The sequence below is a fragment of the Gossypium raimondii genome, chromosome 4 (genome assembly GCF_025698545.1).
Source record: "Gossypium raimondii isolate GPD5lz chromosome 4, ASM2569854v1, whole genome shotgun sequence".
NCBI classification, from domain to species: domain Eukaryota; kingdom Viridiplantae; phylum Streptophyta; class Magnoliopsida; order Malvales; family Malvaceae; genus Gossypium; species Gossypium raimondii.
The window spans coordinates 40,915,509-41,059,687 of record NC_068568.1 but is presented as its reverse complement, the minus strand read 5'-3'; the positions used below and the strand labels follow the sequence as shown (position 1 = coordinate 41,059,687).

The 144,179-nt window shown below is 32.7% G+C and overlaps 7 protein-coding genes, 1 long non-coding RNA gene and 1 other non-coding gene across 17 annotated transcripts; 5 read left to right on the top strand and 4 right to left on the bottom strand.

Annotated features, from left to right (window-relative positions):
• Positions 1-5,514: 5,514 nt before the first annotated feature.
• On the top strand, positions 5,515-5,796 carry LOC105778939 (classical arabinogalactan protein 11). The gene has a single exon (XM_012602700.1). It carries the CDS (start codon positions 5,515-5,517, stop codon positions 5,794-5,796), a length of 282 nt encoding a protein of 93 aa, XP_012458154.1.
• Positions 5,797-22,753: 16,957 nt separating this feature from the next.
• Positions 22,754-22,860, top strand: LOC128040761 (small nucleolar RNA R71). The gene has a single exon (XR_008195567.1). It is a non-coding gene; the product is annotated as a small nucleolar RNA R71 (small nucleolar RNA).
• Positions 22,861-32,978: 10,118 nt separating this feature from the next.
• On the top strand, positions 32,979-33,750 carry LOC105779240 (uncharacterized). The gene has a single exon (XM_012603009.2). It carries the CDS (start codon positions 33,176-33,178, stop codon positions 33,482-33,484), a length of 309 nt encoding a protein of 102 aa, XP_012458463.1. The 5' UTR covers positions 32,979-33,175; the 3' UTR covers positions 33,485-33,750.
• A 9,432-nt stretch (positions 33,751-43,182) lies between these two features.
• LOC105778752 (uncharacterized) lies at positions 43,183-43,933 on the bottom strand. Its single transcript, XM_012602512.2, has 2 exons — positions 43,701-43,933; positions 43,183-43,619 (listed from the first exon to the last, which is right to left on the bottom strand). The coding sequence occupies exons 1-2, from the start codon at positions 43,807-43,809 to the stop codon at positions 43,390-43,392; spliced, it is 339 nt and encodes a 112-aa protein (XP_012457966.1). The 5' UTR covers positions 43,810-43,933; the 3' UTR covers positions 43,183-43,389.
• A 5,940-nt stretch (positions 43,934-49,873) lies between these two features.
• On the top strand, positions 49,874-50,779 carry LOC105778819 (uncharacterized). Its single transcript, XR_001128893.2, has 2 exons — positions 49,874-50,033; positions 50,457-50,779. It is a non-coding gene; the product is annotated as an uncharacterized LOC105778819 (long non-coding RNA).
• A 15,121-nt stretch (positions 50,780-65,900) lies between these two features.
• LOC105779629 (uncharacterized) lies at positions 65,901-72,578 on the bottom strand. 3 transcript variants are annotated; one of them, XM_012603468.2, is made up of 5 exons: positions 72,434-72,578; positions 71,740-71,977; positions 68,541-71,632; positions 68,336-68,433; positions 65,901-68,200 (listed from the first exon to the last, which is right to left on the bottom strand). In XM_012603468.2, the coding sequence occupies exons 2-5, from the start codon at positions 71,761-71,763 to the stop codon at positions 67,065-67,067; spliced, it is 4,350 nt and encodes a 1,449-aa protein (XP_012458922.2). In that variant the 5' UTR covers positions 71,764-71,977; positions 72,434-72,578; the 3' UTR covers positions 65,901-67,064. The 3 variants fall into 3 exon arrangements, with proteins under 3 accessions (XP_012458922.2, XP_012458919.2, XP_012458920.2); XM_012603465.2 differs by having other exon boundaries at positions 65,901-68,433; XM_012603466.2 differs by having other exon boundaries at positions 65,901-68,433; positions 71,740-71,883; positions 72,434-72,554.
• Positions 72,579-85,185: 12,607 nt separating this feature from the next.
• On the top strand, positions 85,186-106,595 carry LOC105779833 (ribulose-1,5 bisphosphate carboxylase/oxygenase large subunit N-methyltransferase, chloroplastic). Of its 7 annotated transcripts, XM_012603779.2 has the most exons (16): positions 85,186-85,445; positions 87,211-87,320; positions 89,382-89,445; positions 89,543-89,653; positions 89,852-89,911; positions 90,229-90,336; positions 91,033-91,099; positions 91,429-91,469; positions 91,581-91,661; positions 91,855-91,890; positions 103,384-103,467; positions 104,207-104,337; positions 104,747-104,835; positions 104,960-105,108; positions 106,039-106,223; positions 106,311-106,595. In XM_012603779.2, exons 1-15 carry the CDS (start codon positions 85,236-85,238, stop codon positions 106,216-106,218), a joined length of 1,521 nt encoding a protein of 506 aa, XP_012459233.1. In that variant the 5' UTR covers positions 85,186-85,235; the 3' UTR covers positions 106,219-106,223; positions 106,311-106,595. The 7 variants fall into 7 exon arrangements, with proteins under 7 accessions (XP_012459233.1, XP_012459232.1, XP_012459235.1 ...); XM_012603778.2 differs by having other exon boundaries at positions 106,039-106,595; XM_012603781.2 differs by lacking the exon at positions 90,229-90,336 and having other exon boundaries at positions 106,039-106,595.
• A 15,521-nt stretch (positions 106,596-122,116) lies between these two features.
• On the bottom strand, positions 122,117-125,559 carry LOC128040499 (uncharacterized). Its single transcript, XM_052629267.1, has 5 exons — positions 125,429-125,559; positions 123,051-123,148; positions 122,723-122,967; positions 122,272-122,641; positions 122,117-122,198 (listed from the first exon to the last, which is right to left on the bottom strand). Exons 1-4 carry the CDS (start codon positions 125,557-125,559, stop codon positions 122,393-122,395), a joined length of 723 nt encoding a protein of 240 aa, XP_052485227.1. The 3' UTR covers positions 122,117-122,198; positions 122,272-122,392.
• Positions 125,560-137,749: 12,190 nt separating this feature from the next.
• On the bottom strand, positions 137,750-140,312 carry LOC105780777 (ABC transporter G family member 6). The gene has a single exon (XM_012605273.2). It carries the CDS (start codon positions 140,306-140,308, stop codon positions 137,921-137,923), a length of 2,388 nt encoding a protein of 795 aa, XP_012460727.2. The 5' UTR covers positions 140,309-140,312; the 3' UTR covers positions 137,750-137,920.
• Between the last annotated feature and the right edge of the window lie 3,867 nt (positions 140,313-144,179).

Sequence of the window (144,179 nt, the reverse complement as noted above, 5' to 3'; positions counted from 1 at the left end):
AAGATTGAATAGAAAATTTCCCTTTTCTTTTCCCTTGCACTATCCCCAGTTATTTGACCTATTAGCTTTTCTTTTCTTTTTTAATATATTCTTTATTGATGATGTTGGATTTGGTGTCCTAAGTGTAATATTTTCGTCAATGTACATTTGTAATTTTTCGAACAAATTGGTTAATAAATTTATTAATGAATTAGATTAATATTTTGTATATTGTCCTCACATGGATTTTGCACGTAAAGTAAAGATAGAGATATAGATGTGACTATCTGGACTGATAGTACATCGGACTGGACCCAAAAAGAATAGATCATGAATACGTTTATGGATTTATTCACTTGTGACGTTCATAGTCTGGCATACCTAAATCTCGATTGGATGGCGGACTATGTATGCATGACTCATACATTTTGATGCAAGTAAAATCCCCAGTTCAAATAGATAAGGAATCGAAAGCTGATGCGTTGGGTATACGACTTCTACAGTACATAGTGTCATTCAGAACAGTGGAATTCATAGCCCGAGACAAGGGTAAATGATATCCTCTCTTTAGCATTACATTGTTGATGAAAAATAAACGTGGCCATGGGTCGTTCGTCTTTGTGATAAATGACTTGATTACTATTTGATAGTAATTGACTTTTCATGAAGGAAGATGTAATGATTACCATGAGATAAAGTAGAATCATATTGAGAGAATGAATATTATCCCAAAGAGATTAAGGATATCCTATGAGAGTAACACACTTATTACAAGGTCATTGGATGAGTACTGAGTAGTTGCTTTCGTAATGGTATGTCGTTAGGGAGAGCTCTGTCACGATACTATAGTGGAATGATTTCGTAACTAAATCAGTTTATAATTAATAGGCAAAAGGTCAAAACTTAATTATAAATCATTTCAGCCCTAATTACATATGTCCAATCGGTCCCTCCGCTAACTTGTTGGAACAAAAAATGAATTGCTTGTTTGAATCAAAATGAATGAAATGAATAGAAATAGAGAAATGAGAAACATTCAGAAATGATTATGGCTTTCTCCAAAATGGAGAAATGAAATCATTTGAAAATGAATGTGGTTTTCTCAAAATGGAAATGAAAATGAGAAATGATTCATTTGCAAATGTACATGGATTACTAAAAAATATCGAAAGAATGAGTTTATATTTTGAGTTGTTTTAAAGCTCGAAAATGAAAATAAATCATTCGGTCATAGTGAATATGTTGAGTGGCAAAATATTAAATATATTTTCTCAAAATTTTACTAGGGTAAAATCATCATAATTTTTTGGGGTAAAATTGGGATGGGAATTATTTAATTGAAAAATTAATATTTATTTTGAAAAATAGAAAAATATGTACTAGGTTGAAAAATATGACATCTCTCAACGGCATTACATGATAAATGAAAAAGTAACGTGATCACGGGTCATTTGTCCTAAGATGTAAGATTTAATTTGTATTTCCTAGTAATTGATTTTTTCATGAAGGAAGAAGTAATGATTATCATTGAGATAAAATAAGATCATATTGGGAGAATGAATTTTATCACAAAGAGATTTACGATTTCCTATGAGGGTAACACACATATGGCATGGTCATTAGACAAACAATTGATATAGTTGTTTTCATAATGGTATATAATAGGGAGAGCTTAGTCATGAAACTTTCGTGGGATGAGTCAATGATTCAGTAATGTTGTAAGTAATAGACCAAGACTCGAAACTTAATTACAATTTTTTGAACTCTAATTATATATGTCTAAGTGGTCCCTCTGCTAGCTAAATATAACCATGATGGTTTGCATTAACCAATGACATGAAATTGTGAAACAACGAACTAGATAAATAGATCACATGTATCATCATTCGCAATGAACGTGTTTTCTTGCTATGAACAAGATATGGCTTGGTAATTAATTATTTTTTTGAATTATTAATTTTTTTATAATTAAATAATTGAAGTTCGAAGTGAAAATTAAATTAATTCATCATAGTTTCATGAGAACAAGTTGATAAATTAATTTACTCATAGATTCTAATATGATAAAATTGTCATGACTTTAAAAAAATTAGAACTAGGTTGAGAAAATAATTTAATTAATTAAAAAAATAAATAATAATTTTGGGCATAGAAAATATATTTATTGAGTTGGATAAACTATATGAATTGATTTAAAAACTAGATAATACATATAATTGACCCAATAAATTATGAGGCCCAACAAGGCCCTGTTTAATAGAGTGGGGCGCAAACCTTAGTCCAAGAGAAGGTGTGCTACTGCCCCTTACATATACTCTCCTAGTGGGAGTCGATTTTCTTAGTAAATTATTATTATTTTGGTTACACTTTGTTTGACTAAGATTCTTGTTGTTTTCTCTATAAGTAGACTAAAGGTCAGGTCAAAGATACTCCTTCCATAATATATTCTATCCAAATATAGTCAAGTTAAATTTTTATAATTTTTTAAGGGAGGCTAAATGAAATTTTAACTTTTTAGAGTCTATATCTTTATAATTTAAAGTATTAAATCAAAATTTTATAATTTTAGGAGGGCCAAAATACAATTTTACATTTACTAATTTAAAATTTTAAAATTTTTGAAGGGCCTAAATAATAATTTTTTTAGGGGGGCCGAGGCCCCTGCTAGCCCCCTAGCTTCGCCTCTGGGTAGAAAGCCGGGAACAACTAAGTCCTCTTAATTCAAAACGTAGATATAATTCATGTAAGAGATTTATTGCTATAAATGTTACAATGGCTCGATTTTAAAGAATTTTTTTAAAAAATTTGTTGTGTTTCTAAACATTGCTTTCAAATTGATTTGTCCAATAAATTGATTATTTTGTAATTTTTATATTCCAATGACAAAAAAAAAAACTTAAGCATAATAATATGATCTATAGTGCAGTTTATCATTTGATTTCTTTTAAGATCTTCGCTTTTTGGTAGTGCAAGTGTCTTGCTGTAAGTTTTATCAATATTTCTCAATTTTTTATGATTGTCTATAACTTTTTATAAATTTATAACTACATATATATATTTGTTTATTTTAAAATTGTATATTTAAGCAATGACATGTTTCAATTTTAAGTATCACATCATTATCTTTTAATGATGTTAAACTAAAGGACTATATAATTTGATAGAATCTAAATTTAAAAATTAAATTGGAAAAAAAAACTAGAAATTTTAGAATATTACCGTAAATGTCTATGATCAACTCAACTTGAAATTGCAAATGGAATGTATTTGCGAAAAGTGTGAAGTACATGAATCCAACTTAAATTGGTATAATGAGGAATTAGTATTCTTTTACATATACCTTTTAGTACTAAGAAATGGTTCAACCTTTTCCTATGAGTCATCTCGAAAAGGAGAAATTGTTTCATAGAGAAATGAATAGTCAATATAGATTGAATTTGCAAGCAAGTTTTTTCTTTTTCTTTTGGGTAAACTATTTAATTATTCACGTGGTTTTTATTTTCGTAAATTCAATATATATATTTTTGTTAATTTAATCACGTCATTGAAGCAATTGATCAAATTAGTTACTGAATTGTTAAATTCATCTCTTCCACCATTAAATCCAGTTTTTATTTTTTGGAAAAAAACTTTCCCTTATTTTCTTTTCTTCATCTTCTCCCTTCTAACACAAAAATCCTTACCACCACCTCCCTTAAAGATTTCGTCCCAGCTTCCGTAAAACCATCATTGCAAAACTCAAAAGTAGAAAGATATCTCAAAATTAGGCCATATCGATAGTGGGATTAGGAGATCGAAGAACAAAAATTTTGAAGCTTTGGGAATGACCTCACAATTTTTGAGATTTTTTTTTGAGAGATCTAATTCTATAAGATTTGAAGAAGAGGCTTTAGGCTTTACTTTGGTGGCTTTGATCGACAGTCTTGACACTAGAGAAGATGTTTGATGATCACAAAAATGGTTGTGAGAAACGCCTGTCGTGGGTAAGGAGAAGAAAGCATAAGGAAAACAAGGAAAATAAGGAGAAAGAAGAAGCGTCCTTTTGCGTCATTCATTGAAAGGACAGTGCTGGCCAATGGTGGTTCGACAGAACATGTGGCAACACCTTTAAGGAGGCTGCCACTAGGGTTTCTTGGTTAGCAGGGAGAAGATGGGAAAAAAATAAGAAAGAAAGAAAGAAAGAAAGAAAAAGATAAAGATAAAGATAAAGGAAATTAAAAACAAAAAAAAAAAAAAGGAAATGAGAACATTTCATTCAATTTAACGGAGGAATGATCAATTTAGCAGCCGTGATCAAAATTAATCAAAAAAATGAGGTGACCAAAATAAAAACGACTTAATTTTAGAATGATTAATGGGATAACTTACTCTCTTTTTTTAATGTAATAGTAAGCAATTAAATGGTTTGTTCTTGTACTAAATACTTACAAGAAAAAAGAAATGATATGCAACAAATGGAGCAATGTCTATATTAATATTTAAATATTTGATTGAGTTGGTGTCACCTTCAACCTTGTCCTAAGAAAATTATAAAATATATTTTCATGTATAAATAAATTATATTATCACAAGGGTATTTTATCTTTTATACTTTTAATAAAACCAATAAAATTGCATACGGTCAAATTTAAACACATATCACCAATATTTATAAAATATTTTCTTTAACACTTCAACTAAAATTTATTTTGATATTTATATATATTTCAATGTTATTATACAAATTTTTCACTCATATTGATTGCATGTATTGATAATATCATTGATTGAGTTGGTATTACACATCAACTCGATACCATTCCGAGAAGAATGACGATAACATTATAAACAATTAAAGTGTTTAATATTCTATATTTAATATATTTATCTGTTTAAATTTCATTTTACTTATAATTTAAATTAATTTTATTTAAATTTCATACATATTACATGTTTTATTATTAATTTCAAACATTATATTTTTTATTTATTGAATATTATTTTAAACACACAATTACGAACCTTAAATGTAATTTTAGCTACAAAATATATATATTTTTTAAAATGAAGATAAACTTTCTTGAGTTTGGATGTCATAATTTGGACATCTCATAAATCTCGAGGTCTGCGGCTCAAAAGGTTTGGTTGGGAGTTTAAAAATTGTTGATTACTATATTTGGTTTATGCTACATTTTAGAAGGGGAAAAAAGAAGAAGACATTTTAATCTTGTAAAAAATGGAAGTCCCAAAATAAGAAAGCAAAACAATGAGTTGTTTGTGAGGTTTTGAAAGGTTGAATTTCTTCCAACAACAAAAAAAAGAAAAGCATGAAACTCGGTCAAACAAATTGTTAAACTGCCTTGTTTCTCTTGTTACCATTTATTTAAACCCCATTTCTCGATATCGTCAGATCATTCATCAGCATTGCAGTTTTCTTTTCTCTAATTTATCTTAGAGAAACTACTGCATTTCTTTTGAATCACTTGATTCCCTCTTCTTTTTTATATTAATAAACCAAAGTAAAACAAGCCTAAACCTACCGAAACCCAAAGAAAGATGGCCCGCCAAGTTATCGTTGTTGCTCTTATTTTCATGGCTGTTGTTGGCGCATTTGTTGCCGACGCAGCACCATCACCAGCCCCTTCACAAGCCCCTTCTTCCTCACCTTCTGGAGCTCCTGCTAGTGGCCCCATCAGCGCTAGCCCTAGCGAGGGCCCCTCTGCTGAAGGATCCGAGGCTGAAGGACCCGATACTGAAGGACCCGATGCTGAAGGACCCGATGCCGATGGACCCGATGTTGAAGGACCCGAAGGTGATGACGTTGACTATACTGACTAAATAATTTTTGCAGTTACGATAACCCACTGTTTTAAGTTTTCAAGTATTTATTTATACCATGTTTTGACATGGAGCTTGAAACCATGTAACTAAACTACTCTATATCCTTACTACTTTTGGACCAGGAGCAAGCAATTTAATTTTATCTATATATGCTCTTTGCATTTCCTTGTTGATTCCTAGGTTCAAGCTAGATAAATTTTAGAATGTCAAAGAAATAACACTTATATAATAATTATCCGCATCTTAATTTTATTTTACTTATTTGACTACGAAGGCATTCATGACGAAAATTTTCATCTTGAATTCTTGTATAATCATATGACAAAAACTATTTAGGATGAGAGCAATTACATCTCCTTATTAAGTTGTGTTGGTACAATATAAAACAAAGGAGGAGGATTCGGTGGTGCTATGGAGGTTGGTTCACCTATAAAGGTCGATAGTTGGAACAAGAACAAGAGAATAGGTTGGTTGAGAGGGCAAATGTTCAGAGTAACCTTAAGATGGTCAAAGGTATGAGGTAGTCAAGCCGAAATAGACTCCTTATTATCTTGGAAGTGTGTTCACATTATGATAGTGTTCTCCTTTAAGCCTGAGTGGTATTCTTCGTTTGAAGTGGGATAGGTGACTATAGAGTCAACCATGCCTCTTATGTTGATGCATGTTATAACACCCTTTGCCCGGCCCGGTTGCCAGAATTGAGCTACAGGAGGTTACCATGCGAAACTCACATAACATACACATACTTCAAACATACATGGTGAACCATGCTGCAAGCTAATAGGTGGCGGGTTGATCTTGCGAGACGTTAATCTAAACATTAAAATTCATATGGCTAAACTGCGGATTATTCCGTGGATATAATTATTGTGGATATTTAGGCAGACATCTAATTTGGAAAATTTCCTGTAGATACCTAAAATGGCAGACTATCCCGTAGATACCCCACAATGTGACAGGTCTCGCAAAACTTAAAATGTAAAACAAAAAGGAACTGAATTTCATTTTTCATATCATACATCACGAAAATCCAAAGTAATCACCTTCAAAATTTAACATGTTTTTTTTTTCAAATAAACAAACGACTATATACAAGTCATTTAAATCGACTCAATTAAGAACATGAGTTTACGACAACTCCAACGGATAGTGTGAGCTTTTTGTCGATCTGATTGCCACGCTCTGAATGTTCAAAATCTACAAGATAAAAGAAATCTAGGCGTAAGTATTAAGAATACTTAGTAAGCTCATACAAATTTGCTAGTTAACTTAGACAATAATTATATGTTAATTTAATACACAAACATAGTTTACCTATCAACCAGCACAATTCACCAACAAGGTAAGTGCGTATACTTCTTCACATATAGTATATCGAGTACACAATATGATACAATAACACTCGTCTTATCAAATTCATTATTATACCTTTCACTGGTGCAAATTCCAATTATAATAGTCATTTCTTTCATTTCCCTTCATTATTAACTTGACAATTTCACATTTCACATATTTTATATTACCCGATAAACATTGTAAAAAATCAAAACACAGGTACGCTTCACATCAAAGGCTCATCCGAGCTAATCACGTGTAGAAGTGTTAGGTTACTCGTTCAGGCTAAACCATTATCAACAAAATGAAAGCTTGGTTAGGGATGTATATACATGTAAGGTTACTAGTCCAGGCTAAACCTTTAAAACGACATCAGTTTACCAGCCCAGGCTAAATCTATGCCACATGTATCTTCGAGTACGTAACAAATGCTGGATCTCGAAATTATTAGGAAATAACATGTGGCCTTATGTATGAGTCTTTTACTAAGTTCATCGGGAAGCTTTCATTTTGTAAACTTATTCTCATTCCTTGGTATCATCATTCAATATCTCTTCTCTCAATACTTAACAATCCAAATATGACTTAGCAAATTTTTAATTATATAATTAAAGAACAAAAGAAAATTGAATAATTTTCATATTGTATGAACTTACCTAGCAGAATGTCAAATTTTAATTATATAATTGTATGACTTAGCAAATTTTTAATTATATAATTAACGCTAGTGGTCAATAATAGACATGATGTAATTATTTTATAAGTTTTAAACCAAGTGTAAAGTAGTAAAATAGTAAATAAGTGCATAAAAGGAAAAATTAGCTATCATCGTTCCCAATTTCACTTTTCTTTTGTCGAAACCTCGATTGTTACGCTAAATAATTTTCAGTCAAGCTTTCTTTGATCCATGGTATGATTTTGAATTCCATTTTTAGTTATTTTTATATTTTTGAGTTCGTTTTAGCTTAATCTACTTAGCTCGAGGGTTAATTTGTAAAATTGTTTGAGGTTGGGGACTTGTCATGAATTAATTTGATGTGCTTGTGATGTTAAGTAATGGATAATTAAAGTTAGTTGTTAAATGAACATGTTTCGTTTTGAGATTTTTAGTGAATTTAAGGTTTAGGGATTTATTTGTTAGAATGGTAAATTCCATGAATATTTTGTGAAATGATGAAAAATATGGGTTGATATAGATATATGGAAAAATCGACTAATGTGGATTTCAGTTAAAAATGGTTGAATTTTAAGTTTTGGGATTAGTAGGGGTGTTCATTCGGTTAACCGACCCGAAATAACATTAACCGAATTAACCGACCTTTCAAAATCTTTAACCGTTAATCGAAAAAAAAATTTCAAAAAAATTAACCGAACCGAAATTTTTTCGGTTAATTCAGTCGGTTAACCGAATTAACCGAAAATTATATGTTTTTTTTATTTTTGGTTAAAAATTAACCGAATTAACCGAATTACCCGAATTACCCGAATTACCCGAATTAACCAAATTGAATCACTACATAATTAAATTATTTTTAGACTTTTAGACTTTAGTTTTAGTCTTAGTTTTAAAATTTTATTTTTATTTATTAAATTATTTGTAATTTAATTTTATGATTGGGTTGGGTTGGGTTGGGTAATTGGGTTGGGTTGAATACTTGGGTTTAGATTGAGTTTAGGTGAATAGTGGGCCTATTTATATATTATAATTTTATTCATTAATTTTTTCGGTTAAATCAAAAAATTGATTAACAAACGGTTTGAACCGAATTAACCGTTAACCGAAAAAACAAAAAATAATTAACCGACCCCAATCGAAAAAATTCGATTAACCGACCGATTAACCAAATTCGGTCGGTTAACCGAATTTTTTCGATTTTACCCGAATTTTGCACACCTCTAGGGATTAGGGACTATACTGTTTAAAAGTTAAAGCATTAGGGGTAATTTTACAATTTCACATTGATATGGATTATAGGTTTGAATTGGATATTTGAAGTTATTTGGAATACTTAACTACATAACAATATTATTTAGATCAAGATAAGCAACAACTGGACTTATATCAGGGAAAAACTAAAGCTTTGGACTAGCATTCGACTCTGTTTTTGCAACCATAATTATCGAGGTAAGCTCGTATTATACATATTGTTATATTAAATTCATTTGCATTTGTTCTACCTTACTAGTTAAGGTGTTTGTGATTGTATATTGTTGATTGATGACATTGAGTTATACTGGAGACATTGTATATGGTTTTAAACCTAGCAGGCTTCCTGTTGGTGTATGTAACCAGGCCTTGAGCCTAGTAGGCTTCGTGCTAGTGTAGTGAATCAGGTAATTGTTGTTATTTAATTAAGTTCAAGGGGAAGTAAGATTTTATGAAAAGGCATGTGTGCAACTGATTTGTTATTCATGATCTTATGAAATATAAATGATGATAATTTATCATGTGATGAAAAAGATGAATTATGGAAATTCATTCTCTAGTATATGTTGTGTCACATAGTTATTAGGTTTACCTGTTGTTTACTAACTAGGTGGATTATGGTGAATAGGAAAGTATAATGTTTAAATGTTTAAATGAGCTTGGTTGAATGGTTTATCAGTTGATGTTCAGTAAGTTGAAATTAATCTTATGCGAGCTTACTAAGCATTTAATGCTGACGTAGTTGTGTTTCTTCTGTTTTGTTGACTATCAGAAGCTTGATCGGTTGGAACCTTGTCAGAGCCCTATCACACTATCTAACAATCATTTTGGCAGATTTTGAATTATTTTTGCTATGGTTATAAATGACATGTATATGGTTTTTATGTACTAAAAGTTATTGTGTATGCTATTTGGTTACAGTGGTATGGTTATGTCTTTCGTTACACATGGCCTGAAATATAGGCTGCCACATGGCCGTGTGTCACACACGAGCTGTCACACAAATGTGTCACACACGTGCTGTCACACGGTTGTGTGTCACACACGGGCTATCACATGGTTGTGTGTCACACACGGGCTGTCACACGGCCGCATGTCCCACATGGTCTGTTCGATCTATCGTGTGTATTTATTGTTTCTAGGTGCAGGTTTCACACGGTCTAAGACGCGATCTATGACATGGTCATGTCTCCCAAAGTAGGTTCGAGCACAGTCTGGAACACGGCCTACGACATAGTTGTGTGACCCAACATCGAATATACACACAGTTTGGCACACGGCCGTGTGGCTCTATTTTGAGTACCCACATGGGATGGGACGTGGCCATGTGTCCAAAATTCGAATGTCCAAACGGTTTGGGCTATGTTACACGGCCTTGCCACATGGTCGTGTGACCCCTGTTTCTTAATTTTTCTTATTTTTCCATAATTATTTAAGTTCTTTCAAAGTGATCCACATTGCTTTTAAATTATTTTTAGGGCCCTAAAAGCTCAACTTAAGGCCCAAATGTGTATGTCTGTTATGATTGTATTGAGATATTGGAAATTATGCTTAAATTGAAATATTTATTCTGTTTGAAGTTTAAAGTTATGTTTTATTCAGTAACGTTTCGTAACCCTAATTCAACAACGGAGACGGGTTAAGGGTGTTGCATTTAGTGGTTTCAAAGCTACAATTTAGTCGTTTCTCAGGCTGAACGTAGCATGTATAAAGTATAGAATTCATGACATTTTTATAACTATGATAGTATGATATCTCCTTACTTAAATTGAATGATGTTTCATTTAGATAAAAGATATTTTATCCAACTGAGTTGATTCCAATGAAGTTGAAAGTAATGTTCAAGTCTCCGTTCAATGAGCAGTTAGTAGTGGACGTGTTTTTGAGGGTCGAGGAAGTGAAGCGAAAGAAGCCTTCTTCCATATGATGTCCGAGTGGTTTACTGAGTTTGTTAGAACTAATCCAATGGCTCAATGACCTCCACCCTTTCTTGTACCCCAACCAGTTCCTCCTATTCCTCATGGTTCAAAATAGGTACATGTGAACAGGCCTCCGGTTGATAAACTTCGTAAATATGGGGCAAAAGAGCTTCTTAGTACAGTTGAAGATGACCTAGTTGAGTTTTGGTTAGAAAATACTATTAGAGTATTTGATTATTTTTCTTGCTCTCCCGTTGATTGTTTAAAATGTGTGACATCTCTGTTAGAAGACTCAGTGTATCAATGTTGGAACACTCTAATAGCTGTGGTACCAAAAAATCGCATGAGTTGGGAATTTTTTCCAATTAGATTTTCAAAAGAAATACGTCAGTCAGAGGTATCTTGATAAAAAGCAGAAAAAATTTCTAGAATTGAAGTAAGGTCGTAAATCTGTAGCTGAATATGAAAGAGAATTCGTGCAACTCAGCAAATATGGTCAGGAATGTATTCCAACTGAACCTGTTATGTGTACCCGGTTTGAAGATGGTTTGAATGAAGATATCAAATTACTTGTTGAGATACTTAGTTAAAAGAATTTTTAGTTTTAGTAGATCGTGCTCAAAAAGCTAAAGAACTTAGTAAAAAAAAGAAAAGTAGATTTTGAAACTCGTGAAACGAGTAAATGACTGATGGGAAAATCATTTCCTTCTCTAGCAAATAAATCGAAAGAAACTTACAGTCGTATGTCAACTCCATCAGGATTTTTTGGGAGAGATAAGGGAAAGCAAGTTAGTTCGAGACCCCAATCTACTTCAGTAGCTAGCGTTGGTAGTGTTCGAAATACCAACAAACTTGAATGTGGACATTCTGAGGAGTGTCGACTGAAAGACGGATCGTGTTTTAAATGTGGATAATTCGATCATTATCTTAGAGACTTCCCTGACTGATCCGACAAAGATAAAGTTCAAAACACACGATCGTGTAACATACCTTCAAAAGGGAGACCATCTAAAAATAGTGGTAATGCTGGGAATAGTTGAAGTGGAACGAAAAAGTCTATAGTTTGACCTAAAGCTCAGGCACCAGCTAAGGCATATATAGTTTGAGCTCGTGAAGAGGCTTTAGCACCTGATGTGGTTACCGATGCATTTTCTATCTTTGATGTTAATGTTTATGCTTTGTTTGGACCGGGGTCTACACACTCATATATATACACAACATTAGTGTCGGATGAGAAAATACATGTTGAGTCAACTGATTTTGTGGTCAAAGTAACTACTCTGTTAGGTCAATATGTGTTAGTTGATAAAGTTTGTAAGAATTGTCCCCTAAAAGTTCGAGATTGCAAGTTTCTGGCTGATTTGATGTTACTACCATTCGATGAGATTGATTGATTCTCAACATATATTGGTTGGCTATGTAGGATGTTGTTGTGAATTGTAGACGAAAATAAATTTTGTTGAAATGTCAGAACAATGAAATAATCAAAGTTGAATCAAATAGATATAACAATACAATTAATATTATTTCAACTTTATTAGCTCAAAAATGTGAGCGAAAAGTTTGTGAGGTGTATCTAGCTTATATAGTTGATACCAGGGCTTTAGAATTGAAGTTAGAATCAGTTCCACTGATTGTGAGTTTGTAGATGTGTTTCCAGAAAAGTTACCTGGGTTACCATTGGTCAAAGAGGTTGAATTTGCTATTGAATTAGTACTGAGAACTCTACCGATATCAATTGCTTCATATAGAATGACACGTGCAAAATTGAAAGAGTTGAAAGCACAAGTACAGGAGTTGACAAACAAAGGATTTGTTCGGCCTAGTTTTTCTCATTGGGGCGTACCTGTACTGTTTGTCAAGAAAAATGATGAGTCAACGCTATTGCGTATCATTTATTGACAGCTTAATAAGGTCATGATCAAAAACAAATATCCATTGCCTCATATTGATAATTTGTTTGATCAACTGAAAGGTGTAACAGTGTTTTCAAATATTGATCTTCATTCTAAATATTATCAGCTATGGGTTAAAAATTCAAATGTGTCTTAGATTGCTTTTAGGATCAGGTACGAGCATTATGAATTTTTAGTTATGCCTTTTGGATTAATGAATGCACCTGATGTGTTTATGGATTTGATGAACAGAATATTTCAGTAGTATTTAGATAGATTTTTGGTTGTTTTCATTGGTGATATATTGATTTATTCCCAAGATGAAACTGAACATGACCAACATTTGAGAATAATATTGCAAACTTTGCGCAAGAAATACTTATTTGCAAAATTCAGCAAATGTGAGTTTTGACTTCAATAAGTCAGATTTTTGGGACACGTGATATCGACTAAAGGCATCATAGTGGATCCGAGCAATATATATGTTATTTTGGATTGGAAGCCTTCGAAAAACATCACCGAAATAAAAAAAAATTGGGTTTGGCTGGGTATTACCGGAGATTTTTTAAAGGCTTTTTGATGATTGCTACACCGTTGACGAAATTACTCTAGAAAGATGTACAGTTTGACTAGTTAGAAAAGTGTCAACAAAGTTTTGATCAGTTAAAAGCAGCGTTAATTGAGGCCCTGTGTTGATTCAGCCAAAGTTCGACAAAGAGTTTGTGATATATAGTAATGCTTCACATAATGGTTTAGTTTGCGTTTTGATATAGGACGGTAAAGTTATAGCCTATGCTTCCCGTAAGTTGAAACCACATGAGAGAAATTACCCGATGCATGATTCAGAGCGTACAGCTATTGTGTTCACTTTAAAGATTTGGAAACATTATTTATACAAGGAAAAATGCCATATTTTCAAGGATCAAAAAAGCCTGAAGTACTTGATGTCAAAAAAAGAATTAAATTTACGACAGCATAGATAGTTGGAACTGCTAAAAGATTATGATCTGATCATTGATTACCACCCAGGTAAAGCTAATATTGTTGTTGATGCTTTAAGCCGAAAATCTTTATTTGTTTTGTAAGCTTTGAATACCCAATTGACATTTGATTGATGATGGTTCTATTTTAGCTAATTTGAAAGCTAAACCAATATTTTTGCAATAGATTTGTGAAGCTCAGAAAAATGATTCCGACTTGATTGTTAAACGGAAATAGATTAAAAAGGCATAATTCAAAATTTCACCTCAGCTTCGATGGTAGCTTGTAATTTCAAAACAAAATTTATGTTCCGAGAAATTTTGATATTAAACAGAAGATTCTTCATAAAGTTCATAGCAGTAGTTACTCGATTCTTTGATTTCTCGAGCTTATAGAAGCTTCTTTCCTTAAGTTAAATGTTGGTAAATTCTTAAATCATTATTTAAGTTTACCAGATAGAACGGAGTTTTTGTAAGAGTTATCCAGTAGGGCTTTCATTTGAAAATTGGATAGGAAGAAAACTTCCATCCGAAAATGGGTTGCATGTTTATCAATTCATGTTATTTCATTAAGTTTTGGTTGTTCTTATATGTAAGGAAGTTATTTGATTATTTTACCCAAAGATACGAAAGAAGGTCACAGTGCTACAGGAAAAGAACCCATTGAGTAGGAAACTCTGAGTGAAAGTTTCTGGTGAGTTCCTTTGTACCTTCAGTCTGTTATCTATATTATTATGTTTAACCTACCTACTATATTTCGAGGTAAGGAGCTTTAACCTTTGGTCTAGTTGCTCATGTCAAAATGGACGTGGTAAAGGGTCAATTTATATACGATAACAATAAAAAAATTAGAGACAAAAGTCTTGCATATGCATGGGTATAAATACTCCTTCCTTGGTGCAAAAGCTCCGTATCTAGAATGGTGTAAAGAGGTATTGGAGGGTTGTTATGTATGATGATGAAAAGAAGATACAATATATTATGTTTTGCCTCTGGTTGGCACTCTGATGTAAACCGTGATTGGTGAATACTTGGCCTTGCGAGGGAACACTCATGTGTTCAAATTAAAAAGAAGAATGATAGAGGTACGGAGGTTTGACTAGTTTAATGGATCTAAGGAGCGATATGAAGATACAAGAATAATGGTTCTTCGGAACTAGGATCAGAAGCTAGCATAAGAAAGAGAGGATATGGATAAAAGGTGTATATTGTGTTAAAACAAAGTGTGGATATTCTATAAAGTGTAAAACCTAAGTTTAAACAGTCATAAAGGGGTAATCTGCAAATGTGGTATACGACTAGAGTAGTTATGCCTTGTGCTAATTACATGCGGCTCCACAATAGCAAATAGTGTCCACCATTAGGCTGTGTCCGTTTGTGGAAATATCCGTCAACTGATACTTTGAAAAAAGGAAATTTTTATCCGCCAAAAGTGGAGTGCCATTTTTTTGTTCTAAATATTAGTCTAATAGTGTCTGTTGAACCCTATTATGGGTTATATTTCTTTAGAACTCACTAAGTTCTTATAAACATACTTAGTTTCTTTTTTTTTAAGCTTTTAGGTTTGACATATTTGTAGTCGGGATTCAGCCAAATTTGCGGCCTATTTGTGAGCCATTCTTTTTGTCTTGGGTGTAACATGAATCGTTAGGGAAATAAGATGTCTGTTAGATTCCGCCAAATTGAACTTAAAACAAACTTGTATTTGAAAATGTCGTTTTCTATTTCTAGATTATTGTTAGTAACTTTATGGATTTCATGCCCAACTATTTCAAGTGATATTAGTCATCTAGAAACGATTTTTTTAATTTCAGGTCGAGTGTTAGCTCGTTTATAATTTCAATCTAACCTATGTAAGTTTACAAGGCCTCTAGCAAATGATGTTTTCTAATCCCTAATTATAAGTGGCATAATACTATTTTAAGTCATCTTTAACTTATTATATGTTTGTCAATATATTGGGACATCGCTCCAATAAGTGGTGCACCCGTCGAGCTAAGATGTTTAGGTTTCAAATGGTTTCGTCAGTTCAGTGGTTTGTTCCTATGGTGCACCATACCCGGATTCAATAGTCGAGTTGGACGTGGGGTGTAACAGGTCAACTATGGATTATTCCGCAAATACAATTCTTCCAAAAACTTTGGTGAACATCTAATTTGGAAAATTTTCTACAGATACCCCACAATGTGACAAGTCTAACGAAACTTGAAACACGGAACAAAACATAACTAAATTTCATTTTTCATATCATACATCATGAAAATCCAAAGTAATCACCTTCAAAATTTAAAATTTTTATTTACAAAAAACCAAACGACTACATACATGTCATTTAAACAGAATCAATTAAAAACTGAAGCCTACCACAACTTCGGCGGATAGTGTGAACTTATTATTGATTCGATTGTCATGTTCAGAACATTCAAAATCTACAAGGTAAAAGAAATCTAGGCGTAAGTATTAAGAATACTTAGTAAGCTCTTACAAATTTGATAGTTAACTTACCTCACACAATAATTATATCCCAATTTAATACGTAAACACAATTTACCTATCAGCTAACACAATTCACCAACAAGGCAAGTGCGTACACTTCATCACATACAGTATATCGAGTACGCAATATGATACTATAACACTCATTTTCTCAAATTCATTTTTATACCTTTCACTAGTATGGACTCCAATTATAATATTCAATTGTTACATTTCCCTTTATTCTTTAACTTTACAATTTCGCATTTCACATATTTTATATTACCCGATGAACATCGTAAAAGAAATCAAAACACGGGTATGCTTCACATCAAAGGCTCATTTGAGCTAATCACGTACAGAGGTGTCAGGTTACCCGTCTGGGTTAAACCTTTATCGACACAGTGAAAGTCTGGCCAAGGCTATATATACATATAAGGTTACCAGTCCATGCTAAACCTTGAAAATGACATCAGATTACCATCTCAAGCTAAATCTATGCCCCATGTATCTTCAAGTCTGTAAAAAATGTTAGATCTTGAAATTATCAGGAAATTACCAATGGCAATTAAAATAACTATAAATACTAAAAAGGCAAGCGCACCTATCGAACAATAGTATAGCTAAGGTGAGTAGAGAATATCGTATGCACGAGAACTAAATGTACTAGTAATTATCATCTTCTTATTATTTAGCCGACAAATTGGAGTGATTGTTTTCAATCTAAATTTACTAAACTAATTTACTAAGAACACAACAAAGAATGAAATGGGAAAATAATTTAAGATAACCAATAAGAGAGAAAATACCCAGGAAAGAATCCACCTAGACTTCACCTATTACTAAGAATCTGAATTAAACGATTCATTCACTTGTGGCTTGATCCGTAGAAATCCCTAAATTATGTTAATATCTTTTTCGAGAGTAAGAACAACTGACTCTAAGTTGATTAATTGAAACCTCTTTCTAATTAAAACCCCTATCGTTACATTAACTCGATCTGTGGATTCCCTTATTAGATTTTACTCTAATCTAGTAGATTTATGTCCAACTATTTCTAGGATTGCATGCAACTCCACTCAATTATGCTAGATCTACTCTTAAATAGGGACTTTTGCTTCACTGAAATCAGCACATTAAACATGGATTAATATCCTCGAAGTATTAAAACAAGAAATAAGCATACATAATTGAGAACAAGAATCAACTATTTATCGCGTAAAATAAAAAATAAATAATAGGATTTATCATAGGTTTCATTTCCCCTAGGTATTTAGGGGATTAGTTTATAATCCTTAATGAATACATCTCAAAGTCAAAAAAAAATCACAAGACATAAAGAAATTCAATAAAACTTCGAAAGAAATTAAAAGAAGATCTTCAATCTCAAGGGAGATCCGCTTCCGAGTTGATCCCGATGGTGTTTTTCAAGTGTTTTCTTCGATCTTCTTTGATGGCCCCCTTATGTCTTCTTCTAATGGGTATTTATAGACTTTAGAATGCTCAAAAAGCTTAAAAATTGAGTTTTTCTACGTATTTGGGAAGTAAGGTGTGAAATCGACACAGTCTGGCACATGGGCGTGTGTCCAACCCATGTGGCTCACACGGGCTTGTGTCCAGCCCGTGTGGAAATGCTCAAGCCATATAGAACCTGAAAACAGCTCTATTTGTCTTTTTTGGCTCGTTTTTTGTTCCTTTCGCTCCCAAATGCTCTCTTAAATATAGAAACATGAATTTAAAGGATTAGGAGCATCAAATTCACTAATTTGCATAATTAATCATCCAAAAATGAATTAAGAATGAGATTAAAATATGTTCCTTTTATAACTTATCAAATATCCCCACACTTAAGCGTTTGCTTGTCCTCAAGCAAAATCCTCAACTCTCATTAAAATTAATCTTTCTCAACTTATAATTCTCATCAATAATGTTTTTAAATAATTTACAAATAATCATACATTGACAATTCAACTAAAAGGGCACTAAAGATCCAGACAATCCAAGTCGAAAATTTTTAAAGCACGAAAACATAGGCATCTCCTCTTATCTAAGTAATTACCTTTAATTCAAAGTCGACAAGAATTGACATCCTCACTAAAAATTCACTCAAATCACCTAAAGTGTTTAAGGTTCAAGAAAAAGCACTCAATAGTCGAACAAGAAATGTCATTACCATAGGCTTGCATGAAAATCAAATCTCCACCACTATAAAATGATATGCTACACAAATCAAAAGGTCTTTAAAAGATTGTAATGGGGCTTAGGTTAAGGTTGTGGAGAAAGGCCAGAAAAGTTGGTTATAATCAAGATCGAATTGATAAATTACCAAACTAGAAAAAATAAACAAGTGATGAATTAAAAATATTATATCAATCCAGAACTATACAAGAATAAAAACGAGCTTCTTCTCAAAATATAAATTTAACTATTCAAGCTCAATCAACATAGAACTAAATAATAATAATAAAAAAATTCAACAAAAAGGGAGTCAGAAATAATTCATCAAATCAAACAGAAGAGCATAGTTAAGTAACTAACCAAATCAAATCTCGACAAAAAGGAGTTAATAAATCGAGAAATCGAGAAAAAGTCTCAACGAACAAAAAATGAGTTATGGGTTAACAATAATGGGTAAATCAAGAAACACTTTGTTAGGCTCAACAGGTTTCACTAAGGGACAATTGGAAGGTAGGCTTTTTATGGGATAAGTGGGTTAAAACCTAAGTGCCTTTATCATCTCAGTATATCAAATCAAAGGTCTGGTCTTGACGTGTATAATCGAAACAAGTTCTAGAATAACAAATCAAATTGACACACCCATAACCAATAATAAAATGGGCAAGAAAAATGTATGCCCTAAAGGCTCAAAATCTCACAAAAAAATCTTAGTTTTTGATGCCAAACTTGCAAATTTAAAACTTCAAGATAATACATCAATTCAGGGAAACAACCTAAAATTTTTAATTCTGAAAATAAACTTATCATGCTTGATTCTCTCAAGTCTTAAAGTTTCAATCAACCAATGCACAAATATCTGCAAATTAATCCAAAACACACCAACAAAAAATCACAAATTGACAAAAATTCATTCTAATGGAAATATGAGAAAATTACTTAAGCACAAGAATAATTTAGGGATTTTCTAATAGTCATATAAACTACTTAAGATTTACATTGCCCTTAATAGACAAACAGATATAATCACAATCTATGCAAAATATCATAAGAGAAGGAAAAAACTAAAACTGCCCTGAATATTGGATGAAATCGCCAGGATGGTGAAAAGCGAACTTGTAGGCAACTGAAAGTGAAGTGCATGATTATGTGCAAACAAAGAAGAAAATAAACACAAATAATGAAGAAGATTAAGAGTTTACAACTCAAATAGAAACAACCATAAAAATAAAAATAAAAACATAGTTCAAAAAATAATAAATGAAATAAGTCTAAGAAAATAAAAATAAAGCAACTAAAAACAAAAATAAAGATAAAAATAAAATAAAAACGAAATAAACTTAATGATACCAATAAAATTAAAGGTAATTGCAAGAAGAATAATAGAAAAAATACTAAAATAATAGAAATAATGAAATATTAAAATAAATTTAAAATATAAGTATAAGAATAATAAAAAAATTAATAAAAAGGAAAAAAATAAAATAGATTAGTAAAATAAAACTAAATAATATAATAGATAATAATAAATAAATAAAATAAAATAAAGAAAAGTGTAAAAGGGGAAGACTGACGAAAGACAATGACCAGAGTTACGACAGGGGGTTGCGCCTGGGAGGTGATGTCATGCGTGGGTGGGGGCAGGGTAGGTCGACGATGGGGGAAAAGGGGGTCGCTTGTTTGGGGAAGAAGAAAAAGAAAAATTGATAAAGAAATTTTAGGGTTTGGGCCACAAGGCCATGTGACACGGCCGTGTGGAGTATTTTCAGCCCGTGTGCAATTAAAAATTAAGCCCAGTCTTCACACAGCCTCGGACACGTCTAACTCTCTGACTTGATTTAAAATTGAAAGAAATTAGCTTCAGGGTTCAACGGCCTAGGACACGCCTGCATGGCCAGGCCATGTATTCTACACGGTCGTGTGCCCAGGCCGTGTGGACCATTTTAGGCCATGTAACATTCAAATTTTTGAACAATTAAGCCCCACGACTCACACAGCCCGAGACAAGCCTATGTGTCCAGGCCATGTGGGTCACACAATCATGTCGCCAAGCCGTGTAACGCACTATCGATTACCCCATTTCATACACAGCCTGCAACAAGCCCATGTGTCCAGGCCATATAAGTCAAAAACACAATTTTTTTTTAGATTTTCAATTAGAATGAAATGTAATTAAAAGAATTAGCAAAAGTTAAACATTCGAGTTGCCTCCCAAGAAGTGCTTATTTAAAGTCTAAGTTCGACTTACCATAAGCATGTGCAGTCACGGTGGTTCACAGAGCCGAAGCTCCTCTTTTTCATTATCAATTTTATTATCAAAATCAGGTTTAAGTCGAGTACTATTTACCTTAAATGTGTCGAATTTAAAATGAGTTGCCTCGACTGTACCATATGGGAAGATGTTCAGTACCGTAACAGGGTTTAATCTGTTTCTATCAAGCTCCGAAGTGGTAATTCATGGACCTGTTGTATCTAGCAGTACCTTATCACCAACCTTAAATTGGTTCATTCCGTTCACATACTCATCATGGCATCACTTTGGCTTTTCATCGTGTTTTCTCGGTTTCTCCTTGACATGTGTCTGCCATTCATCTAGTTCATCGATTTGTAACATTCATTCTTTGTAGGTTGTTTTATTTTTGTCCTCTTGACGGAAACATGGCTCCATCAGCTTTTTCGAGGGATTTCCTGCAAAGAAGATTGAGCCACATTGTTACTCACATTAACAGAACACTTCAAATTATCTCGATTACTAAAGACTCACATAGAATCACGAGCTTGGAGATTACTCGTTTTGTCACCTACATGAAGCACAAGTTCACCTGTACCAACATCAATAATAGTCCTAGTAGTTGCTAAAAAGGGTCGTCCTAAAATTAAAGGTACTTCACTACCCTCACCCATGTCTAATACAACAAAGTCAACGAGAAATATACTTTTATCTATTTTTACAAGCACATCCTTAATAACAACCCTAAGTTATCTAATGGTTCTATCCGCTAATTGAATACTCATCCTAGTTTGTTAGGGTTTCCTAAGACCTAATTGCATAAACATTTTCTAGGGCTTAACATTAATACTAGCACCTAAATCAGCCAAAGCATTATCGATATTTAAACTACCAATTAAATAAGGAATAGTAAAATTCCCTGGATCTTTCAGTTTATTAGGTAGTTTATTTTGCAATACGGCCGAGCAAATTGCACTTAGCTCCACAGTCGATGAATCATCTAACTTCCTCTTGTTTTCCAAAGGCTCATTTAAGAATTCTACGTAATTGAACATCTATGAAAGAGCTTCAACAAATGGTAAGTTAATATGTACTTGTTTTAGGAGTTTGAGAAATTTACCAAATCGTTCGTTCGTGCAGTCTCTCTTCGTTGCGTTAGGATATGGAACTCAAGGTTTATATTCTTTGGCAACTGGCTGTTGCTCATTCTGGCTTACCTCAACATTATTGTTATTCACCACAATTTCAGATTCGGCTAACCCTTCTTCATCTCAAACTATAATTGCATGAAGCTACTCCCTTAGGTTAGTTCCAGTATTGCTAGGAAAACTACCCTGTGGTCGTTCAAAAATTAACTTAGCAAGCTAACCTATTTGGTTCTCGAGCCCTTGAATCGATGCTTGTTGATTTTTTAGTACCACTTCAATGTTTTGAAAACAAGTTTCTAACACTGAGATAAACTTCGTCAACATCTCCTCAAAGTTCAGTTTTTTCTCTTGTTGGTAAGGTTGTTGTTGGAGGCCTAGAAGGGCTTGTTCTCTCTGATTGCCTTGACTCCTCCAAGATAAATTGGGGTGGCTCATACAACCTATATTATATTTATTACTATACGGATTATTTTGAGGCCCAAAATTGTTACCCATATAATTAACTTGTTCATTCTCTATGTAGGAGCGAAGGTTAAGCATTTTGGATTGTTCATTCCACCTCCTTTTGTATCGTATTGCATCACCGGATGTACCTGTGTAAAAACATATAAACTATCAATTTTCTTATTTAATTGTTCGACCTAATTTGATAACATAGTGACTGCATCTAAGCTGAAAACATCGACTACTTTCATCGGCTTCATCCTCATGACTTGCCACTGATAATTATTCAGTGTTATCTCTTTTATAAACTCAAAAGTCGTTTCGAATGTTTTATTATTTAGAGTTCAATCGGCTGCTGCATCAATTAGTTGCCTAGTTGAGGGATTCAAATCGTTGTAGAAGGTTTGAACCTGTAACCATAAAGGTAACCCATGGTGAGGGCACCTTCTCAATAAATCCTTATACCTCTCTGATGCATCATATAATGTCTCTAAATTGATCTGCACAAAGGAAGAGATATTGTTCCTCAACTTGGTTGTCTTAGCCAGTGAGAAGTACTTTACAAGAAATTTCTCGGTCATTTGAGCCCATGTGGTGATGGGACCCCGTGGTAAAGAGTTTAGCAACTATTTAGCCTTGTTCCTCAATGAGAAAGGGAATAATTGTAAGCGAATAGCGTTGTCAGTGATGCCATTAATTTTGAAAGTGTCATAAATTTCCAAAAAATTGGCCAAATGAGTATTTGGATCTTTGTCTTGTAAACCATCAAACTGAACGAATTGTTGTATCATCTGAATAGAGTTCAACTTCAGTTCAAATTTATTTGCAGCAATGGTAGGTCTCATAATACTCGATTCAGCCCCTGTTAAAGTGGGCTTGGCATAATCATACATAGTACGAGGAACAGGAGCAGGATCTGTAGGAGCTGCAACAGCTGCGGGAGGTAGTTGATTATTCTGATTATCACCCATCTCTTCAGTAATAATAATGTCCTCTTGTTCGTATACTATATTTTCTCGACTCTGTCTTGCTTCTCTACGGTTTCTGCAAGTAGTACTCCCAATTTCACTATCAAATAGTAATGGCCCCTACGAGTTTCTTCTAGTCATAAAATAAAGAAACTTGCCAGAAGCCAAAAAAAAGAAAAGAAAAATTAGAATGTAAAAATTAAACTAAAAATAAAAACAAAATAAAAATAAAAAATGGTTAAATTATTAAAAATAAAGTGTTCTTAATATTTTAGTCCCCGGCAATAGCGCCAAAAACTTGATGGTCACTAAACTAACTATAAATGCGACAAAGGCAAGCGCACCTATCGAACAATAGTATAGCTAAGGTGAGTAGAGAATATCGTATCCACGAGGACTAAATGTACTAGTAAGTACCGCCTTCTTATTATTTAGTCAACAAATTAAAGTGATCATTTTTAATCTAAATTTATTAAACTAATTTACTAAGAACGTCATGGAGAATGAAATAGGAAAATAATCGAAGACAACCAATGAGAGAAACAATACCCAAGAAAGAATCCACCTAGACTTCACCTATTATTAAGAATCTGAATTAAATGATTTATTCACTTGTGAATCAATCCATAGGAATCCCTAAATTATGTTAATACCTCTTTCGAGAGTAAGAACAACTGACTCTAGGTTGATTAATTGAAATCTCTTTCTAATTAAAACCCCTATCGTCGTATTAACTCGATCTACGGATTCTCTTATTAGATTTGACTCTAATCCAGTAGATTTATGTCCTCCTATTTCTATGATTGCATACAACTCCACTCAATTATACTAGATCTACTCCTAAATAGGGATTTTTGCTCCATGAAATAAGCACATTAAACATGAATTAATATCTTGAAAGTATTAAAATAAAAAAAATATACATAACTGAGAACAAGAATCAAGTATTTATCACATAAAATAGAAATTAAATAATAGGATTTATCATAGGTTTCATCTCCCCTAGGTATCTAGGGGATTAGTTCATAATCCTGAATGAAAATATCTCAAAGTCAGAAAAACCACAAGAGATAAAGAAACTCAATAAAACTTCGAAAGAAACTAAAAGGAGATCTTCAATCTTGATGGAGATCCGTTTTCGAGTTGATCCCGATGGTATTTTTCAAGTGTTTTCTTCAATCTTCTCTGATAGCCCCCTTATGTCTTCTTCTAATGGTTATTTATAGACTTTAGAATGCTCAAAAAACCTAAAAATTGAGGTTTTCTGCGTATTTGGGAAGTATGTGCAAAATCAGCACGGGCTAGCACATGGGCGTGTGTCCAGCCAGTGTTGAAATGCCCAGGCCGTGTGAAACCTGAAGACAACTCTATTTGTCTGTTTTTTGCTCTTTTTTGCCCCTTGTGCTCCCAAATGCTCTATTTAGTATAAACACATGAATTTAAAGGATTAGAAGCATCAAATTCACTAATTTGCATAATTAATCATACAAAAACGCATGAAGAATGGGATTAGAATAAGTTACTTTTATAGCTTATCAATTACAATTAACATGATTATGGATAATGCTAACAATTGTCCCGCCACTATCTATAAATACGGCTTAATTACCATTTTAATCCCTAATCATTTAACATATTATCATTAGCAAAAAGACCCATAATGGTTAAATTTTAACACCATTACGATTTCATCCATGTACTATGATCAATTCTCTAATCAATCAATTTCTCTGAACTAAAATTCTATATAACACTATATTGAACCAAAGACTATAAATATTAATATCTATATACTCAATCATCAGAGAACAAGGTTATGTAATCATCGTTTTTCGGTACCACTAAAAATGAGTTGTTACACATGTCTTCTTGGTGGAGGGATATAATAATAGCTCTCCCCGATCGAGTGTGAGGTCATAAAGTGGGCTTCTGTGAAACATGTTTTAAGGTTCCTTTAATGGCTTAACTAGCTAGAGAAGATGAAGCATCATCAAACAGTTGTAATAAATGTGGTGTTATTTTAGGGTGTAGTGGTCATGATCAGGGCATCTGGCACTATTTAGGTGGTCATATGTTATTGGTCATGACCTTAAGTCCTCGACATGATGCCTTTATGAAAGATAATTTAGAATTTTGTAGTTTTCCTTCTACTTTGCTTGAGGTTGCTTTATTGTTTCAAAATTCTTGCTCAAAATTCCTTTTCAGTTTAAAAGTTTTTCAAAATTTTCTTTTCGTTGTTTTTATGATCCTTGTCAAAAAAATGGTCAAACTTGTGAGGAGAAGATATAGGATTAGCAGGTCTTCATTATAAAGAGGTAAAGTTAGGTCTTCCATTGTTGATAATAGAGCGATAAAAATGAGTAACAGGTCAACTATGGTCGATTCTAGGAGGCTTTCGACGGGTGAAAGCCAAAAGGAGTAAATCCTAGAACATATGATGGATTACAATGAACTACTGACCATTGTCGAGTATAAGTCCATGATAATAAAGCAAAAGATGTGAAAGGTGTTAAGATGTAGGGGCTCTCTTACAAGGCACCCGAAGTATGAGTTTCATGTACCTATTGGGAAGCATAGCTTCAGTTCGGTGTTTGAGCCACATTTTGGCGAAGGGAGACTAGGATTTTACTTGTCATTATTTTTGTTGGAAGCTGGGTTTCACTTCCTACCTCACCAATTGTAATGGACTTGCTAAATTCCTACTATTTGGCACCCGAGTAACTGGTTAGGAGTTCCTGGTGGTTACTAATTGGATTCATGATCAAATATGATCAGAGGGGGATATAGTCTTTTATGCTTTTGTTTCAGTGAAGGGGTACACCTCGTAGTGCGAAGGTAGGGGACTAAAGAACTTATTTATGGAGGAGTGGAGAGGTTGAACTCAGATCCTAAGAAATATATTTTGGTACAGCTAAAATTGGGAGGGTCTTTTGGGTTTCTTATTGAATGGAAAAGACCTATGTCATCTCCTTTTTTTATCATCCATGATTGGATGGTATTCTTGATGGGGAGGATACCTATATTCGTTTAAATCACAATTGGTTTTTGGTTCTCCTTTACAATATCTCCCTTCATGGGGTATTCTACTATTGTCTCTGCGACAAGGGGTTATGGGGTATATTCCTCAGATCTGATAGATGGCTTGAAGGATGTTGGGCGATGGAAGCAACGTGAGCACTCCTAGCCATATGACTCAAGGGATGTTTTTGCCAAATATTTTCAGGGTTTACATCTAGAGCCTTTAAATTTATTTTCAAATTATGTAGGGTTTTCAAACCGTAAGTGGCAAATTTCTCCCACATCCCCACACATGGTATCGATGTTGAGACCAAATTTAGAGCAACCTATTTCTTTTGTTGGTGCCAACATTACTTCAACTAAGTATAACGTGATTGTTGTTTGGTCCTTTTACTAGTAACTTTTGTAATTGTTTATTTATTTTCCCTTTAATGGTTTTCTAGACCCTTCCTCGAATAATAGGATTAATCAATTAAAGGCTTGTTTATCTATACCAAAATGGTTAGCTAAAGAGGCTTCTCATCTGGATAAACAATTAAAGAAAAACACCCCAAAGCATGTACCTACACAATGTAGATTCAACGAGATTTTTATTTGGAAACCTTTTGCTAATTTCCCTCGGGTGGATTTTCCATCCAAGGGTCTCTCTAAGGTTTTTATGGCATGCGATTCCCCTCTTAATGGGGTATTTCCTCTTGGAGTTACTAATGTTCCTATGAAGGTTCAGAAATCTTCTTCCCCATAAACTATTTCTATCTTTTTTCTTGGTGTTGAGTCTCATGTTAAGGAGGGGAATTTTGTGTCTGTTCCCCTTAAGGGGTACATTTCAAAAAATGCAGGTCGAAGTTCTGCAAGTAACATTTCATGTTGCTAATGCCAATGGTTATTTCAAAAATTAATTATTTTTCTATAACATAGATCAAGTTGGCAATCGTCCCTTTTCGGGGGGTGGACTAATCTACAGAGCTCTCATGCTCCTGATGACTTCTTGAAAAATGAGCGGGTGGTTCAGGAAGACATAAGTGGTATGCGGGAGTAGTACCAACAACTCAACTGAGAACTCTCTCTTAAAAAAGGGAGAATATATAATTAAAGGAGGAGAAGCAACAGCTTCGAGAGGCTTTACTAGAGCGAGATGTTGAGGTTAATGACTTAATCTGGCAACTCTAAAATATGTGTAAATCCTTAGAGAAGGAATAAAAAAGGTGTGAAGATGTGCAAGTGACTATCTCTACCATCTCTTTAGATGGTGTTATTTTGGCTATGCAAGTCGCTTTTAGTCCCATGCACACATATGGTATGAATTTTAGATTATTTTTTGACATAATTTGATATGAATGATGCCTTAATTTTGACATCAATAGCCCATTCGGGGATGGTTGGCATTTTTTTGTTAAGAAATACGTCCCATCATATTTACTAGGGATTCTTCGGGTAGTAACTTTATGGAAGACGAGACTAAGAGGTCCAAAGCTTACTTAGAGGAGCTAGAAAAGTATGGGAAAATGATAGCATCCCCAGATGGAAAGTCTATTTTGTCCGTTTTACATCTTGAAATTACTCATGTTGCTAAGGATAAGGGAGATAAATTGTTGTAAACAAAATTATAATGTTATGTAGAATCCTGTAAATTGTAATTGTAACTTTTTTGTCATTATCTTTTAATAAAATGCTATCTTTTCTCTATCACTTCCTTATGTTTTTTCTCATGCCCATGTATCTTCTCTTTGTGTGTGCATTTGATGATGCGAATGGTGTAGGATGACTCGATGTTGATAAAATTAACATTATATTTGCCCCACAAATGGTAGTGTACAGGTTTCATGCTATTCGTTTTTCTTTGTCTCTGTATATTAGACACCATCTATTTTAAACGGGTGGTTTAGTTGACCCTTTCATTCCCAAAATGAGGTATTCATGAGACCATCCATTGTATTCGAGTGGCATGTGATAATTGAAGTGACATTTTCCTTTCAGTTGTGCTTAAGAATCTTCTAGAAAGGGTAAAAGGGATTTCAAGTGCATTAATTGCATAGGTTGAAAATTTTATCTAGGGAATCGATATTAACAATAAAGTGACATTTGTCATGCCTTACCTTATGATAGCCTTGCCTTTGTTTTATATTGCTCCATTTTTGTTGTTCATCTTAACTGATATTTTCTACATCTTTTTGCGATTTTCCTTTGTTGTTTATTTGCTTCTCTTTTTTATCACGAGTTTTTCTTTTTTGACTCTACGTAAATTTTATTTCTTACTTTATCTAAAGTTGGTCATAAAATCCCTATTTGTGGAGGAGCGGCTAATAGTACTCTTGTAGAGAGGGGAAGAAAAGATAAGCCTACACCCCTAAAAAGGTCAATAATTGTTTATCCTATTATTGTATGCATAACATGGACGTTAGAGTATCAGGACTTGCTCTGGTGTAGGGAGATTTTGTTCCCCCACTTTAAATATCAATTCTTTCGTCTTGAAGGGGCAAAACTTTTGAGAGATATTTAAGATGAAGATTTATGACAACCTAGTATCTTGATCCTTCTACACATGTGGGAGGGGCTTTCACTATTCCTCTTCATCCATTTGTCCAAAAGGTGTTAAAATTTTAAGGTGTTTCTCCTGGCCAACTAATTGTGGCTTTTTGGTGGATCATGTTTAGATTCATCAATTTTTGTAAGGAAAAGGGGATAAATCTCCTCCTAAAGGTCTTCTAAAATTTCTTTACGTTGTCTGGAGGGACCAACAAGGGGGAAACTCTCATCTTGATTTTCAAAAAACAAAGATTACCATATGTCAATACTATTTTGCATGGGCAGGTGAGTAATTTGGGTATTAACTGCTCTAAATACGTTGAGGTACAACTAAAACAAAGATGGAGTTCGATTTTTCCATCCATTAGAGCCTTCCTTCTTCGGATTTGTCATCCTATGTTAGAGGGTGACATTGAGGCCGATTTTGAATAAGACAAATCGATTAGTTGTTCCTAAAACCATTACACTTTGAAAGGTCTTCAAGTATCTTCTCATGGATGAGGAAGTGTAAGGCTATCGAGATGCTGATTTGGGGAGTGGTTTCAAGCCTAAGAAATGAGACAAGTCTTAGAATGAGAGCGTCTTCTATGACGAGGAAAATGAGATTGCTGAAATCCTCTGTGGGGACATCCCAAAGCCTTAGAAATTCTTTAAAATTAGGAAATTATGCCTTAGATGTGGTTAGGGGTTTCGAATGGTAGGTTGATTGAATATTTACCACTACTTCCTTCGGATGGTGGTTACTTTGGCGATATTTGTGACTAGAATGAGAAAGAAATTACCGATAATAAACTTGTGTTTCCTTTCTGTTAGTATATTTTTATTTTTTGTGTTTTATTTATGCTAGTACTAATATTGTTCTCACTTTATTTTTTTCAGATTCAAACGAATACGGTATCATAGACACCAAAGGCCCTGTTACTGATGCTATTGATCCCACTACTTTTGGGATGAGGGGTGTTATTCCTTCGAAACCCTTTGAGCTATTCAGGCTCTACTTGCCCTAAAAAAGAAATCCCCTCTGCATCCCCGAACCAAAAGAGGGAGGGATGGAACAGTAAAAGGGCTTTCTTTCATGGGAGGAGATGCTATAAGAAAGTTCCTTTCCGGTGGTGACTTAAACTCAACAAAATCCCCTTTTGGTACTGAAGCGTCTACTACTCTCGTTTCTCTTTCCGTTGCTATTGTTGTACCAACGCCATTTGACGATCTACAATTAATTTTCAAAGGTCCACCTGATAAGCAATTTTTTATTATTATCATCTTATTGAAGCTCTTTGGATGGTCCTAATATGATATTTGTGCACAAGCTTTAAAGATATCTTCAAATGGCTAAGGGTTGCTATTGAGATGTCGATGTAGGCTATCACACAGGTCATCCAATATTCCCAATGCTACTAAAGACAAGGCCTTGGCTGTAGCGGAGAAGTGGAAGGCTTCTAAGAAAAAGGCTCGTGAAGATGCCAAGTTTTGGTAGGGTAAAGCTAAAAAGTACAAGACCAAATGAAATGCAACTCAAGTAGCATTGAAACTAGAGTAACGGGTTCATACCCTTACCAAGTCCCAACTTGATAAGAAGGTTGTTGAGGCCTCTAATTTGGGCATGAGGAAAGCCATCTTGGGGATACAGTTACACCATGGGCCTATCTACATGTATGATTTAGATCTCAATCCCTTCAAAGTATTACGAGCTATGAGGAGAAGAATATTGGGTTTAATATTTTCAACCCTAATGGTCCTATTGGGATGAGTTGTCATAGCCAACACCCAGCCTTGGTAAGATATTATCCATTTTAGACGCACATGACCCCTCATGGCTTTATTCTTAAGAGCGCTCATAGACCCCCAAAAGGCCTCTTACCACTTAAATGTTGTCACCCTTTTATATAGCTCAAGCATTTCCCATGTTTTGCTGATGTGGGATTTTCCTAAGGTGTTACATTCACCCCCTTAGGGACTCAACGTCTTCGCTGAGGTTTTCTCCACCATTGCTCAAGAGGCACAACGAGTAGCTCTGATACCAATAAATGTCATAGCCAACACCCAACCCGGTAAGATATTATCCACTTTGGATGCACATGGCCCTCATGGTTTTGTTCTTGGGAGCGTCCATATACCCCAAAAAGCCTCTTACCACTTAGGTGTTGCTACCCCTTTATACAACCCAGGTCTCTCCTATGCTTTGCCGATATGGGATTTACCTAGGGTGTTACATGAGTATTCAGAGAAAATGAGGCCTCTTTGTATACCTAATATTCTTAAAGATGAAACTTCAATGGCCCAACATGGTGTATCGAGTGGGAAACCTAAGGCTCCGGTTAGTGGTGAGGATCCTCCTAGTAATGAGCTTGTTGAAAGTGTTAGGGGGTCCTAATGTTGAGAAATAGTTTTATTTTGTAATTAATTTTCTCATAATAATAATAATAATTCTATTTTTCTTTTACTGCTTTGTTTTTTCTACTTTGGATGGTATGTAGGATAGTAATATAGCAACTTTAAGTTATAAATCTATAATCGTATCTCCAAAAATTATCAATGTTTAAGCTCTTGGTTTCTTTGAATTTTGTATTGGAAATCTAAATCGAGCACATTGGCAGGCCATTTGCTTGATACAAACCATTTAGGATTATTGAAAATATAATATGAAATTCAAACCATCCGTTGATAATATAAGAAATGTATAACCCATTTGTAAGAATGTGTAGTATTTGTTGATCCGTAGTAATGCATAGTGTTCGAAGGATTGCAAAGATAAATTTATGCCTCACCTTCGTTGAGAGCCCAAAGAGTTCACATAGAGGCTTGAGTAAAGTGACCCTACTCCCAGACACATGGGGGAGGCTTATGAAAAGTAATAATATAACCCTGCTCCCAGATGAATAGGGGGAAGCTTATGGAAAGTAATATTATAAATAATATAACCCTACTCTCAAACACATGTGAAGACTTATGGAAAGTATTAATATAGTCTTGTTCCCAGACGCATGATGGAGGCTTACGAAAAGTAATAATATAACCCTACTCTCAAACACATGGGGAAGGCTTACGAAAAGTAACAATATTCTTGTATTTGTTGTTGAAAATTCTTATATTTGTTGTTCTTCACTAGTTTGTAACAGATTTATCTAAAAAAAACTAGTTTGTATCAAATTCGTTGTTCATTTATTTGTTGATTCATTTGTTTTTCTTTTTGGGATTTAAGATTTTAGTTTCAATAATGAATGAAAAAACAAAATAATGTTAAAAAATTTTAACAAAAAAGAAAAAATAAATTATGGAAGAAATTTATGATTTTAATATTTTTTCGAAGTTTTAAAATATTTTTATTTTAATTAATTTTAATAATTTTTGGATTTTAAAATTAAATTTATTTTTATTTTTTAAACTAATTACTTGTTGATATGGCATACACGTGGACATCACGTTAGCAAAATTAACAATTATTAACTTTTCCTTCTGTTTTGGGCTAATTTGACAAAAAAACATAAATATAAGGGTTAAAAAAGATGAAACTTGTAAATTGAGGACTAAAATATTTTTTTTTGTAGAGTTGGAGATGAAATATGTCATTAAGTTAAACAAAGTATAATAAAATAAGGAAAGGAGCACAATGACCAACAACTGCAAGATTTGTTTTTTTTTTTTTTACAAAAGTGCATATATAAAAGGTGATCCATTTAACTAAGAAATGTCATTAAGTAGAATGGAGTGAATAGAGGAGGGATAATCCAACCTAAACTTGAGCTCTTGCTCACAAGTTAAATCAAGACGGCTAAAAAAGTCTACCACCTTATTACCCGATTGAACTGAAATCTAAAAAATCAAATAAATTTAGTTTTGGACTCATTTAACAAATGTCTCAAAAATCCAACAAATCAAACTTGAGTTAATTGGGTGTGAAAGAGACTGATTTGAGAAGCATTTGGCTCTTGATAAAAAAGAAGAAAAAAAAAGGTAAAGAATATGGTGTAATGGGGAATTTCCCATCTTTTAAATTGATCCCAACAACATCAATTACCAAATTACCTCTTCATTTCTCAACATTTATCTTCTAACAAATCAAAAGTAAAATAAGGCTCCACTTAAGTTTGGGGTATTGAAGATTGAGTTTTTTCCGCAAATAAAACAAAAAACTCGGTCAACCAATTTGTTCATTTCCCTTGCATTAGCCAAATCTTTCTCGTCACCATCTATTTAGACCCCTGCCTGTAGTTCTTTCATTTATATATATCTTCGACAAACTCCTGTTTTTCTTTTGAATCCTTTTTTTCTATATATGTGAATAAACTAAACTAAGGAAAAACAGATAAAATACGATCAAAGAAAGAATTAAGACATGGCTCGCCACATTATTGTTGTTGCCCTTGTTTTCATAGCTATTGTTGGGGCATTTGCTGCTGATATATCACCGTCACAGGCCCCATCAAGAGCTACCAAGACTTTTGCTCCTTATGGGTCGCCATCTTCATCCTCCAATACTATCAGCGCTAGCCCAAGCGAGAGCCCTAGCCCAAGCGGGAGCCCTGAGGAAAGCAGCAAAGGACCCTCTGCTGACTCTCCCGATTCAGATTCTGATGAAGATACCGATGAAGATGAAGAAGCTGAAGGACCAGATTCTGATGATGACAGTGACTACAGTGCATAATTCAATTCAATGATGCTTATTAAAGCTTCAACATTACTTTTGCATTTGCATAAATCACAGTCTTTGTAGTAGTTTCCAAAGTACTTTCCCTTGTTTCGGTGTTAAACCTAAAACCATTTACTTGTTTCTCTTCTCTTTTCTTGGAGCACGTCCAAGCAATTAAATCTAATATGTACTATATTAGAATTTTCTTTCAATGCACGGAATGTTTAGTTAACTAGCTAAATTCTTTGTCCGACCATTCGCCAACTATTTGCCACGTGTATAGATAAGTATTAAATAAATTCTAAATTAATTGGATGTTGGTTTTCTTTAAAAATACGTAGTTTAAGTTTGAACAGTAGTACAAAGAATATTTTATTATACAACTGATATTAGTGTTTATTATTTTAGCTCAAAATAAATATTTTAGAATCTCATGTGATGGACTAATTGTTAACAGTGTTCATTGCCTTAAGTAAAATTTGAATTCTAAGTCACGCTAATTATATTTATTTTTAAACTTTACCTTTTATTATAATTCACTAAAAAATAGATTTCTCATTGAAAATTGAGAAAATTCTAATCAGTAGTATTAAACCTCAAAATATCATTCTACCATTTTCATTGCCCTTAATGAGATCATATTCTACACCATATTTCCATAATTAAATATTCAAATCAAATGATTGAATATTATATAACTAATTAGGATAGCAATGCGATACATGGACAGAGGCTATCAATTAAATATTATTTAAATTTTTATAATAATGTTTTAAATATATATTAGTTTAATTTTTTAAATAAAATGTTTGTATAAATAATATATAAAATGCTTAAATTTTATTCCAATTATTTATATAATATTTTAAATACATTTTATATAGATTTTTTAAAAAATTATATTGAAAAAATTATAAATATAAATAGTTTTAAATAATTTGAAAATATTATGTTAATAATTTTAAATTTCTATACATTTTAATTAAAAATTGTAGTATCTTTTTAACATTTTTAAATCACTTATTATACATTTAAGCAAATTTTTAATAATTTCAGAAAAGTTTTAAAGTTGTTCTAAAATATGTTTGTTAAAATGTTTTGTTTTTATTTCATTTGAACAATTTCATTTTATTTTTATTTTATTTTAAATAATTTAAAAAGTTCTAAAATATATGTGTTTTCTGACACAATGCCTAGAACTATTCATTGTCCCTCTCCAACTCATAAATAGGAGGATAATGCGCTTCAGCACACTCGACCATACATCCTCCTACATTGACAACAATGCCAATATCAATCAAGTTAAGACTTAATATGTTGAAAAAAATTTTAATACTGTTAACAAATGTAATGTACAAAACATCTTTAAAAATAATTTAATTTAAAATTTCAAATATATTAATTAAAATATTTTCAAAATATTGAAAATGCTAAAATAACTTTTTAAATAGTTTTAACTTTTGAATCTATTAAAGTGTTTATAGGTGTATGTTTACAAAATTATTATTTTTAAATAAGATTGTCTTAGTGTTAAAACATTTAATTTTTTTGGCAGTTTTAAACATAAAAAAATAGAAAAGCAAATACTTTGAAATGTTTATGGCAAACTTCCGTTTATTTTCAAATATTTCTACTTTTATTTTGCACTCATTAAATAGTTTTTTTAACAAAAACTCATAAATAATTTATTAAAGAGTAATAAGTAATTTAACATGTTATAACTTAAGAATAATAAATAAAGGTGATATTGGGGATCGACCCGATTAAGCAACAAACAAGTAAAAATAGCAGAAGAAATTGAGAAATTGAACACACAAATTTAACGTGGAAAAACTCTTTCAAAGAGGATAAAAAACCACAGGTAAAGATAATTTCGCTATAGTGGTAAAAGAACAAAAAGTACAAAAGATGGAGATAAAAACTAAATTCCGAAAACTAAGAATCCTCAAAATGTAACCACAAAATTCTCTAAAATTGTTATGAGTTCTTATCTCTAATGGGTGTGTTTTATAAGATTGTAAAATAGCCTATTTATAAGTTAAATTTATAGGTCAAATAATAATAAAATAATCTAGACTAATCAAAAAGTTTGATTGAAACAAATAAACAGAGTTTGTTTAACTGGAAGATTATTTTTCAAATTTGACTGGGATAGGAGTCATACTCAACAAATCTCCACCTTGACTCATATTTCCACAACGCCATCTTTGTCAAAGTCTGTCATGGGCCTATCTTGAACTATGCAGGGAATTAACTGAGTCAAATCTATGCTTAGAAATTAGAAGACTTCTGGCATTCGACTTGTTCACTGTCAAATCAAAACTAACTCGGATCTGATTTCACGAACACAGTGCCCTAACTTTTCAAAACCTGCATCCAAAAGAGAACCTCTCTTCAACAAAACGGTCATACATTTTTCCCTCCTATGACCAAGTTACCTCCGCTCCAAACGAGTTGACTTTGACTCCGTAATGGACGAGGGATGTCTGATTTCACCAGTCACTATAGAACCTTCAAGAATATAAAGACTATCGGTCCTTTTACCTTTTAACAAAATAAGAGCTTCACGAGATACCTTAATATCGCTCGACTCGATGTTAATTCAGCATCCTTTCGAGTCTAAAATACTTAAGGAAATGAGATTCTTTTGTAAATCAGGTACATACCTGACATCTGAAAGTATCCTAATCGTCCCATCGTGCATTTTAATTTGAGCAATACCAATACTAATTACCTTACTGGATGAATCATTTCCCATGCACACAATTCCACCTTCAATCAAACTGTATAGATAGTTGTGGTGGTTCACATCGTAGGTGGTGCAGAATACTGCTAAAAATGCTTGTTGTTTTTAGTTGGGATGATGTTTGAGTAAGGTTATTGTAGATGGAGTAATTAAGTTCTCTTTATCTTCAGTGGCGGAGCTAGAAAATTTTTTTGAGGTGCGGAATTAAATTGTATATTTTTATAATAGTAAAAATGTAATTTACCATTTTAATAGTCTATATCTTTATAATTTTTAAAGGATTAAATCAAATTTTTATTATTTTTGAGGGGGCAAAGTGCAATTTTACTATTACTAATTTAAATTTTCATAAATTATAAAAGGTCTAAATGGAAAAGTTTTTAGGGGGGCCAAGGCCCCTGTAAGCCCTTTGGCTCCACCACTGCTTTTCTTGTCTCTCTTGATTTTGTGATGAATGGTGGTATTTATAGAGGTTAGCTTGGCCTGAGTGCTAGCTATCAAGCACTCTATTTTGTAGGTGTGAAGGGTAGAGTGGCGGATGTCAATTAGGATCATTGTTGGAGTCAATACGAGGGGACATTGTGAGATGATTGGATAGAGTGTCATCAAGCCTAAGGAGGTGATGAATTGATAGATACTGGCAAGTGCTCTTCACTATATATCTTCTGGAGAGTGTACAGGCTAACTTTATATGACATGAGTGTTTTGGTGAAGGAAGGCTAATACAATTCTCCCACTGAGGCTACAAGGCCAAGCTTCATCAAATTTTATCTTCATGTGTAAGTGTCAGGTGGTTCTCGAGAGATGATATGGCAAGGTTGTAACAAGTATACTAAAAAGAACTAATAATTGAAGTTGAAGTTGAAGATTCCTACTTTTTTATATAGAAAAAGTGGGAGTGGGAGTTGGAGTTTGCAAAAAGGAGAAAACAATGATTGATAAAAGCAAAGAAGAATATGTACTATGCTAGATTATGGTATACTCACAACTTAGGTAAAAAATCATGTAAAAAACTATTTATATAATAATTATATAAACATTAAATGATGCTTTACTTGAAAGGATAAAGTTGAAGCTTTAGAGATTATAGAACCCTAAATACAAATCACATCATAATAATGTTTTATCTAAAAAACAAAAATATCCACATAATATTTTTGATGTGTCACCTATAAGGGTGAGCAAAATTCGATTCGACTCGAAAAAAATTCGAATTTCGAGTTAAACGAATCGAGTTATTCTAGTTAATCGAGTTATTCGAATCAACTCGATTTTTTTTTTCAAATTTCGAGTTCGAATCGAGTTGGGTTTTCGAATTCAAATAACTCGAATAATTCGAATAATTCGAATATCAAACTATAATATTTTACATTTTTACCCTTAACTCCCAAACCTTTTTACTTTTCCCTCAAAACTTTTACTCCTTCCCACTTTCCCCCAAAAACTTTTACTCCCCTCCCCTCCCAACCCCCCAATCTACCCAAAATTCATTTCCCACCAAAATTTTACTCTCCCATTTACTTTTTCTCAAAATTTTACTCCCCAAAACCCTCAAAACCTTTTATTTTTCCACAAAATTTTTATTCCCTCCCACTTTTTCCCTAAAACTTTTATTCTCTTCCCATCCCACCTCTCATCTACCCCAAACCCTCCACCCTCCAAAATTTTTTTAATATTTTCCCTCCAAAATTTTACTCCCCCTATTTACTTTCCCTCAAACTTTTATTCCCCAAAACTTTTATTTTCCCCTAAACTTTTACTTCTCACCCTTTACTCTCAAATAAAAATCAAAATTATCCAAAAAATTCACTAAACATAAATAGTAATAATTTTATTTTTATCTACTATTTATATTATTAAATTAAATTTCACATTTTATATTATTTATATTATTGAATTGTTTAGTCATATTGAATATTTATATTAAAATTGAATTATTAATTATGCCATAAAATATTCGTGTTAAAATTTTATATTGGTATCAATTTCACATTTTATTTTTAAAATAACTTTTATTAAAAAGCATATTTTTACATTTAATATATTTCTTAATTCCAAAATACATAGTGACAAGAATCAAGATAATTGAAACAACTAAGCAAGCAAAGAAGCTAACCAAGATATAAAAATTAATAAATAAATTATGAGGTGATGAAAGTGAATAAAAAATTTGATTAAGGTGGACAAATTTTATTACGATGGGTGACAGTGATTATAAGGACCCAAAATTATTTTTTAAAATTTAACTCGAATAAATATATTCGATTCGAATTCCATCTCACTCGACTCGATTCGAAAAAACTTCAAATAAAGTTAGGATGATAAAATGAGATTCGAAAACTCGATTAACTCAAAAATTTTCGATTCGATTCGATAGAATGCTCACCCCTAGTCACCTATCCAATCAAAAGCTTAAATAATAGTTGAGATATATATTCATTGTGTTGTGGGGCTAAACGCTTTTCCCCCCTATTTTTAAACTTGTCTTCTTGGGGAAAAAATTTGATGCTTGAATTTGAATCCGTGGAGCACTAATAAAAAAAAAAGTATGAGTCAAACTGACAAAAGCTATAAAATTTAAGTGTTAATCTTGTACTTGTGCTTAACTTCTAAACGGAATTAATGAATAAAACTGAAAATAAGAAAAACCAATTTGAAAAGTAAAATACCAATTTCAAACAAATAAAAATAGATGGATTAAATCCGTAAAAATTAATAAGCTTAAGGACTATCTTAAAATTTAACCAATCATATTCGAAAAGTGAAATGCCAACTGTCTTTGTACGTTTCATGTTTTTCCGGATTTTTTGAGATGCTTCCATCATGTCCCTTTCAACCTTCATTACGCAAATGCAATACCACAAATATAGAATTTTATAACAACCGTGAATAAAAATATTTTATATTAAAATAATATATTTATAAAAATATGTGAACAAATTATTTATAGTGAAATAACAAGGGTTTTATTATATCATTTTAATTAGTCTTGAGTTGGATTTTAAATAATGATTTTTAATTATTTTATTTAAAATTATATAAAAATAAGAAAAGATAAAATAATTTTATAATAATATTAATTATCTTTTAAAATAAATTTTTTTGATTTCACAACTGAATTAGTGTGTGAAACAAACTCAAACAATAATTTTATATAAGTTTATATAAAGTGATAATATTCTTTTGTTTTTGGTATTTTATAGAGAGACAAAGTTATTGAATATTGATAGGAAATAGTATATGAGTTACATGTCATCCATTCTTTTTCAAATTTGTAATAATTAACATATATATAAACATAGATTTTACCATACGAATTTATTCTTCCTATGAGATTATACATATCAGATTTGTATCTAGCTAATTAGGCATAATGTTATTTAGATTCAGACGTAAGTATTGGTTATGAACATATTTTTTATGTTAATATGTTTTAATCTGTAAAACATTTTCATATATTTAAAAAAAATTAAAAGCCTTACATTTGGGTAGCCATATCCATATATGTGTTTTATATATATCAAAATAATAATAAAGAATTCCAGCAAAAATACAAAAAAAAATAAAGTTGTAATTAGACCTGTCCACGGGTCGAGTCACCCGGCCTGGCCTGAAAGTTTGTCCAAAAAGTGAAAGGATTTGGGTAAAATTATAGGCCCGAAAAATGAGCTTGGACAAAAAATAAGGCTCATTTAGAAAACTGATCGGGCCTCGGGTAAGGGTTTTTTTGCTTGAGCCTGGCCCGACTTGAATTTGCGAAAAAAAAATGCTATTTTCTCACTGTTTTGATGTTGTTTTTCTCACTGATTTGTTGTCATTTTACTATAATGTTACTACTATTTTGTTGTTATTGTTTGGATATTTTATAACTTTTGTTTTATTGTTAATTTTGCTATTATATATTTTAGATGCATTTGCTTGTTAAGTTGCACCTATCTTAGTGTTATTTAAGTATAAAAAAATTTTTAATTTATTTTCAATTTGTTGAGAAATATTTATTTTAATATTTTTAGTGTTTTTGATGTATTATATTTTTTTATTTTTTATATATAGAAAAATAAATTTTTATATGGGTCAGGCTCGAGTTTAAGATCTATAATCCGGGCTGAGCTTAGACAAAAATTTAGACCCATTTTTCAGGTCGAGTCCAAATCTATCGAACGAACCTAGAATTTTGTTAGGACTCAACCCGAACCCGACCCGACCCAACACATGTATGGGTCTAATTATAATTATATGAATAAATACACTAACATATATGAAGAAACGGTGATATCAATACAAGATACGAAAGTAATCTTTATCACATACATCATAAACCCAAAAATAAATTAAAAGTGTAAAATGAAGATACAAAAGTCGTCAAAAACTTTTTTTTAATTATGACATGAGAAAGATAATACCAACACAAGATATAAATATTGTAGGATGATCTACCTTTCACCTTGATTTGTGGAAGGTTGATGAACATCATCATCATCATCCTTTGTAGTATATGATTTCGTGTTTTTCACCTCCTTTGTTTACTCCTTCTGGATTAATGTTGGAGTTCTTGAACTAATTAATGAAATTAAACAAGGATTTGAATTGGGGTTTGATTTTGTGGAGGTTAAGGTTAAAGCAAGTTTAAAACACACACATATTATATCTAGCTTATGATAAACACAAGTTTCCTTAGTGTGTAAATATGAATATAATATGAACTAATATTATTCCTGAGTGAGTGTATTGGGGGATGTTGTGCTCTGGGGGTTTTATATATTCCCAACGTAAATCACGCCCTTCATATGCTTACGCCACTTAGTTATGCGTCAGCTTTAACTCTCCGCAATGTATCACTATATAAACAATAAAAAGGGCAAACTGCGACGGTGACCCCATTTTCAGTCTATTTCTATTTTGATCATCTAATTATTAAAATTTTTAATTTAATCTTTAAACTTTTCAATTTTGTATTTTCTAGTCATCTGCCGTCAAGTTTGAAACAGTTGGATGTCGTTGCCGTTTAGTTTTTAGATGAACTATATGAATGATCATTTAATTATAAGAATGTTTCTATTAGGTTGATAACAAAAGTTTGGTGTGTGCTTTTTATTGTCTAATAACAAATTTAACCCTTCAATATTTATACATTTTATCAATTTGATCCTACTTTTAAAAAATATCAATAAATTTAGCCTTCAATAGTTATGAAATTTGTCAATTTAATCCTAATTAATGACAATTTTCACTCTGTCTATTCTTTTATACTCTTAGTTAGGTGTTTGGCACAGGAAAACTCAAAAGTTTATAGTTTCATGTGCCGGAAAAATCATAAGTTGTCAGTAAAGTTTTTTTAACACTTTAGATTAAATAGTGCTTCTTCGACACTGAAAAAACTTCAAAGTTTTTAGTTTTTTGCGTCAAAAATATTATAAATTGTCAAAATGTTTTTTTAATAATTTTTATGTTAAAAAAATGGTTCTTCTCTAATGCCAAAAACTCAAAACTTACCAGCACCAAATAAAAATTATAAAAAAAAAAACTCTCTAGCACCAAATACTAGTAAGAATGTTGATAGTTAAATTTATTAAATTTCTTTTAAAAATTAAAATCAAATTAATAAAGTGTATAAATATTATAAGACAAAATTTATTATTACACTAATTAAAAAAAAGACATGGACAAACTCACTCTAGAAAAATGGATATATAGTGGCGAAATCTCGCAGTGTTTTATGAAAAAAAAAGCTGCGACTAAACTCTTATAGCGGTGTTTAATGGAGAAAACGCCATCAAATGTGAAAAAGCGGGACGTTTTTACAAAAAAAGAAACCGCCGCTAAATCTTTAAATTAGCGGGAAAGTCATTGGCACAACGCTTAACAAACAGACGCTCAAACTAGTGGTGATTTGTAGGGAAACACCGCTAGTTCTACTTTTTTATAATTTAATTATTTTGATTGGTATTTTAGCAGGGCAGTTCCATATTAAACATTACCAATTCATCAAAGCGGGTTAATTGACTAACCCTGAAATAGTTCTGGCGCCATACCTTTTGTAGAAATTGCCGGTATAACTTTTTTGTAGCAAAATGGATGAAGATAAAGATAGCCTTAAAAAATTATGTCCAAAACAAGTAAGGATAAAAATCAATAAAAGGAGACAAAAGGAAATCTATAATTTACCAGTATGTCAATTTCTTCTATTCAAATTTGTGGCTGATATACATGAGTGAGTTACATAACAACAATCATGATGCAATTTTAAACAGTTGAGGATCAATTAAAGCAAACAAAATAGAGTAAAAGTTTTAAAGATTATGTGCTAAATTTGCAATTATGCTTAATCTTTAAATGGAATTAAGGAAAAAAACTAAAATCAAGTCCAATTCTAATGGATATAAAGAAAAGTGAGAGGGTAACTGGCTTGGTGCGTGTTTCATGTTTTTCCAGATTCTCTAAAAATGCTTACATCCATCTCTCTTTCAACCATTATCAGTCCTCAAATATAAAATTATTTTATACATTATCAATGAAATTTTTGGACTTTGCAAATAAAGTTAAGAGGTTAACCGATGTCTTAGAAGAATATAATAAAATATTAAAAAATAAATAAGAAATATACTGTAAATAAATCAAATATTCACATTTTAATAATTATATATCCGTTGTTGTGAAGGATGATGATATGAATTACGAGTTTGAGTCTTTTGTCATCCATTTTCTTCTTTTTCTAATTTGTACTGATAAAAGAAAAATATAACCGTTGATTTTACCATGGAATTTATCCTTATAGACTTTTTCCTATGAGATTATATGTGGTATTTGTTCATATAATCCAGCTAATTAAGTATATTAATGTTATCAATAATATGTTAAATCTTTAAAACAAATTCATATATTTTGAAATTTTTGAAGCTTTACATCTATGCGATGAATATGCGTTCTCTATATTTCAAATAATAAATTAAGAATTCAAGCAACGAAATGAAAAAAGGGGTTTGTAATTATATAAGGACATGATCATATATGGAGAAACAGAAACAAAAAAAATAAAAATCAAAGTTATATGAACCTATATTAATGCAGAAATGAGGATACGGGAAAAACAGACTATTTAATGTTGAAACTATGTAGTAATTTAGTAATATAAGATATTAAGATGAAAAGGTGAGAAAGTGATGAAACTAGGGAATCATGAAATGCTACATCCACAGAAGCACACTTTTTTACCAGAAGGCTTGGAGTTTGGCGATGGAGGAAGTGGTCTTGGATAGAAAACCATATCCTCGACTGTCTCAACACTCGGATTTGATTTATTTTGTGTTGGAACTCGAACCTCAGACTGGTCTGGAGACCCCTTTTCGACAGGCTTTACCGGTAGAGTTGTACCAGACTTATCTCCATCTTCGGAGCCTTCATCACCTACATCATCAAACAAGAAGAAAATAAAACATGACAACAACACAACACGGGTACAAAGATATTGTAGGATATACTTTTCACCTTGTTTTTGGGAAGGTTGATGAACAACATCATCCTTTGCAGTATAAGATTTCATGTTGTTCACCTCCTTCTCCTTGAAGCTTTCATGTTCTTTATTTACTCCTTCCATTAGATTGTTTGATTTTTTGAACTAGTTAATGCAAATAAAAACAAGGTTTAGAAATGGGGTTTGATTCTGTGTGGGGGTTTGGGTTTGAGAAAGTTTAACACACACGTACTTATATATGTAGCCTATAATAAACGCAGGTTTCATTAGTGTGTATATGTATAAAATATTATATAATATAATATTAAATATTCGATTCCTTAGTTGGGCAGTGCAGTCAGTCTATGGAGGGGTCTTGTGGTGCGGGATTTTTATATATTCCAACGTAAATGAACAGACACCTTTCATGTGCTTACCCCACTTAGGTGTGCGTCAGGTTGAAGTCTCTACAATACGTAACTACATATTCCAGCCATTTAACTATTTATATAGAGAATCAAGGCCCAATATTTTGATTTTCTTCTCTTCTAGAAAAGCCTCCTTCATAGGGACTATTACCAAGCTGTTCTAGCGACGGTTAGCTTACTGTAACCTCCCCGTTTTTAAGAGCTAGTTGTTCATCTACACACTGCCCTTCATTTACTTCTTTAAATTTCTTTTGTTTTTTCCTCCCCAAAATGTCTCCTTTGTGCTCCTTTTTGTATTAATTGCTTCTATTTATCTTTTCATCTTCCTCTTTCTTTTTTCTAACCAATATTTATCTTTATTTTTCGTTTTGAGCTTATACTTATCCTCATTATAAGAGAAGGACCTTGTTCGGGTGAAGGTGCACTACTTATGTTAGCAAGATGGTCCCCCAACATCTCACCTAGCCTTGACTTCTTCTCATCCTTGCATGTTTGGATACAAATATTGTAACACCCCTCGTCCGATCCGATCGTCGGGTCCGAGCTACAATATATCACATTCATTGTCAGAGCAACTACCGTTAAATAATCAGAAAATAAATCATTCAAACATCTAATTATATCATAAACACATTCACATCATGATATACTATCTTTTTCAAGTCTTAATCGAGCTTATGAAAGCTCTTTTGTTAGCCGGAGCATGAAATAGGACTAAATACTGACTTGGTCTTATTATGATGACGAGGTTCCTCGTTGCTTGAAGTCCAGAGCTCGTCGCAACGACCATCACCCGACGTCGCGACGTGGACTCTGTTTTGGGTACATTTTAGGCCATTTGGTACCTATTTCATAGCTACCACACTTTTCCATCAACTTAGGCTTACTTATCTATCTTTACCTGCACCAAACATTTCAAATTCATACCTAAAACCTTGTATAAATGACCACATTCATTATCTACAACTCACAACATACAATCATCCATTAAACATGTCATTCCTTTAACACGATATATAAATCAATCATCCATTAAACACGTCATTTTTTTAACAGTGTAACACCCCTAACCCATATCCGTTGTTGGAATAGGGTTACGGAGCATTATCGAACAAACAAAATAGTAAACCATTCAAATCATACATCAATGCAAACATAATCTAATTTCATTCAAATTAATTCATAATGTCCCTTAATCGAGCCCTTGAGACCCAAAAATTACTATAGAAGCAATCCGGGAAAAAATAAGAAATATTTGGAAATTTTAGGAAAATTTTGAAATTTTTGGACTACAGGGGTCACACGGCTGTGTAGCCAGGCCGTGTAGACATTCAAAATAGGGACACACGGTCGTGTCCTAACTCATGCCCATGCCCGTGTAACTCATTTACTTGGGTTACAAGGCCAAGCCACACGCCTGTGTGTCAAGCCATGTGCTAGGCCATGTAACTGCCTGACTTGTATGCCTTGAACCTACAAGGGACACACGACCGTGTCGCATGGCCGTGTGTCACACATGGCTGAGACACATGCCCATGTCTCAAGCCGTGTGGCCCCAAAATGAACCTTAAAACACAAGTTTACCATTTCAAGTTTGCTTGGACCTTAAGAAACTCAAATACCAACCAAAATACCAATTCAAAATTACATAAATCGAGCCATAAACACACCAAAACCAACCTAATAAGTGCCTAAATAATGTACCCTCATTAGTACCGCAAGTATATATATAATTATACATAAAAATAAACATCAATTCAATTCATCAATTCATTCAAGCAATACCTAATCAAAAAACCTATCAAAGGTACCACAATCACAACATTTCATTTATAAACACCATTCACACTAGCATAAAAACTATACCTCATTCTCAAGTAATATGCAAGTTGGTTATTTGCACAAAATATCATTCATAATATTTACATAAGTCAAACATTAACCAAAATCACACAAGAGCCTATACATGTCATATAATCTGAATTAAACGTTCTAAAAACTATCAAGATGAGCTGGATAGTGTAACTTGAGTGCCGATCCAATCCTCCAACCTTCCGAGAATCTACAATGACATTAAACAACACAAGTAAGCTTAATGAAGCTCAGTAAGTTCAACGTATTAAACAATAAATCTTACCGAACTAATTATAATAATTCAAACAATAATAATCATCCATGAGAACTCCCTGTCACTCACAATTTCAATCGATAAATTCATCTATGTTCAGATCAATATTGAATAAATAACATATGTTTCAAATTCATTAAACAAATTACCTTACCGAGATTTTTTTTCATTTGAAGAATGACTTACGAATAAGAGTACATCGTCAGATAAATAGAACACACCAGACAGAAGCTCATAAAAGCTGATTTAACTAAAATACACCAAACAGAAGCTCATAAGAGCTGGTCCACCCGAAACACACCAATAGAAGCTTATAGGAGCTGAACAGAAGCTCATAAGTGCTTAACAAAAGCTCATAAGAGCTGATCCACCCGAAACACACCAAACAAAAAGTATAAAGCAAGAGTTTGCAACAAATGTTGAACCTCGGTTTACTTGGGTAATATACAGATATCTCCCTCCGATACTATCTCCACTCTAAACCTCCATAATACACCAAAACACGAATGTACTCTATCCCGCATTCAATTCAAGCCGAACATCAATTTCAATATTATAACTCAGATAATGATTCATTTCCAACAATGAAATATATATATTTTATATCATGTAACACCAATCACCCATTTATAAAACTGTTAAATTTTAATCGTACGAACTTATCTGGATTGAATTGTAGGAATTGCAGAAGTTCAGAGACTATTTCGCTATTTTTCTTTTTCCACGAATATGTACGGGATCTTGGCCTAAAACGTAAAATTATTCAATTATTAGTATACATTTCATATTCCAATGCATTTTACAATTAATACCCTTTTATTTTTCAAATTTACACAATTACCCCAAACTTTTACAATTTTTACAATTTAGTCCCTTAACTCAAAATTTATCTAATTAACTATTTTACTCAATTCAATATTTTATCCAAATATACTAGGCCCTCAAAAGCCCTAATAAACATCAAATTCACTATTAAACCTTAAAATTTTTACATTTTCATAATTTAATCCTAAAATCAAAATTTAACAAAAAAATCTCTTTACAAAATCATTAAACATTAAAATCAAAGCTCCTAATACATTATATTCGTAAAAAAAATTCAATATTCAAAAATGGAAACTTTCAAAATTTTTAACAGAATCAGAAACGAAGGTACGGGCTAGTTGGACCTAGTTGTAACAATCTCAAAAACATAAAAATACAAGAAACGGGTAAGAATTGAACTCACATGCAAGCTTCTAAGCTCAACCGATTCTCTAAGCTACTTCTATGGTGTTTCAGCACTGGCATACGAAGAAATTAAGAAGAAAAACTTATTTCTTCTAATTTGTTTTATTTAATTTATATTTATTTACAATTATGCCATTAAATCACATTAATTTAACTTTTTAATTCCTTTTGTCGTCCAACTCTATCCATTAGGGACTAACTATTATATTGGTCCCTCCTCATGTAATTAATAAGTTATTTAATCATTTAATTGAACTAATTACTAACTTTTGCACATTTTTCAATTTAGCCATTTTCTTTAATTAACTATTCAAACGTTAATATTTCTTAACCGAATTTTAATACGACTCTAATAACTCTATAAATATTCTAAAAATAATAATTACGAGTCAATACGATAGAAGTTTGTGGTCTCAAAACCACTGCTCCATCACCATTGAAAATCGGCTATTACAAACTATATATATAAAGCAATCATTAACAAAATACCAACTTGATCATTATCAATCCACATCTAAAGATACCACTTGAATAGCCATATATACAACTCAAACCATTTACCAAAAGCATAACATATCAACAAGCATTATCATTATGCAAAGTCATGTATAAAATAATTTTCAAGTTATATCATTATTAAAGGTTAACCATAACATAACACCTATGTACATGCCACAAAACCAAGCCTTAAATGATTGAAAGAATATCGAATCAATAATCAGATAGTGTAAGTGTCGAAACCATTTTTAAAATTTGAAAAACGGGGATCGACTTTTAAAATGAAAACGGAGTCGCCACCGATCCTTTATTGAGGTGTGATCGGCTCACCTTGAAAATGATTTTGGTCTACGAAATTTGAGAAAACAGGTTCGGGAGTCGGTTACGCCCGAGGAAGGGTTAGCACCCTCGCAACGCCCAAAATTGGTACCGAATCGATTGCTAATGTCTTAATGTCGGAAATTGAAAACTTTAAAGAGATTTAAAAAATACAATCATTTATTGAAATGTTGAAATTTTTTTGGGAAAAAGGGACATATCTCACGTTAATCAAGAAAAAGAATCATATCCAGTAAGTTAGGACACAATGTCTTGAATTCTCGATACGAGAATAAATGCCGGAAATTTATTAGAAAAATCCTCATCTCGAGAAAACGACATGTCATATCCAATACGTTAGGACACAACGTATCGAATTCCCGATAGGAGAATAAATGTCGAAAATTTACTTATTTAAAAAGATATTTAATTATCTAGGGTTTAGAAAATGGATCATGCCCAGTAAGTTAGGACACGATCTTTTTTTTAATGCCCGAGATCGTCTAAAACTTGAGCTTGAAAAGATTCGTGTATTTAGATTTATTGCGAAAATCGAAACCCAGTAAGTTAGGGTACGACCTTCTTAAATCTAAACACGAGATTTTGCTTATTCAAAAATCGTAATTTATGCATCAAATAAAATTAATCTAACTCGAAATAATAGAAATAAAACACAATGCTAATACTCGTAACCAAAGCAATAATGAATTCGATAGTGGAGGCATGAATAATATGAACAATCATCAAAAATGAAATGAAATAAATAAATATAAAAGATAAATCAATCATATAATTGCAAGTAAGTAAACGAATAGAATTAAAACATTTTAAAATAACAATGTACATACAAATAACTAAATAAATAAAGAAAATGAATAAAAGTATAAAAATATAGAAGATATATATGTGTATATACATAAAGTTATGAAAATGTGAAAATGTATGTCTATATACATATTATAAAATTATTAAATATATATATATAAATATATATATATGTAAGTATATATATTTACAAAATTTAAAAATATGTTCGTATATATATTATATAAAAAATGCATGCATATAAATTATAAAGTCTAAAAATATATAAGTGTGTATATATATGACAAAATCTAAAAGGGAATAAATGGGTAAATAAAAATAATAATAATAAGGTAAGTAATAATAATAATGACAATAATAATAATAATAATGCTAAAACTAATTAGCTAAATAATAAAAGTGCTAAAACACGGACTAGATCGAAATAAAAAATGAAAATACTGGGTAAATTCGAAAATAAAAAGAATGAAAAGGACTGAAGTAAAACGCGCGTCAAAAGGAAGGGACTGATTGGGAAAATATTCCCAGCCTTAAAGCGCACCGTTTCACGTGGGACTGAAATGAAACAACTATAAAATAATATGGCTAAATTAAAATAAAAGAAAAGAAGGAGAAAGGGGCTAATTGTAAAGCGCTGCAAAAACGGAAGGACCCCGCGCGAAAATAACCCATTTCATGAAAACGCGCGGATCCCCCTGGAGCGGGTCGGATCGCGCGCTGGTCATGGGGGATAAAACGGCGCTGTTTTGCTCTTGCTATTTAAAGCAGTTTTATACCTTAAAAAAAACATTTGCAGCATGAAAGAAAAAATAAAAAAAACAATGGTTCTGCTAGGGTATTCAACCCTTTTCTTTGCGCCGCCGCCAATCAAGGCCAACCCACGCCCTCGGTCGTCCTAGTCTTCGATCACGACGGAGAAGGGTACACTGCGATGACACCAGGTAAGATCCTCTTTTTTTTTAAAAGGAAAATAACAAAAAAAAAACGAAAAAAGAAATCGATAAAAAAACTTTTCCAGATTTTCTTTCGTTTTTAGAATTTTCTTCCCTCTTTTATTGTTGAGAATCAAACGTCCAAACACAAAGGAAAGAAAAAGAATCTAAAAAAAAGAACCAAAAATCGAAGCATAAGTTGAATCACTTCTATTTTTCTGAAATTTTTCTGAGTTTTTGTATTTCAATCTCTGTGTAAAAAAAGGAATCCCCTGTACAGCGTTCTGAATGGCCTTATATAGCCAAAATAATACAGAAATAAAACAAACAAAAAATCGAAAGAAATTTGTCTCCTTTTTTGTTTCATTTGCTGTCGATTTCTGCTTTTTTTGGTTGGTTTGCTTGCGCTCTTTGTGTGTTGATTTTCTGCAGGTGTACGGAGGCCGTACGGTGACGTGGAGGGCGACAAACGTGTGGAGGTGCGCGTGGAAGGAGGAGTCGGGCTTCTGTGCTCATGGAGAGCGGCGGGGGCTGTTAGTTTGCTGCCTAGGGTTTCTGATTTTGATTTTTGTTTTGGGCTACGGGTATTTGGGCTGATGGTTAGGTCTGGGCTTGGGTTAATTGGGTTTTGTAATATGGACATTTGGACTTTGGTTTTTTGTTTTCTATTGGTTTTATTTTTTTATTTTTTCTAAAATGTATGTGGGCCAGGCAAATTTGGGTTACTACAGTAAGCTTCTCGACGATCCGCTTGACACATTTTGCAAGTTGGCAATCTATAGGGAAATGGAAAATAACGGGGTAAACATATCGAATGTTTAGTAAGTTCATAGAGATTAAACAATAACTTACCTTAATTTATAATTTAATACGATAAACTACTAGCTTGACAAGTTTGCCTAAACATGGCAACCACATATCAACAAGGTGAGTTCAATATATAATTGTATCATATAGTGATTCAAATATGTAACATTCCAATTCACTTATAATCAACATTTCAATGTCATTCATATAATTAATCAGCAATTAATCAATTCAATATCAAATTTATATCTTTTTTTCGAATCGAATCAATTAATTCGTCACGTTCTCATGTCAATCCTCTAGACTTGTATATCTGGTTTGCATAATTTTTTGTATACTATTGAAATTTATATATTATACCTCTTCTTTTAAGCATTATTTCACTACATCAATTCAATTGATATATCATTATCAACTTTACATTTTATATCCCTATTAACTTGACTCAGACTCGAACGGATACATGGATCCAACCAACACACCAAATTTGGCACCTATTGCCTCAACATAAAGTTCGAAGTAACAAGATTGTGCCCAACGCTCATCGATATAACCGAAGTAAAAGTTGTGTCTAGCACTCATCGACACATAGTCAAAGTAACCCATACGCAATCTATCTTATGACATGCCAACTATATCCGACTCTGCCTGAACAATTAATAGGGTAATCAACTATCAATTCATTAAATATCTCAAATCGCAATTCATCATATTCAATTTATTAATCAATTTGTCATTTCTTTATGATTTAGTCCATATATCAACTTTTGTACCAAGTTTCAAACAATTCAAATTACTATCAAACATACACAAATTCATAATTCAAATATATAACAATTTAAATACAATCATACCATATGAACTTGCTTGGTCAAAATAGCAAATAATCGAATCTTCAAGAACTAATCAATAATTTTGTCTTTTCCCCGATTATTCCCAGTTTGGTTCAATTCTCGATCTATTAATGAATGGAAGTATGAAAGCTTCAAAACCCATTTTTCTTTTCTTTTCTTCGTGAAAATGAAGAAGATGAACATAAAAGGCTTGTTTTTCCATTAAAATTTGTCTTATATACTTTGTTTAATAATTAATTAATTAAATCTTAATTAATCTAATGTTAAGCTTAATTAAAAAAGTTAGTGGATGACAAATAACACCCACCACCGTTTGGCACATTAAAGATGGTCCCATTGCTCAATTGATCCTTCGGTTATTTAAAAATCCAGAGCAATAAACTTTTACAATTCAATCATTGTACCTTAATTAACTATCTATTTGACAAAATTAAGGGATCAAACTTTAATTAACATTTATACTAACCTCCTTAAACATTGGAAATGCGGTTATGAAATCACCATTTTCGACACCATTAAATAGTGGGCTGTTAAAAATATGGGGCCTCCAACTCGAATACCTTAGAACTTTTGTAGTTGCTCACATTGGTCGAATTGCAAGGAGAGTTGTGCAAATTGTTGATAATGATGTGTAACACCCACTAACCCCAAACCGTCGCCGAAACAGGGTTACGAGGCATTATCAGACATCTTAGACAATTTACAAATAATTCTTAAATAAATAGCAAACATATATATAATATAATCATAAATTCATATAAATTCTTACTAATTGACTTCATTTTTTTTTTAAATTCAATATAAACCCTTTATAAATATTGAACCTTCCTTGCAAATTTCAAATCACAACCAAACCAATTCCGATAATTCAACCAATGCATTTATATATTGAAATATACTTAAATCATACTTGACATATTGACTTAATAGGTTAATTAATGAATACCCTATTATCATTTCTAATTAGTTCAGTAAATATAATCAAGCCATTTCAATTCAATACCAATGCCATAAACAATTTCTACCATTTTACTAATTTAATCATCAAAACACCAAATACATTTCTTTACAACAAAATTATATAACATACCAAAATAACCATTATAATCCCTATGTACATGCCACTTTCACTTAAAGGAAGAAAACATCACCAAAATCTTTATGCCGGAGTCGGGATTGTTCTGGATACTGAACCGAGACTCTGAACTCCTTTCAACCTGTGCACAGAAACAACCGTACACTAAGTATTTTATACTCAGTGGTATTACCATAATTCAAATTATAATAGCAATAAAGAATTATAATTACCAAGCATGTAACTATCCAATTTCTTAAATATCAATTAATTCATAAACTTTCATTAATTAACAATAACAATACAATTTTTAGCTATTCTTCAATTTCAATCACATATCACATGTAATAATTTCAATCACTACATGAACATTAAGTTCATGCCTTTCATTTTCAATTTCAATTTCAATCCACAAATTTTAAATTTTCTCATATCCAATACTACAATCGATCAAATTCATTTGATTTTCTCATTTCAATTATTCACCCTATTAACAATCTAGACTTTGACGGATACATGGATTCCAACCCAAACACACCAGTACGACACATTGTGCCTAAAACGGTACATAGTACCTGATCAGTATATGACACATAAGTGCCTGAAACGACATATGATGTGCCTGATACAGCACATAAAGTGCCTGAGATACGACACATAAAGTGCCTGATGTACGACACATAAAGTGCCTTATTGGCAAAGTCGATAAATCCCGTACTCTTCCAAATCCTATGGCATGCTAACTATATCCGCCTCGGTCCGACTAGTCAATAGGGTATTTCAATTTCACAATCCAATTTTCATCTTTATTTCAAGAATTCATTTTCAATATCAATTATACTTTTCCATTCACTAATCAAAGCACAATTCAATACCAACACATATATTTCAAATCCACATTTCAATTCAATTTCACTTTTTCACTTTCAATCACAATTCAATTCAAATTTACTTTCCCATTTTCAAGTCAATATTCATTTCAATTCCACACATATATCCATTATTCAATTGAATTCCTTTCAACTTAATAATAATACTTACCTTATATTTCACTTACCTTATTATTTGCTTACCATACACATAATTTAAATTTAACATTAAAATAATAAATAATTTGAATTATAGTAATACAATCCGTGATTTTCTCGAGTTTACTCCTCGATAATCTTCTCTTTTCCCTTCCGTGCCGATGCTTCTGGTTCTTTGCTAGCTATGAAAATAATAATAATTTACACTATTAATTAGAGCACTAATTATGATAAATAATTGAATTTCTAATCGATTCCTACCTTGTTCTTAATTTAATCCTAACTAAGTTTCATACTTTTCTAATTCAATTCACACTCTATTTCTATTCAAATTTCATCCAAACTCAAATTTAACTATTAAAATTTCAGCATATTTTCCTAATTTCGAATTTCCCTCAATTTAGTCCCTAAAACATAAAACTTATAACTTACTTCACAATTTAATCCTTTTATCAATTCTAACTTGAAATTCATTCAATTAAATCCCTAATTCAACAATTTGTCCAACATGAACCATGCTTAAAAACCTATAAACTTCCAAAACCTCAACTTATTTTCAACAAAACTTTGTTTTAAAGCTTCTAAATCATCAAAACTAAATAAAAAGGGCTTAATTGATTTACCAATCAAAGCTTTAAACCTTAAACCCTTAGTTTTTCCTTTTTCTTTTCTTTATTTCCTTTTTCCTGCTCCGTTTCGAATGCCTCTATTTCTTTCTTCTTTGTTTTGCTTTTGCCTTTTATTTCTTTTAGTTTATTTACTTTATGTTATAATAATATAATATATAATAATTATTTAATTATTTTATTTATTTATTTTAATAACAAATATATTTTAGCTTAAATCATAAGTAATTATATATTTATTTTACATTTGTACTAATAATTTTATTACAATTGTCATTATTTAATTTGTTTATCAAACAAAAATCTTATAATTTAATTATTTAATTAATAAATATCTATTTTCCAATTTAAATATAAATATTACAAATGTATATATTTTATTTATACACTCGTAATAAATCATCTCCATCCAGTTGTCTTCATTTTGTTTCATCATATAATATATCATAATTATAACAAGTTAATATCTAAATAATTAATTTTATAATTAAATATAACATAAAAATCTTAGATTTTTATTACATATATGCCGCCTCATTTCTTGTTAATGGCTTAGTTTCCATTTTAATCTTTTTATTTTCTATTAATCTATAATTCAACTTTTACCCCTAATTCAATTTAGTCCTTTTTACTATTTTCTCTAAGTTGAGCTGATTTCACTTAATTAAAGCCTAATTAAACATACTATTAGACTCACAAGTATTACTAATAATTATTTACGAACCCACTTTGCTAAGACGGAGGCCCTATAATGTACTTTTTCGATACCCATGAATTTTGGGTCATTACATGATGGTAACAACATCTAATTCCTTAAAGTTCGCGTAGACATCAATCCTTGGCATCCCCTAATATTTGGCTACACTATCCAAAGAGACAATGGTGTTAGACAATAGGTTGATTTTTTATATGATTTTGTTTGTAAAGTTTGCATAAGGTGTAGCACCATCAATCACATAAGTAACAACTGCCTTCATGATGACCAAGAAGTGGAAAAGATGATTGATGAACAGATGGAAGAAATCAAACATGGTTTCACATATGAGACTGAATTTGATGTAAACCAAATTCACTTTAGTGGAACTATCCAAGTATTTAGATCAAAAGGTTCCAATAGATCGACCTATATTGAACTTAACCGTTCTGATTTTCTTTATACCAGTTCCTTGTACGCCTTCTCTAAGGGTCGATTCCGTTTTGGATCAAGTAATGTTGTTAGTATTGAAGATGAAGATAGTGGTAAACCAAACAGAAATGAAGAAAATCATGACCTTCCAAACAACAATATTCAAGAAAATGTTCTACATGATGACGACCCTGAGTTTGACCCCTCTTTGAATAAGGAAGAGAATGATAGTGATGATCAAAATCTCTCAAGAAAAGTTTCTATAAAAGTTGAACCACCTGCGACAAATACTACCCAAAATCATCCAAATGACCCTCAAACTCTATCCATTATCCAATACACAATTACTCATGTTTCTACTCCACCCCAACCTTTTCTCTAACCTTATTCCAAACTTTAACCCATTTCCTTTAGACGATGGAGTTGATGAGGTCATCAGAATTCAATTCTCTGCTACAACAACTAAAATAAAATAAAGATTACAAAAATGTGGGCAGATCGATAGTTCTAACAAATTGAAAGGCTCATTTTTGAACTATCGATTTTTGAATGCCAATGGAGGTTTATTTGAGAACAATTATTTTTGTTGATGATTTCGTCCAACTACTAGTAAATGTCTCAAGATTCATTTTCTTGATATAGAAGTTACTTTCAATAATGCAAGGTTTCTACTTAAAGACTAGCAATCTAGCTGAAACTAGCAAGGCAAAGACTATGAGAGGAAGGAAAATACCACTTACAACCTTCAAAATTACCTCTAATGCCTCAACAAAAGTTGCCATCCTTGAAAATCCTATCCTTGGAAATGTAACCTCCCCAAATCGACCTAAACGTTAAACTTGAATTCAAAAGATTACATTAGCCACCGAAGTGACCCAGTAAGCTATCAAAGTTTTGAAAATAGTTCCATCACAAGAAAATCAGTGCAATTAATTAGCATATAAAATCACAGTTCATAGCCAAATTCACATTTACATCTATGTCATATCATATCGAAGATTTTAGAATTTTAAGCTCATTCTTTACAAATACAAATATATTCAGTTTAATAGATAACATCCTACCCCACCGCTACATACCATGAGAGTTTCCCAAAACTCGTCCATCCCTACACACCGGGTTATGGTTAAACCACAAAATTTATAGGTTAACACGCTGTCAGATGGTTGTCAATACACAACATAATTGTAGATAAAAGCTATCAGATAATGGGTAGACGAACCGCTAGTGTTGCAAGTTAATATACTTCCAAATGGCTATGAGTACACAGCATAATTACAAATGAAAGTTTCCAGATGCATGTGGATAAACCACCAGAGTTGCAGATTAAGAATCTGCCAGAACTTCTTCCTTTCAAAATGTCTCATACCATGCAATAAAATATAACATGTTTATAACAGATTAAAATGGAAACATATAACATAATAATAACAGATCAAATATGGAAGCAATAATTATGCTCTCACTTAATTGATACAGTAGCCAAAACATTTGCTTTTCAATGATCCAATTTATCGATGTCAAAAGGCATGTTATACTATCAATCACAAATATAGATATAATAACCTTAATTATCCATAATTCATGTAAATATATATACAAATATAATATTAATCCAGTCAATTAGATCATGGATTCTAGCATTATTCATACTACGAGGGGCTTAATTGAAAAAATAACCATTAGAATAGTTCGGGTATCAATTACGAATTAATCTAAATAAATCATAAAATTCTAGGTCAAAATTATAAAATTTGACTTGCAGGGGACGCACGATAGTGTGACCGGACCGTGTGGCTAGGTCTTGTGACAAATTGTGGCCATCTAGTATTCATAAAATCAACCTATAGGGGAGACACGACTATGTGATAGGCATGTTGAGGGTCCTAAGTCGTGTGGGAAATGAATTTCGTAAGGTTTCAAAGGGAACATGGTTGTGTGAAGGGTCATGTGGTCCACACAGGTGACCATATGCCAATGTGGTTGGTCGTGTAGCCTTATTCTGAGGCACAGTTTGCCCTGATTCGCTTGTAAAAGAACACACACTTGTCATTGAGGCCTCGAACATCATTCCTCGCGCTTAAGCCTAATACAGGGTACCTAAATCGGGTCTTTCAACGGAAAAAATACGCTCGGATTAATAATTAAATCAAGATTTGTCAAGATTTGTGAAATATATGACAAGATTTCGATTGGATCCATTAATGGAACTTAAGGATTAAAGCTGGAGATTCATACAACTAAATTACAAATATGAATCATAGAGTCGAGGTTTACTTATCGTTTCTTAGTAAGTTTAGACATGGAATCGACAACGTTTCACTAAACTAATAAAAAGAATGGGTTGAACGGATATTGATTTCGGATTCGGGATCAAAATTAAATTTCAGCTATAACACCCATAACCTGTCTTCGTCACTGGATTAGGGTTACGAAGTATTACAAAACAATTCAAAGCATTCAGTATCACACAATATCAATTTTACAATTTAATTCTCGAATATTCATGTAGCATTTAAATTAAAGTGAAACATTCATTTATGGGCCTTAAATCGAGCCTACGAGGCCTTAAAAATAGTTTAGGAACAATCAGTAACCAATTCGAAACAAATCAGAATATTTGGGGGAAAAATGAAAATTTTCCAAAACAGGGGTCACACGGCCATGTGATAGAGCCTAGATTGTGTGGCTCCAAACATGGTCATGTAGCTACTCCACACAGCTGTGTCGCAGGTCATGTGCCAGCTCATGTGAACCATGCACCTAACACGTTCGAGGCACATGCCTATGTGGGTTACCCGTGTGTGACACACGGCTGTGTGACAGCTCGTGTCCTGGGCCGTGTGTGCCCAAAAATGACCCAAAACATGTCTATTACTCATCCAAAAGCTTAGGTGCCTACACCTAACAAAATTACCTGTAAGCAAGCTCTAAGAATGCAATCAATGACACTAAAAACATGCTGAAACGATCAACCTAAAGTCTAACCAATGTGTCTTCCATGACACCACAACACAAACACTCACACATTTCTTTCCTTAACTAAATATACAAGCCACAAGCACATTCAAAATGACTTACATTCAATCCCAAAATGGCATGCTTAATTTAACCAAACTTACCATTTCATGCTCATCCCACTACTTCCATTTATGCTTCAACCTAGAACTAGTATGCTTATTTAAGTAAATACTCAACCACAACACCATATGCACATCCATTATACAACATAAGTACTTATAAACCATTACAAAACATAATCAACCCTTCAATTACATGCCATATAAGCCAAGTTTCTTCAAAATCTACCAAAGGTTCTCGGATAGTGTGATTCTTCAAGTTGATTCGATTTCCTGATTTCCACAAAACGTAATCTACAAAGAAAGAAACAAGGACACGAGTAAGCTTTCATAAAGCTTAGTAAATTTGTCGATTAAACGATAAAGCTTATCGAATTAACCTAATAATTCAATTAACAAGATTAATAAACAGAACTCTTGTCAGTCACAGTTCACAACAGGTGAGTGATACTCGAACAATAGTGCAAATCAATTTTTCCACATTTCAATAATATTCAATAATCAATCAAACATTGCCCAATAAACGATATATGGATATGAGTACACATTTAACCATCCAGAACACATCAAATGCTCATACGAGCTAATCCAACCGATAACACACCTCGGTACTACGTGCCTCGCCCGATGGCTAACATCTGCCTTCATAACACACCAGAAAACACTATAATATGACACGATAGTCCGCAACAAATGTAAGACATCGGTATATTCAATGAACAAAATATATATAGAAATCATTATCACATCTCATACCAATCCCGTACCGTGCGCAACACAACCTATTGGCATGCCAATCGTACTATATCGTAGTTCATCGGCTCAGAAAATATCAACAATAACTAATGTTATATCAATCCATTACTTCAATTCTCAATTACATGGTGTCAATCCATCATCTAACAATAAACAATTTAGTTCATACAATAAGCATTTAAGAAAATGTATTAAGATTAAACCTAACAAACTTACATGACCAAAATGAAGTCGAAGTCGAGACAACGATCAATCCGTTACTTTAGTTTTTTCGCGATTTGAGTCTGATCGATTTATTTCTTGATCTAAAATAATAATTCTATTCAATTATAAATTTCCAGCAACATAATTAACTAATTTTATGCAAATAAGTTATTTTATACATTTTACAAAATTACCCCAACATTTCACCTTTTATGCAATTTAGTCCTTAAGTCCAAAACTTGCAATTTTACCATTTTCAACTAAAACAAAGTTCAGCCAAATTATTAACTACTTCATTACAACCCATACTTGCTGATATTTTACACAAGTCCTTGTAATTTTATCACTTTAACATTTTAGTCCTTTAACATTAAAATTACTAAAAATTACTTTACAAAATAGTCCTATTTAACAACCCAGCTTAATAATCTACCATAAAACTTCAAGATTATACTAAACTCATCAATGGAATAATCCATGACATTTGGCAGTTTTATAAATTAATCCCTAGGTTAGCTAGATCAAGCTAATACAAGCTCAAAAACATAAAAATCACTAAAAATGGACAAGATTTACCTCCCAAATCAATGACCCCTAGCTTGGCCTAATAAGCTCTCTCCCTTTCTATGGTGTTTCAGCTTTCAACCAAAAATAAAGAAAGGAATATGATGATATTATATTATCATTCTTTATTTTAACTTAATATTTTACCTTTTTATTTACAAAATTAACATTTAATTTATAACATGTAAAATCACTTAAACATGTCCATATTTTTCCAACATATAAAATGTGGTATAATTACCATATAGATCCATTAATTTACCCTTTTAACAAATAGAAATCATCTATGATGGGTAACTTTTACCTTTTTACAATTTAATCCTTTTACCATAATTAAGTAACCAATAGTCAAAATTACCGAACCAAACTTCAATTCACCTATAATACAATTCAGTAAATATTTAATAAACATATTTACAACATCAAATTATGGAAACGAGGTCCCAATACCTCATTTTCAAAAACCACTTAACTTTTTGACTGAACCACTTATACTTATCTATTCGTTCAATTTATAAAAATTATTAAGCTAGAATTAAATATAATATTATAATTGACTCATAAATATTAGATAATAATATGGACTTACTCGTCAAATTTGTGGTCCTGAAATCACTGTTTCCGACACCATTGAAAAGGGGGATGTTACATCAGCAATGGAGAGCAAAAATTGTGTAAAGAGATGATGAAAACAAAATTGAAGTGAAATAGGGAGAAAGGAGAAAAAATTTCAGTTTAATTAGAAAAATAAATTATAGTTTTGTGTTTAGGAAAAAGGATTAAATAGTTAGGGTTTTTAAATTTTAAAGGGGTTGAATGGTAAATTCCCATTCAACCGAAAAAAAATGGAAATGAGAGGGATTGGCGTGACTTGATCCTAGGAACCAAAAGGAGAAATGAAAAGGCTTAACTATTTGGGGTGTTACCCACTCTTGGTAAGTTTTCCCTCCATTTAATATTTGTTTTAAGGCTTAACTGTTTGGGAAAGGTATGGATAGAACCTAGGACCTCTAAGGAGTATACTAAGCCATGTTATTTCTTAGTTACTTATTTCATCTAACCCTATTTATTTTGGGGTGTTACAGTTTTCCCCTCCTTAAAGGAATTTTGTCCTCGAAATTTACCTGGTTTGAATAGATGAGGATATTGTTGATGAATTGCATCTTCCGGTTCTCATGTGCCCTCCTCGGTGCCATGGTTCTGCCACAAAACCTTAACAAGTGGGATTCAGTTCCTTCTAAGAACCTTTACTTCTCGATCTAAGATTTGAACAGGTTCCTCATCGAAAGACAAATCTAGTTGTACCTAAATTTCTTTGATTAGAATAATATGGGAAGGGTCAAAGCAGTAACATCTCAACATGGAGACATGAAAAATATTATAGATTCGATCCAATTCGGGAGGTAGTTTCAATTGGTACACAATTGGACCAATTCTTTTAAGGATTCGATAAGGTCCTATGAATCTCGGACTTAACTTACCCTTTTGACCGAACCTTAACACCTTTCGCCATGGGACACTTTCAAGAAGACCTGATCATCGACATTGTATTCAATATCTTTTCTTTTTAAATCTACATACGACTTCTGTCTATCAGAATCCACTTTTAGTCTATCTTGTATTAGCCTTAGTTTCCACTCAAATTCTTACACTATTTGGGAACCAACACTCTCCTTTCAGCCAGTTCGGTCCAACATAAAGTTGTTTGACATTTACGACATCAATCTTGTCTTTTAGGATTCCCATCTGAATAACCTGACATATCCTTAATGGTTTTCACCCAACACTATGATGACTGAAAAATATGTATAGTATTGAACTGTTATCCTTAGAACACACAAAAATTCCTTTGTTTCCAAATCTTCAAGCAAATAATACCAAACAAGGTTTGCCAATCAACCTCATTAAAAACTATGCCAAATGTATTCATTAAGTTACCAGACAACCAAGGCAGCAAAGAACAGGAGTAAAAACTATTCCTTACCCTCAAAGGAACAAGTTGCTCCCACACTTCTCTTGCTTTACAACAATCCCGAAGCACGTGTAAAGTAGATTCTTCGGCACTGCAACATAATCTACAAGAAGGATTATCAACCATACCTTTTCTACAATGTTTAGCATTGGTGAGTAAACATTCTTTAAGAACCAACCAAAGAAACTGTCGAACACGCTAAGGACCAGAAATAGACGTGCAAGCTTCTATTTATTTTTTGTTGGTTGTAGGCAGCCTTTCATAAGAGTATTGTGAGTTGATTTAACAGTAAAAATACCATTAGTAGACCACTTTAAAATCAAAGTATCATACCCTACTAAAGGATTCAGTGCTGGAATGCTTGCAATATAAGAGATGATATCAGTATTCAAATACTAACATAGATAGTTCCAATTCCAACTACCATTAGCAATCATCACCTCCTTGAGAGTAATAGACTCATCAATCAGCTCGGTGTTAGAATAGAATTTAAGTAATGGACCAAGATTCGTGATCCAAGAATCCGTCCAAAATTTAACTAAACTTCCATCCCCCACTGACCAAGAAAGGCTTTGACGAACAAGTGGCCAAACCGTAGCTAGAGATCTCCTGACAAATGAACACTGGCCTCTTGAAATGTCTACTAGGAAATCATCCGTAATCTTACATTTAGCTCAAAGGACTCTAACCTATAAAGTGTTCTTATTAGTAAGAAGACAACCTAATTTAAGCAAGAATGCCTCATTTTGTTCCTAGAGATGTCGAAGACCTAATCCTCCATTGGAAAAAGGTTGGCAACAATCACTCCACTTAACTAAGGCTGGTTTATGACTAGCAGCTGATTTTTCCCAAATAAAACCTTGGGCAATCTTCTCAATTTCAGTACAAACACTAACAGGAATTCTAATTGTTTGCATAAAATAGTTAGGAATAGATAAAAGAACCGATCGAGCAAGAGTCACACACCCTGCCATAGAAAGAAAATTAGCATCCCAACTATCCAACTTTTTCTGAACCTTCTCTAAATTTTAGCTTTTTGATTTGGCTTGAAAAGTCAATTTAGAGTATTCGTTTGACTTAAAAAGCTATTTGTTTACCATTACATTTTACTTGAAAAATTGGTTTCGCTTAAAAAACACTTAAAACTCAATAGTAAATAAAGCCTTACTAATTTCATTATCCACATGAAGGCTTGAAAACTTTATATATTTAAAAAATGTCATTTTATATTTTTACTTTTTTTTCTTTTCGTGATTGTTATTTACAATATTTCATTAACAATTAAGCTTAATATACTTTATTATCTTGATATATTTTAGGTAAATTTCTCTTTCCAATTTATCTTCCAATAGCTCAAAACCAAATATATTTACTCCAATTCTACACTTGGTCACCTACCTTCTAGATCATTTGAAAACCTAGAAATAAGCTCATATTCAACAACATTTATTTTAACATTGTTGGAGTCGTCTTTAGAAGCAAAGATTACTCCCACAATGTTCTTCAATTCTTTACTCTTGAGTCCCTTCACATTACACGAACACAAATTTCCAAATCTTTTCTTGATCTCTTTACCTCTTTAAGATAAAAAAATAACAATACAAATTTGTTAACAAGTTTCAAGCGAGAATTCTCTTTTTGCACTCTATCCTCCTTGTGCTTATAATGTCTCTTCTTGCAAGTTTCTTAATAAAAAGAAAAGGTTTGCACTCTATCCTCGTCCTGCTTATCACGTCTCTTTTTGCAAGTTTCTTAATAAAGAGAAAAGGTGAGTTAATCTTCTGTTGTAACCCACATATGCAAGATGGAAATTTCAACTAACATTTGAAGACATTACTTGACTTCCTACCTTAATTATGTTTTTACGAATGTACCAAAATAAAGGTAAAATATTTTAATTTTTTTTCTTAATTCATGTTATTTTTCATCATGTCATAATTATGATAAGGGTAAATTACACTAACAGTCACTCAACTTTGATGCAGCTGACAAAACAGTCACTATGGTTTCAATTCAATCACTCAACTTTTAAAAAATAACAAATCAGTCACTAATGTTCTCGAAAAGTGACAAATCAGTCACCCATTAACATTTTATGTTACAGACTTAACGAGAAAAGTGACGTGGCCAGTTACCTTGCCACGTTGGAATTGAGCAGCCAAAGGGACATAATTTGGAGGGGGAAGGGATGGACAAAAAAGAAAAGAAAAGGGAAGATTGATATTTTGAATGGGCTGAGCAGTAAAAGAAAAAGGAGGAGGAGTAGGAGTAGGCAAAGGATCTTAAAATGAATTTAATTCAATCAAAATCAACTAAATCATCTAAAAGTATCAATCCTTCTTTACTTGCATTCCCACCACCTGCTGAAGCTCCATTCAACTTTGGTTTCTCAAAGGCAAACAATGCAGTTCCTACTCCCGTTCCTATCCCTGCCTTCAATAATCTTGGTACTACTTCTATTTGTGCCCGTCTGCCCTTAAAAGTTCCTTCACATGAGTTCACATTTGGTGTCGGTCATACTCAGAGAAGTATGTTTGAGAGCCCAAGGAACCCTAATGCTAGTGGAATACCCTAATGCCAGTGATATTCCAATAGATAGTACTTAAAATCCCAAAGTTTGTTTTGCAAAATCAACTGTTTCACCGAAAAATCGAACTAAGATTAACTTCTATAATGTTCTATATGATATGTGGGTGTAAATTAGGAGTAAATCTTAAAAAAAACTTCTAGATAAAAACAAAATCAAACCCGTTTTAGGATACTTTCGCAAATTCGGACGTTGAGAAGATGACCACCGACGAGAGGATTAATATAGTACGAAACTAAGTCCATTTGACAGTACACTACAACAAATCAAGGTTGCTAGTTTCGAAATTGTGCTTGAATTTTCAAAAATTTTGGTCGTTCCTTGGAGAAATCTAAACCATTAGGTGTCCAAAGGGTGAGGGGAGCTTCGTTTTGGTGATGGGATTAATTCGAGGCAATGCTGGAAACCGGATGCAAAAATGGGTAGAAGTGAAATGTGTAGAGAGCTTTGGAGAATTTTTTTTCTCCAATTTTTGGAACAAGAAAGGAAAAAAGACATCGATAAAAAAAATTATTCAGATTGTATCTTTTTTTTCTCTTCTTTTTCTTCTTCCTTTTCTCCTCTTATTCTTTGTTTTCTCTTTTCCTTCTTCTACTATCCAAGACCCTTTAAACGACAACTAAAATGCCAACATAGCCAGTTAAATAATAAATCAACTTAGTACGCGAGACTAATTAGTTATTTTTTAAAATTGTAATTAAAATCAGACTAACTATATTGTCAATTGCACCAAAATTGAGCAACTGCTTATGTAATTTATCCTCATGATAATTATTTGAACTGAACAAAACCGTTCGGTCAAATTGCAAATTGAAAATTGAAGCACCAACCCAAAAAGAAACATCAAATCGATTAATTCACAAACCGCCTATTAAACTGAATTAAATAATCAATTAGACTAATAATTCAACCAGTTATTTTTTATATTTTTATGTATTTAAATTTTTTAATAATTTATTTGATCATACCGATTGGAATACAATCAATCCAATGTAAAAACCTTTGTCTTAATATATTTTAATCAAAACTTGATAAATGAAAATTCCAAACCTATAGAAAACCAATTAGTGAAATGGAGGTCAACACAAGACATTTCCACGTAAACAGCAGAATCAAACAGGAATTGTGAACACATCAATCAAACATCCGTCCATCTCATCTCACAATCCAAATCCCCCAATCACTTTCAATCACTCATTTTGTCTTCTTAAATTATGTAATAATCGTATTTCATCAAATAGGCGTAATCAACAATTTACTCATTTAACATACCAAAAGTGACCAGGATGACATGATAGCAACCATGACCCATTTTAAGCAAAATCAAACAAATGCAGCAGCCACTGCAATGTGAATGTGAAAGTAAAATCCTTTGTAGCTGACCCATATCTCATGATAAGTGGCGAAGTTCAAAACAAAAAGTTCAGACTTTACTCCTACCGGAACAACAGATTCAAGTTAATGTTCACGGAACCGTCACAAATATGTACATAGATGTGTTCACGTTCATTTCTTTCCAAGTTTCCCATGATTTATCAGGCCTTTGAAGATGCTATATCCTCGTATCCATATCCTAATATAATTCGAATGCGAATACCAGACATAGATACTTGAAGAAAAATGAAAAATCGAAGCACATATCACAATAACAATAACCTGTTGCTTTGAGCCAAAACAAAACCCAGGCCAGAGCCAAACAATCTTCACCTCACAACTACCTGTAAAGACCAGCTATTTGGCATAAAATTCAGCATTTGCAGCTATGCTTCTCTTTCATTTCTTTTAAATTATATTTTTCAAATTTCATGGCAATATCCGACTGTCCCTTGAAAAAAACTCACCTACCTGTGATGTTACTGAACAGGGATGACATTTTACAAACACAAAGTCGAACAATCCGGAGTTCCGGACCACGCGAACTAATGCCATTTTTGCAATTGAACGGATGATTAGGCTTGGTAGCAAATGCACAAAAGAGAATTTATTCATCATGTAATAATAGATAAACTGTGATCATACCCTCATTTTGTTTCAATCTTAAAAACGCAAGCACTCGCGTTTTCTCAGCAGGGAAAAGGTCTGCCCAAAGGAATAACCAGCAAAAGATTATAACAGAGAAGACTGGAGTCATTCAAAACCTGTCAGACAGAAGAGTGCCTTGATATGTTCTTTGGGCAAAAGTACCGTATACTTACATAGCACTTAAATTACCTTCTACCATTTGCTGCTTCCAGATTTTATTCTACACCCTAAACAAGGGGTTACTGCGTATGCAGAAAATAGAGAATGGTAACAGATTCTGCCCTGCTGCTCTGATAACTTACACCATTGACAGTAGACTAATGGCATAAATAAACCTACTCAAAATCGTTTTCGCTTCGCTTGTGACATATCATCAAACCCATCATCATGCCAAACCTGACCACCGTGCCTGAAATTTCCTTCCTGCTCCTCCATGTTTCTTGTCCTCCTAGGGGCATTCCCTGGTCGGTTTTTGATCCGTCTATCAAATTCTCTTTCCCTCATATTCCCTCTTTCATGCAACTCTGGATCATCTTCAGGACAGAACCTGAAGGATCTAGGACCACCCTCAGCATTAAGATGAAAATTTTCACTATCAGCAACACTGTAAGGAGACCTAAAAGGACGTACAGGTCCACGTCTATCACCATACCTCCTCCTCTCATCAGGATTCCCATCGGTTCCAAGATCATGAAACCTGCCAGAGGGCATAGGCCCACCAAAGTAATCGTCACCTTCATTCCTTTCTCGAGGATCTACAAGATCCAACCTTCTACTGTTTCTAAGTAAAATTCGACCAGATGGGCTCCTATTAGAGATGCCAGATCTTGGATGACCATGATCTCGACTGGGATCCAGGTCTCTCAAATCATTAGAGGGTCGAGACAAATATGGTGGAGATCCATGCCTTCTAACACCCATTTCGCCAGCAAAACAAGGACGATCAGGTGACCTTATTCTCTCCATCCTGTAAAGTGGTGGTGATCTTCGATGAGGTAATTCCAAAGGGCCTCCAAATCCATCAGGTGATCTTCTCCTAAGAGAAGACCATGGACCAGGAGAACGAGTTCGTTGTCTGGTAGGAGATTTTGAACGTGTTCGCGGGATACCCCTTCTCTGAACAGATGTAAATTCCCTGTTCCCCCTCACAAAAGGACCATCTAATCCCTCAAATGAAGGTTGGCAGCGTGCGAACATTGGGTCTGTATGGTCATCAGCAAAACCTCTCATATGCCTCAACCCAACTAATTCAGATCCATCTTCAGCAATGCATCGACTTGGACTAAGATTTCTTGGAACTCTGCGAACCATTGGAAGCCCACGTCCAGCAGGTCCATCTCTTCCACCAGGAGACCGCCTCCTTGGGGGTAACTGGGAGAAAATTGGTGGATCATCATTCAAGATCTTCCTCCCACCTCTTCCAGTACCAAAATATGCACCATCTTGCCCATTATTATAGCTACTAAAGTTAGGATCTGCATCAGAAACAGCAGATGCATTTTTATGTCTCACAACACGATATTCTGTAGGACCATTATAAAACTCTGAAGCAAAGTTACATTCTGAATCCTGATCACCACGTAGGGTGTCTATCCGACTGGAAATCCTACCTCTTCCACGCATAAAACTTATTCTATTATTCCTGGATGGCTGAACATGATGCCTCTCTCTGGGGAATCTATGTAAACTGTCGGCATAAGCTTCATCTCTGTGGGTAAACATTGTCAGGAAAAAAAGTTATTACAGACATATATTACTCATCGAATGTAATAAACAAACTGAAAAAAGGCAGCAATGATAAATAACAATAATCACCTCCCTCGATGATGGAACTTATCTCCTTCCAGGGCAACATCAGGCAGTCTCTCTCTTCCTATTTGTGACTGCAATGTCCTGCCTGAAATAGATCTTGTTCTACCAGGGGATGATAGATTAGAAGCTCGAGATAAGTTTATAATTCGACTCCTATTACCTCCATTGTCAACATCCTTACCCGCATCATCACCACTTGAAAATGCTTCTCCCTTTGGTAAAACAGAATTGCCTTTTCCTTCTGAATCAGTTTTTTTAGCATCATCTGTACCTTGAGAAATGGTCACTGAAGTTCCCTGGCTTGTATCCGAGAATTGGATAGATGCCAGCTCTCCCTCTTGCCCTTTAACAGTATCCTTTTCTGATGCATCGAGCGATTTTCTTGGTATGGCTTTAATGTGTCTCTTTCCATCCATTTGACTAGAAGGCATCTCAACAGCTGAAGATTCTTGCAAACAGGCCTCTTTATTAGCTTCAGTAGCAGAATCCTTATTGACAGATGTGTCGGTGCATTCATTAGTATTAGTGTCATTACTCGTTATTCCGGGGTCTTTGATTAGAGTTTCTTTTTCTCTGAAAGAGGATGACAATGGATTGTTACCACCATCATTCCCATTTCCTGCTTCTTGCATCTCACATATCAGAACCTCTATCTCAGTGTTCACCACAGGTTCCCTGACCTCACCATCTTCAAATTCCTCCTCTCCTCTACGATCATGTTCTATATCCATAGCTGTAGCTAACTCTCTCTTGTCATCTGACTCATAATCGGAACCATATGAATCTTCCTCTAAAACATCACCTGATAAATTTATTTTTTCCTCATCACTTGCAGAACCCTCAACTGATCCCCTAGAATCAGGAAGTTGTACATCCATGAATTTCAGCTTGCAATGATCAGAATCTTCAACCATTTTACTTTGGGAAGTAGAGTTATCTAGTTTACCAGCAATGTTTGATTCATTATCATCATGGTCCACAGAAGAAATCATTTCAGAAGCAACCAGGCCCTCGCCACTGGGCTCAGTTTCTTTAGCTTGCATAAAATGTTCGGCATGAGTTGTAACATCTGCAGAAGAAATCATTTGAGAAGCAACCTGGCCCTCACCACTGGGCTCAGTTTCTTTAGCTTGAATAAAATGTTCAGCATGAGTTGTAACACCTGCAGAAGAAATCATTTTAGAAGCAACCTGGGCCTCAACACTGGCCTCAGTTTCTTTAGCTTGCATAAAATGTTCCCCGTGAGTTGTAACACCATGTAATGACGAATCAGTAGAAGTAGGTACTGCTAGCATTTGTTCATCTGATTGATTCATTGGTCCCTCCATTCTCTGCGGCGTTTCCTTGTTACTCTCACACACTGGTTCAGGTTTTATGGAACTAGCATCAACTGATTTTAAGGTACTAATAGTTGAAGATTTTAATCTTTCCAAACTGCACTTTTCAATTATTTCAGACTTCACCTGTGTGATATTTAACAAGCCTGTAGGTTTTGCTTTAGTTACACCAGAATCACTTCTGACTCTCTCATCAAGTGGTTCTGATTTTACAGGCTTGTAGTTGACCATTGTCGGCTTGCTGGCAGGTACTGGTTCCCCAGGTGAACTGACATTTGCAACAACATGGCCTGAAACAATTTTACCTGAAGAACCTGCCGGTTTTTCATTGGGGTTCAAATGTAGATAAGGTGTAGTGAGGCCCAAACGAAGTGAATCCTCAGCGCTATACTGCTGGCTAGAAACTATAGATGACATTTTAATTTTGGCTCTGTTCTCAATTTCTTCAGGTATTTGCAGCTGTGTAGGCATACTTGCAACAGTCATCCCAGCTGAGCAAATTACCGGCTTTATATCATACATTTGAGTAGCCATTTTCCTTGCACCATCATCACTGGCAGGACCTTCCCAATAATCCATTGTCGTATTCAAATCCCAGTTCGTTCTATCAGCTAGCATATTAGAACCCTTAGTATTAGGCTGGACTGCAGTACTTCTCGGTTGAGTAGTGCCTTCTCCTTTGCTTAAAGATAGATTCAAGGAAACAGGTTCCGTCTTTTCCTGATTCCGAAAACCTTGCTCATTATTTCCACTAGCCATAGCTGAAGGATATTCCCTTAAACCTAGGGATAATCCAGGGCTCCCAGAAACTAAAGGTAACTGTGATCCAAACTTTCCATCTACACTTTTCTGGCTATATACATCTTTCCCTACACTAAAGGTGAGAGAATCATTGCCTACCAAGTCCAATTCAGATTTTGCCAACTTCCTCATGATATTGTCTGATGTCCCAGTTGCCACAAGCTTCCCTTTGCAGCTGATATCAGCCAAAGACCTAGACTGAATTGCAAAGCTTTGTTCTTCAAGTTTTACCCTAAGGAGATTAGTATTACCCTGCACCATGCTAACATTTGTATCATCTGAACTTCTCTTCTCTTTCTCATGTGCTGATTTCTCACTTGCATCAGGAAAGCTCAAGCCACTTCCTCCAACACTACTAGCATTAGGATTTTCCACAGCCCTACTAGCAATCGAACCAGCTGCAACACTAATAGCACTGGAACTCATCACAACACCAGAAGGATAAGAACTTTCGGCAACACTACCAGCATTCAAACTACCCGCAAGCCTAACAGAAGTAGAACTCACTGCAGCACTGGAAGCTTTAGAACTTGAGGCAACGCTACCAGCATTAAAACAAGCTGCAGCACTACCAGCAGTAGAACTCATTGCAACACCCAAAGCATTAGAACTTGTAGCAAAACTACCAGCATTTAAACTAGCTGTAACACCATCAGCATTGATAACACTGGTTTTCGAACTCCCTAAAATTCCACTGTTGTTCAAACTCGCTACGACACCACTGGTGTTTGAACTGGCTAAAGCATCACTGGTACTTGAACTCACTAAAACACCACTGGGTGTTGAACGCACTGCAACAATACCATCATTCGAAACAGTTGAACCTTGAACTGGACTAGAAAATCCTTTCTGCTCCAATTCATTTTCAGTTGACAAAATAAAAGGAAACCTCCTTTTCTTTATAGGAATACCTGCAGTGTATTCACTAAACTGCCCAACACTGGGTTTAACCCCCATCTAACAACAAAACATAAATTAATCAATATTCAACACAAAAAAAATGCGACACTTTAACTAAGCTTAGGTTCTAGTAATTGAAAAAAAAAATGAAATTTAAAAATCACCTCTTCTTTTCCCGATACCGGCATGATCCCAAATATTTGGCTTGGTGAACTGACCCTTCTTTCCTCTTTAATAGCTTTTAGATGAAAATTAACTTCCAAGTTCCAATAAAACAATTCTTTTTAATCAGACCCAGAAATCACTCCCTATTCAAAATGTAAAATCCCCAAATCAAAATCGGTAGATTTTGATCAACTCCCTAAAAAGCCTACAAGAAAATCAGTAAAAAATTGCCTGCAACTGCATCCAAAAATTGGTTTCAGATTGATTAAATAATTTATGAACTCTAAAACTAAATAAACTAACAACAAGAAATTAACCGCAATTAATTTTAAAAATAAAGAAAAAACAAAGTTATACGGGACGTAATGCATAAAAATAAATAAGTGAACGTTTAAAGAAACTGTAACACGACTAAAATTTTCTAAATCCAAACAAAAATTTGAAACAAACAGATAATTTCATGCAAAGAGAAAGAAAGATGAAAAATTAAATCAAGAGCAGACGAATCTGATTAGGGTATTAAAATAACATAAATACGATCTAAAAATTGAAAAAGAAAATTAAAAATTTGTCAATTTCCAGGAAGAAGCTCATGAAATCAAAATCTAACAAGAAACATTGACCAATAATAAAAAAATCAGGGAAAAAAAGAAAAAAATCTACAAAATTAGAAGAAGAAGAAGAAAAAACTACCTGATCAGAAGAGGCGAGGAGGAGAAATCTGAAACTTGAACAAAATGAAATGGAATCCAACTATCCTAGGGTTTGAGCAAATGCTTTATTGCCTTGCACTCTGCATTATTATATAGAGAAAAAATTAATTATTATTTAATTATTTAATAATATTTAATATTTAATTGATTCGATAAGTCTTCGTCAAGATTCGAAACACGAGGCTCAATCAATTATTGACGCGTTGTAACCTTTTATAAAAGAAAAATAACGCGATGTGACTCTACCATAATTCCTCCACTTGTGTTTGCCGGCCAATCTTTACTTTTTTATCGTTATCGTTATTTATATAGTGGGATCGGGCCCGGTCGTGATGGAATTTTTTGCTAATGTTCCAAACCCATTGAAAATGACCAATTTACCACGTTAATCATTTATGTCCCTCCCAAGTTCGAGACGGCAACTGGGTGGCTCTGCTTCATTTTTTTAATCCCATTACATATGTCACGAGTTTTCTTTTTACATTTTTTCAAGCGTAAATTATTAAAATAGTTAATTTGGTTTGTTTTAAGTTTTATTTTAGTCATTTATGCTTGAAATGTTATGTTTTAATCATTTATATTATCGTGTTGTAACATTTTAGTCATTGAACCATTAATTATCGTCAATAGTGTAGCGATTCAACGATTAGTATGGTGGATTAGTACCCATTGATGAGTAAAAAATTATATATTAAATCTAAATCGATCTAGCGATCAATGTCAAAGGTTGGAAATCAAAGAAGAAAATTGTTTAGATTTTGGTTCATAGATTCATGATGTTCAAAATTGTATTATGATAATAAAAAAAAACTAAATTGTAAAAGAGAAAGTGAATGTGAGCTTTTGATTGGTGTAGGTGGCGCGAATAAATAAGGTTATACAATAGTAATTTTAACAGCCCGGTGACTTAAATAAAAACTTTCGAATAGCTCAGAGTCCAATTTATAACTTTTTGAAGTTGAATGATCAAACTTAAACTTACTAATAGTTTAGTGGCATTGAGGTAGCTTACCCTTTATATTTTCATCATTCATGATAAATCAAAATAAAGCAATGTTGGAAAATAATTTAGAAAACATGAAAAAGTAGCACAACAAATGTTTAATTTTTTTCTAAAAATCGAACTTGTCGTGATATCTAATGCAATAAATTAGATCAAATAAAGTACTTACATGTCAAAGTCGTAAGAAGATGCTCAAAATACAAAGTCTTCTAGAAAGATCCTCGTGCTTTTCAATCAACTCAAACGAAAGTCTAATCTCTTTAAACTTTCTACCAATTAATTTACTTTGCTATCCTCAAACTCATTATGCTTAGAGAGTGGATTCTAATTTGAAAAAACCAAACACAAGACAAATTCGAGATTCACCCAGGGAGGTAGGCACAACCTTTATATAAAATCGGGCCAACTCCAAAACTCATTAGATCTCAAATTACAACTATTGAATTTCTACAATTATAATTCCTCTCTAATCTGGAACTGAAACTCAAGAAAAATAGAATTATAAAAGTTATGGTGTTGAATTGAACTCGCTAAACCATATCCCGCTTTCATGTCCCCCCTAACTAGCCACACTAAATTTTAACTTATTTTCTTAAACCCCTAATCGTATGGGAAGATAATATGACTTACGATTAGGTGTCTAAGAAAATTATTAGTATTTAGCAAGGATAGGGGTGAGTATTTGATCAGGTCAAATCAAATCGAGTAAAAAAAACTTCAAGTTAGTTGAGTTGACAAATCCTATTTTAGCAACCGAACTCAATTTGATTTTTTCTAATCAAGTCAAAAAATTTCGAGTCGAGTCTAGTTAACGAATCCTATTATTTATACTCAATGTTGCGTTTACATGGACCGATTATTTAACTAGTAGACGAAGAACAATATTATTTAACTACATAAATAATATAATGGTTTTGCCTTTTAACTTAATAGGTGAACATTTATCAAAACAACATAGTTTTACCTTTTAACTTAATGTTTTTGACTTTTAACTTTAGAAAATGTAAACATTTATCAATAAAACGTAGTTTTGTCTTTTCTTATTTAGATTTTTGGATAACTCGAATTGTGTAATTCATATTCGAGTTAAACTGAAAACTTGATTTTTTATTCAAGTTGAACCTAATAACTCAATCAACTCAAATAACTCAAACTATTTAATTCAAATTTTGAAACTTTTTCTCGATTTTTTTCGAATCGAATCGGATTTTACTCATCCCTTAAGCAAGGATGAAAGATGACAAGACAAAGTATGGGTTACGCATTCAAAAACTGAGCCGTATGTATAGTTTAAATGCTTGGAGAAATCAACAACCATGGGATGTGACATTATTTAATATTACATAATAAACTCAACATACTTGGATGCCAAGTTCATTGTATTAGAGTTTCAACGTTCAATACTTAAGGTTCAAGAATCTTTGTTAGACCTACAAAAGTAGCTGCGCTCGGTATCTCATCCATAGATGTCAAAGTTAGTGTATGTGACTAAAGTTTGGGATCAGGAAGCTCGATTAAATCAGAAAAGTGACTAAACTCAAGAATAGTCAGTTTTGAGGTCATTAGCACTTATTAGGGTTACAGTTTCAAGAATCTTTGGCACATTTAAAGAGTAATTTAAAGTCAACACCCATGAATGTCAACTTCGATGTTTGCTACACTATTAAAATGACAACTCACTTATTTGACATCCATGGATGTTGAGTTTAATGTTCTTTTTATGGGTGACATCCAATGTTGCCAACATTTTTGCTGCAAACTATAAATACAACCAACCTAGCATAGGTTACATTCAGTATTACCAAAAAACTCTATACCCTTTCAAAAAAAAATTGGTGTTCAGTAAATATTGGTTTTGTTTATAATCCATGAATTACTCTTTGTTGGATCACGTTTATTGTTGGGTTTTTTCGCATGTACCATTTGTAGGGAATGGGAAAAGGTTATTTCTTTATTTACAAGTTCCCTTATGTGTTATTATTCTAACATTTGTCAACTTGGTAGATTCCTTCACTGTCGACATCGATACAACATATGTTGAATCAATGATATGCAAAATATATATATCCATCTGGTTCTAATTTATCTTGTGCTAGGTGTCGAGGTACTCCTGCCAAAAAACCTACACCGCGTTTGGTTAGGGGGAATGGAATAGGGCCATAATGAAATAGAGATGTAATGAAATGGAGTTGTACTAAAATAGAGTTATAATCAGTAATTCAATTATTTGGTTGAATGTAATGGAATAGAACTGTAATAGTATTCTTGTGTTTGGTTGAATGGAATAGATATTGTAATAGCATAAAGAAAAAAGCTTAAATGACCAGAGTATCTTTAGCAGAATTTGTTTTAGGTAGATGATTATTATTATTAAATTTTAATAGGATTATTATTAAATATAATTAAAAATAAAAATAAATATTTTAATCATATTTTAATATAATTATTATTAAATATAATTTAATAAAATAATAATATATAATTTAATAACATTCTTAAAATTATTATTAAAATATAAATTAATAAAATAGAAATATATAATATTAGAAAAATAATATATAGCCTACTTTATTATTTTTTAAACTGCTATGCATATTTAATGTGCTAAAATATCATTAGTGAAATAAAATAATTTAATTATCCTCTAAACTAAAAGGCAAAAGATTAGAAGTAATAAATAGCTTGAGAATTATATTTTACATCCAAGCATAATGTTCATACATTAACAAAAAGTTACATGATCTCGTTAGCTTATATGCCATAATCTATATGTTAAATTTTATAGCATCAAAAATAAAAGTTACATGATCTCATTAGCTTATATGCCATAATCTATATGTTAAATTTTACAGCATAAAAAGTTATAACAGTTTGTGATATTCTATCATGTCATTATACCATCCAAATATTACATATACAAAAGAACTTTGAAAAATAACACATTGGTAATAAATTCTAAAGCAAAAGAACTTTGAGAAAGCTCTCAGTATAACAATGGCAAAAAATCCATGTCTTTTATGACAAAAAAGTGATTCTAACTTCTAACATAAATTAAAATCAGAATCCCTTACAAATAAACAAACAAAAAAAAATCAACCACTAGTTTAAAAAAATACCCAAGTTTTTTTAATTCATTCTCCTAATTATCTCGTTGATGTAATTCTCGCGGTTGTGGGCATCTCCACCTTTGACATAATGGTTCCTCTTCTTTTTCAGATCGACATCTCCACCTTCGACGTAATGGTTCCTTTTCTTCTTGAAATGAGGTTAAATGGCCAAAGGGAGTTGTTGGCTTCCTTGAAATGAGGTCCCACTGTTATTATCACTTAATGAGATCTTCGACACAAATGATGTCGAACTTTCCTAGTGCCTAAAAATAACAATTCGCGATAAAATCATGCTTAGTGTCTTCATTTTTGTTAAAATACTCCGCTGAAACATCCGCTCTCCCCTTAAGAGTCCTCTTGTATCCAACTCGGTCCTGAACTTCAGGTAAGAATGAAGTTTAAAGATACTACCTTCAGTGGGGATGGAGAAAAAATTACATTGATTACACCGGAAAGCCCCTTTGTTTTTCCCTATGATTATGAAATCAATATTATGAATGGTGTTTATAAGCCACCACATCTGGGAATCCAAAAACCTTAAACTCAGGACCACATAACGACTGTCAATTGACCCATTAATTATACTCCAACCTGTGATCGCATAACGACTGTCGACTTGGACCTTTACATATATTTCAACCAGTGACTGTATAAAGCACTATCACCTCCAAACCCGACTTTCATAGGATGAGTTTCGAAGGTAATGGTCCCATCCTGACACGACATGTAACACCCCAAAACAGGGCCTAGGAGTTTCGATGGTATTTTAGCCTATATGTGCTTAGAATTTCTTAAGGTTGATATTCAAAAATGTTTTCGACAATGGCTATTAGGAAATTAAGTCAGTTTCTAAAAATGAGTTTTTAAATACCTTAAATTGTGAAAATAGGACTGATTTGTAAAGAAGTCAAAACTGTGAGCTTTTAAGAGGCAAATAGACCAAATTTTAAAATTGAACCTAAAACCCCCCATTCCCAACTCATTTTCACAATAACTTTTCTCCTTTTGCATAGTGTTGCCATCCATCACTCTCACAAAGCCCTAACTCTTAAATGTTGATTCTTAAACCATATTTTTTTGATTTCCATCATCCCCAAGTCAATTACCTTCATAAATCCTCAATAAAACATCCCAAAACTTCATAGAATTCATCATCATCTTTGCGTGTGATTTTTTCATTTTTTTGACAAATCTTCGCTTTTCTTGCATTCAAGGTAACCTATCATCTTCCTATTTGTTTTAAATGTCATCTAGACTTTTAAATCAAATTCCTAGCCATTAAAACGCATGTTTTATATAAAAGTTTGAAATTTTGGTCATTAATGGTGGATTTCAGGTTTGTGGATTAAAATTTGGTTCTAAAGTGTTTTTCAACACGTTTTAACTTGGTTAGAAGGTTTTTAAAATTATTTTGAAGTTTGGTTAATGATTTCTCAAGTTTTAATGAATTTTCATTAGAATGGCCAAAACTTGTTGAAACATTTTGATACCTTAAAATGTGTAGTTTTGTGTAGTTTAAAGGTTGAAAATTAGTTGTAGGTGAATGAAACTCGTTTTGTACGAAAAGATTAAATGTAGACCGAGTTATTCGAATTTTAAGTTTGTCATGCTAAAGGTTTTAGTTAGAAGAGAATGTAGTTTAGGCTTATGTTTTTTATTGTTTAAGGTGAGTTATTGACTAAATATTGATTGAATATTGGTGTGGTTTGTCTTGTTAAAGTGAACGAGTAGAGACAAAGGCAAAGAAAAGCTTGTCTGAGCTTTCGGCTTTCTGGCGAAAGCGTATTTTTCGTGAGTGTTTTAGAATAGCTGCTCATAGATGATTCATTATGTAATTGGGAATTTAGAGGTAGCTTAAACCCCTACTCTAAATTTTGAGTGTAAGTGTTCTCACACCTATGTTATAATGTGATAAATGTGTGTTGTGCAATTGTGAAAATATGAACATGTATGAGATACTATGATTTGTGTTATAAGTTGGTGATGACTAATATGAAAGTGAATATATGAGTATGTAATTCATGCCATGAGACAGTAAATAAGTGGGTACATTTCATAATATGTGACAGTGGTTATAATGTGTTGATGACATGTATATGCAGTGAACATGTATGGAAATTGGTATGTAAATATGTGTTGATAGTGTGGATATTTTGGCCTTGTGAACTTCGAGACCATTAGATATAGTTGGCATGCCATAGGATTGTGAGTACTCACTTTTGTGTTGTGATATTTGGGGCGTTGAGGCTTGGGATAGTTTTAAGAAAGATAAGGGAATGTGAGTCAAGCTCTATTCAATAGGATATGTGTGTTTGGAGTGTTGGAGAGTGTTAGCTATATGCTTCACTTATGGAATATGTTTGACTCTACGAGTCTATGTGGTGTGTTAGAGATCCGTGTATTTAATAAGTGGTGATAGAGTGCACTTCATGTTTCATGATCCCAAGAGCCAAACTATCATTAAATGTATCTAATATGTGTTATAATATATATATGCTTGAATAATCCTATGAATAGTAAGTAGAGATATGCATGAAAAACGGTTAAACATATGAAATATGATATAGAACTAGAGATGTTATGAATATGTTATATGACTGTTTGTTGTTGCATAATGACTTGTTTGAATAGAAGTTGTCCTAAGCATTTATTGAGTTTGTTAAGCTCACCCACTCCATTTTAACCTTTGCAGAGTAGTTGCGTTTCCGGTGTGAGCGATGTGGCTTTCTAGGAATTGATCTAAGTCATTCTTTTAGTTGCTATAGTAGGTGCAATTGGTTTGTTTGTTATATGGTACTTTAAGGCAATGTGGTAGACTTTATATCGGTTTTGTTAAGTCATTTTTAGGCTATTTGCTTATTGTTTATGTTTGGAAGCATGTGGACTTGAACATGGTATTCGGGCTACTGTTTTAGACATTATGATTCTTATTTGACTAGGTAAATAAAACATGATGTGAAGGGATTAAGTTGAATGGTTTAAATGCTTGCATATGCTGAATTTTTGTAACCTAGAGTAGAGGTATTGATATTAGGGCTTTAAAAACGATACCTCTATATTTTTTGAAAGTGCAAGAAGACAAAATAGAGAATTGATATCGATACCTCGGCCCGAGTATTGATACTCAGTGTAAGTTTATCGGTACCTTACGAAAGGTACTGATATTTTCCGATGTTTTGAAATTTGGCGAGAAACAAAATGCAAGTTTGGTATCGATTTTTCATGTGGTATCAATACCACTTAAGAAAAATATCTATACCCCTGAGACAGTATCGATACCTATATAACAGTTTTGGAAATTTTGCAAGTTGGCCCATTTGCATGTTTGATTGTTAGTTTTAATACCCTTAGTGTACGTATGGCATGTTTTAACAATAAGAAATGGTTGTACGACTTTAATTCATATGTATGATTAAATAAAGATGACGATTGGTTACTGGTGAAACTATTTGCCAAGTAAATGATTAGAGGTGCTCATGGGCCGGGCCTAGAAAAAATTTCGGCCCGCTTAGTAGGCCCGGGCCCGGCCCGGCCCGAAATATGGGCCTGAGATGTAGCCCAGGCCCGGCCCATGGAAAAAATATGAAGCCCGGGCCCGGCCCGGCCCAGTTTTTTTTTTTACTTACTTAAAAGTTAAAACTAATTTTTATTAAAGTTATATCAAATATCAAATTATATTTTTTTTGTATATAATGAAAAAAATTTAAAATAATAGCTTTCATCATGTTATCTACAAATAAAAATGTTAGAATTGATGTAGTATTACACTAAACTAATACACTGTAAGTTTAAAAAATTACCAACTAATTGAATTTAAATGTTATTTAATTGTCTATAATTACACATTTGTGACATTTAGGTAACAAACTAACAATCAATTCTTAAAAATAGAGAATAAAAATAAAAATGATTATACAAATAATAAGGACTAACAGCATATTATCATTGGGCAATAAGCACTGCTATTGCTTTTAAGTTTTAAGCTGCAAAAAACTGTCAAATAATACCAAAACTGTCAAAAAATGTCATAAATATTCTATGCATATTGCATAATGACTTTGGAAAATTAAGCAACAAACCATAATATTCATACATTAATCCATCAACATATTTAATTTCATAACAAAACATAAATTGTCCATCAACATATTTAGAAGGAAAGTATCTTAAAAAGCTACCGAAGAAACATCATCATCCTCATCGTCCTCAACGTCGTCATCGTCCTCATCGTCTTCATCGTCCTTTTTGCAACCAATTTCTAACATGAAATAAGAATAAATAATTAGATAATCAAATTGATGAAAAAATAATATAAAATTCGAACAATAAAACGAGGATAATAATTACCTGCTGAAAATCCCTTAGCTCGCATCCAATCATCCAAGCAAACAACGGCTTGAACCGTTTTTGGCTTAAGTGAACTCCTCAAAGGTGTGATAACTTTCTTACCCATGCTAAAAGCCGATTCGGAAGCTACAGTCGATATTGGAATTGCCAAAAGATCACGAGCCAATAATGAAAGCTCATTGTATCGAACTGAACTTTTGCTCCAATAATCTAAAACATCTATTTGACTATTCAACTCAAGCTCCGGTTCTTCCAAATAAATGTCCAATTGTGACTTCTCACTCCTAGTGCTAGATTCATTTAAATACCGTTTATAATCATCACTCTCATCAAAATATCCCCCAAAATCAGCACTATTATCATTGTGTTCATCCAAACTAGAATCAACAAGATTTTTATCCGAAACATTAGAACTCTCAGCCAAAGAGGAAGACATGGATTTGGATTTCTTAACATACTCATCAAACAAGAGTCTAAGATTGCTAAGAATGGTCTCAACAAAATCTGAAGCATGAATACCATAGATTGTTTTAAAGCAATCGCACATAATTCAACTTGTAACGAGGATCTAAAATTGCAAGACATGACAATATCAACGAATACTCATTAATACTTATTGAATTTCTCTTGCATTTGCTTAACCATTGGAGTTAAAAACGAATAAGGGCCTTTAACTGTACCAATCAAGAGCTTGTGAACCTTCCAAACCCCTCTAAAATAAAGATTTGCCGTTGGATAATTAGAACCAGAAAAAACACAAGTCACATCATAAAAGACTTTCAAAAATTTGCAAAGAATAGCAACATTTCTCCACTCCTCGCTAGAAAGTGCAAACATTTGATAATCTTTATCCCGTTGGCCCCAATAATCTAGCACATCTTTATAGTAAAGAGAAGATTCAAGCATCAAATAGGTAGAATTCCATCTCACACACACATCTTGACGCAACTTTTTGGTCACATTCAAATGAAAACTTTTGTCGGCCACATCATAAAATCTTTTCCTCACAATTCCAGACTTTCTTATGTACCTAATTCCATTTGAATCTTACCAACAACATCATCAAGAAGTTCCAAACCACTTTAACTATAAGATTCAATATATGTGCACAACATCTAACTTGAAAAAAGCACCATCACACAAAATAGCTCGGTTTGCACGAAACGATTTTTAAGACAAGAAACCATAACATCATTATAAGAAGCATTATCCAAGGTGATGCTAAAAATTTTCTTATCTATACCCCATTGAGATAAACATAAAACAAGTTCATCCGCTATGTTCAAACCATCATACGGAGGAAATAAAGCTCTAAACCTTATGATTCTCTTTTGTAGCTTCCAATCTTTGTCAACCCAATGAGCAGTAATGCAAATATATTCATCATTAGTATGCTCTGAGTTCCAATTATCGGAAGTTAGACAAATTAAACCAGGTGCTTTAGCCAACTCTTCTTTAACACGATCTCTCTCTCTTGCATAATACATTAGGACATCCCTAGCACCTGTATGTCTACTTATATTCTTAAAATTAGGACTAGCAATTCTCATCATGTATCTAAAGCCCGGTTCTTCAACTGTCCTAAATGAATGCTTGCCACACACAAGAAAAGTAGAAATAGCTTTACGACACTCATCAGCATCAAACTTGTAGTTTTTTATAGATGGAACACCTTCGGGTGATGGTTGAGTGGCTATGGTGTATTGAGTGATGTCCTTATTAACTTTTTTCAAACAGCTATTTAGATGGCGTCTTAAATGAGAGGTTTCACTAGAAGATTTAACAGAGAAGATAGTCTTACAGTGATTACATTGTGCCTTCAATTCATTTTTGTTCTCGCATTCAAGCTTCGTCATTTCATTCCACACCTTTGAAGTGGTAGCCTTTTGACGTTTGAGAGAACTTTCATACTCATTAAACCCATCGTCCACAAGTATAGGAGTGTTTGAACTAGCCATAGTCATAAAACTCAAGTCCTGCAATCCAAAAATAATCTTATTTATAACTTGATTATTGAATATATACTTATATATATACATGTATTAAAATTAAATAAACTTTCATACATAGTTTTCTAGTATTTTATTAAAAACGGTAAGTATATTAAAATTTGTTATAATACATTAGGACACCAACATTTAATGTGTATTAAAACAATATATTAAAAAGTATATTTATAATAGTATATTAAAACAATATATTAAAAAGTATACATACATGTATTAAAATTAAATAAACTTTCATACATAGTTTTCTAGTATTTTATTAAAAGCGGTAAGTATATTAAAATTTGTTACAATACATTAGGACACCAACATTTAATGTGTATTAAAACAATATATTAAAAAGTATATTTATAATAGTATATTAAAACAATATATTAAAAAGTATACATACATGTATTAAAATTAAATAAACTTTCATACATAGTTTTCTAGTATTTTATTAAAAGCGGTAAGTATATTAAAATTTGTTATAATACATTAGGACACCAACATTTAATGTGTATTAAAACAATATATTAAAAAGTATATTTATAATAGTATATTAAAACAATATATTAAAAAGTATACATACATGTATTAAAATTAAATAAGCTTTCATACATAGTTTTCTAGTATTTTATTAAAAGCGGTAAGTATATTAAAATTTGTTATAATACATTAGGACACCAACATTTAATGTGTATTAAAACAATATATTAAAAAGTATATTTATAATAGTATATTAAAACAATATATTAAAACAGTATATTACATTAAAAATTATTGTTTTATTCAAAAATTAACAATATTAATTATTTAGTTAATAATTTCATAAAAATATAAGCACCATTTTATGTTGATGTTAACTCCTGGGATAATAGCTTAAAACACAAATTAAGAGCTAAAATGCCCATATAAGTTCACTTGGAAGTGAGTCAAACAGCAATATCATATTGCAAATAAAGTTTTATATATAATTATTTGACTTTGGATTTGGAGACAAAAATCATATGTTAAATATTTGATAAAAAAAAAAGGAATCATATGTTTAAGAATGTCGCAGTGAATGAATATTGTAAAGCATAAATTAAATGTCCATAAAAATATTGAGATGCTATGCAACAACAGTAAGGCAACAACGAAACAAATGGAACTGTAAGGCAACAATAGTAGGCAACAACGACATATTATAAACAGCTAAATAAAGGGAACTGTAAGGCAACATCAGTAAGGCAACAACAACAGATTATAAAGAAGATTATAAACAGATTATAAACAAAAGACATCAAACAAAAAAGGAACTGTAAGGCAACAACGTTTGTAGCTTCGCTCTAACCTCTGATTCTGGAAATGGGTGGAGCCGTGGAGGTCTGGTCGTGGATCGGTGGAGGATCGGAGGTGGATTGCTGCCGGAGGTGAACTCAAATTGAGAAAAATGGGAGGAGGGCACAGGCTTAGGGTTAGGTTAGGGAGAAATGTCGAAAAGGGGAAATGGGAAAAGGGGGAAATAGGTTACTGAATACTGACTTACTGGGATGGGATATTTGGGAAATAGGGAATATATTTTAGAAATAAAAAATATATTTATTATGTGTCGGTAGGGCCGGCCAAAAATTTTGCCCGAGGCTGCCCGTTTTTAAACAAGCCGATTTTTGCCCAAGCCCATATTTCGGGCCTATATTTTTACCCAAACCCTCCCATTTTTCGATTAAGCCGTCGGTCAGGCCGCCTACCATGAGCACCTCTATAAATGATGCATGGCACTGGTGTACTGTCCTAGTATTCGGGCTCAGCGACTAGGCTGGGTATAGGGTGTTGCATGACATATGAAATGTGTGTGTCTCTGAGCGTTATCGCATCCCCGGCAACTTAAATCTACCTTTAAGCTTTCACAATGTCTACCTCAAATCCCAAAATAGTAAAAAATCCTAAAACCAAAACTCAAAGCCTTAAAATTAACCAAACCCTAAAAATCCTAAACCTAAAAAACTCTAAAAAACCCTAAAGAAAAAAATCGATTAAGGAGAGAGAAAGTAAAGCGTATCCGGCTAAGCGCGCTTTCCTTGTCAACTGTGCAAAAAACGTGTCCAACTGGACGTATTTTCACACACTCTCTCCAAAATTGACCTATTTCTTTAATTAAAAAAAACCTATTTTACCAAATATTTCTTTTATGACATATTCCCCTCATTTAGTGATGTGAAAAGCCTCGTGGTGCCTTTCAAAAAACAGAAAAATACATATTTGAGTGAAAAAACCGTATTTCTCCATAAAAATATCCCTCGATAGAATACCCAGGATTCAAACAGAACACCAAACGATGGCGTATCATATGCACCTATGAGTAATTCCCAATCCTCAGCTTGCCTTATTCATGCCTCCAGGCTTCCTTGCACCCCGCGGACCTTAAAACACGACGTGTTGACCACGACGATGCTCCACTGCGGTTCTCGGATCTCAAAGCTTTGCCGGTCTCCGGTAACTCCACCGTTCAACTTTCCTCGTCGTTTGCTCATCAAATTTGAATTCTCTTCCTTATTTCAAGCTAAGGTTCTTCATCTTTCTCTCTCTGTTTATATTTTTCTGTTCGGTTGACGAGAAAATATAGCAAAATTTTTAGATTTTTGCTCCTTAGATAGGAAAATTAATAGAAAATTATTAAGTTAGTAATATTCATTGAAGCTCATAGTTTGCAAGATACTCGGATTCGGCTTGAGAAAAACTCTAATTTGGCATGGTCATTATCGAGTTGAGCTTGGGCAGCTCGAGATGTTGAGCGGGTTAATTTCGGCTATCCTAATGCTTGACTTGAGTAGCTCTCGGGCTTATCGAGATTATTGAAATTTTTTTATCCAAACTTGAAGATGAATTTTAGAACAAATAATTGAGCTTGAAGTCTAGCGAAGAAATTGTGCTCATTCTTTACTTAGGCTGCCTTTGGATTCCACCGCACCTGCGTTCCGGTGAGATTTGCTCGGTTAATCGTGCAATCGCAGCTCTCCCCGTTGTTTGGATAACAATGGTGCAAAAATCTCATCACAACGCAGTTCATTTTTCCCACTGCTACTTTAAGGGCTAGTGGAGATTTAAAACTGCGTTTAACAATTCAATTTTCATTCTTACCCTTTCCTTTTCTTTCTTTTAATCAACGCTCTTTCCTATTTTTTTATACGATTAGATTATCATTTTCTTTTTTAAAATTTGACAATAAAATAAATAATTTTATATGAATAAATATATAATTAAAAACCTAATTTCTAGTAATAATGAAACTTGTTATGTCTTATGTTATTATATTTTTTAATTAAAATTATTCTTTTAGATACTTCAAAATTTGATCCAAGTATAATGTTACTATTTGTGAAAATAATATTTATCATTGTTATAAAAAATATTTAATATAAAAATTAAAATAATTATCATTTTATCTAATAAATAATTTAAATTAATTATATAATTCATTAAAATATTGGAAGATACATTTTAATATTTTATTAAATTAATTTATAAATTCATATATTTTAATAATTTTAAAAAAGTAAAATAATTTAAAAAAATTTCTATTATATATCAATTCTAATCTAATGTCCTTAATAGTCATTTTTTATTCTTACCTCACCGCTACAGCTACGTTTGAATCCAAACACACACTCCACCATTGTTTCTAATTTCACCGCTACAGTACCCAATCTCACCGCTACAGTAACTAATCTCACTGCCACCGCTGTTTTTAACCTCACCGGAGGTAAACACACCGCCCATCCAAACTAGCCCTTAGTAAATCAGTCTAATCGAGCAAGCTGGAGTAGTTTGATTTTTATATGGAGCTCAAATATTAAAAGTCAAACTCAATCGCGCTTGAACCAAGATTTGGGTCTCTAATTTCTAGTTGAGCTTGAGCTTCTTAGAGTATGAGCTAGGTTCGACGCAATTACTCGTGTAGCTGTAGTATCGTTGTTGTATATATTAGTTTAGGATTTAGAGAAAAAAATCTATAACTAGAAGCTTATATTACAGTCATGTGTCCTATGTTATTTTGACTCAGGTGTGAATATTGGAAATGGGTATGTATCCAACGTGGGTACGGTTAGATTTTTCTAGGATTTCAATGTATTTGGAGGATTTTTGGTGGTTATATCTTCATATCCATGTGTTGGACACGAGTGCCAGACATGGGATCTTCTAGAAAAATAGAGTTTGAGCAACATGGCATGCATCCATTTGTTGTATATTGTCAAGAATTAAAACAGATACTTTGCCTTTTATTTTTTCCTCTAATTTTTATTAAATAATTGTGTTGGTATCAAAATCATAGGGCTTAAATACTTATGATGAAGAAAGTGATGAATTTTTGCCTTGGTTGGAGCGAAAGGCTCGGACTAAGATTTCTTCAATGCTCTCGATTGGGAAATCTGCATATGGCAGGTATTTTCAGTTTGTTTATTTAGCTTCTAACTTGGAGTTATCTTATTTTAATTTCAAGAGAAACTCTTATTTTAGTTTTTGATTTTATGTTGCTGTTCAATATGGTTAAAATTGTGTTCTGGTTGATATTCAAGAAACTTTAGGATCATGCTTTATCATATATCATGTAGGTGGATTGTTTGCAAGGACAAAGAAACTGAATTTCTATGTATTGCGTTCATATCAGTATATTGAAGTAGATAAAAACTGGGAAATAGTATGGGAACACTTGCTATTCTTGTTTAATGCAGGGATGGTGTGCAGATAGTTGTGATCCATGTTATTTTGAAGCAATAAAGTATCAAGTTGGGCAATTGTTGAAATTCTTGAAATGCTTTATTATTTATCATGTAGGTGGACTTTTTCCAAGAAATAAGGAATTGAATTATGTAAAATTTATCAGCGTATGGCAATGGATCAAAACTGGAAAATCCTATGGGCACTCTAGTTATTCTTGTTTAATGCAGGATGGTGGTGCCGTCTGTTATGATACATGTTTTTTTGGGGTGATAAAGTATCAACTAGCGTTATTAAATATTACTTTGACACCTGTATTGAAAGGAAGTGAAGCTCTCTTTGTTTTAAGTTTCATCCTTGTTGATTGGTAGACAATATTTTGTTCTCTTTAATAGCATGGACAAAAGCATGGACCTTAATTATATTAGATAACTGCAAATGTGGGATTATCATCTGGTTGCATTTATTGGCATACAGTGGTGGGATTCCCTTGACTATTTTAGCGAGTATTTTTTGCGTTGATTGTCCTGAAATTTCTTGCTTTTGCTACGGTAGAACTTTGTTTCAAAGAAGTAAACAGGCAGTCGGATGGCTAGAATCCTTTGAGAATAAGGAATGGATAAGTTTAAATGCCCTCCAAAATGGCAATTGGACATAAGCAATTTGAGTTAAAATGTATGTGCATAATCTTGAGAGCATTGATCAGTTCCGGACCTGCAATGTTAGGGCATTAGATTAACTTACTTTTTCCTTTCTTTCAACAAATAAGAAAATTTTCTTAGGTCTTTTGGCTCTGCTAATTGGAATATTCCACTTGGTAATATAGAAGATGGTATTGCAAATTTTTGAAAAAGAATTGCGTTATTTATCAGTTGATTTTCCAGGCAATGTGCGTATTTCAGTCACAGTATTCATGCTGGAGATTCATTTAAATTTTTAGATTATATTTGGAACAAATGGAAGTGTAAGATTGGGCTACATTGGCTATCGTAGGAATAAACCAGTCAAACTGAACAGGTGATTGTGTGTGCAGTGGTTTATTGAGTGGGTAAAGAATGCATAATGTCTCTTTCCATGCCTAAATTGCTGTACATGGGTGATGATTAGGAGCTGAGAAAAAAAAAATGCAATTCCTGGATGCATTTCTCAGCTAATTTATCATTTTGGGAGGCGTCAACTCTTTGCTTTTTCAACTCAAAGTTCATAGGTTGATTGATTTTGATGAGATTTTTCTGTATCTGAGCTTCTAAGAGATGCAATGACGATATCAAGACGTGTTTCAAATCTTATATCATGCTCTGTTCTCAGCATAGTGTTTGATCATATATCTCCTGGACAAAAGGGTCTGGACTCTGGAGGACACCTCTCTCTGGTTTTACCCAAACATGGGTTGTCACTTTATTTGCTTTACAAGATTTTAGCATTGGAAGATTCCTTCCATGTCAATGAGCTTCAGCGTCCTGCCTATTTAGTGTCCTTCGTAAAGGCATCTCTACCATGTTGGTTGTGGCTTCCTTTTCCTATATTCATTTCTTGCCACCTTCTTTTCTAGAACATTTAAGGGAATCATTGATCTCATTAGTTCCATGGTAAAGATACCTAGAGAACGTTCACACACTTTTTTCCACTGCTAGCAGGGAGTAAACAAGGTTGTATAAATGGGAAGGTCTTTGTTTATTTAATACTATTGATACATCTCCAAATAGAAAACATTGATTGCCTTGCTTTCTAGTTATCTATCTTATTAAGCTTTCAAGTATTCTTTTTTTTAATCCCTCATTGCAGGTCACTTTTTGCTTCTGAAAACATTCGAACTGGGGATTGCATACTGAAAGTTCCATATAGTGTGGTATATGATTTACAATGCTTGATGTTCAACTGTTGTATGGTGCCTTAAACAATAATGAGGATCTCAAGTTGTAAATAATTTTCTTTGAATCTTTCAGGAAATAACACCAGACAATCTTCTTCCAAAGATTAGAGCTATACTAAGTGATAAAATTGGGACTGTTTCAAAGCTTGCTATTATCCTTTTAGTTGAACGGAAAATGGGCCAGGTAACAAGAATTTCCTCCTCTTAATATCTTTTTGAAAGATCAAATTCCTACAGGTTATTGTTTGTGAATTGCTTCTGCATTGTTTTGCATTTAAGAGGAATTTGAGGTTTGTTTTTAGAATCTCTATCTTTAGTTTCGATGTTTCATTTCAAAGAAACTTCCAGAACTAAATGATTTAATTTTTATCTTTTGCTACAGAGTTCTGGATGGGCCCCTTACATCTGTTGCCTTCCTCAGCATGGGGAAATTCATAGCACGGTAAATGTTTCTTTATCTGTTAGTTTTGGAAGTTTTTTGATCCCTTGTGGATATTAGAAATTTGGCACAGCAAATTATTGTGGTTACTGGTAACCTTGTCAAGCAAAACTTTTTGAAAGTTAAACCTGTGGGTGCAACCTTGAAATTTTCACTAGATGTCATTATGCTTAGAATCATTTAACTTCTCTATGTTGTTACTTGTTATATGGGATACGTTATTTCAATACCTTTGTATAGTCTGTTGTATAGATAGCATTAAGCATTTGCTGCTGTTGTTTGAAAAATATGCTAATTGGGATTTCTTTGTGTTACTATAGATTTTCTGGAGTGAATACGAGTTGAATATGATTTGTCAAAGTTCAGTGTATCAGGAAACAGTTAATCAAAAGGCTAAAATAGAAAAAGATTTTGCTGCAGTTGTGCCTGTAAGTAGTAGTTGCTTTCACTGGTTTATATGATATACAAACAGAATAAAAGAGGCATCCTTGTCTCTGGTTCACAATGAAGTATAATGCATGTGTCACGCAGTAATTTTCTTGATTCAGGTCCTATTTAATTCTGGGGATAAAACAACAGAAATCTTTGAATTTTTATCGAAATTGCATATTTTTGTTCTTTTAATTTTGTCCAATTGAGTTTAAACTGCTAAATCTAAGATTAGTCAAGGATAATAGTTTTACATCATGCTTAATTTGTTTCTAATCAAGGATAATAGCTTTATATCATGTGTTATTTGTCTTCCTATAGCGTTAGCATTGTTGGATTGGTTTTAATCTTGAATATAATCAGGAAAAAAGGAGAACTGTTGGGCATAAAAAGTGGGGTAAGGGAAAGAAGAATGGTTTGGCTCTTTAGCTGTAGAAAAAGGAATAGGGTTATGTTGTCATATGTTCCGTACATCAAACTAGATAGATATAATTTTCATTATTCACTTTCAGTATGCCTCGGTGGTGAAACCAGTTGACATGCGAGACTCAAAATCTCGTTCTAAAGAGCCTGGAGGGGATCTATAGGGCCCTATCCTAATTTTCTTTTGCTTCATATTTTTCTCATTGGGTCCAGATGATGGCTTTAGTTTCCTTGTTAGATGTGATTATGACAAGGTTTTTCATATAATTCAGGCCCTTCAGCAATTCCCTGATCTTGAAAGCATCACACTTCAGGATTTCATGTGTGCATATTTCTCAGGTCGGCCCTTGTTTGCTAATGTGTGTCTATTATTGATGGTCCATTCTTTCTCTATTGTGTTAAAATCATTTCCATTTTTTTTAAAGAGAGCTATGCCAGTAAGAAGGTTTCTTTAGTTTTTTTCAAAGTTCTTTTCAGTGATTTTTATTCTCTTTCCATTGAGCCATGACGTATTTGATGCTGATTAGATCATGAAAGTTAATTAAATTTGGTAAACCATAACAGATTTTTATTAAGAGATACGCGGTAACTAGGATTTCCTTCATGATGTAGCAGTATGTCGTCCTTGTATTAGTTTTTTTCTTACTAGTTTGTTGTCAATGTGGCAGTAACATCTCGAGCCTGGGAAAGCACAAAGGGCCTATCTCTGGTAGTGCTTCTTAATAACATTATTTTGTTTTGGAGAGTTTTGAGCGGTTACTTCTAGTGTTGTCTTATTTTAGTAGACAGCTCTTTGAATTATTATTAAATCATTATGTAGATTCCATTTACAGATTTTATGAATCATGACGGCGTTTCAAAATCAATTGTATTATTCGATGATGATAAAATGTTTTCAGAGGTATGTTGACCTTGCATTAGTGAGAGAAATGTACAGATATTGACAGAGGTTATGATGCTCTAAAGATGAACCTTATTGGTTTTACTGCTATACATAAAATGTTATCCGCATATACAAATTTGTTTAAAATTTTTAATTGTGATTTGAGAATTGTGTCTTTAGATTTATTTCGTTTTTTAAATGACTTGAGCAGGTTATTGCTGATCGTAACTATGCTCCTGGTGAAGAGGTTAGGACCACTTTAGTGGAATGGCTTCCCTTATCTTTTCCTTGAGATAATTTTGTATTTGTTCCTTTGTTAGTTTTTTGGCTATCTTGTTCAAACTCTTCTATTTGCTTAAAGTACCCATGTTTGATACTTATTCAGACATGGGTACAGAGATATGACCTTCTAAGCAAGGGTGTAGCTAGAGGGAGGCAGACAGTGGCCTTGGCCCCCACCCCCCCTAGCTAAGACGTATAATATCTATTTTAGTCCCCTTTACTTATGAGGTATTTAATTTAAGCCCTTTTTAAACAAATCATTTTTAGCTTTGGCCTCCCAAAAATTCTAAAATTTTATTTTGGCCCCCTCAATAGTGAATTGCTAGCTTCACCCCTGCTTCTAAGGATCCTCCAAATACATGGAATAACTTGAAAAACTTAAACACACCCATGTGGACATTTACTTGTATCCTACACTTAAGACTTGAGTACAAGTAGTGTAGGTTAATTTTGAATTCTCTCTTTTCCTTGTCTATTTGTTCCTAGAAACATTGGCTTTAAGACTTTATTACAAACATATAACACCAGCTTATTTATTCCTTGACTACACTTTTGTTTGACTGCCTCGATTATTGTGTCTCTTCTTTTCTCTCTTTCTCCTTGAAGTTGTTAAGTGATAATCTGACCATGAATTCAACTTTGACATTTCAACTAATTTGATATTCAAATACAAAATTATGATCTTAAGTAGTGATAGCATCTGGATGCTAATAATTACTCTATAGTTTTAGATAATTGTAGAAATAAGAGTATTTCAAAGAGAATTCTGAAATTAGAAAGAAATTTAGAGATAAAACTAATTCTCTCTTGTGTTGTGTGAGGAACAATTATACAAAATTTATATCCATGGTAAGAGCCTAAGTAAGGAAAACTGGTAATGAATAAATCCCTAGAATCAATCTACACTATCAAATTTGTACTAACTGTCAATAATCAAGGATTGGTTGTCAAATGTTTAAATTGGTCAACACTCTCCCTCAAGTTGGTGCATAGCTATCACACATTCCCAACTTGCAGACCAAATTATAATAGATTATGTTGCCAAGTCTTTTGGTGAACACATCAGCTAATGTTTGTTAGAAGCTACATGAGTTAAGCTCAAGACATCAGTAGTCAACTTTTCTTTGATGAAGTGTAGATCAATCTCTGTATATTTTGTTTGATCATGTTGTACCGAGTTTTGGGCTATACTGATGGCAGTTCTGTTGTCATAATTTTCCTTTTCCTAACTTTAATTCTTCCATTACCTTTTGTAACCTTAGGAGCTCACATAAACCTAGAGCCATTGCGTTGTACTTTGGTTCAACACTTGATAGGGTAACAACACTATTTTTTGCTTCTCTAACTGACCATATTTTCTCCCACAAGTGTGCAATATCTAGATGTAGATCTTTTATCACTTGGAGATCCAGTCCAATCCGCATTTGCAAACTTTTATCATTTGCTTCTATCCAAAGGTAATCCTGTTTGGAGAAGAGAAGGTCTTTTCTAGGAGCAAACTTTAGATATCTTAAAATATGATAAACAACATCATGCATGAACTAGCTTGCCAAACTAACTACATATGCTATGTTTAGTCTAATATATGAGACAGTTCTGTCAATTACTCTATGATATCTTTCTTTATCCTCTGATTCTCCAATCCTTGCTTATAGCTTATGATTGCTCTCAATTAGTGACTTTGTTGGTTTGCATGCCATCATGCTTGTTTTAGCTAAGGGATCTGATACATATTTCCTTTGAGAAGCGAAGATTCCTTTTCTTGATCTGACAACTCCAATTTCTAAGAAATATTGCAGCTTCTCGCGATCCTTGATTTCAAATTATTGGGCCAAGAACTTCTTTAGTCGAGCAATTTCTTCTTTGTCATCTTCAATCATAATTAGTCTTCTCTATATATTATAAAAAGTGGGATGTTACCTTTGTGATGTACGAATGTCTTAGAAAGAGGGAATGATTAGCATTATTTTGTTGATGGCCAAAAGAGAACATGCCTCTCCTAAATCTGTCAAACCATGCTATGGGTGATTTGCTTCAATTTTTACAAGGCCTTCTTTAATTTGCACACTTTCCCTTGTGTTTTATCATCATCGAGTCTAGGGGGATTTCTTATATACACCTCTTCTAGGTCTTCATGTAGAAAAGCATTTTTCATATCAAACTGCAATAGATCACAATCAATGTTGGTCACACATGATAACAAGATTTTAATGGTGTTCATCTTAGCAACAGGGACATATGTCTCCTAGTAGTTCACTCCGTAAGTCTCAATGAACCCTTTAGTGACCAATTTGGCTTTAAACCTCTCAATCGAGTCATTGGCCTTGTGTTTCATAATGAAATCCCATTTGCAGCTAACCAATTTCTTTTCTAACGGAGGAATGACTCACTATAAGAGGATTCTTTGCGGGAGTAGATTGCATGATGGCTTTTTTCGTCCTATTTCTCCTCGAGGTTCTCCTTAAATCCAATCTATCCAAATGTCCAACAAATTTCATTGTCTCCCCCTAAAAAGTAGTCTCCTTCTAAGCCTAGTCAGTATTTTCTTTTAGGATAAGATTTTCAAAGGAGACCTTTTTATTTCATTATTCTCCCATTGAAGAGGTGATTGAGTTGCACAAGTTGGTTCATTTTCTTCTAAATGGTGGATGATAACATTTGTAACCTTTCTGTGTTGGAGAGTACCTAATAAACACACATTTAAAGGCTCTAGGATCTAGCTTCCTACCTTGTCGGTTATGAACAAAGTAGACACACCCAAGCACCTTTGGAGGAACCATTTTAGGACTTTTAGAAGAGTCTTGAAGTTGAAAGTTTTGAGAGCCATTCTATTGTTGAGATAGGCAGCCATGAGGATTGCATCCCTTCAGTAAAGTTTTGGAAGATTCATAGTGAACATTTGTGATTTAGCAACTTTTAGTAAATATCTATTATTCCTTTTGGTTATTCCATTTTGTACACTTGTACTAGGACAACAAGTTTGATGAATTATCCAATAATTCTCCAAAAATCATCAAAGAAGTGTTGTGTGCCATTATCAGTTTTCAAGATTTTTTTCTTAGCAACAAACTGTGTAAGAACCATTTTTATGAAAAGATTGAAAGCACGGAAATACATCACTTTTTGATTTCATCAAATATGCCTATATCATTCTAGTGCAATAATCAATAAAAATAACAAATCATCGATTACCAGATAATAAGGTAGTTTGAGTAGGACCTGGAACATCAGAATGAATGGTCAAAAAAGGAGCAATACTTTTATTATTACGTAAAGCATAGGAATTGTTTAACATACTCGTAAGCCTCACAAAACAATGAATCAAACCGAGTCTTTGAGAATAAATTAGGATACAATTTTTCTAGTATAGAAAATGATGGATGCCCTAACTATTGACACTATTGTATTATTTTGTGGTTGACATACTTATTTTATCCAAAACACGCTCGATATGGAATAGAAACATTACACCCTCCAACATACGTAAGCCATGCAATTTATCACTGTCAATTTTCTTGTTTCAAGGTTTTGAAAGACACAATGATTGAGAAAAAAAAATCAATTCTACAATTTAGGGCCATTTGTTATGGCACTTACAGATAAAAGATTAACTAGAAACTAAGGAATATGAAGTACAAATGATAGTTTAATATTGGGTTCACAGTTTATAGAACTTATTCTAGATACAGGGGTAACAAAACCATTGGCTATTTTGACACCATCCTTTGTTTGATATGGGAGTAATTAAAGAGACCTTCAGAGGAGCCTATCATATGTCTATTTGCTTCAGAATCAATGATCCACGAGTTAGTGTTAGCACTTGCATTGAAGGCATTACTTCACTTTACAAAGTTGCATGTTGTATTGGAGGAGATGCTTGAGGTATTGGATTTCATCATAAGAAAAAGTCTTAGTAGTGGCTATCTCTTGTGATGATTTTATGTTCTCAAACAAATTTGCTTGAGCCCATGGGGACTTGACTTGTTTTCCCCTTCAGCCCCTAGTGGCTTGGCCATGTAACTTTCAACAAATTTTCTTGGTATGCTGTAAGTTCCCACAAAAGTCACAATGCAAATGATCTTTATCCAGGTATTGGCTATTGAATGCTTTTTAGATTTGTTAACACTCAACCCTACCTTTTCAATCATTGTTGTGTAGAGCATAGCATTTCTTTTTCTTTCTTCCTCTCAAACATAAGACTATGCCTCCTTGAGGGAAGGAACAAGAGTTCTTCCAAGAACCTGACCCTACCTTTTCAATTTTTGTTGTTCAACTTGGCCAGAAAGTCATAGATCCATTCTTTATCAACCAATTTTTGGAATTTAACTACATCTCCAGTACGGTCTACCTTGAAGTTTAGATAATAATCTAGTTCCTAGGACAAGTCACTTGGTTTAGTGAAATATTGAGAAGCTATCATATCACCTTATTTGGTGCTATGAACAAGGTTCCTGATTTCATAGATTTAAGCATCATTCCAACTCACGAGTGTGTAAGAGTGTCCGCTTGTCATATTTTTGTCGCAGTATCAAGCAATAAATATGGTCTAGAAATTTTTGATTCCATAGAATTGATGAGCGTTTCCTAGGGTGAGTAAAACTTACTCGATTTGAAAAAATCGAATTTTTTTTTCAAATTTTGAGTTAATTTAATTGAGTTATTCGAGTCAACTCAAGTAAGTAATTCGAATTTTGGGTTTGAGTTAAATTTTACAATTCGAATAACTCGAATAATAGATTTGTGTAAGTACTCCTTTAGTCCCTGTCAATTTTGAAAGTGAGCAAATTAGTTTCTCTATCAACAAAATTACAAAAAATACTTATAAAATTCCAAAATTTATATTTTTTTAGAAAATATAAAATTTGAAAAAAATTCTAAAGAATATATAAAGAAAGTTAAAAATTTAAAATTTTTAAATAATGATTTTAGGACCTATATAAGTTAATTAATGATTCAAGTTTATCATACTAAACTATCTTATTTTTGTTGAGAATTTTTTATTTATTTGACAATATTGAATAGCTAATCTTTAGGGATTATAGCTGCTTTTAGAGATTCTAATTAGAGATATTCTTTTCTTATATGATTCAATGCTTCATATATATATTTGTACATATTTCTAAGAAATACATAGTTTTGAGTGAGTTTTCCTCAATACATTAGAGTATTCATCTCTAATTTTATCATGATATCAGATTTTTGATCCAATTTTTTGGGATAATATAATCTTTAATGTAACTTCCAGCATGAATCTTTAATCTGTTGTCATATGTCTGTTCCCTTCTCTCCATGATGCATACTCTTATGTAGGAGGAGAGTCTTTATGCTCTATAATCCACCTATTGAGAAAGTTGATCTCATTGCTAACCAAGATGGCTCATTGGGTGGTAAGTCTGACAAGGATTACTTGACGTGTGACTACTGTGGTAAGCCTCAGCACATTAAAGATTCGTGCTAGAAGTTACATGGTTGCCCTGCTCGAGGTTGTGGTAGAAAGCGAGGGGGTAAATTTGTCAGACTTTGTGACAACAGAGGACGAGTCCATTTTTGCAGGGAGTTTTACCTCAGATGAGATTCAACATCTTCGATGGCTCGTCTCAATTGGACTTAACCTTGGGTTTTAAGTCTAATCATGTGAAATTAGGTACTATTTTAAATGCTCCACCTACTTCTGAATATTAGATTATTGATTCTGGTGCGAATAGACATATGACAGGGTCAAACAAAATCTTATTTAACTATATTACTTGTCCATCTAAAGATAGTGTGCAAATAGTTGATGGCTCCCTTATCTCCAATCTCTGGATTAGGTTCTGTTTGTACTCCCAATATCACTTTATCCTTTGTCCTTCATGTCTCTAAATTCCTGATTAATCTTTTATCTGTTAGTACTATCACTAAAGCCTTAAATTGTAAACTTGAATTCTTTCCCGATCATTGTGTCTTTTAGGACCTCCAGACAGGGAAGACGATTGACAGTGATAGATTGTGTGATGACTTATATCTTCTGGATCAATTGTTCAGTATGTCTCAAGCCTTATTTGGAAAAGAATAAAGATGTCAACTAGGAGATAATTCAGTGGCATAGGCAGTTGGGACATCTATAATTTATTTTTCTTGCCAATATGTTTTCTACTTTGTTTTCAAGAACTAAGTTAGATTTTTTAGTTTGTAATGCATGTGAGTTTGCTAAGCGTACAAGAAACAATTATCCTTTACGTAATAATAGAAGTACTGTTCCTTTTGAGATTATTCATTTTGATGTTTGGGGCCCTACTTGCCTTCTTTATTTGGTAATTGTTGGTTTGTTACATTTATTGATTGTTGCACTTGGATGACATGGATTTTTTATTGAAATCCAAAAGTAATGTTTTCTCGTGTTTTCGTTCTTTTCATAAATTGATTACTACTCAGTTTGATGCTAAGGTTAAGATTTTGCAAACTGATAATGGAATCAAGTATAACTTCAATGATTATTTAGAATCATATGAGATTTTGTATCAGACCAGTTGTCTCGGGTACAAGTGCTTAGAATGGTGTTGTCGAAAGAAAAGTCGGAATCTTTTAGAGGTTGCTAGATTACTTATGTTCACTATGAACCTTTCAGAGCTTTACTAGGGGGATGTGATTTTGGTTGCTGCTTATCTCATTAATCAGATATCTCTTCGAGTCATTGATTTTAAAAGTCCCATAGAAATCTTACAGGGTAAGACGGATTATTCGGTTTCACCGAAGGTCTTTGGTTGTGTTTGTTTCGTCCATCTTCGACATAGAGCAAACTAGATCCTTGAGTGGTTAAATGTGTTTTCATTGGATACTCTCCCACACAGAAGAGTTACAAATGTTTCCATTCGCCATCTAGAAAGTATTATGTAAGTATAGACGTAACATTTCGTAAGGATGAACCTTTTCTTCATCACAACCATCTCTTCAGGGTAAAGTTATTGAAAATGAAGAGATGACACCTTACTCTGTTACTCTTCTGAGGAAAAATTTAGTTCCATTAGAGACCTCGGTGCAAGAGAAGACTAGTGGACGGTTGTTGGATAGGCCTGATTTAAAGACATACACTAGAAAAGGCAAGAAGGAAAATGCCATCATACAATCTATTTTGTGTTTTGACTCTTCACTGTTAGGTGAGTCTTCTTTACCTGAATTTGCTACTGATTTAGAATTACTAATAGCCCAATGAAAAATGTTAGAACTTGCACTTTACATCCTATCTCTGACTTTGTCTTTTAAGATGATTTCTCCCCATCCTTTTTCTTTGTCCTTGTTCTCTAGTTCTGTTCCATAAGATTGGAGAGAAACTATCACTGATCCAAGATGGAAGAAGGCTATAATTGAAGAAATGCAGGCTTTAGCAAAAAATGAGACGTGTGAATTGATTAATCCTTCTAAGAGGCAGAAAATGGTTGGCTGCAAATGAGTGTTTACTATAAAGTATAAGGTTGATGGTTTAATTGAAAGACCTAAAGCTAGACTAGTAGCGCAATGATTCATTTAGACATATAGAGTGGATTATCAAGAAACATTTGCTCCGGTTGATAAATTGAACACGATTAGGATTCTTTTATCATGTGCAACAAATCTCAATTGGGACTTACAGCAAATTGATGTAAAAAATGCTTTCTTACAGGGAGACTTGAAAGAAGTGTATATGAAAATTCCTTCAAAATTTGAGGATAAATATATTCAAGGGAAGGTGTGTAGATTGAAAAAAGATCCTATATGGAATAAAGCAATCTCCCAAAGCATGATTTGACAAATTTAGTAAAACCATGGTGTTGTTTTGCTATCGACAAAGTGATGCTGATCATACCCTTTATATAAAACATCACAAGGGTAAGGTTACTCTTCTTATAGTTTATGTTGATGACATAATTATGACAGGAGATGAGAGGGAAGAAATGGCCTGACTTAATAAATAATTGGCTCAGGAATTCGAAATCAAAGACTTGGGGAAGTTACAATATTTCCTTGAAATAGAAGTGGCCAAATCGAAAGAGGGAATCTTTATTTCCCAAAGAAAGTATGTCCTAGATCTTCTGACAAAGACTGACATATTGGGTTGTAAACCAACAGAATCACCTATTGAGAGTAATCACAAGTTACAAGCAAGGATAGATGAAATGGTGGATAAAAGGAGATATCATAGACTCGTTGGTCAATTGATTTATCTTGCTCATACTCGAGTTGGTATAGCTTATGCAATTAGTTTGGTAAGTCAGTTTATGCAGGATCCTTGCGAAGTTCATATACAGATAGTATTGCGAATTTTGTGCTATTTGAAGTCTGTACCGAGCAAAGGCATTCTCTTCTCCAAAAATAGTCATCTCAAGATAGGAGTATTTACAAATGCAGATTGGACTGACTCTCTTGATTAGGGGGAAGCGTTCGATCAAATCGAATGAAAAAATTTCGAGTTAATTGAATTGACGAATTCTATTTTATCATCCTAACTCGATTTGAAATTTTCTCGAATCGAGTCGAGTGAAATGGATTTCGAATCCAATATATTTGTTCGAGTTAAATTAAAAAATGATTTTGGTGTTTTTTATTTTTGTGTGATCTTTTTTTTAAATATTTTTTTGAAGTTTTTAAACATGATCATACAAAGAAAAATTAAAGTGAACAAATAAAAGCAACTGATAAATGAGAATGAGAGGATTTTGATTTTTGGGTTTAAAAGGGGAGAAATAAAAGATTTTTGGGAGTTAAAAGGGAGGAAAAGTAAAAATTTTTTGAGGTAAGGGGGATAAAAGAATTGTGGGGGGATTAGATTTTTGGGGTATAAGGGGAGGGAAAGTAAAAAAAAAGAAATTGAAGAGTTGGTGGGGTAGAAGGGGGGGTTGAGGGTAGTTTGATATTCGATTTATTCGAATTTGAAAATTCAATTCGAACTCAAAATTCCAAAAGAAAATTCGAGTTGACTCGATTAATTCGATTAACTTGATTTGAATAATTTGAAATTCAATTTTTATTTTTATTTTTTCGAGTTGAATCGAATTTTGCTTATCCCTGCTCTTGATTACAGAAAGCCTACAATGGGTTATTATACTCATGTGGGAGGAAACTTAGTCACTCGAAGGAGTAAGAAACAAAGTGTTGTGACTCGATCAAGTGCAGAGGTTGAATTTAAGGCCATGACTTAAGGTGTTTGTGAGCTTTTATGGATGCAAAAAGTTTTGGAAGAGCTAAAGTAGTTGAACGAAAATGATTCAACCTTGTACTGTGACAACGAAGTGGCCATTCTAGTGCAGCACGATAGGACCAAGTACATCGAACTAGATCGCCATTTTATCAAGGAAAAAGTAGCAAGTGGTGTCTTAATTCTATCTTATCTAGCATTTGAAAAATAGTTAGCTGATGTTTTTACTAAAGGACTCGGCTATAATACTTACCATAATCTTCTTTGCAAGTTGGACATGAGAGACATCTATGCACCAACTTGAGGGGTAGTGTTGAGAATCTTTGATATATTTGACAACATTGAATAACTTGTCTTTAGGGATTATAGCTGATTTTTGGAGGTTGTAATTAGAGATATTTTTCCTTTATATGATTCAATGTTTCATGTATATATATCTGTACATATTTCTAAGAAATACATAATTTTGAGTGGGTTTTTCCTCAATATATTAGAGTATTTATCTCTAATTTCATCAATTTATTATTATTATTTTGCTTTGAAAAAGTTTTCAAATGTATATGGTTTCAAATTTTTGTACTTTAACACGAAATTAGTTATATTGTAATAAAATTTTAATTTGACATGTTTGATTTTTTTATTTAACTTGAACAATTTCACTCGATTTGACTTAACTCAAATTTCATTTCACTCGACTCCATTCGAAAAAAATTGAAATCGAGTTAGGATGATAAAATAGGACTTGTCAACTCGATTAACTTACAATTCTTTCACTTGATTTTATTCAATTCTATTGTACGCTCACCACTAGCCATGGCATCACTAGAGAATTTTTTGAATTCCACTAATTATAGGTGGGTTATTCACTGTGGGCTTTCTTAAATCACCACTAATATACCCCTACCTTCCTCTAGCTTTGGTGAACAACAGACAATCATGGCCATGCGAGATAGTTGTTCACATTGATCTTTACGAGAGTAATTTGCGAAGAGGGGTTGTCAAAGCTAGCAAATATCATTTCCTTATTTCTCCTCTAAATAATAATTGGGAGAAAAGAGAAAAAAAAACTCAACCCCTCAAAAAAATTGTTTTCAAACAAAAACTCACAGAACTCAAATATGGCTCCAATAAAAAAACTCAAACCAGCATCAATGGACCCAATAACAGCAAGGGAAGCTGGAAATAACCCAAGGAAGTCGATGATGATGATCGGAGAAACGACTTCTAGGGAGGTATACTTCATGTGCCGGCACATTAACAAAAGGGAAGGCTTCTAGCGGCACATGAGGCTGTTGTGCAGAGACAGAGGCTGTGTGATTTTTGCGTTTGATTGGAAATGAGGCTGTGGCTCTCCTATGGATGGCAATGAGAATAACAAATGGGGCTAAGGGGATAAGTACCTAATTTTTATTTCTAAGGCTAAGAGAACATGGAATATTCACTATTAGACCTCTAAATCTGGAATTATAGCTTTGGTACCATGTAGAAATTAGAGTATTTGGAAGAGAATTTCTAAATTAGGAAAAAAATTAGAGATAAAACTGATTCTCTCTTATTTTTTGTGAGGAATGATTACAATGAATTTATATGCGCTGTAAGAGCCTAAGGGAAACTAATAATTAATAAATCCCTAAAATAGAGCCTAAAATCCAAATCTGTACAATCTGTCAATAATCAAGGATTGGCAGTCAAATATTTAATTTGGTAAACAATAACTTTACTTGTGAGTGTGGTTTTGGTGTTATATTCATACAGCTAGATAGTGGATACAATCATTGTGATTTAGCCAGTATACAAGCAAGCATCTAGGCTATGTTGCTCCAACTCTTCATTTTTCTTGAATCATCCGTGACCAGCTCTCGTGTCCAACTCATTTGCACATGGACATGTAAATATGGTCCTCCAAGAACAAAAAACTTTTCAAAAAATTAAGCATGACACACATATGTATGCGGCACTCACACCCGAGTCTAAGAACATAGCATCTAGAGACTATGGCATTATATGAATGCAGATTGTAGACTAAAAATGCCATTTGAATTCTTACACTTTCTTAAAGAAAATGTAGTAGTTTTAACATCAGATTCAGACTTGAAAGACCCCCATTAAGTTTGAACACGGGACATTTCATTTACTTTTGATAATTAAACCTTAAAACTTAGTCTTTTGATGTATGGTTTGAACGTTAACAAAATCAATGGTTTCCCTCTGCACTTACTGGAAATTTGTTAGCATTATTCTATTGTTTTACTTTAAGCTTGTGGTATGGTGCTGCAGAATCTGAAGTTCACTTAATTGCTTGTTTAGGTACTGATAAATTACGGAAAATTTCCAAATGCCATGCTACTGCTAGACTTTGGTTTCACAGTTCCATATAATATTCATGACCAGGTTAGTTTTGAAAGTTTATGAAGTACTTATCTTCTTTGGTATAACTGTACAAGCTTGACTTATACGCCTTTGTTACTCTCACTCTTCATTTCTTGAAGTACCTATGTCCGGCACTTATGTTTGACCCATATCTAGGTATGGGTATGGGGATATAGCTCTCCAACTACTTGTAAAAAACATGAAAAAGATTCAATATATTTGTTCCAGACGCATACTCATTTCGACATTTACATCCGAGTCCAAGTAATATAATTATACGTTGTTGATTGTTCTGCAATTATATGTTTCCTTTATATGTGATTAGCACAACTACATTGTGGTTGAAATGACAATGTAAATTTAAGACAAAATGTGAGAAGAAATAGATGAAAAGAAGATATGCAAGTACAGAAATGTTGTGAAGTACAATTGGCTGTGGTTGTAGAAAATTAAAAGTTAATTAATGTACAATATTTAAATTGTCATATTACATTTTTATATTTTATTTTATATTTTTACTATGGTATAATTTGGGTTGTGTCATTTCCTCAAGTGAGTTGGCAACTTTTGATTCAGTGACACTATACTTGGTAAGCCCTTTTATTCATATTCATATTATAGATTTTAGTATCTTGCTTGGCATTTGTAATTCATCATCTTAGTCCGAAGTAAAAAACATGTGCAAATACAATTTACATAAATGTGACTAAATGTTATTTTAATGTTTAATCTTCTTAAAAAGAATGATGCTGACTCTCAGGTACAAATCCAGTTGAGCATCCCACATGATGATAATCTTCGTGAAATGAAATTGGAACTTCTGCAACATCTTACACCAAAAATTAAAGATGCAGTTGGTTTTAATTGTCCAGAAGATACTTTCATAATCAAGTTGGTATTGATGCTTAATTCTTTAATCTTATATCTCTAATGACAAACTAACAATGTTGACAGATGTTAGAGGTTATGCTGACTGCTATTTATTTCGAATGTTGCTCTGACACTTCATTTTTCTCTAAATATGTCTGACACATATTTGAACATAGGTACGAGGATACGATCCTCTTAGAACCCTCCAAATGTATGGAAAAACTTAAAACAATCAAGCATACCCATATTCGACACTCATAGCCAAGTCCAAGTAACTTAGCCATTTTCTAAATGTCATTCTCTGCTAACTTTATATTTAGCTCTTGAATTGGATGCTCTACTGTTGCTATCTTAAAATTTCTGTGGAAGTTCATATGACTCCTGAATCATGTTGCTGATTTCTGTTTGTAATGATCGGTTTATTACACAGGGAAGTTAGATCTCCTCGAGGAAAGGGGAAGGGTCTTCCACAGGCACTACGTGCATTTGCTCGTCTTTTATGTTGCAACTCTTCCCAAGGTTTTATTTAGATAATTCTTTCCTTCCATGTGTGTGATTTGACTATTCTTCAAGTGATTTAGTTTTATAGTTTTAGTCCTTTAGACCTTGCAGTCCTAATATTCACTTTGAACTTAATCATCAGAACTTAGTGACTTGGCCATGGAAGCTGCACAAATTGATGGCCGGTTAGCTCGGCGTCCACTAAAGGATAGCCGGAGAGAGTTCAAGGCACATAAGATGTTATCATCTCACATCACTCAGTTAATGCAGAAATATGATACAGCCATTAAGGTAATCTACTTGCCACTTTTTATGCCTCAAATATATGAGGGGTGGGGGGAACTTAGAGAAGATTGAATACACCGTATTTGACACTCAGCTCAAATCCAAGTAGCATAAGTTATGACCTAAAGGGGAATACAAAAAGATGATAGAAGATTATGTCATGTATAACTTGTATGGATGAAAAGGAAGAAAGAAACTCGTCTAAAACTGACATAAAATGCAATATTATATCTTTTTGAAAATAGCATATTCTTATGAACTATGTTACATTGACTCTTTATCTTGCTTAAGATATCTGTGCCCCACACATATTAGGATATCATTATGGGGGTATGATCTTCCAAATATATGGAAAACTTAAAAGAATTAAATATTCTTGTGTTTGACTCGTGCTCATCATATGTAGCACTCACCCTCAGTTCAGTAGTATAGGTTATGAACAAAAGGCTAATATATCAAGATGATAAAATATTATTGCATGTTTTACTTGTAAAGATGGAAAGGAAGAAAGAAGCTCTTCCTCAAAAAACGACATAAAATGCAATCTTCATATAATTTTGAAAACAGTATGTTGTTAGAACTGTTACATGGGCTCTTCATTTTTCTTAAAAGTATCAATATTCAATATTTATGTTAGACACATAGTTGGACATGGACATGGATGTAGGGGAATAATCCTTTGAATATATGTAAAAACCTAGAAAATAATTGAGCAGACCTGTGTCTGACTTAAGATAGTAAAATATTACTAAATATCTAACTTGTACAGATGAAAGGAAACGAACAAATTCTTTTTGGAAAACTGACATAAAATGTGGTACTCTTATCTTTGTAAGGGCATTCTTGTACAGAGTGTTAAAACAATTGCATGAAGCAATGTATGCTTATCTATTTACAAAAGCTTTTCACTTCAAGCTTCTGGACATGTATTTGCAGTCTCTTCCTGTCAATTCCCCCTCAATGAGTAACACTTTCACTCTTCGGAGGCAAATGGCTCATGATCTCCTAACCGGTGAACTTCGTGTCCTGAAATCTGCATCCATATGGTTGAATAATTACTGTGCGGTTCTGAAATCAACAAGCAACTGTCGGAGTCAATGGAAAAACCGTATCTGAAAAAGGCATGAATTCTTCTATTTTTTTTTTCTGTGAACTACTTCATTGGTAATCACTATGCTTAAAGTTTATCCAGCTTTTTTGGGGTATAGTGAACTGTAAACACTGGCAATATATAAGCAAGCTTTTGGAGTCATTCTTTTGCCCACGATCCACCGTTCAAGTCAATGATGGAAAGCAGAATCCGGAAGTCAAGAAATTTTCTTTTTCTTTTAATGATCAGAAAACCGAAACTGAAAGTTCAGAATTTTGCTCCTTTTGTTTTTTTTTTAATTGCTTTGATGGGTAATCTTTATGCCTAACTGTAATTTGTAATTTCTTGGGAGATATTTTTGTTTTCTAATAAGAGGTACGGGATGTTAAGGGGTTAAATGCGAGACTGGTGTCAACTTAAGACTTGAGCACGAAGTATTTTGCTACTCCACCTGTGATCGAGTGAATAAAGTTTCGGAGAGATTTAAGCCAAAGTCACACAAGACAAGGGTAGTAAAAGAGTGAATTGGGTGTTTAGGGCTTTGTTAGCTCATCCTTGCAACAATCATCCAACTGCATTTAAAATCTAGCATGTTTAGGGTACTGTACTCTATGTTGCCAGCAAAATTTGATCCACTTTACAGATTTCACACTAATCTGTTCCGATTCAGAGTCCTTTTGTCCAAAAGACAGGGTAGTAAAAGCCTAAATTGGCTGTTTAGGATTTTCTTACCTCAACCTTGCATACAAGTGTATGATCGAATATCATTTTTTTTAAGAGGAAAAAGGCCAACAAAATTTTGGACTCTACACCGGCAAATAGGAGACAATTGGGGGATCCAATAGGCGCCAGTTTCTCTCTCTTTTTTTTGCCGATAATAGGATTACATTAACAAATTAAGATTTTGTTTACCAGTTCCTTAAAAAACTATAAAAAAGTTATGAAAAGATGGATTTACAAAAAAAAAAAAAAAGTGTATCAAGCTTTCACAAGTCAAAAAATGGTAGAAAATCATTTATATATCCTTCTTTACACCAAATAAGCAAACCACTGAAAGGCAGAACCGTTTAAATTGATTTCAAGGAGAGATCAGACAACACAGAATGTTGATTTCAAGCTCTACAATGTAGAAAAATGAAGGATATCTATGGTTACTGGTATCTATTCCCCAGCTCCAGAGAAACATGACCGATGGAGAAAATTGTCAATGCAACTATCGTAAAACTTCCAAGCCTTCTTTTAGACTCATGCATGATTGACGATACACGAAGTTAGTAGAAAACATGCCCTCTTAAAGATGTTTTAGAGATAAACAATTGACCAAAAGTAAAACAACCCATCCATCCATACATATCTATCCTCTTCAATCAACCTATTTTCTAAACATGCTTACATGTATTGTTGATGATTCGACTAGAACTTCTAAGAAAAGTAGGTTTAATTCCACCTTTTCATCAATAAATCAAGCTCTAACATTTATCACTTGGACCAATATATATAGCTTCCCCATTAGTAAGCCAGCTGTGGATTTTTACAGTTTTTCTTTATCAAATCTTTTATCAGATTTTTATGATTTTTTATATTTTTCTGAAAATTTAAGATTATATATTTAAAAATCAAGTGATATGTGATATAACCTCAAAGTATTATATTATCACTCTTAACAATGCGTCAAAAACACTATTTGATAAAATCCAAGTCCAAAGACTAATTTAAATAATAAAAATCTAAAAAACAAATTGTAAATATAAAAAACAAATAGAATGTCGATAATGGAAAGAAAAGAGAGAAAAAAGAACATACAAGTTTTAAGTGGAAACTTTTTTAGGAAAAAACCACGGGCAGATGAGAAGAAAATTCACTATGTCAAATTCGAATAATTACAAGGAATATAGGCTGTGTCTATTTATTGGTTTAGAAAACCTTATTTTAATCAACATCTAATAGAAGTAATGCAGTAAGGTGATACTGTATCCCTTATCTTGCCACTTGTATTTTATTTTAAAAAGAATTTGGGCACAACTCTAATAGTAAAAAATTGTCAAACTCAAACACTTTATCACGACAAAATATAGTGTTAGATTTCATTTGATAAGCTTGAAATAAACCATATTTGAATTTGAAAATTCAATGAAATCAAAACACTACTTAAATATAAGTCAAATTTGATCATGAAAGTTAAATAAGTTAGAACATTTGAATTTGTCTAACTAAAATTCAAAAGTAACTCAACTTGAAATTATTTAATTCAAATCAGAGGTATCGGACTCGTAATCATTTAGAATTAATTGATTCAACTTGGAATAACTCAAAACTTAAAATAAGCCTAACTTTATTTAAAAATAGTAATTTAATAAAATAAATATATGTGTTAAATAAATAATAACTAAAGTAAAAAAATAAAAAAAGGAAGTATGTATTCTTTTATTCATCAATCATATATTTCTAATACTTCTTCAAAGCCACTGAATGTAGTATTTGATTCATTTCTTTGTTTTTCTTTTCCACACTTCACATGTCGAGAGAACTATGAATAGTTTATACATGACAAAAGATATGCAAAAGAGAATTACATTGGAGTTATATTTCCTGTACGAGCCATGCAAAAAGAGCTATAATCTTACTTTGAATAATTCCCCTCCAAAATATGAGTGTGGTAAAAAATCCAAACCTCTGTTATAATCTATGTAGGGGCAAGTTGAAATGTAATGTGAATGCAGGTGTTACAAATATAAAAGATTGACGAGCTGGGCAGTAGTTTTACGTGACTTGAATGGTTCTTTTGTTCGATGCTGCTTGAGATTTTGGGTAGGATGCAATCCATACAAGAGGCTTTATCTTGAATGAAGTCAATGAAATTGGATGTCATTATTATGGAGTCGGATTGTTCAAGAATTATTAGTGCTTTGAGGGTTTCGACTATGGATCTTTCTGAGTTTGATTTGATTATTTAAGATTCTATTGAGTTAACATCTCATATTCAGTTGACTCGTAAGGCAGTTCATAAGCTTGTTAAGGTATCTTTATTGTATGCTAACTACTACGATTGTGAAGTTGTTATATCGAACACTCATGTTACTATTGAAGAGCTTAGGAACTAATTTATTGAGTGAACCTGTTGGCCAATTCTTTTCATTAATTTTAACGTTGGTATTTGCTTTAATAATGTCTTTGCTTATCTTTCAAAATAAAAATAATAATGGCAACTAGTAAGCATTTTATTGAAGCTAGTGAAAAGATGAACGCTTTATTATTTAAAACAAACAAACATTCAATAAATAAATAAAAGTTCCTAACCAAAAATTTGTTCAACGAATATGATAGACGTTGTAAGTGAAACAAAATTTCAAGCCAATTAAAAACTTCATGTGTTTAGTCTAAATTATCGTGGGTAAAACCAAAATTATAACGGTGAAAATGATAGCACTATATCTGTGTCATAATTATTATTTTAATTAGTTTAATTTCATTAAGAGATAAATATTAAAACTTATATTTTCACTAATTAAAATCAAATAATTAAATGATTATTTTATCTCTAAATTAATTAAATTAATAAGACATAAATAATAAATAAAAGAGTTTAATTTTTTGTATAACAATAAAATGGAGAAGTTAAATTCTTCTCTTTTATTCAAGTAATTGTCACTATAAAAAGGGGTCACTCGAAGCCATTCTACACATACACAAGTTCAAAAAGCCCAGAAGATCTCTATAGAAATCTCTAAAGAACTTGAAGAAAATTTGAAGAACACTGAATCAGTTTTGAAGAAAAGTTGCCTTTTGATCCTGTTCAACGGTGGAGAAGAAGTCAAAAGCCATTTACGAAGAAAGCCACCTTTTGATCCAAATCAACTAAAAAAAGGATGTCCAAACCTGTTTCAAGAGCAAATCAACATGACAGTTGAAGCAATCCCCATCCAACCAACATCAATTCAGACGACCCTTGGATCGAAGCCAAAACAGAGAGAAGAATTAAAGAATTTTCCTTTGTATTCACAAAATTTCTAGGGATTGTAACTTTTCTTTCAAAGTTACCAATAAATTTGACTTTAAATTTCAAGTCAACTTTCGAATTAAAATTTGTGTGTACAAATTTCTAGAACACTCGGTGGGGCAATCTCTACCTTTCATCTCTTCTCTTGAGAAGTCGAAGTTAAAAGTTATGACGACCTTAAAGAATATCATCATCAGCAATCTTGTAGCCTATTCAGCTTATCATCAAGCACTAATATTCTTGCCCATCCTTATGGAACTAGGCAGAAGACGAAAGCTCTTCTTGAGTTATTCAAGAAAACTTTTCAATGCTTAGTGACATTCCACTTTTTGATGCTTGTTCACCAACTCATGATCTAGAAAAAGTTTCTCCTCGAGGACTAAGTGTAGCTCATCTGTAACACCCCAGATTTGGCGGTTTAAGATTCAGACATATAGTAGTAAAATAGTCCGTTTGACGAATTGTGATCTGCCCAATTACTTATTTTGGCATATACGTGTGGGCATATGGTAATCGTCATATAAGTACGTGAGGATTCTATTTCAGGATATTTCACTGTTTAAGAGAAAAGATTGTGTTAAGCAAAAGAAAAAGGGGTACTTATGATATGAGTTAACACCAAAAGTATAGCGCACCTTCATCAAAAGTACTGTGCTAGTTAGATTGTAAGGTAACTTGATTAGGAACCAACTGGATAAACTAGTCTGATATTTGAAAATGTGGGGTACTCATTTATGATTTTATTAGAATTTGTAGGCCATTAAGAAGGACAAGTTCTGAAAATGTGTGACACTTGTTAAGTTCCACTAAGTATGATGAGTCATATTTATATGTGTGAAAAGGGTTCTGATAAAGGTTCTTCTTCTTCTTCTTCTTCTTCCTTAAGTGGTACTCTTTGATTCTTTTTCTTAAGTCTAATTCCATCATTTGCTCGTTAAGTTGGAAGCTATGGTTCTTTGATAATGAGTGGTTATTTTGTCTCCGGGTAAGTATTACAGTTTTACATGTTAAGTTCTGATTGAGTAAGTCTATATGTAGTTGTAAGAGAAAGGTTTTGCTTGAGGTTGTCAGCGATTAAAATGATAAGTAAAACTATATATATAAGAATTGTAATAGTGAATTTATGTTCTCTAAGTAGTTGTTGCTACTGGTTCGGGAATGATGTTTGAGTCTAGAGTTTAGAACTGCTATAGGTGAGTAACATGTGAGTCTTTGTTCTGACTTGTTTATATGAATTGTTCAAGTAAGAAGCATTTATGTACAAATAAATGTGATGATGATGATGTCTATAGAAATAGGTAAGAGTATAAGTAGTGTAAAGATGTGAGATGTGCAATGATTATATGTATGAAGTTTTGTTAAATAGAATGATGTTTGGTAAGCATGCAAGTAAGGTATGATATATAAGATGTATGAACCATAAAAAGGTGATCATCTGTGTAAGGGAATGTCGAGCAAAAGTTTCTCTATGATGCCTTTGGTAGGTCAGTTATAATGCTAACCAGACTGGCAGATCACGATATGAAAACAAGTGTAAGACCATGAGGTAGAGACACATGGCATCTTAATATGATTTAAAAACACTCATGGTGTAGCCTTTAGGAAGATGAAGACTGAATTGACATATCACGATACATGAATATGTGTGTAAGTGCATGTAACACCCCAACCTGGCCTAGACGCTATGACCAAATCTCGGAAGTTACATTGACAACATTTGAAAATCATTTACTTGTTAAAGACAATTAGGTTCTGGTTGTTATTATGAAAACCCTAGAATTTAATTTATGAGTGATTTGTTTTACAAAAATGCGTAATAAAATATGATTATTTGAAAAAAAAATGATATTTAATCGTAATATCATTTTAAGTTATTTAAAAACAAGGAATTTTCAATTTAATTATTTCTTAAAATGGCTTTGGGTAAAAATCTTTTGCAGTGGGCTTTCAAAAATACTTAAAAAAAATCACGAGTTATAATTTTGTTTAAAACCAAATAAAAATCATAGATAATTTAAATAAACTCAATAATTTAAAATATTTGAAATCCTATCAGCTTGCATGCATGACAGTTTTAAAGTTGTAAAATAAAGAAATACCTAAATAAAAGTGTTCAATGTCTAAAGTCCACAAATAACATCGCAATAGTTTATTAACTCGTTATTAAAAACCATCCGAGAAGCTCCACCGAATACCGAATCCAAGCCTTAAGTTCGAGTATTACCTGAAAGGTTATGAAACTAAAGGAATGAGCTTTTAAAGCCTAGTGTGAGTCTTTTAACAAATACGTAACAATAAGCAAACAATCATCATACAAGAAAATCAATTCACTTTATGCACATGACCATGGCAACGCAATTTTTATAAACAGTTATGTAGATTTATTTTAAAACATCCTAGCCATAATCGCTACACTCCAAAATCGAGTTCCCAGAACTAGTTCATCCAAACACTCCAAATTATGGACAAGCCACCAGTAATGTGGTCGAGCCACCAGTAATGCAAATAAACTGCCAGTAGTGTAGAAAAGTTGCCAGTATTGCAGATAAACTGCCAGTAATGTGGTCAAGTCACCAGTGATGCAAATAAACTGCCAGTAATGCAGACAAGGCTACCAATGCATCATCGTTACACATGTCCCACCCCATGCATGTGATATGACCACATTAAATATATTTTTCACTTGTTACATATTAACACTTTAGTCATGTAATTCATGCTCATCGAATCATTTAACACTTTAGTATCACATAAGCATGTTTTGACATGCAAATCACATTTTATCACAATGTATCAAAACATCATATTTTAACAATCACAAATAATCATATATGCCATAATACCACATATCATGAGGATGAAAACAGCATTATAACATGCTTTTCAAATTAGCAATAGACATAACCATACAACATTATAACACCCCTAACCCGTGTATTTATCACTGGATTAGGGTTATGGAGTATTGCCGATCAACTAGAAACCTTTAAGCATCATATCATTCAATAAATTTAAATATATCATAATCCATTTATACACATGCATATTGTCCTTAAATCGAGCCCTCGATGCCCTAAAAATAGCTTAAGAGCAGTTTGGGACTAATTTGAAACAAAATAGGAAGTTTAGGAAAAACATACAAAAATTAAAAACAGGGGTCACACAACCGTGTAACCAGGCCGTGTGGAACCTCCCGGACCATATAACTTTCGAACAAGGGACACACGATTGTGTCCCAGCTCGTGTCCTCACCCGTGTAACTCTCTGAGTAGGGTCACACAGCCGTGTGACATGGCTGTGTGCCAGGCTTGTAACTCTCTAAGTTGCCTCACATGTCCATGTGTTAGGCCGTGTAATTCACAGACTTGCATACTAAAAAACTTTCAGATGACACACGGCCGTGTCACCAGGCTGTGTGCCTCACACAGCTGAGTCACATGCCCGTGTCTCAGGCTGTGTGAACCCAAAATTCACTTCGAACCAAACCATCTCAAATCATTCCATGCATAAATTTTCAATCCATTCACGCACACCTTAAATGGACCTATATATCACCTAAACACACATCAAAATGTCATTTCAATACCCTATTTCAACTAACCAATATGCCATTCAAAGGCATCGTAGTATACCAAAATATATCATGCCAAAACAAGTAAATTTTACCATATTTCAAACATCATAACCTAGTTCAACTAATTACCAAAACATGCCACATATTGACCATTACCAAGCTATTCAAACATACCATAAAAGCCTTATTTACAAGCCTTAACAAGTGACCAAAAATGAAAACATTTGGTAAACATTAAAGTGCACCAACTAAACATAATTCTCAAGGCCTAAACATAACAAAGCACCATTACACAACATCCTATACATGCCATTATAAACCTTGGCCAAAATGTTCAAAAACTACTGAATTGTTTGCTGGATAGTGTGATAGGTCTCTGATGAGCTTCCAACCAAATCGAGCTTCCGATAATCTATAAAAAAGGGAAACAACCACATAAGCAATGAATGCTTAGTAAGCTTGTATAAACCAAAACACAACTTACCATTTCATTTGCATAATATAAACATAAGTATAAATTCAACCAACATAACCATAAGCTAGGCACAAGCCTATATAACATCACTAAATTCACAAGTTAGTAAACTTGTTCGCATTTATATGGGATCAACCATAAGTAATGTAGTTTATCATGTATAAATATTGTAACAGCCCGCTTTTAGTTAAATCTAAGGTCAGAAAATTATTTTAATATTATTTTGGTATTTAAAACATGTGATTATATATGTGTGAAAGTTTCGTAAAGAAATTTTACTATTTGAATGCTTAATTCGGTAAAAAGGACTAAATTGCGTAAAACGTAAAAGTTGTGTTCTATAAGCTAAAGGTGTCTAATAGCTATAGAACATTAAAGTAAAGGTCCTTAAGTGGTAAATAGGCCATTTATGAGTTAGTGGAATGTCATTGCTTGGTAAACTTGTAAATTGAAATGATTTTAAAGGTTAAATAAGTAATTAAGTAAATAAAGACAAAATTTATTAAAATAAAGCCAAGTATCATCTTTTATGTTCTTTCTTCAATTGAATAGCCAAGAAAAAGAATCTATTTTTGATCTTTAGGGTTCGGCACACACATGGCTTGATTAAGGTACGGTTTGAGCTCGATTTTTGATAATTTTTATGTTTTTGAGATCGTTGCTTCGTGTTCTTGCTAGCCCATGCCTTAATTTTTGAATTGGTTGATGAATTTGTGAGTTGCCATTGATGATAGCTTGATTTTTTTGAATGTTGATGATGGAAAATGAATAATTGTTGATATATTAATATGTTTGGTAAAGTGATTTTTGACAAAAATGTCAAATACGGATTAAATTGTGAACTATGCAGATTGAGTGGTTGAAATGTGAAATAAATGGAAGTTTTGGGCTGATAGGGTCACTATAGTAATTTGGCTAAGCTTGGGTTATATTGAATTGTATAAATTGTGTATTTGTGAAATAGGGACTAAATTGAATAAATGTGAAACTTTAGGGGCTAAAGTGTAAAAATGTCCAAATTGGTATTTTTGGATGAAATTGAATGAATAGGTGATTAAATGAGTTAAATTTGAATTCATATAGATCAAGAAAGAAAGAAATTGGATTTAGATAGGGGAAATCGAAAGTTGACGAGTAATTGATCCAATCTATTCATTTCCGTACGAGGTAAGTTCATAAGTAAAGAAATGTTTCAATTTAAATGTATATGTTTTATACATTGCCAAATTTGATTTGTTTATAGATATATACATTGCCAAAATTGATTTTTTATAGATATACATTCTTAAATTTGAATTGTTTATAGATATACATTGTCGAATTTGATTTGTATATGGTTATACATTGTCAATTTGATTTGTATATGATTGTACATTGTCGAATTTGATTTGTATAGGGTTATACATTGCGAATTTGATTTGCATATAGATATACATTGTGGAATTGATTTGTATATAGATATAAATTGCCTAATTTGATTTGTATATGGTTATACATTGCCGAATTTGATTTGTATATGGATATACGTTGCCGAATTGATTTGTATATAGATATACATTGCCGAATTTGATTTGTATATGGTTATACATTGCCGAATTTGATTTGTATATGGATATTCATTGCCGAATTGATTTGTATATAGATATACATTGCCGAATTTGATTCGTATATGGATATATATTGCTGAATTGATTTGAGCATTGGATGACTTGTTTCGTGCATAAATTGATTTAATTACGAAGTCGAAAGCTCCGAACGAGCCTTAGAAAATGTATTAGATATTGATGTCATGATATTAGGACTTCCGAGGTGTGATTTCGTGTAAGACCATGCCTGGGACATTGGCATCGAAGTGAGAAAATGTGTAAGACCATATATGGGACATTGGCATTGTATATGATTCGTATAAGACCCTATCTTGGACAGTGGCATCGATATGTGTTAACATGTAATACCATATCTGGGATATGGCATTGTACGAGTTTTATATGATTTCCGTATGATCTTAACAATTCTGAATGTGAATTTGAGTTGAACGATTCAGGTATGTGTGAAGTTATATGTTCATGAAATATTAAGGTAAGTTTAGTACTTAATGTGATAATATGCAATTATATGAGTTAGTTAAATGTTTATGTGTTTGAGATTTATTTGAATTTAACCTAGTTGAATTGAATTATAAATATCATTGAGATGATTTATTTGCTTATGGCTTACTAAGCTTCCAAAGCTTACTTTGTGCATTCTTCTATTGTTTTATAGATATATAAAGCTAGCTCAGGGATCGTCAATGATTATCGTCACATTATCAATCGACAATTTGGTATTTTTGAAAGCTTGATATTATGGCATATGGCATGTATAGACTATGGTTAATTTTGAGTTGTATATAAGTGGCCATGCGAAATGGCTTGTTAGAGATACTAATTATTATGTATATTCGGTCATGTTATAAGCTCTATTGGGAAGTATGTTTCGAAGTATATATGTATGATAATGTTTGGTTATATGATTCGACTTGAGTAATGATTTAGTTGGTTCGAAAAAAAATGGTTTGTATATGAAATATGATTAGTAGACATGAATTGTGATAAATGACTGTGTTAGACTGTGTTGAGTTAGGTGTACCTCGTAACCCTAATTCGGCGACATATATGGGTTAGGGGTGTTACAAATATAGCATTTTGCACCATTAATGTTACCATAATGTCGTAATTCATCGTATTTACATACTTACCATTCTTTTTTGTTTTCTTACCCGTTGAACCATTTAGAATTACATCGGATACTCGGGAAGCTCACACGAAGTGTGCCTTTACATAATACCGTAACCTTTCCTTTACATCATTGCTTACACGAGCTGTGAAATAGGCCTACTCACTTGAGCTGTGGGTCGAAATGTAGCTACACGATGCTGCTCACACGAGCTGTGGAGTATCCACAACAAATAAATGACCTCAGCCATCAGCAAGATATTCAAGACCAGCACCTGAAACATGAAATCCCTAATCACATGTCATTTGTATCCTAAGAATTCCTAAGGTTCAACAAGGACTTAATATCCATCAATTCATCATCGTATTGTCACATTTATATATCAATCCTTTTACATTAAACATAGCAGAGTAAACATTCAATTTAAATAACATTAACACAATTACCGTTCATTCGAACTTACCTCAATAATTAAGGCGTAATAAATTAAACGAATTAGTCCAAAGCTTTAGCTTTTCCTCGATCTAAGTTCGAACGTGGTTTATCTTGATCTAAATAGATAATTTCAATCAATTAAATACTTCTAGTATTCAATTTCATCCACATTTCATATTTATACAAATTACTAATTTACCCTTAACATTTTAACTTTTTACAATTTAGTCCTTAATCTTTTAACTTAAAATCTAACCATTATAATCTAAATCCATGTTAACCATAGATGCAAGGGACCTTGATACAACCCATATTTATCATCATTTCACAATAAAACCCTAGAATTTACATATTTAACAATACAATTTAATCTTTAGTTCCAAAATTCATCAAACATCACTAAACAAAACTTGTTTATTTTTCAACAAAGATTCATAATCTATCATTTAGCAAAAAAAAAAAATCATTCAAAAAGTTCATGGAAAGTCCCACAACCTTTAACATTTTTACAAATTAACCCCCGAGCTAGTTAGATTAAGCTAAAACAATCTAAAAACCATAAAAATCATTAAAAACAGGGCTTGAAAGCTCACCATGCAATTAAACTAAGCTTGATCAAACCAAGCACTCATCCATGGAGTTTCTTTCCCTTCAAAATTGGTTTTAGGTGAAAAATAAAAGATGATACATTGTTTAATTTCTTTTAGTTTTTAGGTTTATTTACCTATTTACCATATTAACCTTTAAAAACTAACAAAATTTTAATAAAACCATGCCAGCACATCCACTAACCCATTAAATGGTTTATTTACCATTCAAGTCCTTTAGCTTAAGGTTTCATATCCATTTAACCCTTTTAACTAATAGAACTCAGCTTTTCACCTTTTATGATTTAATCCTTTTCACTTAATTAATTTTGAAAACATCAAATTTTTTTAATAAAATTATAATACGACCTTAACATATTCCTGTAGGCATCAAATAAATGATAAAATAATAATTTACTCATCAGAATTGTGGTCCCGAAACCACTGTTTTTGATATCACTGAAAACAGGCTGTTACAACGTAGATGTTCATTAATCATAATCAATATCTGTCAAGGAATATTTTGGATTAAAGCTTATTATGTTCTCCTGAAATTACAAAATGTTATATTTATGTTTTAGGTAAGGTGGGATTTTTTACACCAGGAGGGATGATGTTAAGAGTACGCCAAGGATGCAAGTTAGCATTGGTATTAGTTGTGGACTATTACTGACATTAAAGGTATAAGCCCATTTCTTTTTCAACATACGATCATTCAAAAACGTTCATTGATAAATGTACTGAACACACATAAAAAGGCCATTGGGTGGACTATTACTAACATTAAAGGTATAAGCCCATTTCTTTTTAACACAAGATCTTCTTAGAAGAAGGACAAAAATTGATGGTTGGTGCTCAACGGTGATTTAATCCTGCCATGAAGGAGGTGGTGAAAATAGAGTTAACAAAGTGGTTAGATGTTGGTATTCTGTACACCATCTTGGATAGATAGTTGGTAAGTCTGACCCACTATGTCCTGAAGAAAGGAGGAATGACAGTGGTTTCAAATGAGAAGGATGAACTCATCCCCATTCAGATAGTGACAGGCGGCCTGTTTATATTGATTATCGTAAGCTCAATGAAGCCACTTGGAAATATCACTTTCCAGTTCCATTCTAATTCACCCTGATGATCAAGGGAAGACCACTTTCACATTCCCCTTTGGTACATACGCCTTTCAGAGGATGCCGTTTGGACTATGTAACGCCCCTGCCACTTTCATGCGTTGTATGACTTCAATCTTTATTGATATGATTGAAGAGAAATTGGATGTTTTCATGGATTATTTCTCATTTATGGAGACTCTTTCACTGAATGTTTAGACAATCTTAAACGTGTATCAGAGAGGCTAACTTGGTCTTGAATTGAGAAAAATTCCACCTTATTGTAATAGGTAACATTATTCTTGGGCACCGAATTTCAAAGAAGGGATTAGAGGTTGATCGTGCAAAAATCAAAGTCATTGAAAAACTATTACCTCCATCCTCCATTCGTGGGATTCATAACTTTTTAGGGCATGTCGGATTTTACCGACTACTATATTTTATTTTTGTTTCACAACATAAAAATTCTTAAGGAGTTATAAGGTAATTATGAGATCATGTCATTTTGATTTTTGTTAATTATTTATATGAATTGTTTGTTGTTTTTATTTAATAACAATCCATTACTCATACTATTTAATTATTAGTTTTTAAATGTTGAATTTTATATCATTATAATAACTAAGTATAATGGATGATAATGTAATTTTAAAATAAATTGCAAATAATAATTAATTAATGCTTTAAAATTATACAAATTAAATTATTTGAAAAAGAAAAGTAATCCTAAAATATTTAGGAATATTGAAATCACCTTTGAGTATGAAATAATGATAAAATTTTAAATAATATTTATTCAATATTAGATAAACCAATAATTAATTTTATAATTTAGATTTCATATCAAATTGTAATTGAGAATCTAATTTTAATAAGTAAACTATACACATGCATGATTTCTTTTGTTTTTGGGAATATTAAGTGTTGGAGCAAGATAATATATACTACTTTTACAATATTAAAATATGGTATCTAAATAGTATATTTCTAAAATATTTGTGAAAAACTATCTTTTAAAAAATTATAGCTAAATTTAATATACAGGATAAGAAACTAGTTAAATCTAATATTTGGTGAGATATATTTCACTATAATTTATGACTTGACATAATTTTGTATCATTAATTGTCTATTTTGTTACTATTTTTATTCAGCACTTTCCAATGGTTACCCTCTTTATCCACCTTTTCTTAACTTAGAATCTAACTTTCGCTTTATTCTCTTCACTGGATCGGTTAGTCAGCCTAACCCAGCCTTGTGTGTGAATGGCACCTCATTTCTATCCAAATTCAACTGCTCAATAGAAATGGAAACAGGATTATTTTAAGTTGACAAAATGTTAGATTTAGAATTTTCGTGAATATTGCCTTGGTTTTCAATTGTGATAATATTTCCTTTTCTTTTTTATTCATCATTCACGCTCTCTGCTACGTTCATCCGTTATTACCTTCAGAATCTGATTTCTTGACATGACCACAATGAATGCAAATATACATTGAGCCGGATGAGTTTAATTACGTATCTTTGAACGACAACCACTACACCAAAACAGGGATTTAACGGCGCTTTTTAAGGCCTTCAAAAAGCGTCGCAAAAACTTTTAGCGGCGCTTTGTCATGCGCCGCAAATAACGCCGCTATTGAACGCGTCGTTAACTTTAGCGGTGTTTATAGAAACAAACGCCGCTAAAGGTCACGGCCTTTAGCGGCGTTTGTGAATTGAGCGCCGCTAAAAGTCAAGCCCTTTAGCGGCGTTTGTGGCTTAAGCGCCGCTAAAGGTTATTATCTTTAGCGGCGCTTAAACCTAAAACGCCGCTAAAGAGCTTGACCTTTAGCGGCGCTTTCACTAAAAACACCGCAAAAAACATTAGCCTATAGCGGCGCTTTATTTACAAATGCCACTAGATACCTTAACCTTTAGCGGCGCTTTGACCACAAACGCCGCTAAAAACTCTGATTTTTTAGCGGCGCTTTCACTACAAACGCCGCAAATACATTAGCCTATAGCGGCGCTTTATTTTCAAATGCCACTATATATGTTGACCTTTAGCGGCGCTTTGGGCACAAACGCCGCTAAAAGACCTTGGTTTTAGCGACGCTTTTCATAAAAACGCCACTAAATGCATTAACCTTTAGCGGCACTTTTCCCACAAACGCCGCTAAATTGAGCAGCTTTATAAAAAAATATTTTATATATTTTTATACCTCCTGTAACAAAAAATCAGAAGAAACTAAAATCTAAACCAACCGAAAGTAATAAATCTATATAACATTTAAAATTAAATGAATAATATATAATAAATTTCAATAAATGGAATAAAATTCATATTATTCTTACAAATATGTTAAAAGGTAAAATGATAGTATAAAGTTAAAATGATAAAAAAATTTACACGATAGTCTAAGACGACGGTGGTTGCGACTGTTGAAACATCTTCATCATATTCTGAAGCTGCTTCTGGAGTTCATCGTACTTTCTAGTCTACTCTGCTTCCCTCTCTGCCGCTTTTGCTTTTAGCTGTATCTGGAGTTCTTCATACTTCCATTGAACCTCAGCTTCTCTCGCTGCTACCTCCGCTTTAAGTTGTGTAATTTGCTCAACTGTTGTCGCTTGCATCTGAGCCATCTAGTCTCTTAACCTCTGGACTTCAGCTTGAGCCTGACTCCCCGAAGGCATGTATTGTTGCGAGCTGGATCCAAAATATTGGGTTGGGCTAACAAAAGATCCTTGAAATCGAACCCGACCGTACCTTTTAGGACCCAAAACATCAGTGATAATACGATTGTCAATGTCTTCAATATGAACAGAACTATCACTGGAAGCAATCGCTTCGTACTCCGCTTTTTTATCCTTTAGTTTATCCTACAACAATAAATCACATTGTTAGGAACACAATATTTATTAAAAAAACAAATGCAACATAACTTAACAAAATTTGCATTACAAGAAATGAAATAAACCATTAGAAAATATACACTGTAAAATATTAAAACAAGTCAAATTGTATTAAGCAAACGCGTGCGAATTTCGCAGCTTGTGAGTCATAGGGTTCCCATCTTTCTGCCTATGTGTAATGTCAAAAAGTTGAAGGCGTCCAACTTTCTGACCGGACGACAGTTCCTATAATACAGTAGTAAAATATTATTTGATAGAAAGTAATAAAAATCTGACAGAATTACAAAGTTCAAAATACCTCAAAGTGAGCTACACAAGCAAAACTTTTGGACCCAGCTGTGTGAGTGAATTTCTGTTTCTGCCTACTACATTTTCCAACTCGTTCACGATCCTACGTTATGAAATTATTAGTACGTTGATTAATAAATAATATAAACCAAAATCAAGATTGTTTTAGTAACACATACCTCTCCTTTCTTCGAAGTCCAAAATCTAACGACCTCTTCCCACTGATACCTCAGCATTCCCGGTGGGACATTTTGTAATCTCTCGTCCAGGGTTGTTTTTGTCTTAAAATAGTCTTTCTTTAATGTGCTCTTATGGTCTCTCCATCTTTTTCCCAATGCCTTTTTTACATAAGCATCGGAGACCTCTAGAGCAAATATCGCCTACAAAAAACAGAAGCTAAGAAAGTTAATATAATTGAAACTTAAACCCAAGTATTATAAATGACATTAACGTTTTGTTACCTTAACGTTATCAAGAGCTTGGTTCTTGTTACTATCGGGCATTTGTCGCCATGTCTCGAAGTTAATTGGCAACATATTTGCATTCCGTGCTAGAATGCCCAAGTATCCTGCTAAAAGACGAGCTTCTGATCCAATAGGCTGACCAAAGCTATTACTGCATACTTTGACACGCTCGGCTGGATCTAGCTCGTATAAACCCCTCAGTAGCGTACGCCCTCGAACTCTTCGCGTCCCACCATTTTCAACTGAAAATTTTTATATTGTTATAAGAATTTTAAAAATAAATAAACAAGAAGTCAACAAGCATTTAAATTAAATGTTAAAGTACTTTGAATTTCTGTAGGTTCCTCAGGTGTAATAGAAATATTCGAAGACCCAATAGCAGTCTGTTGATCAGTGCTGTTTGTTTCCGCAGAGTTTGGAGTACTGAACTGTGCTTAGCTGTCGTACTTTTCGTCACCGCATTTTATCTGCAATACAAATGAAATATTTGAAAACTTAGTTGAAATATACAATAAGATTAATATTTATATTATGATATTACATATAATTAAATAATCGTAAAAGCTTACTACATTATAATTCGTAATTATCTTCATCCGTATCCTGGCGAACCCATTGAAATTGTGTACTAGTACTAGGGATGTTTTCGTCTAAGTTTTGTTCTAGAAAGGGCAAAGTTTGTGTTCTGTCATCAATGCCATCTCTACTTCCACTGCCCATGTCAAACAAGTCTCTAGGGATGTTACGGAGTACAACGTACCAACCCTCATCAGTTGGATCTTTTGAGTAAAAAACTTGTTTGACTTGAGAAGAAAATACATACGGCTCATCAACCAACTGTTGTCCTGTGTGAATTAATCGAGCGAAGTTCACCATTGTGAAACCAAATTGATCTTGCTTAATTCCACGAGCAATATTAACATCGGCCTAATCACCTCGAAATAAGACAACTTTCCATTTGCCGTAGTAATCCAACTCAATTATGTCAGTAAGAAGTCCGAAATATTCCACATTTCCCTCGACCGGATTATTGTCCCTAGCACTAGCATAACTTGTAATTGAGGAATTAACAACTATTCCACAATTTTGCGTTCTCCTCAATTTCTCGCGATATTTTGTATGAAATCTGAATCCGTTGATGAGAAACGCAGTATAATATTAATTCATTTAGTTACGTGAGTTATGTATAATATTATGTAACTTATTATGTTATTATGTAAGTTATGTATTATGTAAGTTAAGTATTATATAAGTTATGCAAGTCCGACAAGTTAATGTATAATATAAATTGATTTAGTTATGTGAGTTATGCAAGTTGTTATATAAGTTTCTATATAAGTTACGTAACTTATTATGTAATAAGTTATGTATTATGTAAGTTTATATATAAGTTATGTGTATTATGTCATAAGTTATGTATTATGTAAGTTTATATATAAGTTGTTATATAATTTTAATTATGTAACTTATGATATCATTGATATTTAGAAAATTTGAATTGTATATGTAACTTATGATTGATATTTGAATTATGTAACATTTACAATTCTTTCTAAAATTATAAAATTTATTATTGAAAATATAGATGTTAATATTTAGAAAATAACATTTACAATTATTTCTAAAATTATAAAATTTATTATTGAAAATATAGATGTTAATATTTAGAAAATAACATTTACAATTATTTCTAAAATTATAAAATTTATTATTGAAAATATAGAAAATAACATTTACAATTATTTCTAAAATTATAAAATTTATTATTGAAAATATATATGTTAATATTTAGAAAATAACATTTACAATTATTTCTAAAATTATAAAATTTATTATTGAAAATATAGATGTTAATATTTAGAAAATAACATTTACAATTATTTCAAAATTATAAAATTTATTATTGAAAATATAGAAAATAACATTTACAATTATTTCTAAAATTATAAAATTTATTATTGAAAATATACATGTTAATATTTAGAAAATAACATTTACAATTATTTCTAAAATTATAAAAATTATTATTGAAAATATAGATGTTAATATTTAGAAAAATAACATGTACAATTAGTTTTAAAATTTCTAGAACTAATTATTAACAATATTTAAATATAGCTTATATAATGTAAATTAATATATGTATAATATTTAAAATATAGTAATACTTATTTAAGTTATCAAATTATGTCTCAAATTTATTACGTTTTTCCACGAATGCTTGTGTGATTTTCTAATATAAAAGCATAAAACCCTCGACAATTTAAAGTTGCATGCTTTTCTTTTTATTTCTATAAGTTTACTACCATTTCTTTATTTTATAAGTAATCATTGATTTTCAGAGTGTAATAACAATTGTAAATCATATATATTACTATCAACAACAATAATTCTAATTTAACTTGAGTACCTTTTAATAGTTCGAGACCAATAAGACATTATGTTTCAAAAATATTAACTTGAGTACCTTTTAATATTCATATGTTATAAATCCATTTTAAAAATAACTAGTATTAATTTAATAAAATTTGCTTTGGCAAAAGGAACCATTAGCACATAAACATAGTCCACCTGCTTAAAACCATTTGGGGATTTGCATAATACATGTCAAAACTGCCTACATGTAACGGCTATATCGGTACCTCGAAAAGCAACACGCATAACTAACGCTGATACATTACAACAGAAGAATGAAACATTTACCTTCCACGCCAAAGAATAGACAACTTATGCAGCGAAATAGGCAGCAATCTAGCCCGAAGAAATTGACCTTTCACACCAAAGAATAGCGTTCTCCGTCCAACACAGCAAGCTAAGCACAACAACGCAAACATGAATTATGAACAGTTACACAGTACTGTAAACTACAAACAGGATATAAACAAATAAGATGTTTCTTTAATGTAATGCACTGGATTAAGCATTTCTATATTATTTGACTGCATATGACCAATGATTTTTGTCATCTAACTATATATTCAACTCTGTTTTAGGGAGGGAGAGCTTAAGGAGGACCATAACCAGATTTATTTTTATTTTATTTCATTTAAGCTATATATATATTTTAATTATGCTATATTATTGGTGATCAGAACAAGAAACCAAATTTCCAATAATTTCTGTCATGACTTCACTAAAAACGTCGCTTCTAGGTCTCTCAAGTCAAATTTAACAACAGCATAAATGATAGGCACTTACATCAATTTCAATTAATTAACTACTCCATACTATACGAATTGTAACTATAATTACAAAATTTCGGAGAAGAATCTATAAAATACAGGGGAGGTTAGGTCATTTGCCATGAGAATTTTAAATCTAAAGTTTCAAACTTATGAACAAAATTAGTACAAACAGTTCATGGCACCAATGGACGAACAAACAAATTTCAAACTTATTAACATATAAAACGCATATAAAACAACTATGCATATAAACGCAGTTCAAGTGAATCCAGTACTACAAGGCTGCAAATCCTGTAATACAACCAGTTTCAAACTTATGAACAAAATTAGTAACAAAATTATGAACAAACAGTATTACAAGCTTGCAAATTCATTTTCTATAATACAACAGGATAGTCAAAATTATGAACAAAATTATGTTTCAAACGTTTTTTTTTTAAATACAAACAGAAAAGAAACTGTCAAATGAACTAAATCATGCAACTGATATAGATTAAAGCGTAAGAACAAATTCCCAATTTTTTACTGCAGGAGAGAAAGAGGAAAACCTTATATTTTGTTGTACCCTAGCGAAGGCAGAGGACTGTGGCAGCACAGGACAGTGACGGTCGACGGTCGACGACTAAGAACAGGAGGGTCGGTGAGCAATGTAGCAGAAATGGTTGGGGGCAGCCTAGCTAGGGTTCTAGAATTGGGGGATTTTGGGGAAAATTGGGGAATTTTGGGGATAATTTGGGGAATTTTGGCTAAGTGTTGGGATAAAATGATATACCAGAATGAACTATTGCGGCGTTTGTAACATAGCGCCACTAATGTCATTAATGAAGCGATAAAACGACAATTGTTTTATTAAATCGTGAAGAAACATTGCGGCGTTTTAAGTACAAATACGCTAAATCCTTCATTTAGTGGCGTTTCTACACTTACGCCACCAAAGCCATTCAATTCCAAAACAAAACTACACCGTTTTTTTCGATTAATTAATAACTTTTGCGGCGTTTTTGTTTAAAACGTCGCTAAATCTCACATCTTTTATTTATTTATTTTATCTTTAATTAATTGTATCTTTTAATTACTAAGTATAATTAAAGTTTATCAATTCTTTTGACAATTTCAATACAATAAAAATAAAAATTTATTAATTATTAAAACATTTGTACACTACTAAAAGTTTACTTATATATAACTAATTAAATTATAATATTTTAGAGTAAATGGTTTAAGGTTTAATATATTTAGATAATATTACGTCTTATGCATGTATAAAATTAATTTAACCATTCAATTATACATGCATATATATATAAAGTTATCTATACACCTATCTCTTAATTAAATAATATAAACTATGCATCCAAATCCCGTCGTTCATCCAAGAAGGCTCAACCAGATTTTGTAGAGTACTGACCAAAAATTGGAGGAAAACAAAACCGCCCAGCTGGGCGATAAGACGTAATATTATATACTCATAATTTAAATATATTAAATTAATTTATTGTAATATAAATTATGAAAACTAATTAATATAAGCAACCATCCCTAACTTGAGTACCTAATCCTTATATCTCAAACCCCAACCCCTAAATACCCAACCCCTAAGTCCTTAACCCCTAAACCTTAATCTCAAACCCTAAAACCCCAAACCCTAAATCACAAACCCCAAACCCCAAACCCCAGACCACCAACCCCAAATCCCAAATCCCTAACCCCTAAACCTAGACCCTAACCCCAAACCCCTAAACCTTAATCCCAAACCCTAATCCATACCTGGTACTCCTTAAAAGACCATCCAAAAAAATTATTCCCTAAATCTTTAATAATCATAAAATATATTTAAAATCGACTAAACAATAATTAATGTTTAATAATTTTGTATAAAGTACCAATACACAATATTAAACTTTATAAATTTTTTTTATATAAAGTTACCAATCATTAATATATTTTTTTATTTATAATTAAAAAATTCTCTATTTAACTACTTTATTATACTTTAAATTTATCAAATAGATAAATGAAAACACAAAGGACGAACAACGACTATATATATATATATGTATGAGATTTTTTTTAATATTGAAGTGATAACAAAAGGAATGATAGCGAGTTAAAATATTTTATATATTTTAATTTGAATGGATTCAATTCAAATTCACAAATCTATTTAAGTTACTAATTATATTGCAACCTTGAATTTAAATTAAATAATATTATATATCCATCAAATTTTTAATCCTAATAAAAATATATCTTTAAAATTGTAACCCATTTTTGGATATTCATATCCACAATAACCACAATTTGAATTTAAATTAATAGTTCTATATACATTAAATCATGATATTAATTCAACATGATTATAATTAATTAGATTAAACGTAAAACCCTAAATTACCTAATACCGATCAGTAAGTAATTCAATTTTAAAATTTATAATCATACTATCTATTTTAGGATCATATAATTTTTTAATATATTATTATATAAAAAATTATCAAGATTAATCATGTGCTCAAAAATCTTAAAAATTATTTTAAATAATAATAATTTAATTTTTCACGTGATATATTTCAAAATATTTCTATGTGTTATTTTTTCCTGAATATTTTAAATATTTAATTACATTTAAGTTGAATTTTATTTAATTAATATGAATAATATAAGCTAAATAAGGTAAAATGCTTTTTACCGGCGCTTGTAAACAAACGCCGCTAAATAGACTAATTTTCCGGCGCTTACAAATAAACGCCGCAAAAAACCCAACTTTAGCGGCACTTTAAAACCAAACGCCGCTAAGTACATTAACATTAGTGGCGATTGACCAAAACACGCCACTAAAATCTCCACCATTAGCAGCGCAAACGTAAAAACGCCGGTAAAGGTAAGAACATTCGCGACGCTACACTAGAAAACGCCGATAAATATCGTAACATTATCGGCGGTTTCTCAAACGCCACTAAAAGACCCACCATTAGCGGCGATACCCAAAACGCCGTTAAGGTCTCATCATTAGCGGCGATAATATTGAAACGCCACTAAAGCCCTTCGAAGACCACAGAAACGACGCCGTACCATTTTTTTTGCGGCGTTTTAACATAAAACGCCGCTAATGCATATTTTTTTGCGGCGTTCTATTGAAAACGCTGCTAAATATCAGTTTTTACCGGTGCTTCCTCTTAAGCGCCGCTAATTCTCTATTTTTTCCGACGTTTTTTCGAAAAACGCCACTAAAACTGCCGCTAAAACCCAATTTTGGTGTAGTGAACTATCCACCGGAGGATCAACATCTTTTCTCATGCTTACTTTTTTGGATATCCAGTTTCCATTGAAAGACCATCAATACTTGACTTGGAAAAAAATATCATCTTACTTTAGGCCCGTTAGAATTAAGTGACCCGAATCCTTATTTAAATAAAATACATTGGTAAAATAAAATAAAATAAAAGTAAAATCCTTATATAACTACACTTCTTTTATTTTATTTTAGAATAAGATTTTTAAACTTTATTAAACTCCATCTATTTGATATTGATTAGAATAAGATGTTTTAATCTTACTGCACTCCCATTAGAATATGGTTTTACAAGCCTATAAATAGACATAATCTACTCCTCTTGTAATTATTTGAATTCGACATAGTGAATTATCTTATCCTCTGCCTGTGGTTTGTTCCCGAAAGGATTTCCACGTAAAACCTATGTGTTCTTTATTTTTCTCTCTTTTTTTCTTTGCGATAAATTATCATTACCGACATTCTATTTTTACAAATTGGTATCCGAGCTTCCGAGTTGTTCATCTCAATCACGGTAATGACGTCTTTGAAGTATAAAATTCCGCTGTTGGATCGTAACACCAGATTCGCGTTATGGCAGATAAAGATGCAAGCAGTTATTGCACATATGGACTTAGAGGAAGCCCTACTAGGGGTAGATAAGATGTCTTCAACATTGACGGAGGAAGAGAAGAAGTGTAAGGATCAAAAGGCGTTGAGACAGTTACATCTGCATTTGTCTAACGAAATTTTACAGGATGTGATAAAGGAGAAGACCGCCGCTGGATTATGGAAGAGGTTGGAACAAATATGTATGTCGAAAACTGTAATTAGCAAGCTGCATATGAAACAACGTCTTTATGCTCATCGTTTGGAGGAAGGTTCATTTGTGCACGAACATTTAACAGTGTTTAAAGAAATTCTCTCAAAGTTGGAGGCCATGGAGGTTCAGTATGATAAGGAAGATCTAGGGTTGATTCTACTTTATTCGTTGCCTCCGTCTTATTCAACCTTTAGAGATACGATTTTATATAACAGTGAGTCTCTCACAGTTGATGAGGTTTATGATTCTTTAACCTCATATGATAAGATGAAGCATCTTGTGGTTAAAATTGAATCTCAAGGAGAGGGTCTCATTGTTCGTGGAAGACAAGATCGGAATGCTGATGATGATCGTGGAAGGATATAGGAATGGAATCCTCATGGTAAATCTAAGGGTAGATCGAAGTATTCAAATAGAGGTAAAACTTGTAACTTCTGCAATAAGAAAAGGCACATTAAATTTGTAATAGCCCGATTTTTGACCCTAATCGAAATAGTGGTTTTGGGACCACAAGTTCAAGTCTGAAAAATATTTTAATATTATTTTCTGTGTTTATTATGTGTGAAATTTTCGTGAATTAATTTTATTTTTTGTGTGCTTAATTTAATAAAAGGACTTAATCGCGTGAAATGAAAAAGTGGCTAATTAATGTGTAAGTGCTAATTTTCTAATGTCTTTATAATGTAAAGTCCTTAATTGGTAATTAGCCCACTATTAAAATGAGTGGATGGCAATGGTCAAGAATGACCTTAAATTATATGTTTTATATATTTAGTAATAATGGTTAAATTAGTAAATGAATAAATAATATATGTTATAATAAAACAAAACATTAAAAACCACCATTTTATGTTCATATTTCTTCACCGAATTTAGAAAAGAAAATCAAGGTTTGAAAGCTTGAAACATTCGGCCATTTTGAAGCTTAATTCAAGGTTATTTTTTGTTCGGTTTTTGATAATTTTTACATTTTTGAGATCGTTGCTTCAAGTACTACAAGACCCATGCTTGAATTTTTGAAATTGATGATGATTTTGTTTTTTTGCCATTGATGATAGCTTGTGATTTTTGTTGTTTGATGATGAAATATTAAAGATATTTGAAAGATTAAAATGTTTTGTCTTTGGATTTTTGATGAATTTGAGTAATTGGGGCTAAATTGTGAAAATAACATTTTGAGGGACTAAAATTTGAAAAAAAATGAAATATATGGACTTGTATGGAGCTTATGAATATTTGGACCTAGCATGGTATATGAAAATTTGTGTATTTTGTGTTTTATGCAATAGGGACTAAATTGTAAAAAGTGTAAAATGTTAGGGGCAAAATAGTTATTTGTCCATTTATGTGTTTTTGGATTTAATTGAATGAATGTGTGGTTAAATTAGTTAAATTTGAATTTATTTAGATCAAGAAAAGAGGAAAACGGAATTAGATCGGGGGAAATCGAAAGTAGTCAAATAGTCGATTTCATCCGTCGATATCTGAGGTAAGTCTATAAGCATTTAAATGTTGTTAAATTCGAGAATATATAAATGTTTTGTGATAAATTGAATTGTTTGAATAAATATAAGCCTTGGCCGAATGTGATTTTGAGATAGGGACTATGTTTCGAGTTCGATTAGATCGAGATTCAATGTTCGAAAGCCCTGTACGAACCCTAGGAATAGTTAGGATACATATGTCATGACATAGGATTTTCGATATGTGTTTTCGTGTAAGACCACATCTAGGACGTTGGTATCGATTTATGTTTACGTGTAAGACCATGTCTGGGATATTGTCATCGTATTTGATTCGTGTAAGACCCTGTCTGGGATAGTGGCATCGATATGTGATTACATGTAAGACCACGTCTAGGACGTTGGCATCGTACGAGCCTTCCGACTATCCGCGTATGCTTTTTAATTCTGAACGGTTCAATGGGCAATATGAAGTAAAGACCAAATATGAAATCGAATTACAGGTTCAGGTATGTGTTAGTTATTTGTTTAAATGAAAACAAGGTAAGTTGATTATTTGAAATGATATAAAGTTTTGTGAATATGAATTATGGGTTAGCATATTTGATCATATAAGTGATTCGGCCTATTGATGTATTTGTGATGATAAAAGTGAAAATATATATGTGTAAATGATTGATTATATTCGGCCATATGGTATATGTATGTGTGATTAAAGTGTGACCTCTGCAGTAAATGATATACTTGTATTGGAAAAATATGTGTAATCGGTCTTATTAACCTAATGTTAATATGCAAATGTATGTATAAATGTTTTTGCTTATAACTTACTAAGCGTAAATAGCCTACTGTGTGTGTGTTCTTGTTTACCTCTGTTTTATAGATTTTGGAGTCAAGTTACGAGCTCGGGAATCGTTAGCAAAGTCTATCACACTATCGACTGTTTTCGGTATTTTATAAGCTGAATTTATTTGAAACTATGGCATGCATAGGCTAGTTTAAGAGTTAGTTTAATTCAAAAGTGAATGTATAAAAGCCATGCGAAAAAGGCTTAATTTTCTTGCTTGTGTTCGGTTTTGATTTAATTATGGCTTAAGTTTATTTTGGTCATGGTTTAATCTTATATGATTAGTAATCACACGGTAAGATATATATATATATATATATATGTGATATGTGTGGTATGTTTGGTTTTGGTATTAAGTGAGGTTGGTTATGGCTTATAAAATGTAATATGTATATGAAGGTTGGAAGCTATTTATAATTGACTTATTAAAGTAGTAAAAAGAATGATCATATGTTTGAATGTGTATTGGTTATCTTGATATGGTTAGTGAAGACAAAAAATGAGTATGTTATATGATTGTTTTGGTTGATATGCTTGATTGAAGGTTGGTAATTAAAGATCAAAATGTTAGGTTTAATATTTGAGTTGAAAATATGCCACATTTATGATATTGGACATATGTGTACTAAGTTAGGTGATGATAATTGGATTAAGATTTGTGGTTTTATTATTGAGTTGGAACGACATGTTTTATTTGAACAACTTGGTTTAGAACTGAAAAATTAAGTGTAAAGGTATATTAAGCTAAGGAGATGTGCTAAGATGATAAGCATGATATTCGGTTTATAGCATTATATAAATATACTATGGATTGGATGATTTATATACAATGATCGAATATGTAATGATTAGCTTTGTAGTGATAATGAAACATGGATATTCGGAAATGACTCAATTGTGTACACATATGCGCAAGTCGGTAAATGGAAAATATGCATGTTTTTGGTTCTTTGAAATGTTCAATATTTGTTTATGTTACTTTTGATCTTAGTCACTAAGCTTTATGTTAAGATTTGTTTAATCTACTAAGAGTAAGTATACTATTAAGTAAAAAGGTATTTAGTAAATTATTATTATTCAATATCATTGTAATGGTAATTACATAATATGTACTGTGTATATAAAATGCTAATAGATTATACATATCATTAATTTATTATTTGTGGTTAAATATGGTGATTGTATAAATAAATAAAAATGTGAATAATGGTTTAGATAATAGATGTTTTGAATATTTAATAATTGAATAATAAAGAACATGACTTGTGCTTAAAGTTGACTGGTGGTTGATCATGAGTTTTATTTTGAACACGATAAATTAGATATATGAAATGGTGCATTATTCAGTGCATTATTCGGCCCTTGTAATATTATTAGGGTTTCATCTGTTATGTTAAATTTTGAAATATGCATATGTGCATAAGTTTTCAAATGGTACATTTGACATTCTTTTAATGAGATAGAAATAGTAAATGCCTGTCCTGATCTGTGCTATGTCCAGTAATGCCTTGTAACCCTAATCTGACGATAGATACAGGTTAGAGGTGTTACAAAATCTGAGTGTTATAAGCTACAGAACAATATCGAAAGGGAGGTTGTGAATCAAAATGGAAAACAACCAGAAAATTCTGGTAAAGCTGATGTTGTAGAAGACTATAGCGATGATGAACTTCTAGTTGCTTCTGTCAACAATTCTAAAGTGAGCGAGGAGTGGATCCTTGATTCGGGTTGCACCTTCTACATGAGTCCCAATCGGGATTGGTTTACAGCTTACGAAACAGTGTCTGAAGGTGTTGTTTTGATGGGAAGTAACGCTTCATGTAGAATTGCAGGTGATGGAATAATTAAAGTTAAGATGTTTGATGGAGTTGTCAGAACACTTAGTGACGTACGACATGTTCCATAATTGAAGAGAAATTTAATTTCATTGAGTACTCTTGATTCAAAAGGGTACAAATACACAGCTGAAAGTGGGGTTATGAAGATTTCCAAAGGTTCCCTCGTTGTGATAAAAAGACAGAGAAAGACTGCCAAGTTATATGTTTTGCAGGGTTCTACTGTTATTGGTGATGCAGTTGTCACATCCTCTTCCTTATCAGATGATGATATTACTAAACTTTGGCATATGCGCCTAGGGCATATGAGTGAAAATGCCATGGCAGAATTGAGCAAAAGAGAACTTCTTAATAGGCAAGGAATTTGCAAACAGAAGTTCTGTGAGCACTGCATTTTTGGGAAGCAAAAGAGAGTTTGATTCACCAGAGGAATTCATAACACGAAGGAAATGTTGGAGTATATTCATTCTGATATATGAGGGTCATCCAGAATGCCTTCGAGAGGTGGAGCTAATTATATGCTAACTTTTATTGATCATTTTTCTATAAAAGTGTGGGCATTCTTCCTAAAGCATAAAAGCGATGTGTTTTTCGCATTTAAGTCTTGGAAAACTATGATTGAAAAATAGACGGGAAAACAAATAAAATACCTCCGTACAAATAATGATTTAGAGTTCTGTTCTGATTAGTTTAATAAACTGCGCAAGTCAGAAAAGATCGTGAGACACTTGACAATTCATCATACTCCACAGCAAAAAAGCGTTGCAGAACGAATGAACAGAACGATCATGGAGAAAGTTTGATGTATGTTGTCAAATGCTAACTTACCAAAGTCATTTTGGGCCGAAGCAGCCTCTACTGCATGTTTTTTGATCAACCGATCTCCATCCGTTGCCATTGAGAAAAAGACTCCACAAGAGGTATGGTATGGTAATCCTGCTGACTATTCTAATTTTAAGATCTTTGGGTGTCCTGTGTATGCTCACGTTGATAATAGAAAATTGGAACCGAGATCCATTAAATGTGTTTTTCTTGGTTATAAAGTTGGTGTAAAAGGGTATAAGTTATGGTGTCTTGAAAATAGAAAAGTAGTGATTAGTAGAGATGTTTTTTTGATGAAACTGTTATGCTACCTAACTTATCTCTTAAAGGCTCTTCCAATAAAGAAAATCAAAAGCAGATGGAACATCAGATTAATCCAGAATCTACAACAGAGTCAACTCCTCAAGCCAGTACAAAAATTCAGAATAGAGTTACTTCTTCACCACAATACTCTATCGCCAAAAATAGAACTAGAAGAGAAATTAAACCTCTAAAGAAGTGTGTCGAGGCTAATCTAGTTGCTTATGTTTTAAATGTGGCTGAATATATAAATGCAAACCAAGAGCCATCTAATTATTCTGAGGCGGTTAGTTGTGAAGACTTAGAAAAATGGATGTTTGTTATGCAAGAGGAGATGGAATCACTCCACAAAAACAAAACATTGGATCTTGTGAAACTTCCTAAAGGTAAAAATGTTGTTCTTTGTAAATGGGTGTTTAAAAAGAAATAGGGAACTCTAGGAGTTGAAGAACCTAGATATAAAGCAAGGATTGTTGCAAAGGGTTACGGTCAAATTCCAGGAGTGGACTTCACAGATGTGTTCTCCCCAGTTGTGAAGCATAGTTCGATTTGAGCTTTGCTTGGTATTGTGGCCATGCATGATTTGGAGCTTGAGCAGTTAGATGTAAAAATTGCATTTTTGCATGGATCACTTGAGGAGGATATTTACATGCAACAACCAGAGGGTTTTACAGTCTCAGAAAAAGAAGACTATGTTTGCTTGCTGAAAAAGTCCCTTTACGGTTTGAAATAGTGACCAAGATAATGGTACAAGAGGTTTGATTCCTTTATGACTTCTCATGATTTTAAAAGAAGTAGATTTGACAGTTGTGTTTACTTTATGAAAAATAGTGATGGTTCTTTTTTCTATCTACTCTTTTATGTTGATGACATGTTGATTGCAGCGAAAGATAAATGAGAGTTAAGAAAAGTCAAAACCCAACTATGTGAAGAACTTCAGATGAAAGATTTGGGACCAACAAAGAAGATATTTGGTATGGAGATTCTCAGAGATAGAAAAACAAGTAAATTGTACCTAAGTTAGAAAGGGTACATTGAGAAAGTTCTTTGCAAATTCAATATGCAGAATGCTAAGCCTATTAGTACTCCTTTAGCAACCCATTTCAGACTTTCATCGGCTTTGTCTCCACAATCAAATGATGAGATTGAGTACATGTCACATGTTCCATACTCTAGTGTAGTGGGATCTCTCATGAATGCTATGGTTTGTTCACGTCCAGATTTATCATATGCAGTCAGTGCAGTTAGCAGATACATGGCGAATCCCGGTAAAGAACATTGGAAAGCAGTTCAGTGGATTTTAAGATACTTCTGATGTACTACTGATGTTTGCTTATAGTTTGGAAGAACTAGAGATGAAGTCATTAGGTATGTTGATACTGATTTTGCTGGAGACCTTGATAGAAGAAGATCTCACATAGGTTATGTCTTTACAATCGGAGGTTGTGCAATCAGTTGGAAAGCCACTTTGCAAACTATAGTTGCTTTGTCTACCACTGAAGCTGAATACATGGTGATTACTGAGGCTTGTAAAGAAGCTATTGGGTTGAAGGGACTCTTTAGTAAACTCAATGAAGACCTTCAAATTAATACAATATTTTGTGACAGTCAGAGTGTCATCTTCCTTAGAAAAGATTAAATGCTTCATGAGAGAACAAAACATATTGATGTTCGGTGTCATTTTGTTCGTGATATTATTGCTCGTGGTAATATTGTTGTGAGAAAAATTAGTACTAATGAAAATCCAGCAGATATGATGACTAAGTCACTTCCTATAACCAAGTTTGAGCATTACTTAGACTTGATTGATGTTCATTGTTGAAATTAAACCCTTAAGGGGTTTTATGGAAGAGGTGGAGAACTTATTCGTTGAGAGTTCACGATGAAGAACGTATTCATTGAGAATTCGTGTCAAGGTGGAGATTGTTAGAATTAAGTGACCCGAATCCTTATTTAAATAAAATATAGTGATAAAATAAAATAAAAGTAAAATCCCTATAGAACTACACTTATTTTATTTTAGAATAAGGTTTTTTAAACTTTACTAAACTTCATCTATTTGATATTGATTAGAATAAGGTGTTTCAATCTTACCACACTCCTATTAGAATATGGTTTTACAATCTTATAAATAGATATAGTCTACTCCTCTTATAATTATTCGAATTCGACATAATGAATTATCTTCTCCTCTGCCAGTAATTTTTTTCCTGAAAAGGTTTCCACGTAAAATTTGTGTGTTCTTTATTTTTCTCTTTTTTTTCTTTGCGATAAATTGTCATTACCGATGTTCTATTTTTACAAGGCCAAATAGAGAAACAAAAAACAATCAAAACTATATTTTAAGCTGGAATTTGGTTACCTACTTATCTAAAACAAAACCATACCATTAGTTTGCAAGAGAATAAAAATTAATTAAAAGCTCTAAGCTGTAACTAATTTTGTAACAATTAATCAAAAAAATAAATATTTAAGATATTGAACATGAATTATTCTCCAGATATGCTAAGGTTCTTCACTTCAGTCTAATCAACTAAGCTTTACCCATAAATGAGAAATCCATTTGAACAAATTAATTGAACTCAAAAGAATAATAAACATACACACAGATTACAACAACATTTCTCTGTTTAAACTTACTGGGTTTTTTCAAGACCTCTTGTTTTTGCTTCCCAATAGCAAAGAGAAGTATAACAAAATCCGAAACAAGAAACCCCATGCCACTGTAATCAACAAGCAATTCCATTTGCTTAAATCTGTAATCCCTTCTTGTTTGAGAATGTCCAAACCTGTTGTCATACATGTTGACCTTGTAATTCTCACCCCCAAACTCTTGCTTACTGATTGCAATAATCTCACTTTCATGGCGGAAGGGATTTCTCCAAGCGGTGAATTGTCAAATATTTGAATCCCTCTGACAAGGCACTTTGAAGGGTTTTCAAATTCGTTTCGTAAAACTGCTTCATATGGGTATTTCACAAGAGACAAGTAATGGAACCATATCCAGTAACCTGGGATTCGGTCGCGGTTGATGAAGAAGCCGCTGAAGAGTAAGAAATACGCTAAAATAGCGACCACGATCGTGTAGCCTAACATCACATGCGGGACGACACCCGAAAGGAATGTCACGAACGAACTTCCAGACCAAAAAGAAGCAAACATTATTAAGAAATAGAATAAGAATCCTGATAATCCACCATCCAGTCCTACTGCCCAGAATGTTGCCATTGCGAAAGCAAAGGAAAGGAAAATCAAGCCCGGCAACGCCACCAATGCATTTGATATAACATATGATAATCTCCTGTAAGCGTTGTAAGCCGTTTCTCTCATGAAAATATACCTTTCTTGGAGAAAAACCGGGAGAGCATCGGCACAAGTGTAATATGTTGTCGACATTGCGAATGCAAAAAACCCTAATCTTTCTTGCACCCCTTTTGGTGAATTATCAAGTTGCCAAAATACCGTTGCTAAAATGGACCCTGTCACTAAAACTGCTGCCAAACGAATTCCAAACAACCCCGGCATCCGTTTTGAATTTAGGATCGAACGCTTCGACAATACCACCATTTCTTTCCAAAATGGATTTGCAAACGTTGGAACCATGGAAGATGAATTGATATCATTTGTAGCACCTGAAACAAGTTTGCCTCGAGATATACTGGCGCTAATTGCTTCTTTTAATGACAAGCCGAGTTGATCCGGCTCGGAGTCTCTAGTATGCTTCATGCTTTGCCATGACTTGTTGAATTCAACCAAACTTTTTGTTCCTCCAGGAGATCCTTCGAGTTCTCGGATTAAGTCCAGAGCAAACTCCGTTTTGTTCTCGTTCTCGGGTATCGGATGCCCAAACTCGGAGAAATACAGCGGAAGATTCGTCGGTGAACCACTGTAAACAGTTTGTCCACGGGATAAAAATATCAATCGATCGAGCAATCCAAGAATTCGATAACTCGGCTGATGAATTGACATTACAACAATGCTTCCACTCTGAGCTATCCTCTGTAAAACCTTCACCACCATGAAAGCACTGGTTGAATCCAACCCAGATGTAGGCTCATCTAAGAAAAGAATAATGGGGTCATGAATTATATCGATTCCGATTGATACGCGACGACGCTCTCCACCGGAAACGCCACGATGACCTTCATCGCCGATAATAGTTTTGGCTGCATTTCTTAAGCCTAATTGATCGATCAAGACTTGAACTCGCATTTTCTTCTTAGATTTCGACAAAGTCCGAGGAAGGCGAAACTCAGCTGCGAACATTAAAGTTTCTTCGACAGTGAGCATTGGGAAAAGCAAATCATCTTGCATAACATAAGCTGAAATGACTTTCAACATTCGAGACTCCAAGGTTTCGCCATTTAAAGTAACGTTTCCTTTCAAACTCCCTTTAGCTATTCTGTTGGCTAAAGCATCAATTAGCGTCGATTTACCCGAACCACTCGCTCCGAGCACAGCCAGTATCTCACCGTCTCGAGCTTCACCGGAGATATCGTTAAGCAACATCTTGGTCCTCGTAAAATAACTATCTCCGGCGGCAAGTGGATTGCCAACGACAGCAGCATCTGCAGCGGCGCTTCCGCCACTCCATCTGAAGAAACCAGGCAGGGCCATTTTGCGAGGAACCTTAACACTATACGTAAGGTTGTTAAAGGAAAGTACAAATGGTATGGGGCGCGGCTCGGAGATGTCGACGAGGAGTTCATGGACGGAAGTTTGGTCGCCAGTGGCTTCTTTCCGTGTATCACCGACGTGTTGAAGTAGTTGGCCGAGCGTCGATGAAGGTGCTGTGGCTGTTGAGAATTCGCCGGCTATAAGCTCCAATGAGTGTTGAAAATACGGGGTAGAAGAATCATTATTGGAGGATACGTTTTGGGCTACAATAGGAGACATGGCGGGTTTAACGTTTAAGACAAGAAGAATAATGGAGAGATGGATGTCTCTATATATTGGAATTTTATTAGTAAAATTTTCGATACCGTTTGATGGGACGGTAATAGAGCGGTCACCTAAATCTGAAATGAGGAGGTTCATGGAAGGAGAAGAATAGGACACGAGGGCGGTTTTGATTGAATGGCACGTGGTGTAATAGGGGGTTTTGAGTTAGATGGTGATGGAAAGGAATGAATCAATCAGTATGTCGTTTCAATTCTTTGGCTAACATAGTGGAAAATATTTCGCAACTCAATAAGGAAGGTTCTGAGATCCTTCAAAATTAAAAATAAAAGGAAGGTTCTTAAATTCAAAACATTGGAAATTCTTTGGAAGATCAAACTTTGGAAAGTGGTTTTGGTGAATGATAAAGGCCAGCTGGTAATTTTAAATAGGATAAATTTATTTTTATTACTTTAATTTGAGGAATTGCACAGTGAATGAGTTGACCAAAACTCGAAATCTCCTTTTTTCTTTATTTCCTTGAATGTAATTGTGGGTTACTTCTAATTTTCTTTCTTCTCCTTATGTTTCCTCGCTCTCCTTTTTACTAAACAAAAACCTAATTTATATAAAAATCCCAAACCTTTCATTACCATAGATGTGGATGGGTTTCGATTCACTTTTTTTTAATGTGAATTTTCTTAAGTTCGAATTTCTTAGGCTTAGAATATCTCGTTTAAATTTTTTCAAGCTCAAGCCCTTTTGAATTCGAAATTTTTGAGCTTAGATTTTTCAAATTTAGATTAGTTCAAGCCAAGTAAACTCTAACCGATTCAAATAATTTTAAATTTTTTAAATTGTAAATTTTGAATATAATAATTCATGTTTTTTTTTATATTTGATAATATAATTCAAATTCCCCTTACAAAAATCATAAGTTATACGTTTAATAGAGATCATGGTAGATGGTACTATATTGATCGGTACGTATTGATCTGTTCCTCATTCGATACCAAGTAATCTAAGTTCTATTACGGTCTAGATTTGGGTGTGTTTCCACCTCTTTGATGTGTTTTGATTCGTTTCGGTCGGTCGATATCGACTTGTATCAGTGCATGCTAGCTCAAACCGATTAGCACAAACTTTTGATATTTTAAACCTAACTTTTTTTTTTGTTTATCTTAGACAATTTAAAATTTTGCTGAACCCGGGACAAGTATAACTTTCGGTATAATGCTTCAGATTAAAATTTGGTTTCACATTTACTCATTAGGAACCCTATACTTTTTATTCCTAGTATAATTTCATGACAAATTTTTATTTTATTCAATTTGGTCCCTAACGTAACAAAGTTAACAATCAAGCTTGTTAAGCTTTATAGTTTAGTCCTTTTCATAATCTAAGCTTAATTTCTATTAATTCCAAGTCTAATTCTTCAATTTCTCAATAATGGTAACTTATCAAAATTTCACCAATTGAACAAATTGATACATGGGCTAGCTAAATCAAGCTCCCATGATCATAAATCTATATAAAAAAAGTTAAAGAAAAATGGTTAGGGACTTACTTGAATTAAGCCTAATGACATCCAAAATCATCATCCACTATCCACCATTTAAAAATGGTTTATTAAAACTTTTTAGTCTTTTGGATAATTTCTATCTAAGTTCCCAAGCCTTTTTCTAATAAAAAATTTCTAGCGATTTATTTTTTTTACACTTTAGTCCCTAGGCCTTAATTAACCACATCTTTGGCTAAATTACTTAACCAAATTACAATACATCTATATACTAACTTCGTCAATATCTCTATTAAATTTACGAAATTGATTTATGGAAACGGGGTTTCGAAATCACATTTTCTAACACCATTGGAAACTGAGTTGCTACATCATCTCCTTCATTTCTTCTCATGTCGTCCAAAAGAAATAAAAAAAAACGAATAAAAAACTATGCCATTTCTACATTCGACCATTTAAAAACCAAGATTTCAAGCTATTTTCTTTAATTTTTATATATTTATGATCATGGGAGCTTGATTTAGCTAGCCCATGTATCAGTTTGTTCAGTTTTGAGTTTTTAAAAAGTTGTCATTAAAGAGAAATTGATGAGTTAGACTTGATTTTGATAGATATTAAGCTTAGATCATTAAAAGAACTAGAATGTAAAACTAATTTAACTTGCTAGTTAACTTTGTAACATTAGGGACCAAATTAAACAAATTGAAAACCTGCCATGAGATTGTGTTATAAATAGAAAATATGAGTTCCCTAATGAAATAATGTTAAATTGGATTTTGATCAGAAGCTAGATACCGAAAGATATGTTTATACCCAGTTTAGGGTCTAAATTGAATAAAATGCAAAGTATGCTTGACCTTATCATTGAATGTGATTTGGATGAATTTTGATATTGTTCCTTTATTAATTATCGATCGCAGCTAAAGACAACATCGGGCCATCGAAAGGGAAAGGAAAAGAGAGAGTTGTTGACGAGTGACGTGGGATTTCGATTTGTGCTTTTATTATTCGAGATCAATCTATTTATTTGCATATACATGTCATATTGCATGATTAAGTATCGAGGTGAGTTAATAATGGTCTTATGGATTGATTTTCTATGATTGATATTGAATATCAAGATAGTTGACTGAATTGAATAAAATGGAAATTAGTATAATTTGCTGGAAAATATAGACATCACATATATAATAAGGGTAATTACATGTTATTATTTACTATCATAATAGGTTAGCCAAAAGTGATCTAATTTGTTAAGGTTTATTCGGCTTTAATTATTAAATAAAGTATAGGTCAAATATGTGTAGATACTCTAGTAACTAATTCTTAATTGATGATGGGCTGGTTAGAAATTAGGGCTAATGTGCCAAAGTTATATATATTAGGGTTATGGTCCCCAAATTACACATAAGGTAACTTTTCTAATATCCCATCTTTGGAAAAGAGAGAGTCACCTTCTCTAGATTACATGTGTGCTAATTTGGAATATCAAAACCCCAAGATCCGTAGATTTCAAGAAATCGATAAATTCAGGTACGCTTCCGCATCTAGTTTTGTTCTTGATTTATTTTTGATGATTTGACATGACATATCCTGGTTCACAGTTCTAATTTTATATTAGATATTATTTATGGTTCTAACAAGTGGTATCCGTGTAACACCCCAAATCCAGCCTAAACGTTATGGCCGTATCTGGCAATGTCACATGATAGTGTTTTTGAAACCTTGTTGTTACGATGAAAACATTCCATGTTATTATCTTTAGTAAACCTTTGCTAGAACTTAGGAAGTCGTCTTTATTCATTTAAAAAAAATTGTTTTGAAACATCCCTCGTTGCAGAAGCTTTAATAAAATAGTCTAAGTGATCATACGTTTAGAAAATACTTTAACTTTTTGAAAACCGAATTTCCTATGACTAGTAGGTATAAATCCATAAAGTAAAATAAATAAATAAAAACTCAAATTTAAAAGCAAAGTCCCAGAGGGTCCTTAAATTACAACTCAAATAATCAATAATAATCAAATCATAAATTGTAAATTGAAAACCATGAAGTCCAAAAATTATTGTGGTCACCACTGAGTCCTCCGTCGCACTGATCTGTCTAATTCTAGGGATTACCTGTGCACATTAAAAAAAAGGGTGAGTTTACATAAACTCAGTGTGTAATCCCGCAGAAACAAACAAACAATCAGTGTTCACAGTGCACAGTTGAACAGTCTTAGGCCTAAGCCTTTTTCAGTATCAGTGATAGTTTGGGTCTTATCCCATCTCAGTATTGTGTAAAAAATGCAGTAGGGCCTTAGCCCATCATAGTATCAATAGCAATAACAGTTATGCAGTAGTAAAATCCTACCCAACCAGCCTCTACACACCATCTCCGTCCAACCCTACACTCCATGTGGGGATATAATCAACCCATCCATCCCTACACTCCAAGTAGTACCGAATGCGGCACAAAACAGTAGTTTGCAGCTGAGCTGCCAGTAAATTAGGCTTAAAGCCTTTCAGT

Bases quoted from the DNA above. Each gene is read 5' to 3' on its own strand.
- LOC105778939 (XM_012602700.1), top strand. From the start codon at position 5,515: ATGGCCCGCCAAGTTATCGTTGTTGCTCTTATTTTCATGGCTGTTGTT.
- LOC105780777 (XM_012605273.2), bottom strand. From the start codon at position 140,308: ATGAACCTCCTCATTTCAGATTTAGGTGACCGCTCTATTACCGTCCCA.
- LOC105779629 (XM_012603465.2), bottom strand. From the start codon at position 71,763: ATGCCGGTATCGGGAAAAGAAGAG. The intron at 71,633-71,739 runs GTGATTTTTAAA...TTTTGTTGTTAG, and splicing joins CGGTATCGGGAAAAGAAGAG to ATGGGGGTTAAACCCAGTGT. The intron at 68,434-68,540 runs GTGATTATTGTT...GTTTACCCACAG, and splicing joins AAGTTCCATCATCGAGGGAG to AGATGAAGCTTATGCCGACA.
- LOC105778752 (XM_012602512.2), bottom strand. From the start codon at position 43,809: ATGGAAGGAGTAAATAAAGAACATGAAAGCTTCAAGGAGAAGGAGGTG. The intron at 43,620-43,700 runs GTGAAAAGTATA...TTGATGATGTAG, and splicing joins TCAACCTTCCCAAAAACAAG to GTGATGAAGGCTCCGAAGAT.
- LOC128040499 (XM_052629267.1), bottom strand. From the start codon at position 125,559: ATGTTTGCGTTGTTGTGCTTAGCTTGCTGTGTTGGACGGAGAACGCTA. The intron at 123,149-125,428 runs GTAAATGTTTCA...AGCACAGTTCAG, and splicing joins TCTATTCTTTGGCGTGGAAG to TACTCCAAACTCTGCGGAAA. The intron at 122,968-123,050 runs GTACTTTAACAT...AAAAATTTTCAG, and splicing joins GGAACCTACAGAAATTCAAA to TTGAAAATGGTGGGACGCGA.
- LOC105779240 (XM_012603009.2), top strand. From the start codon at position 33,176: ATGGCTCGCCACATTATTGTTGTTGCCCTTGTTTTCATAGCTATTGTT.
- LOC105779833 (XM_012603779.2), top strand. From the start codon at position 85,236: ATGAGTAATTCCCAATCCTCAGCTTGCCTTATTCATGCCTCCAGGCTT. The intron at 89,446-89,542 runs GTATATGATTTA...TGAATCTTTCAG, and splicing joins TGAAAGTTCCATATAGTGTG to GAAATAACACCAGACAATCT. The intron at 104,836-104,959 runs GTTTTATTTAGA...CTTAATCATCAG, and splicing joins ATGTTGCAACTCTTCCCAAG to AACTTAGTGACTTGGCCATG.